General features: G+C 41.5%; 10 protein-coding genes and 2 long non-coding RNA genes across 19 annotated transcripts; 2 read left to right on the top strand and 10 right to left on the bottom strand.

The window, feature by feature from the left end:
• Positions 1 to 15357: 15357 nt before the first annotated feature.
• On the bottom strand, positions 15358 to 18193 carry hoxa1a (homeobox A1a). The gene is made up of 2 exons (XM_041884986.1): positions 17437 to 18193; positions 15358 to 16516 (listed from the first exon to the last, which is right to left on the bottom strand). Exons 1-2 carry the CDS (start codon positions 18050 to 18052, stop codon positions 16146 to 16148), a joined length of 987 nt encoding a protein of 328 aa, XP_041740920.1. The 5' UTR covers positions 18053 to 18193; the 3' UTR covers positions 15358 to 16145.
• Positions 18194 to 19473: 1280 nt separating this feature from the next.
• LOC121572035 (homeobox protein Hox-A2a) lies at positions 19474 to 24531 on the bottom strand. The gene is made up of 2 exons (XM_041883898.2): positions 23446 to 24531; positions 19474 to 22754 (listed from the first exon to the last, which is right to left on the bottom strand). The coding sequence occupies exons 1-2, from the start codon at positions 23807 to 23809 to the stop codon at positions 21994 to 21996; spliced, it is 1125 nt and encodes a 374-aa protein (XP_041739832.1). The 5' UTR covers positions 23810 to 24531; the 3' UTR covers positions 19474 to 21993.
• Positions 24532 to 24726: 195 nt separating this feature from the next.
• Positions 24727 to 63708, bottom strand: LOC121572034 (homeobox protein Hox-A3a-like). 7 transcript variants are annotated; one of them, XM_041883891.2, is made up of 5 exons: positions 62960 to 63708; positions 53249 to 53353; positions 36180 to 36240; positions 31744 to 32332; positions 24727 to 29156 (listed from the first exon to the last, which is right to left on the bottom strand). In XM_041883891.2, the coding sequence occupies exons 4-5, from the start codon at positions 32213 to 32215 to the stop codon at positions 28348 to 28350; spliced, it is 1281 nt and encodes a 426-aa protein (XP_041739825.1). In that variant the 5' UTR covers positions 32216 to 32332; positions 36180 to 36240; positions 53249 to 53353; positions 62960 to 63708; the 3' UTR covers positions 24727 to 28347. The 7 variants fall into 7 exon arrangements, with proteins under 7 accessions (XP_041739825.1, XP_041739829.1, XP_041739830.1 ...); XM_041883895.2 differs by lacking the exon at positions 53249 to 53353; XM_041883896.2 differs by lacking the exons at positions 53249 to 53353; positions 62960 to 63708 and adding an exon at positions 47680 to 47789.
• On the bottom strand, positions 44169 to 46915 carry LOC121572038 (homeobox protein Hox-A4-like). Its single transcript, XM_041883900.2, has 2 exons — positions 45835 to 46915; positions 44169 to 45308 (listed from the first exon to the last, which is right to left on the bottom strand). Exons 1-2 carry the CDS (start codon positions 46235 to 46237, stop codon positions 44983 to 44985), a joined length of 729 nt encoding a protein of 242 aa, XP_041739834.1. The 5' UTR covers positions 46238 to 46915; the 3' UTR covers positions 44169 to 44982.
• Positions 47936 to 51987, top strand: LOC121572040. Of its 2 annotated transcripts, XR_006001807.1 has the most exons (4): positions 47936 to 48272; positions 48614 to 48662; positions 49545 to 49618; positions 51688 to 51987. It is a non-coding gene; the product is annotated as an uncharacterized LOC121572040 (long non-coding RNA). The 2 variants fall into 2 exon arrangements; XR_006001806.1 differs by having other exon boundaries at positions 47936 to 48662.
• On the bottom strand, positions 54030 to 56464 carry LOC121572039 (homeobox protein Hox-A5-like). Its single transcript, XM_041883901.2, has 2 exons — positions 55734 to 56464; positions 54030 to 55113 (listed from the first exon to the last, which is right to left on the bottom strand). The coding sequence occupies exons 1-2, from the start codon at positions 56320 to 56322 to the stop codon at positions 54857 to 54859; spliced, it is 846 nt and encodes a 281-aa protein (XP_041739835.1). The 5' UTR covers positions 56323 to 56464; the 3' UTR covers positions 54030 to 54856.
• Positions 63709 to 64275: 567 nt separating the features above from the next.
• Positions 64276 to 68000, bottom strand: LOC121572037 (homeobox protein Hox-A7-like). Its single transcript, XM_041883899.2, has 2 exons — positions 67384 to 68000; positions 64276 to 66153 (listed from the first exon to the last, which is right to left on the bottom strand). The coding sequence occupies exons 1-2, from the start codon at positions 67748 to 67750 to the stop codon at positions 65762 to 65764; spliced, it is 759 nt and encodes a 252-aa protein (XP_041739833.1). The 5' UTR covers positions 67751 to 68000; the 3' UTR covers positions 64276 to 65761.
• A 3748-nt stretch (positions 68001 to 71748) lies between these two features.
• Positions 71749 to 74931, bottom strand: LOC121572041 (homeobox protein Hox-A9-like). Its single transcript, XM_041883904.2, has 2 exons — positions 73316 to 74931; positions 71749 to 72934 (listed from the first exon to the last, which is right to left on the bottom strand). The coding sequence occupies exons 1-2, from the start codon at positions 73872 to 73874 to the stop codon at positions 72690 to 72692; spliced, it is 804 nt and encodes a 267-aa protein (XP_041739838.1). The 5' UTR covers positions 73875 to 74931; the 3' UTR covers positions 71749 to 72689.
• A 3023-nt stretch (positions 74932 to 77954) lies between these two features.
• LOC121572042 (homeobox protein Hox-A10) lies at positions 77955 to 82131 on the bottom strand. Its single transcript, XM_041883905.1, has 2 exons — positions 79598 to 82131; positions 77955 to 78816 (listed from the first exon to the last, which is right to left on the bottom strand). Exons 1-2 carry the CDS (start codon positions 80493 to 80495, stop codon positions 78542 to 78544), a joined length of 1173 nt encoding a protein of 390 aa, XP_041739839.1. The 5' UTR covers positions 80496 to 82131; the 3' UTR covers positions 77955 to 78541.
• Positions 82132 to 85338: 3207 nt separating this feature from the next.
• On the bottom strand, positions 85339 to 88430 carry LOC121572043 (homeobox protein Hox-A11a-like). The gene is made up of 2 exons (XM_041883906.2): positions 87583 to 88430; positions 85339 to 86757 (listed from the first exon to the last, which is right to left on the bottom strand). Exons 1-2 carry the CDS (start codon positions 88226 to 88228, stop codon positions 86525 to 86527), a joined length of 879 nt encoding a protein of 292 aa, XP_041739840.1. The 5' UTR covers positions 88229 to 88430; the 3' UTR covers positions 85339 to 86524.
• Positions 88431 to 90215: 1785 nt separating this feature from the next.
• LOC121572044 lies at positions 90216 to 94299 on the top strand. The gene is made up of 2 exons (XR_006001808.1): positions 90216 to 91113; positions 93879 to 94299. It is a non-coding gene; the product is annotated as an uncharacterized LOC121572044 (long non-coding RNA).
• A 5564-nt stretch (positions 94300 to 99863) lies between these two features.
• LOC121572949 (homeobox protein Hox-A13a-like) lies at positions 99864 to 101780 on the bottom strand. Its single transcript, XM_041884987.2, has 2 exons — positions 101073 to 101780; positions 99864 to 100839 (listed from the first exon to the last, which is right to left on the bottom strand). The coding sequence occupies exons 1-2, from the start codon at positions 101737 to 101739 to the stop codon at positions 100592 to 100594; spliced, it is 915 nt and encodes a 304-aa protein (XP_041740921.2). The 5' UTR covers positions 101740 to 101780; the 3' UTR covers positions 99864 to 100591.
• Between the last annotated feature and the right edge of the window lie 790 nt (positions 101781 to 102570).

Genomic DNA, 102570 nt, shown 5'->3' on the forward strand with positions numbered 1-102570 from the left:
GATTTTGATCATTAGCGGGTATCTGCCTAATTCACCTCTGCATGCAATATTTGGTGTTTTACGTTGTACACAGTCTCAATTTAGTGTTTGTCCCATTTTGTGAATTCTTGGTTGGTGAGCGGACCCCAGAATTCATAACCATGAAGGGCAATGGGTTGTATAACTGATTAAAGTATTCTTAGCCAGATCCTAATTGGTATGTCGAATTTTATGTAACTTTTGATGGCGTAGAAGGCCCTTCTTGCCTTGTCTCTCAGATCGTTCACAGCTTTGTGGAAGTCACCTGTGGCGCTGATGTTTGAGCCGAGGTATGTATCGTTTTCTGTATGATCTAGGGCAACTGTGTCTAGATGGAATTTGTATTTGTGGTCCTGGCAACTGGACCTTTTTTGGAACACCATTATTTTTAGGTCGAGGTACGTTTGGTTTGTTTGTTTGTCAGTTAGGGTGTGCAGGGTGAATATGTGGTCTGTTGTACAGTAATTAGGTAAATAGCCAATTTGACATTTGTTCAGTACATTGTTTTCACTGAGGAAATGAACTAGTTTGCTGTTAATGATAATGCAGAGGATTTCCCCAAGGTTGCTGTTGATGCATATCCCACGGTAGTTATTGGGGTCAAATTTGTCTCCACTTTTGTGGATTGGGGTGATCAGTCCTTGGTTCCAAATATTGGGGAAGATGCCAGAGCTGAGGATGATGTTAAAAAGTTTAAGTATACCCAATTGGAATTTGTGGTCTGTATATTTTATCATTTCATTTTGGATACCATCAACACCACAGGGCTTTTTGGGTTGGAGGGTTTGTATTCTGTCCTGTAGTTCATTCAATGTAGTTGGAGAATCCAGTGGGTTCTGGTAGTCTTTAATAGTTGATTCTAAGATTTGTATTTGATCATGTATATGTTTTTACTGTTTGTTCTTTGTTCTTTGTTATAGAGCCAAAAAGATTGGAGAAGTGGTTTATCCATACATCTCAGTTTTGGATAGATAACTCTTCGTGTTGTTGTTTGTTTAGTGTGTTCCAATTTTCCCAGAAGTGGTTAGATTCTATGGATTCTTCAATTACATTGAGCTGATTTCTGACGTGCTGTTCCTTCTTTTTCCGTAGTGTATTTCTGTATTGTTTTAGTGATTCGCCATAGTGAAGGCGTAGGCTCAGGTTTTCTGGGTCACTATGTTTTTGGTTGGATAGGTTTCTGCTTTACATTTTTAGATTTGATAGGGAAGCTGAGAGGTCAAATATACTGTTTAGGTTTTCTACTGCCAAGTTTACACCTTCACTATTACAGTGAAACGTTTTGTCCAGGAAGTTGACTAGAAGGGATTGAATTTGTTGTTGCCTAATTGTTTGTTGTTAGGTTTTTACACTACTTTCCTTCCATCAATAGCATTTCTTAACATTATGTAGTTCCTTTGGCTTTGTTGCCTCATGATTGAGTATTGCTCTGTTCAAGTAGACTGTGATTTTGCTGTGATCTGATAGGGGTGTCAGTGGGCTGACTTTGAACGCTCTGAGAGACTCTGGGTTGAGGTCAGTGATAAAGTAATCTACACTACTACTGCCAAGGGATGAGCTGTAGGTGGACCTACCGTAAGAGTCCCCTCGAAGTCTACCATTGACTATGTACAGACCCAGCGTGCGACAGAGTTGCAGGAGTTGTGACCCGTTTTTGTTGGTTGTTTTGTCGTAGTTGTGTCTAGGGGGGCATATTTGGCAGGGAATGCTGTCTTCTCCAGGTATGTGTTTGTCCCCCTGTGTGCTTAGAGTGTCAAGTTCTTGTCCAGTTCTGGCATTTAGGTCGCCACAGACTAGTACATGTCCCTGGGCCTGGAAATAGTTGATCTCCCCCTCTAGGATGGAGAAGCTGTCATCGTTAAAGTATGGAGATTCTATTGGGGGGATATAGGTAGCACACGTGAGGACATTTTTCTCTGTTGAGATAACTTCCTTATTCATTTCTAGCCAGATGTAAAATTGTCCTGTTTTGACTAATTTAGTAGATTGGGTTAGGTCTGCTCTATACCAAATTGTAATCCCCCTTGAGTTTCTTCCCTGTAACCTAGAGGGCAACCAGTGGGTCCGTTTCCTCTATACCATGTTTCTTGTAGATGACAATGTCTGTATTTCCAATTTATTTTATGAAGTCTGGGTTCCTGCTCTTTATGCCAAAGGCAGATGACCTCAGACCTTGTATATTCCAGGATGAGATATTAAAAGCTTTGTGTTCCATAGTGTCTAGTGTTGTTTTTGTGTGGTTTAGGCCCGGACCATAACAGTAGGTGTGAGCAGAGCATGTTGAGCATCTGATACATACCTCTTAGGTCGAACAATGGTGCTTGGGCGATTGTAATAGTGGGGGTTGGGCCTGTTGATCTGCTCACGGCCTGGGCATATGTGCGGCTGTCATGTTGAGGTCCTTGCTGAAGGGGCGGGGTGCATGGGGGGGGCAGAAGGGGCATAATACTGATCTTGGGGGCCTATTTAGGGTGTGGAAAGGGTTTGTTTGAGGAGGGGTCGACTGGTGCTGTGGTCTGGGTGTAGGCCCTCTGGGTGTAGGCCCTCTTGGTGTAGGACCTCTTGGTGCAGGACCTCCAGGTGGGGTCTTGCAGTTCTGGGATGGTGTCTCGCTGGTCTGGTGGGTTGGTGGATCCTGCCTTGTCTGTCCTACTGTGGTGTTAAGACTGTGGTTGAGGTCTGAAGTGGGCTGTTCTGTTGGCTTCTCTGGGGGATGGCTAACTTTCTCATGAGTGGTTGATTGTCGCACCGCACCTCAGCTTTCTCACCTCGTCCTGCAGTGGGCTGTGTGTTCCTTTGTTCGCTGTGCCATGTGTTCCTCTCTCTCCTCCTTAAGTTCTCTCACCTCAGACCGGAGTGCAGCCAGCTCTCTCAGACAGCCGTCTATCTCCACTTTAAGCCCTCTGGGTACTGTAGGGGGGCTGGTGTTGTGCTGGTCTGTTTTATGTATGTATGGAGTGTGTGGACTAGCTCTCTGAGCTCCACCATGTCTCTCTCCAGCTCTGTGAATGTATCCCTCTCAATGATGGAGGAGCAGTGCAGTTGTGGGACCTGGGTGTGTTCAGAGCTGGTGGGGTGACTATCCTCGTCTGCAGGACAGTTTGAAGAGGTGTGATCAGACTCGCTCGGGGTGGGGGAGTCATCACCAAGAGAAAGCTTCTCCTGCCGTGCTCTAGCTTTGATTCTGTGGAAGTACTTTTGGAAATATATGAAGTTGCCCTGCAACACCACTGTTCCATTCTTGTACAGGTTGATATCTCTTTAGTGGTGTGGGGGCTGTGCTCATCTGCTCATGACCTCTCTTGCACTCTCTCTCTCTCTGCTTTCTCTCTTTCTCTCCCTCTCTCTATCTCTGTGCTCTATCTCCCTCTCTATCGCTCCCTCTCTCTCTCCCTCTCTCTTTCTTTCTCTCACTCTCTCACTCTCTCTCTCTAACTCCCCACTCTCTCTCCCCCCTATCTCTCTGCTCTCTCTTTCTCCCTCTGTCTCTATCTTTACTCTCACTCTCTACTTTCTCTCTCTCTGCTTTCTCTCTCTCTCCCTCTCGCTCTCCGTCTCTCTCTCTCTCTCTCTCTCTCTCACTCCCTCTCTCTTTACTCTCTCTCTCTACTTTCTCTCTCTCTCTGCTTTCTCTCTCTCTCCTCTCTCCGTCTCTCTCTCTCTCTCTCTCGCTCGCTCCCTCCTACTCTCCCACTCTCCTTAGCTCACTCTCTCTCTCTGCTCTCACTCTCTCTCTCCCTCTCTCTCGTTCTCTGTTATGACAACATTGTCTAATCCATGGTTCATATGTGATGCTGGAAATCCTGGGGAGGATCCTGGAACATTTTCAGAGCATTCCATCTGGAGCTTCCGATACAGTGATTCCCTACAGCGACCATTCCTGTCTGGTGAGACGGGGGGATGGCATGCCCATCAGTGTGTGTATGTGTGTATATGTGTGTGTGTGTATATGTGTGTGTGTGTGTGTGTGTGTGTGTGTGTGTGTGTGTGTGTGTGTGTGTGTGTGTGTGTGTGTGTGTGTGTGTGTGTGTGTGTGTGTGTGTGTGTGTGTGTGTGTGTGTGTGTGTGTGTGTGTGTGTGTGTGTGTGTGTGTGTGTGTGTGTGTGTGTGTGTGTGTGTGTGTGTGTGTGTGTGTGCGTGTGTGCGTGTGTGTGTGCGTGTGTGATGTGTGGAGGAGTAGCCTGTCTGTCAGGTGTTGGCACTCACATTAGTCACGTAAAAACAAAGCATTCTGGGAGGCGCTGATGGGCGACACAAAGGGAGCATCCAGACTCCACTCCATGCCAAGCGATACCCGATCCCCTCTCTCTCTGTGTGTGTTTGTGTGTGTGTCTGTGTGTGTGTGGCGAGGGGGGGTACTGGGGATTGGGGCGCCTTATTGGCTGCCAGGCTGGGGTCACGTGAGGTCGAGACTTACATGATGGATGAACTTCTCTGTCTCTACCCTGGGTTTCCTTCTCCTCCTTCTCCCTTGCGCTCTCTCTCTCTTCCTAAATAGTTTTCTCTACTGCGGCCTCCATCTAATGCTCTCTTTCTTTCTTCCAATTCCCTCTCTTTATCTCTCCCAGTGTCTTTCTCTCTTGCTCTCTTTCTTTCACTCTCTGTTGAAAATAAAATTCCTCGTAATATCTCTAAATGCATTTCATTTTTATGCATTTTCTCGCTCCACTCCTTCAGATTCAATTTCCCTCTCTGCCTTTCTCATTATTGTACAGCTCTCCCCTCTCTCTCCCCCTCTCTCCCCTCTCTCCCCCCTCTCTCCCCCCTCTCTCCCCTTTTCCCCCACAGTCTTCTTCTCTCTTACAGATGTTCTGGTCTTCCATCAGTCATGTCAGGTCTAAACCAGAGAAACCTCCTCATCAACTGCTCTTCCACTCTCTGTTCTCTCTATCTCTCCACTCTCTCTGTTCTCTCCATTCCTCCACCCTTCCTCTCTCTGTTCCCTCTATCTCTCCACTCTCTCTGTTCTCTCCATTCCTCCATCCCTCCTCTCTCTGTTCTCTCTATCTCTCCACTCTCTCTGTTCTCTCCATTCCTCCATCCCTCCCCTCTCTGTTCTCTATCTCTCCACTCTCTCTGTTCTCTCCATTCCTCCATCCTTCCTCTCTCTGTTCCCTCTATCTCTCCACTCTCTCTGTTCCCTCCATTCCTCCATCCTTCCTCTCTCTGTTCCCTCTATCTCTCCACTCTCTCTGTTCTCTCCATTCCTCCATCCCTCCCCTCTCTGTTCTCTATCTCTCCACTCTCTCTGTTCTCTCCATTCCTCCATCCCTCCCCTCTCTGTTCTCTATCTCTCCACTCTCTCTGTTCTCTCCATTCCTCCATCCCTCCCCTCTCTGTTCTCTATCTCTCCACTCTCTCTGTTCTCTCCATTCCTCCATCCCTCCCCTCTCTGTTCTCTATCTCTCCACTCTCTCTGTTCTCTCCATTCCTCCATCCCTCCCCTCTCTGTTCTCTATCTCTCCACTCTCTCTGTTCTCTCCATTCCTCCATCCCTCCCCTCTCTGTTCTCTATCTCTCCACTCTCTCTGTTCTCTCCATTCCTCCATCCCTCCTCTCTCTGTTCTCTCCATCCCTCCTCTGTCTGTTCTCTCCATCCCTCCTCTCTGTTCTCTCCATCCCTCATGCCTTCATCAGAAGGCCTGAAGACTGCTGAGGAGAGGATCTTTAAACTGAGAGACAAGGCATCGCCGGTAATAGCCTCATTATTGCCATATAACTACAGGTGAGACTTGCTTCTAATCCAATAAAAAGAAGAAAGTGATTGGCCACTCACTACTTGATGGCTCCATGAAACTGATGTTTATTGAGCTAAAGTTCACCCTTGGGAGCAATAAACAGTGCCATACACTCTCTTTTCATTGCTATATAATTTGCCATGTTTAGGCAGTAGTAATTCCTATATTTCTATTGTTCATTATAGACACTCTTCAATGACTTAACCTGACTTAGTTAACCTGTCCACATAGGGTTGCAAAAATCTGGTAACTTACCCAAAATGTCCTGGTTATCCAGAAATCCTGGTTGGAAGATTTTCGGAATCGGGGGGAATAAGCAGGAAATCTGGGAATACTCCAACCAGGATGTCTGGAAAAACAGAATTGTACCCTATACTCTGTGCGAAGCAGTAGATGTCACTAGGCTACAGATAGATAGAATAACTTTTTTTTAAACCTGTATTTCCAGCCTAACGCTACATCACACATTCTACAAGCAACATCAGAGACATGATGTCATCTCTCACACTCTTTCTCTCTCTCACGTCACCGCTCACTCTCTCTTTATTTCTTTCTCGATCATGCTGTCAATCCTTCCATCGGCCCGATCCCTTAATCGGCACCCGGAGACAAACATCTATCGATGGTGGAATTCATTTTGTCTGCCACTCAGAGGGGAGGGGTCAATGGCAGCCGACGTGCCAATAACTAGACTATCCTGATGAGTTCTGTCTGTCTGTCTATCAGTCTGTCTCTCTGTCTGTCTCTCTCTCTGTCTGTCTGTCTGTCTATCTGTCCATCTCTCTGTCCATCTGTACATCTGTCTATCTGTCTGTACATCTATCTATCTGTCTTTCTGTCCATCTCTCTGTCCATCTGTCCATCTGTCCATCTGTCTATCTGTCTGTACATCTGTCCATCTGTCTGTCTGTATGTCTGTCTGTTTGACTTTCAGGATCTGGATGTATGTCATTGAATCATGTGGGATGTGGGTGCATCTGTGTGTGTGTGTGTGTGTGTGTGTGTGTGTGTGTGTGTGTGTGTGTGTGTGTGTGTGTGTGTGTGTGTGTGTGTGTGTGTGTGTGTGTTTGTGTGTGTGTGTGTGTGTATGTATATATATACAGTGCTGTGAAAAAGTATTTGCCCCCTTTCTAATTTTCTCTACTTTTGCATATTTTTTATACAGAGTGTTATCAGATCTTCAACCAAAACCTAATATTAGATAAAGGGAACCTGAGTGAACAAATAACACAATAATTACATACTTATTTAATGTATTTAATAAAGAAAGTTATGCAACACCCAATGCCCCTGTGCGAAAAAGTAATTGCCCCTTTACGCTCAATAACTGGTTGTGCCACCTTTAGCTGCAATTATTCCAATCAAACGCTTCCTGTAGTTGTTGATCAGTCTCTCACATCGCTGTGGGGGAATTTTGGCCCACTCTTCCATGCAGAACTGCTTTAACTCAGTGACATTTGTGGGTTTTCAAGCATGAACTGCTCGCTTCATGTCCTGCCACAACATCTCAGTTGGGATTAGGTCTGGACTAGGTCATTCCAAAACTTCAAATGTGTTGCTTTTTTGCCATTTTCATGTGGACTTGATTGTGTGTTTTGGATCATTGTCTTGCTGCATGACCCAGCTGCACTTCAGCTTCAGCTCACAGACGGATGGCCTGACATTCTCCTGTAGAATGATCTGATACAGAGCAGAATTCATGGTTCCTTCTATTAAAGCAAGTCGTCCAGGACCTGAGGCAGCAAAGCATCCCCAAACCATCACACTACCACCAACATGCTTGACCGTTGGTATGAGGTTCTTACTGTGGAATGCAGTGTTTAGTTTTCACCAGGCATAATGGGACCCATGTCGTCCAATAAGTTATACTTTTGACTCATCTGTCCATAGAACATTTTTCCAAGAGTCTTGATGATCATCCAGGTGATTCCAGGTGCTTTTTGGCAAACTTGAGTCAACTTTTTGGATGAGATGGGTCCCATTATGTCTGGCGAAAAATCAAACACTGCATTCTACAGTAAGAACCTCATACCAAAATTCCTCCACGGCGATGTGAGAGGCTGATCAACAACTACAGGAAGCATTTGGTTGCAGTCATTGCAGCTAAAGGTGGCACAACCAGTTATTGAGTGTAAGGGGGCAATTACTTTTTCACACAGGGGAATTGGGTGTTGCATAACTTTGTTAATTAGATAAGTATCTTAGATTTTTTTGTTATTTGTAAACTCAGGTTCCCTTTATCTAATGTTCAGTTTTGGTTGAAGATCTGATAACATTCAGTATCAAAAATAGAAAAAAATAGAAAAAAACCCTGAAAAGGGCAAATACTTTTTCACGTATATTATATATTGTGTGTGTGTGTATTTGTAGCATTTGTAGCATTTGTATTTGTAGTGTGTACATGCATGTGTGTGTGTGATAACCACAATCTGTTGTATTGAGGGCCCTAAGGGCCTCTTGCTGTGGGTGCTTACGTATACTGTGGATCAAAACACATGCTGATCAGGTGTGGGCATAGCCCTACCTGTCTCAGGTGTTCTCTTAACCTGGACCCCTCAGGAGCTGCAGTGAGAGGGATCTCATGTCCCATCCATACCTTTACTTCCTGACACCTGGCACAGCTTTCTCTGAAAAGAGGAATTCAGAATCACAAGAACGAGAGGAAAATGCGTACTGCATTTCATGTCATTTGGCAAATAGTCATTATGAGGTCATCTTCAATGTAGAGCCAGTTATCCAATTCGTATTGTAAAAATGTACTGTAGATGTGATGACTGTATATGTAAATGTGATCCCTCTCTCTCATTCCCTTGTTTTCTGTCTCTCAATTCAATTTCAATTTCAACTTCAATTTAAGGGCTTTATTGTCATGGGAAACGTATGTTAACATTGCCAAAGCAAGTGAAGTAGATAGTAAACAAAAGTGAAATAAACAATCCATATTAACAGTAAACATTACACTCAGAAGTTCCAAAAGAATAAAGACATTTCAAATGTCATATTATGTCTATATACTGTGTTGTAACAATGTGCAAATAGGTCAAGTACAAATGGGAAAATAAATAAACATAAATATGGGTTGTATTTACAATGGTGTTTGTTCTTCACTGGTTGCCCTTTTCTTGTGGCAACAGGTCACACATCGTGTTGCTGTGATGGCACACTGTGGTATTTCATTCAGTAGATAATGGAGTTTATCAAAATTGGGTTTGTTTTCGAATTCTTTGTGGATCTGTGTAATCTGAGGGAAATATGTGTCTCTAATATGGTCATACATTTGGCAGGAGGTTAGGAAGTGCAGCTCAGTTTCCACCTCTATCTCGCCCTCTGCTTCAACTCCTCTCTCTCTTTCTCTGGTATGCCTATACTCCACCAATCCCTCTGAGCCAAAAATCTACATGTCTGGTTTCGAGAGGAGAGGTTTCGATTACACACTGCGAGGGTGACATCTGTTCACTGTGTGTGTGTGTGTGTGTGTGTGTGTGTGTGTGTGTGTGTGTGTGTGTGTGTGTGTGTGTGTGTGTGTGTGTGTGTGTGTGTGTGTGTGTGTGTGTGTGTGTGTGTGTGTGTGTGTGTGTGTGCGTGTGCGTGTGCGTGTGTGTGCGCGCATGTGTGTGTGTGTATGTGTGTGTGAATACCTGTGTACCTTCAGGTGTCCTGTCCCTTTGATACTCTAATGGCTGCCGATGACGTCAAATCATCCCTTTATCACACATTCCTTCTTATCATCATCTGATGACTCTTCTTCGGCTCTCTGCTCAAAGAAGGGCGCAGAGGTGAGGACTGAAGTCACAGAAACAGAAAGTGCTGTTTGATGATTTCTTCATAACATAGGTAGGCCTATAGGTTAATGTATGAAATAGATCCACAAACACATATAGGTTGAGACAGACAGATTGACAGACAGACAGACAGACAGACAGACAGACAGACAGACGCACACACTTGCACACACACATAGTGAGAGAGAGAGTGAGAGAGAGGAAGCGCGAGAGAGAGAGATGATTTCAATGGTGGATGTCTCAGATCTGTTTAGCATGTTCAAACATCACCTCGTGCTATTCCTGTCATTGAGCACTAATGCGAAACCCCAAACAGTTTATGGCGTAGCCCTTGGAGACGCTATCCATTTCACAACATTGATTCATGTTGAGGAAAAAAAAGAAAGAGAGAAACGTTTTGGGAAGAAAAACTGGCTCTGTGCTGTCTACTCCCCAAAGCAGTCTTCCCTTGATAGAGAAAAGTCTGAAGAATAGAAAACGAAATGGACAGATTAATGATAAATAACGTTTCAAACTTCTGAGAGGGGTTTAGTTTATAAATGGAACGCATTAAGTTTAACAAATTGTTGAACGAGTGTGCGCGCCAGCCCGAATGTCCGTCCTCCTTTTGACAGCCTCGCTCAATCACTCTTGCACAGACGACATCGATAAACACAACAGAAGTCCAGAAAGCAAGGCTTGCTAGGAAAGCGAAGAATCAAACAAAGTTAAAAACTGAAGTAAACCGTTGAAGGAATATATATTTATTGTTGTTGCTATTAATGCATTTGAGAGTTGCATCAATCAGACTAATCTCAAAATGTCCGTGTGAGTTGAGAAAACTGTATCACGCACAGTAGTATTTGTTTTCTCTTGAGATTATATAGTTGTTTTTATCAAGTGAATTCTGTCAGATAATATAACTATCAGTTTTCCACGTTATTGAAAATGTAGTGGTTTGTGCATTCTTTTTTAATTCCATAATGTTATGCATGAACTACTTAGAATAACATTGAAAAGGGGAGATTGTAACCCAGAAATTGTAGGGCCTATATCTGAATTGCATATTATAACATTAGTTTATGTATTGGTCTAATGGTAGCAAAAACAAATTACAATAAGACGTTTCTAGAGACATTAGCATACTATTACTATGATATTAATGATCCAGTTGAAAGAGAAAAAAAAGTATTATATTACACACTACCTCAAATAATTAGTTTTGTCTAAAGCATTCAATTAATCTATTTTATAAAAGATAATCCACTGTAAACTATAAAAACAAATAAAGAGAGTCGCACACTGAAGAAGGCACAGTGATGGCGAAACGTTGGTGGGTTTTTTTACCCAATAAATGACTGGGAGTTTATACATAGAGTGTGCGACTCTCTTCATTTGTTTTATATGTTACAGTTTATTCTCGGTTGGTCAGCACCTCTACACCAAGTGATGTTCTCTGGGTGTGCGCCAGCTCATGCTTTTTATTAGACAAAAGATCATCCAAAAAATAAATGAACGAAGCTGTTATGGCAAATGTGGTAATACCTTTTCGATTAAATTAAATCAGTTAAAATCACTCATTGGATTATGGTACTTTTACCGCTGGGGGAAAAAAACGGTTGGTTTGGTTGGTTTGGAAACAAGAATATGGAAAACATTAGGCCTACCCTAGAACATATCAAGACAAATAGAAACAGGCCAGACATATTTAGATTTCATTTGAAAAGTTAATGTGAGCACTCAAAAAGTGTTGTTACATTTGGATAATAAACTGTTACATTGTGTCCTCCAATCTTCAAGTTGTTTGGCACAAATTGTCCTTCCTGGTCCAAATCCAGGATACACGATGAAATATTTATTCAATTTCATAATCTACATCACCTCCTCTTGTCAAAAGCTTTAAACATCTATTCCCCCATCACAAGGCCGTAATGGTTTACGTCAGACATCTATCATCGAACACTGTTTATCCGCGAGCCTAATGGGTACCATCAACTAGGCCTACACAAGAACACGCCACGTGAGTAGAATCTATCCGCCGGAGTCAGTGAAAGGGTTCTTCTAACAGACCTTTATTCTGAGGTCATACTTGTAAAAACGTGAATTATACCTACAACAGATGTGTCCTGCTAAAACCGAGACGTAGTATTTTTGTAGCTAGACTGTGACTTTGTTGTTTGCCCAGTGTGGTCTGTAAACTGGTGTTTAGGTTCGGGGCTGCTGTGACAACAACCTAGGAGAGGGACAGTGACCGCCGAATGACCCCGAGTTTTCTTTACTTTGTGTTTCTAATTCAAACCTCGTCGCCCCTGGTACCCAGAGTTCTGACGGTAAGGCGGCTAGTGTGGGGGAACGTTCAGTGGTTCCAAAGGCCTCGTGTAGGCTACAGAATGAAAGAAGAGAATGGCGGATAGGCCTCATATAGACAGATGGAAATGAAACTCCAGACAAAAAGGACACATGTTGGTAGCCTATAGCCTACGGCTGGGTTATGTTGGTAAATATTATGTATTTTGAATTCAATTGCATACAGACCTAGCCTATATATCATAAACTGACATAGATATGGATAATAGCTTGCATCATAGAACTGCTGTAGAGCAGTTGCTAAAGATAACCTACGTTGACTATTAGTAGTGAAACACTAACCATCGTAATATCTGATAGTTTGTCCTAATATTGTAACCTTATTGCATGAAAATACATTGACAATTTAACCATGGACCAATTATGAAGCAATAAGATTACCGAATTAATGTTGCAAGAGCAACGTTTTATTTTGAAATAGTATTGGAAATTATATTTTCTGTTTTGGACATTTATTTTGGATAAAACTCGAAGATTATAGTATAAATGTAATTCATTTTGAGATTCAAATTGTCAAACTAAAAATAAACAAATAAAACCGTGTTTGTGGACTAATACACTCGACTTTGGCCTATATACTCTGGCACAATTAGGTGGACATGTTTTACAATCACATACATGTATTTTCCAATAGGCCTGTGTTAATACATGTCGTTAATTCCCCGTGCTTCGTGCATTATTGGCGTTTTAAACAAGTCTACAGAAGTAATCGCCTTAATGATTTCGAAAGCACGGCCTGCACCCTGATGCAAAGGATATAGAGACTCGAGCTCTCTATCCTCATGGCAGACAGAAAATATAATACCAACGGTCATTTTGTAGATATTGATTACATTTCATGATTCGAAACCAAAACAAGGACCTAGGTTTATTTGAAAAGGATATTGGACAGATTTGTGGAATGAAATTTATGCAAAAGTATCTTGTGATCAATTGGCTTTACTGAAAATTATCTTACATTCTTCTATTATTTCAAATAAAAAATTTGAAGCAAGGAATATAATTGTATTTTAAATCATGTGAAACAATTAGCTTATTTTGGATATGTTACAGGCTCAACATTGGTGTAACATGTTGTCGTAATTTAACATTAAAATAGGCTATTCACTATGTAACATTCAGTGAAAACAATTGTCCTATTAGTAGGCAAAATTTTGAGCAGAGAAAACGAAAATGAAGTTAATTGACTATTGGGATCTTTTGGTCACATATGGACGGACCATTGTATCTAAAAATGTAAGGAGAATTGTGTATACGAAAATAGCATATATGTATATCTAAATACCATATATATTTCAACTGTGTATACAGCCTAGGGCCTAAACCATGGTAGACAGGCCTATGTTTGAAAGTGGCTAGATGACCGACAAACATGACTGGCCTGGTCTATCAACTAACACACATACCAAACTCCTGATGAACACCGTTATGTATGACTATTTACACAGAAACACCCCTAGTATTCAGGAATGAGGGTGTCTTTTAGGATTTTACCCTTACAGAAAAGTAAAATGGAACAACAAAATGTCAATGTCAAATCAAACAATCCTTATTTTTTGTCCAAAATTAACCAGATGGTCGCCTAATTTCAAACCAATAAGGAAAATGTCTATCATTAGAAATAACTAAAAGTTTCCCAAACTCTCCACGGAATAAAAACAACAGCATCACTTACATATCTAGTCCAATCGGCCTCTGCTATCTCCTGGGAGCGCGAGCGAGCGGCCCATGCAGCCTGGCGAGGCCTCCCGCACAATAGCAGCTCTCTCAGGTGGATCCAAGGTAAAGGTGAACGTCGGTCATTAATCATGACTCAATTTCAACCTCGAGTTCTTCCGTTTTTGGCAGGATCGACTCCCACCCTGCACATGAAGAATTACAACATTAAAAGAAAGAGAATATATGCCAGCTAGCAGACATGTTTTACCTGAAAAGGGTAACGTGAAGTGTTCAAAAGAAGTAGCAATTCTTAAAATAAAAATCAGTCGTTTTAGACCAGTGTGCGAACTTGGTATTTTGTGGCAGCTTGAAACTGATCCAATTCCTACCAATCTTTGGCTTTGCCACTTTCCAACAGCAACTAACCAAATATTCATAAGATAAAAGAAAAGGGCAGGTTAATTAAACTGTGGGTGTATTCGGTGCGAGAGTGGTGAGGGTGGTGAATTTACTTCCTGTTTTGGTTTATTTTCATATGTTTATTTTCCTCTATAGAAGCTATTGAAATGAGGAACAATATAGGTGCTAGTACCATCCCACATGTATCCAAATAATACACACTAAACCCAGTCAACATTTGAAAAGATACAGGCCCGCTGTATTTGTATGACGCTGTATTTGTATGGTTGTTTGATTCAGCATCGCTTATGGGAGCACAAGTAGGCCTACACTGTTTGTATTATTTGCATTATTTTGTGTGTGTGTGTTTGTGTGTGTGTGTGTGTGTGTGTGTGTGTGCGTCAGCTTGCTGACTTTATACTCACCAGTCATTATGACAGACATGCATCTTCCCGTATGACACCTTACAAGTAATGAATTAACATATTTATATTTCTCTGTATTTATTGGACATAGGCCTACATCCATCTAATAAATCAATGGACATAGGCAAACATCTGTCCTGCATTTTTCCTGCTCAATGTGGACAGGGGATCCGAAAGCACATGACTCCCATCGCACACGGTTGGTACTTGACACATGGTCTGGCACATTGCGATATTTTTACCTGTAAGTTGTGTACTGCCGCAGCCAAGTCACTGAGCATATTCAACCGTGGATCTGGAGCGTACTTTCTGACGCATCCTTTCCCAGCCTTATGCCGTCAGGTGGAGATGCCACACCTCTCTGGTACCTTGAGGAGCCTGACAGACACTCCGAAATGACAGGGCCAGAGGGGCGCATCCTTGTCAATATCCTCCTCTCGATGTTTTAATCAATGGCCATTCTTTTGTCCCTTCAATAAGCTAGCAGCTCGATAAGGTAGTCATCGCGAATGCCACTGACGTCTGCGCTCTCATCCCCTCCGTGGATAAACATGCCTTTATTATGCCAATAATGCTTTAACCCATGGGACGGGAGTGCGCACGGCTGCATTCACTGAGAGCGTTTAAACTGGAACGCGTAAATCCCTATGCTGGAGAAATATTGGCGTTGGACTTTGGACATGAGAAACCTTAAGATATTGTATTGCGGTCGATCATTATAGTCGGGTCAGTCTCAGAGGCCTGTATACAGGTACACTTGCAATGCTATCATATAAGAATAATACTATTGTAGTAGCATCTATGGGCATATGGGTCATATCTTCCACTTTCCACAGGTCTCCTCTGACAGGAAAGGGCTCTCTTCCATTTTGATGAGAGATCCATATTTGAATGCTTGGTCATGCATGGCGAGACAAAAGGCCTATGAGCATCCTTTTAGCCACAAGAAACATACATCCAGAAAATGTCGTAGAGGCAAAAGCACTTTAATACACATATTTTGACCCGTAAACATCGCGCTGGAAAACACTTTACATGTGCTCTGCTCGAATAAATAGTAACAGACAAGCCTTATAAGACATATGTCATCATCGGTCTCCAAACTGATAAAACTCAGTGTCCAATCAAGTATAGGCTACATGAAAGCTTGGCGTATCATGCAAACCTCACACAATACATTCAGATTGACACTCGCGACACTAGGATAGTACAAACACAGGCCGGAAACACAGGTTTGAAAATGATTCAGGAGGTATTCTAAGAATGTGCCAGCAGTGATTCCACACATAAGGGTTCTCCTCGCTGATTGTGCGTAAAAAACAACTTCTAGTGCAAACTGTCTGTGTCAGTAGTGCTGCACTGTTTAATGAATCAATTTGGCACACATGAGGTATTTGTTTCGTTGTGCAGCTTGTGTAGGCTATAAATCCAGCTCGTGATGGAACAAAGGTACACTCTGCAGCGTTTGACTTGGGAAAGTATCCCATGTGCACTATGATTACTCTACACATTAATGTACAATTGGAATAGAAATCTGACAGATTTGAACTCACAACTCCATAAACTGGTCAGATATTTTACCCTGTTTAAACCACAAATTACAACACCATAGATTAACCACGTAGCCAGGACAATAGCCCAATGTCACCGTCTCAGTATCCCCCAAGTAGTGCATACATTTTTATATTTACCCTGTTCAAATTAATTGAACCTATCCGAGTTAGGACTTGTATATTATCTTTGGTATATGTATACCATTGCCACGCGGCAAGGGTTCTTTAGCTGGAGGAGTATGGGTCAACTCCAGAGGACACTGTTGAAGAGGCTGGAGATGGGGTGGAGGGGGCGGAGAGGGACTTCTCAGATCCGGCTGCTTTTTCCGGGCAGCTATCCCTCGGGTCTGACACGGCGGCATTGGTGGGAAGCAGGCATTCCTTCTCGCGCTTCTTCTGTTTCATCCGGCGGTTCTGGAACCAGATTTTGACCTGAGTCTCGTTCAGCTGAAGCGCTGCGGCGATCTCCACGCGCCGCGCGCGGGTCAAGTACTTGTTGAAGTGGAACTCCTTCTCAAGCTCGGTCAGTTGTTTGGTGGTGAAGTTGGTCCGGACGGTGTTGGGCTGCCCCCCATAGCCATACTCCCCTGATCTGCCTGTAGAGGAATGAAGGGAGAACATGAGGGCTACCTGGAGGTCAGGACTAAATAAAGGCTAAGGAAGTTGGAGAAGTGACACATTTCTTCCAACCTATGATCCTTGGAAATCGTGTGCCATGCACTCATGTTTGAATAGGTAGTGTCATTTTTACGCACAATGGTTTAAATCCACTTAAAATAACTAAAAGTAGTTCACATTTCTATGTTCAAATGCACAACACTGTAAACATTGCCCCAATTATTTTGTGACATTTTCATTTTTACGCATTTCCCTTTCATGCATGCACAATTCACTTACTTTGTATTCAACATTTTCCGGAAAGGCAAACAGTTCATCACTTTTTTCACAGTCAAATACACACGTCCTGGGTGGGTATTAGATGACCGCTTAGATTACCACTTTCTCCAAAACCCCAAAATGTTCCATACATGCAAGATATCACACCCAAGAGAAACCAGACACCAATAGCTTACCAGGCCTACAAATGGTAATTATATATGGCCCAACACTTTAACACTTGTGTTCAAAACACGTCATAAAGGAGAGTTTGGCCAACTTGAGAGGTGAATACCACAGAGCTGAATGCCATGTTGATGTATCTAAGAAGCGTTCCATAATGTCACTCACCATGCGCAATTTGGATATGATCTATGTGGCGTCAGAATGGCTGCCATGGCGTTGTGATGTTGTGCCAGCGGATCATTGTGAAATCATATCTATTTGAAATTGCAATGGCCAAACCCTCATCCTCCACTCTGCACTTGGGTTACTTCCTCCAAAATCTGTCTTGACTACACCTGTTCCAATAATAACAGATGGCCAAACGATCTATTACTCACACTTTACAATAGGGTTTATGAGAGGTGTAACATCCCTCTACATTCGTCTGTCCCCTTATGCATGGTACGGCACCCACCTGTCTTGGGCGGGTTCCTCTTCACTTTCATCCAATCGAAGGTCTGTGCGTTGGAGGCGCTCTCGGAGGACAGGGGCGAGCAGCACGTGTCAAGGTGGGCCGCGTGCAGGGGTGACAGCGGGTTTGAGCACCCAGAGAAAGGAGGCAGGTTCGCCTGCTCATGCCCGCCACCGTAGGTGGCGTGAGCGTACTGGAGCTGACCCAGGGGAGCGCCACCGTAACCTTGGCGATGCTGCGGTACCATGGACGAGGAAATGTTGCCGGAGTACATTAATGGGGCGCACTGGGGGAACCCCGTGGCCGACTCCACTTCCTGGTTCAGTGCGTAATGGTTGTAGGTGGTACAGAAGCCCTGGGGTCCATAGCCCGAGGCGCAGGCCGGATGGGCCCCATAGGTTAAACCCAGAGAGCCAGTAGAAGTCTGGTAGGACCCCGTCTGGTGAGGGATGCCATCCGGGGAATCCCTACTAGGCATGAAGCGCTCATCCGTCCCACAGTTGTTCACGGTGACTGCGCAGGACTGGAATGTAGTAATTCCGTGGTCGGAGTGGAAAGCCCTGACTGAGCAGGACCCGCCGTCGCCGCTCATCACAGAGTAATCTAAGAAGCTGCTCATTGTAGCATCGTCTCAGCGGGACTGAGACCGTCCACAAAAGGCCCGGTCTTCTGATGAATCTCTCCTTGTCTCACCGTGGGTGACCGTGCCGCCTTACCGGTTCCCCGCCTTATCAGATAAGGGAGGGGGGCAACACAGGGCGATATCAATGAAACAGTGGGAGGTCACGTGGCCCGGGTCAGCCAGTAAGCTGCTCGGCCCTGTCCCCTTAGCTGTGACAGATTGGTGTCTGAGTGGGTATTTAAATTCCAAGCGCTCGTCGATCAAGGTGACGTGCTTCAGCACTAATGTATTGGCCGAGCAAACAATGAGCCGGGAAGCAGACAAGGTGGACAGCACTCAGGTCGCATGTAGAGCGGGGAACAGCAAATAAGGCATCCACTCTATAGCCTGCCCAGCTTGGATGACTGTCAGGATAATGGTTATAGGCTATCCGAAGACCCTACAGGAAAATGACCTACTCTGTTTCTTCAGTATGCACGAGGTAAGGCGGCATTTCAAGATGAACACGGGGGATATGGAAATATAACTGAATGTATTGAGAGAGAGGGAGAGAGAGAGAGAGAGAGAGAGAGAGAGAGAGAGAGAGAGAGAGAGAGAGAGAAAGAAAGAAAGAAAGAAAGAAAGAAAGAAAGAAAGAAAGAAAGAAAGAAAGAAAGAAAGAAAGAAAGAAAGAAAGAAAGACAAAGAGAGTGTGTGTGTGCTTGCGTGTATGTGTGGTTATCAGTTAACATCATCAGCTGGTTGGCATGGAGACGTGAGTTTGGTGCACCCGGCACTCTCAACCGCACCTTACCATAACCGTGGCCCTATTCAAAAGGATTCAACGTGCATGATGTTATTTCACTAGATTGGGGTCTGTACATCACTTATGTATCGTTGATAGAGGGACAGAGGCATTGTAGGGTTTTGATTTATTTGAAGCAGGCTAGCTGAGCCATACGACTAGATTCGAAGACCACAGAGTTGACCAATCACAAATAATTAAAGTGACACAATATTATATAGTGTTGCTCCAATGGCCAGTCTGCAGTGTAGGTTACTCTCGTTTTACGCCCGCTACTTTTCATTATCAAGTGATCAGCTGATTTAATAATGGGAGGTCTGTGTTGTAAGGCTCCTACAGCCCGAGGAGAAACTGCTGCTTGATTATCCTGTTATGAGGCCGTTTGAGAAATTAATGGTGATGAAATATACTGTAGCGGAGAAAGGGTAAGAGGGAGACTGGTGCTCCCAGTCCTGGTGCTACTCTCTCTCAGTTCAATTCAAAGGGCTTTATTGACATGGGAAACATGTTTACATTGCCAAAACAAGTGGAATAGATAATAAACAAAAGTGAAATAAACAATGAGAAATGAATAGTAAACATTACACTCAAATGTTATATTACTGGCTATGTACAGTGTTGTAACAATATTTACAATGGTGTATGTTCTTCACTGGTTGCCCTTTTCTTGTGTCAACAGGTGACAAATCTTGCTGCTGTGATGGCACACAAAATCAGTTGCAAGCTAAACTGCATTATCATTATTATTATTATTGCACACAGAAAGGCACATATCACACTCACACATGAACAGAGAGAGAGAGAGAGGAGGAGGAGGGGAGAGGGACAAGAGGGGGAGAGTGGTTTGCGCCCCTACTGGATGATAAGAGGACTGTATGGCCTAGTGGTGGTCATTCTTACAACAGCCTCTTTTCCTTCTCAGCAGTATTTTCCCCACGGTAGTCGCTTAGCTCACATTGAGCTTCAAGAGCAATACCCATATGAACGCAGATAGGTCCTATCTTACATTTAGAATAAAAACGGATCGACACTGAAAGACGTCTAAGAAATGCAAGAAAGTACCATACTCCTTCCTGACTCTTCCATTTTCTCCCTTCCTCATCTCTTTCTCTCTCGCTACAACGGTGCATACAGCCTAGCGCGTGGGCGCAGCATTGAATCTCTTCGCCAGGCCATGGATGTTCCAGAATACCTTCCAGAATACGCTTTGTGCGAACATGGAATGCGGAGAGAAAAGGCGCATTGTTTCGGAATTATTTCGTTACCAGCCTTTGGAAAGGAAAGCCCAAGTTGGGCCAGAGTTGTATAGCCTTATATAGCAGCTTTCCTTTTCGCATATGTAAATAGCCTATAGGCGTCCACGGCCAGTTTTTAGGAAGTTAAATATTGGCTAAACGTCACTCCACCACTACAGTTAAATGTAATAAGGCTATGCACTTAACTTTGCAATGATACGTTTTACGATCGATCCATGCTATGTAGCAACCGGTGGTTAGTATGCCCACAAGCATAAGCATGTTGAGTGAAATAATGATAACTACTAGCCCATTCCGAAATTATTACAGGAATGTAATATTTCTACCCAAATCTCACACAACTTGCACAGTGAAATGGGTAATACACGCATTTATCCAAGACTGTGGAGAAATATATTTCTGCAAGAACAAAAAAACAAGAACAAAAAAACATTTATAGCCGAAAGCCATTTTGCCCTAATAGGCTATTCTTATGAACATCTCAATTTAATCAAATGCATTTCTTGGCATAGGCCTACACTTCTCCCCAATCATTAAACGCTTTAGAGCTGTTTTTAGAAAATATAAAACGTATAAAATGAATACTAATGTAGGGCCTGCAGCAGCCTGTTTTGAATTAGGCTACTTATAGCACGAGGGGAGAGATACTTCTGCTGCCCGCTGCCCTGCACGCTTGGAGAGCCCACGCGCTGTGTTTGAACAGCTATAAAAATGAATTATTACCAAAAGCCTACAAAGCTTCCGACTTTTTTTGGCTTCGAATTGCGAATCCCACCCGAAAACATAGAGGGTTTTTATTTGTGCATTATACGTCACAATTGATCTCTTTGATGCCATTCTTATTCATGACGGAGTTTGATTTACGAGCTCGGAAAACATGGCTAGAGCATTTGCCTCCACATGCACGCAGCACTGGGAGCTCGCACTATAGGGAGCCATGCTATTGCTAGCCTACCATGTTTACAATGCTACTAACTTTACAACCAGAGAAAGTAAAAGAGGACATTTTATTCAAAATGATATAGTAGTAGTAGGTAAGCCTATATAATTTGTTGTATAATCGCCTCTGAGTTGCATGGAATTGGACCAGAAGCTGATATTTTTATTAAACAAATAGTTTGAACTAATATTAACTTCATTCTCGAATTTCACGGCTTTTTAAATCAGTGTAAAATAATGAAAAAGGTGCTAATTTGTAATTAACATAAACAGAATACAATGTCAATAGCTCTAAATTGGTGCATTAAGATTATTCAACTTCATAGATGAAGATTCGTGTTTTTTTTTAAAATCCCACTAAATGTTATGCTTACAATAGAATATAAACCAGGCATTAATTATAATAACTATAGGATTCATACTCAGAGATAAGGCTATATTGGCCTGCTTTCATCACACTATTTTGACTTGCAAATTAACGAGAGTAAATTTGTATTCAGGAACTAATAAACATTTCATCGATTGGTTATTTCTCCTTTCTATTTTTTGGACAAAAATACATTTGATCCAAAATACACTTTACACTTCATAAAAAGGTTTGGATAATAATAATAACTCTACACAATTTTGCAATTTCCTTATGGCAAGTCAGATTTATTTCTAACAAAAATAGTAATGATATTGTAAGCTATACAAAAATAAAATGACCAGAATTCATACTATTGTGCACCTTCACATATATTGCATCTTCAGAAATCAATTTGTTATTGTAATTACAAGCCACAATTGTGTATTTGTCCAGAGTCTTACCTTGAATTAATCGACTAATCAATGAATCAATAAAAATGTGCCATCATATAGGCCTAAAACAACCACCTAAATTAAATGAATAGTTAATACCAGAGTTTGAATTCTTTAAATGTTCCGGTTTGAAAGTCTTGTTGTATTTTTGATTTATGTCAATAGCTCAGATGTTGCAAGTCGATTGTAGTTAGTGACTCCGAGAAAAAGTAGAAGCTGTCCGTAGATATGTCCAGATTGTCCACGGGGCTGTCCAGGGATTCTGACAAACTGGGCGAAGCGGCATCGGAGAGTTGAAGGCAAGAATCCGAGGAGAATACTTGGAAGTCGTGTATTGAGACATCCAGGGCCGCGGGACTACCGCCATTGTCCGGGCCAGTTGCAGAGCCGGGGCCTATTGTTGACACGCAGCCTGGAACAGTGGGTGACGGGTTGAGAAAATGTTTCAGATTTTTGTCATTGCTGCTCAGTGGCGACACTGTATAACTCTGGGCCTCACCATTGTGCGGGCCAACATTCTGTAGCTGCTGGGAAGAACTCAGCGAGTTATGCTGAAAGGAGCAGGCCTCTCTTTCCTCAAGGGCCCCGGTCACTGTATTGAGGCTCTGCTCAAACAGCGACCCATCATCCTCCTCGTCGTCGCTCTGGATCCCGACCCCGGTGCTCGGCCCTTTCCCCTCACCGTTGTGGTTCTCCTTGCACTGGGTCTGCCTCTTGTGCTTCATCCGACGGTTCTGGAACCACACTTTGACCTGCCGCTCGGTGAGGTCCAGCAGGGCGGCTATCTCCACCCTCCTCGGTCGGCACAGATACTTGTTGAAGTGGAACTCCTTCTCCAGCTCCAGGAGCTGTGTATTGGTGTATGCAGTCCTCAACCGCCGGGAGCCCCCTCCTCCACTCTCTAGGACCTCAGGGGAGCCTGAAACAGCAGCACATAAACCATAAGATTAAGAAGCATTACAGCATGAGCAACAATTACTTGATAATGCACATATTACGCCCGAATAGACACAAACCACCAGAGAGTAAGTAGCCTATTCAACAGAGTGGCTACTTCAGCAAAATGGCCGCTCATTCAGAACAGCACCCAATGCATCCCTTTACCCACAAATATTCTTGCAATACGGATATTGACATATAAACGCACACTTTTAGACTAAGTCCTATAGTGCATCATATATACCTAATTTCCCTCAAAACAGCAGTGAGAGAGAGAGAGAGAGAGAGAGAGAGAGAGAGAGAGCCGTAGTGTGGTCCAGGCTGGTGTAGGCTGGCTGCTATACTAATGAATGCGCCAGCTGCCCCGCACGGCAACACTAGTCCATCACTCTTCATTACTGTCACACATCAAAACTCTGGCACTGCTCGGCGAGGAAGGGCAGCGTGGAAATCAAATACATAATTTTACATTACTTACCTTTGCCCAAACTTTTAGGAGGACTAGAGGAAAAATATGGAGAACCCAACGCGTAATTGTGCACAGGAGATTAATTTCGAATATGCTCTGCAACTTGATAATGACTAGCCTATTCCCACTCCTTCAGGTGCTTAGAACATGCATTCTGCATAAAAATGTCGGCACTCTAAATTACCCCATAAAAACCACCCACCTTTCGGGGAGAAGCATACAGGTCCACTCGTTATGGCCGTCGCTGTGGAAGTCCGCAGGTGATTCTTCTTGGAGGCTTTCTTCTCCCGCATCCAGGGGTATTCCGGGGGTAGGGAGGCGGTGGGCAGCGGGATGCATCCATCAGGGCTGAGTCTGGGCCGGCTGTGCCTCGGGTGGCTTCCCGGGTTGAGGCTGGGAATGGTCTGCTCAAAAGGAGGAGGAATCAGTGTCGAGCGTGAAAGCGTCGATCTCTTGATTGATGAACTTTGAAATGAATCACCGACAGGGGGGAAAGATGTCAGGCACTCAGCAAGCGACGGCTGACTATTGATAAAACCACTCTCTCGCTCGAATTCGTAATTCATCTCCGCTCACTGAGAGCCGAGGAAAGTTTGCTGTGTGTATTTTTATATGTCGCGGCTCAATAAGAAATACATACTTTTTTCTAATTCACTGATTACGGCCGTATGGTGAACGAGCTGCTATTAAACTATTGAATTCATGGAGACAAGGTTGAAATTGGAACGAACTGCCTGTCACATGATTACTTCTGCCCAATGACAATTTGACGTTTAATCAAAAGAAGCCACAGTCTGCTTGGTTGATCTAAAAACTCTGGTAAAGAACGCCTCGTCTATGTTGGGAAGGCTGTTTTAATTTACACCTTTTTATCGTCCCCTAGCCCCCCAGTCAACTCCACTAAGCTATAAATGTGTTTTTAGAATGGCCACCTGCGCGCTGTGACAGGGAAGTAGCTACAGTGCACTTGCTCGTGCACTCTTCTTTTCTCGTGTTGAGTATGTCAATAGAGAACGCCCCGTGCCACACAAATCACGACAGTAGCTTCACGCCATGCCTGCGGTCATTAGCAAAGTTAGCCATTCATGTAGAGTTCAGTCAGGGAAAACACACCTCAAAAACGAATACTGAGAGCTCCTGACAGCAACAAACCCCAACAATCCAATGTGTTCCAAAGCGATAGAGCTAACCATATAGATTGTGTTCATAGACTTTCTGTTCAATACAAGCATATTGTCCTCTGTAGCTCAGTTGGTAGAGCATGGCGCTTGCAACGCCAGGGTTGTGGGTTCGTTTCCCACGGGGGGCCAGTATGAAAAATGTATGCACTCACTAACTGTAAGTCGCTCTGGATAAGAGAGTCTGCTAAATGACTAAAATGTAAAATCTATACAGGCAAGGCGCATACGTAGATACACACAACTGGGAACTTAGAGTCATACTTATTGTGGCTAATGCCCACTACGATGCCATGTTAGTGTCACCCACTTGTATGCAATACATTTATTACACATGAAGAAGTGAAATATTGTGCATAACACCCAAATACCCAATTAGCCTACACAAACACACACACACACTATACAAGTGGTGTATGTATTAGCAATCGAATGTTATACAATGATATCAACCTAATACAAAAAAAAAGCTAAACAAGGATTTCAAATGTCAAATCCAGCCAATTGTGCATCTACATACTAATCATGTTCTGCTTCACTTTAGTCTGCAATGCTTTGGGAACCGTTACTCGTTCTCCGTCTCTAGAAAAGTCAGCACTTACAGTACTCTGCATAAGTCACTCTGCATAGTACTACCGGGTTCACTAAAGTAAGGTTGACCGATATTTAAAAAATAATACGTTTAGGGTGAAAATCCAGTCTGCTCTTCATGCTGCTTCTCATGGGCTTTTCCCCCTGACACGGGAGGTCACAGCAGGCGTCTGAGCCTAGGTGTGGTGGCTGGACAAGGGCAAAAATTGAGAAAATGATCCTTTACATTTAAACATTTTTCCCCAAACATTTCTAATACCCCTTTGTGCTATTGCACAGTATAAACCAAACCTGCCATTGGAATAGGTCGTTTTAACGAATACATTGCAGGGAGATTCTGTAGAAGGAAATGTGTATCGACTGAGCAGCTCCCACAGTGTTTGGTTATGTGCCCGTCCAGTACAATCTGTGAAAGCCACATTTTGGATGTTTTTGGTCAAACAGCCAGGAAGTAGCTATGTTTTATTCTTCAGAAAAAAACTGGAATAGTGAGTTGGAGAGAGGAGGAAAATAAGTGGTAGGCCTCGCTCAGTTTATTGCTTATATACCAAACAAAGAAACCTGGAAGCCTGCGCGCGATCAATCTTACTTGCCGAAAGGTCTGACAGCTCCGTGCCCTCAGAACACATTTAAGGCTTCTAACTCTCCCCTGGATCAAATGCAGCCAGGAAGCGGCGAGAAACACTGGCCACTCAGATTAGAACACGTTTATGTTTGCAGACACAGCTTTTCTGTCGTTTAAGGTGTGTTTTAAGACATTAAAAATACAAGAATAATGTAGCAGATGGGCGATAATGCGCGTAAACGGTGAGTAGGCTCAACCAACATCTCCATTGCATTTTTCTTTCTGGAATTTATTTTTTCGTGTTTACAAAACGTCCATATTTTCGTTGGAGCAAACATTTGGGTTTGTTGGAGGTGAGGAGAGTATGTAAAGGACGGGGCTGCTGAGGAGGAGACGGATGGCTTTTGGGAATTACTTATAGGCTTTGTCTGCAAGGCAAGGAGTGGGTGGCGGCTTTCTGTGAACCCTACTCCGACCTACACACTTTTTTTACAGGGGGATTCTGGGGGAATGATTTAGGACCCCTTTCCCACGGATGGAAATACAATGAACAAAAATTCATTTTTTCAACCCAAACCCTTATTTATGGTGCGTTAAAATCTCCTACATATGAGTGAAATCAATGTTGTGTGTGTGTGTGTGTGTGTGTGTGTGTGTGTGTGTTTTGGATCCAGAGCTGCTCAGTCTATGCTGACAGACCATGGTTCAATTGTTCTAGGTTCCCCTGCTAACCATATGTCAGGATCATAGAGCCCTTGCCCTGTAATATCAGTCATTTTGTCATCATTCTAAAGGAAATAAATTCGAGTACAGCTTTTGTAAAACTTTTCAATTATCCTGAAATGCATTTGAGGGGAAACTATAAATTTACTACTACAGTAAAAATGGTGTCTTCGATTATTGGTAGTGAAATAGTGAGTGCACAATGCATGCCATTGAATGCTGCATCGTGTTCTGCATTATTGGTCTGTATTGACCTGCTTTATATAATTAATCAATATGCTCTCTGAATTATGTTTGAAAATCAAAACTTGAATGTAGTCCAATTAATTCAATAGAAAATACGTGTGCTTTCTTTTTCAGACATGTGTGAATTCAATTTGGGCGTGCCACAACAAAGAAAACTGAAGTACACATTCCCAAAAGCTAGTCTTAAGAGAGACATACACAAACTATAATGTTCATACTTGTTTTTACACAATTGCACAATATTAACAGCTGAGATTATGTTGAATACTTTTTGCTTCTTCTAAACATCTGTAATTGTTATTGTGTGCAGCGATAGCATATAAGTCAAATATTCATACGTCCTGTATTACACCCCCTTCATTAAGTCTCATTTACATAATTTACATGTGTAAATAGCTATAATTATGAGTTTAACAGGCCATTTTATGCATTCTATAGCGCCATAATACATTTGAAACATGCAGGCCTATAGGCCTATCAACAAACTTTTCCCCCCTAATGGTTTCTCATTTAACCTATTTTATCCTAACAGATACTGCAGAAGCTCCTCGTGACACTTTTATTATTATGGATGTGCCCACGCGGATTAGGAGCGGGAACAAGGCCACCCCAAGAGCTTCTGAGTTGCCTTCGCCCTAGAGGAGACAAAACAAGAGGCCTACAATGTTTTCGTGATTTATTGTCACTATAAATTAAATACGATGTTATAGATTATTAATGTTATTACAGATTATGAGATAATGGGGATTCATTTGTTTTTATGAAATAGCATACCCTCTAAAGTCCTACCAGCTTTTTCCGTCCTCACAAATATGTCTGTTTATGGGATATTAAGGTGTTTATTATTATTATTATTATTATTCCTTCCTTATTGTACTTTGTGCCATTGTGTTCTATGTTCAAATTCCCTCGAAATTAAGGTTGAAAGATACATTTATATTGAAATTCATTTATTTATTTATTCGAACTGGAGCAGCATGGAATGTATGAAATTGAAACAGAAACTTGGTAATATCTCAAATAAAATGTTTGTTTTTTTACTAATTATAATGTCTGTTCTTCCTTCCAACCTTATTGCATGATTGCGTGATTTACATTCGTAAAGAAATAAAATACCTCCTCGAAGAAAAATAACACCAACATATAATGTGCTGCTGAGAGTCTGTGTCTGCCGTCAGGTAAGGGGTAGAACTAGAGCCAAGGTCTGTTTCCAATAACCATCTCCCCACATACAAAGAGCACAGGGTGGTTAAATAATACTAATGAACTCCATATTACGTCAGAACAAACATAAATAAAATGTTGAAAGTCCAACAGAACACAAGCTGGGTCGTAGGCTGGAGCTTCCAGACCTTCCTTTGCGTGTGTGTCTCAAAAAACCCTGCACATGATTCCTATAAGGATCCTTCCACAAGTGCAACAAAATGCAAAACAATAACACAAAAACATATATTCAACTGCGGATAAATTAAAAAAATTCACATTCAAAAGAATACCATAATATTTGATCATATACCCTGTTTGATTTTTGTTTTTAGAAACAAGTTAAAGATTAAATAGGTCTATGCATATGTGCCCCCGCGCTTGTCATATCAGATAATAGGTCTGTGTGGAACAATAACGCCATAGCAAATAGACAGAACATTTTAAGCAAGAGTGATTACTTTCCTATCCTACTTCACACATTCAACTATATAAAAAACAGAACCTAAAACAAAGAAAAGGTGGAAGAAGCTACTGAAGAAGAGAAGAAACAAAGCGATGGTAGGTCTGGAGGGGACTGATCCGGGGTGCATCCCGGCTACAGATGCGTAAGTTTGGGCGCTTCCTGAATTCTTCCCTGAGAGTAGTGCGGATTAAGGTCTGTGTACGTCGGGTTTGGATCACACACTCCGTGATGGTGACTATTGCCCATAGTGATTGCTCCATTGTAGTCCATGTGTGTGGACGGCGGGTGCGAGAGATGGGTCAGGCCGAAAACGGAAGCCCCGTTGTTGGGCATCGAATCGATGTAGCCTCCGCTTACATATACAGGGCTGCCCTGCTGCAAGTGCGCCACATAGCCGCCATTGCCTTGGAGAGGATGCGCGTCATACTCGGGCGTGGGCGAGCCGCTAGTCCCGGGATACCTCTTCTGAGAGGGTGGGCAGTTGTTTAGGGAGCTGTTTAGGGAGCTGTTCAAGGGAGGGGGATATGACGTGGGCATACCGTATGCATTATGAGGGGGCTTATTGTAAGACGTTGGCGACTGGGACTCATAGGGGACACTGTTAACCAGAGAATGCATAGAGTTGAGGTATCCTCCACCCCCGCTACTGGGAGATGGACCGAGGGGGCTCCGAGGGGACTGTCCCCCGGGAGAGGGCATCATGCCGCACCCTTTCTGATCCTTTTTGTACTTCATCCTGCGGTTCTGGAACCAGATCTTAATCTGCCTCTCCGTGAGGTTGAGCAGGTTAGCCATCTCGACCCTGCGGGGTCTGCAGAGGTAACGGTTGAAGTGGAACTCCTTCTCCAGTTCCACAAGTTGTGCGCTGGTATAAGCCGTCCGGGCTCTCTTCGACGCGGCTGACCCACCCGGGGGGCTCTTGTCTCCAGGGCAACTCTCAACTGGCGGAAGGGGAAAAGGAAGGCAGTCAATCAGTAACCAACCTCAGCAGCAAGCACAAGAACAAGACCCACAGAGTGGCAAGATACATATAGCTGATAACACGTCTCTCCATATGGACCCGACCCAAATACACATATCATTAAGAGTTCTACAAATGCAGATAAAACAGAGATGTCCCAATAGACTGTGGATGTTACTAATTTACTTATATCAGACATATCCTTAACTATAACTGTATACATACTGAGAACAGCGCTTAACTGTTAGCTATGCTTTACATAAAAGCCTAATCAAAGTGGTTATCAGTGTGTGTGTGTGTGTGTGTGTGTGTGTGTGTGTGTGTGTGTGTGTGTGTGTGTGTGTGTGTGTGTGTGAAAACGAAAGATTAGGTAGGGTTGTAGGCCAACATCCATACACAGCCGTGCTGTGCATTATACTACCTCCTATATCCCACTGGTGCTGTATTCAAACATCTGTATTCCTCAAGGCGCATGAGCTAAAGCTCGCCATGCCTTCTCCTATGAGTCTCACCATGCTGAATGGCTGGGGCTCAGCCGCTGCACAGCAAGGTGTTGGTCTAGTTACCGTTTGTGGCATGCTGCCAATACCTAATAAATGGTTAGTCTAGCTACTGTACAGCCAGAGGCTGGGTGAGATGAATGTAGCATGACATCATGTTCCTACTGTGAACAGACATCAGTTGAAAGTTTAGTTTTGATTGAGTTGTCGACTACATTTGATTGAGTTGTCAACTAACTTGAATTAAACATGAAATCAACCAAAAATGTCACCCTGTCATTGGATTTAGGTTCAAAGTTGGGTGAAAAAAATACGAAATTCCCTTATGTTGATAACTTTTTGCAAATCCAACCAGTTTTCCACTTTGATTCAATGTCATTACATTGAAATTGTTGGTTGAAATGATGTGGAAACAACTTTGATTCAACCAGTTTTTGACCAGTGGGTTATGAATTAGCTTTTTGCTTTATAAATGGGGAGAGACATATTTTCACCATCTTGGTTTCAGAAATTAGGCTACTATGGTGCTGCTTCCTGGACTCCAGGAAGAGTAGCTGATGCTTTAGCAGTATGGGGATCCTAATAAAATACTTTCAAAAAGTAGGAAACATGCTATAGTCATTCTATAATCCAAATAATCATAATTATCCATATATATAAATGTAGTAATTCTACTGTTTCAAACATGAGCTACTGTTGAGGGTTCTGTGATTGGAATTATTGGCATACCCTGTGTGTAAAAAGCCAACTGTGTGCATAAATTACGTTAAAAAGCACTAATAGCACATTTTAAATACCAAGATTTAGACTAAGACCTCTTTTTAATCAGATCTGCTTTAGCTGACATCCTTATAGCGGTTGTTTTGACGTGTCAGAGGTGGAACTGTGTTAGAGCTGTCAAATCCACAAGCAGCTCCTGGTATTATACCTAAAGCAGACATTGCCATTGGCTGCACTGGAGTCACATTAACAGAAATCCCATGCAGCCTTGTTTACAAGTTCCACCACTGGAATGTGAGATGTAATATACACCTGATTAGGACAATAGAAATCCTAATTATTTTTGCTTCATGATTTTTCAATTTAGCATAATTATTTCTATATAGCCTACACTTTCTGGTTCTGAACTTCTAACAGGAGTGGGGCGGGTGTGGCTTAGTGACAATGATTGCAAGAGCAGCTGCTCACCGATTTGACTGCTCCAATGCAGTTCCACCTCTGACACCGCCAAAACATCCATCCGCTATGCGGGTGTCTTCTATAACCGGTTAAAGCTTGATCTGATTGAATCTAGGCCTAGGGTTTGAAATAGTCCCTTTGCCATTAATTTGGCAGATATCCTGACAGACTCGTGATAAATGTGATTCACTAGACCTTCTAGATGCCCCACTTATTTCACTTCTCACCAAACATATTCCCAAACGGTGGACATAAATAGGCCTACTATAGCCTATGGAGACGATATGATTTGGTAAGGCCATGGGAATGTAAGAGTCTTTGAACTTTGGGTTACATGTTGGTAAACAACTTCCTCCCCATCCCCTGGCTCTTCCTGTAATCAAAACAAGGGAACAAATTGGAACAACTGTTTTTGCGTGTTTGTTTGTTGTCCTGCACAAAACGTTATGTGATCCGGGCCAACATGTGATGTTTATTCTAGCATCAAGTCAATGCTAGAGCATCCGGACAACAAACGATGTATGGAGCAAGGCCTAAAACTATGAGGAATGAGTATTTCTAAAGAACAGGCCTACATCATAATATATAATAAAGGATGCGTTATATATCAACAAATTGAGATAGCATTGGAGTATAGCTAATAGGCCTACGGAATGCATAATGATGGAAGAACCATATGACATCACAGGAGTGTATTTGTAATAGGCCTAGATTATGATAGATAATAAGGAATACATCACAATGGTAGAACAATACTTCGTTCAATTGTGAGGCAAAAGTTTGAGAATGTAAATGTATGCAGCATAATCAAACCTTTTAGTGTAACCTTGGTTGGTTCTTCTGTTTATAATAATGAGGTTATTTTATCACGTGTTTCATCAGCAGTACCTGAGCTGGAGCTATTGGTTTTAGGCTTCTGGTTCTGACGGGACTCTTTCATCCATGGGAAGATGTGCTTCCGGGTGGTGGAGGTAGGCGAGCCATGTACCGAGCCATTTGAGTTGGCTTGACTGAAGCCGTTGCTTGTGTTCTGGTTGAGAGAACTGGGGGACTGTGACTGGGGATGGGGTGGCGGGACAGACACCGAGACCTGTGGTTGATTGCTGTCGGTGAGGACGGGTGGCTGCGCCGCCTGGTTGTCCGTACTCCTATCGCAGCTCTCTGCTATCTCCCCCGGCTTCTGCAGTGCGACCGAGCCGTCTGGGGACTGCAGGGAGCAGGCGGGTCGATGGTACTCACTTTCCACATGAGAGGCCCGGGGATATTGGACCTGATTGGCGTCATAACTGAAGCTATTTGCGCTTTGATACGGGAAGCCACTGTAAATTGCGGAGCTGTCGTAGTAGGTTGCCTTTTGCATCTCGCCGTTTCCCAATATTTATTTCAGAAACTGACAGGGTCTTGACACCCTTGTAGAATAACATTGGCACCCCTTTGTCACGTGACGCCTCTCCGCCAATGGCCTCCTCGGGTGAACCTAGGGTTACAAGAAGCACGGTGAGGAGAAGAAATGGTGGCGATCCATCTTACTTTTCAATACAGAGCTGACACCAGCGACTATGGAGGCAGGATAGGGACAACAGTTCTCTGGCTATTATCGTTTACCTTCTGGTTAACAATACAGGGCATAAAAGCATGCACAAACCTCATATCACCATCTGCACTTATGGCACACCAACTGTATCAAAATAAATAATTTTATAAAAGCATATACTCAATTGTGCCATATTAATATTGGTGCCAAAATTAAATGAGAAAAGACAGTTTCACAGGTTAGTTATAAAACAACAAACGATCGGCCTATGTTGTGCACTTGGTCTGAAGGCTGTTATAATCAGGTTATTATTAGGCTTTATTATATTACATTTATTATTATTATTATTGTTATTATTATTTGATGGATAAAATACACCTCAAATCTCCCATAGGCCTAATCTTTAGATGGAATAGGCGGGCCAGCCTTCAACGCGGTGTGCTATATTCTACCCCAGCCCAACCACCTGGCTAAAGTCTCTGTCTGGGCTAAAAGCATAAACAACCACATTCCCCATTTTTTGGGGGAACCAAGATGGATGACAGGGCTATGAGGAAACCTGAAAAACCGGGCGGGCATTCGCGCATCTCCATGACCACGACGTGAACTTTACCTCACAGGCCTGTAATAATGGCTCCTGTCGGCGCGGACGCCCGTCCCGGTGATGTATGGGGGTCAGTAGGCCGGGACGGGATGGCGCGCTGAAGAAAGCGTCCCGGTGAACAGCTAGGCTATGGCTCGATCAGGCAGACAGAGATCCGGGATGTAGCCTGCAACTATAGGGTTACTAGCCTACTACATGGCTACTCAAGGAAGTAGCCTAGCTATTGTGGCTCCATGAGTAGGAATGCTCAACCACTGCTAGCAGTCTACTCACTGAGGTAGGCAAACTGGGGTCATATCCAACGCGAAGTTATTGCAATACTATCCAATTGAATTGATAGGTATTTATTTTAGATATTCGATGTGGGCAAATGGGTACAATACATACGTTTGTGAAATAAAATAGTTGGGTTTTCGTTAGAGGGATTTTAGGCTTAATTTGTGAAGCATTGTAGTCTTAATAAAGTAGGAGCTATAGGCTAAAGCTATTGTCACAGCCGCTCTAACGGCACCCCAATGGAAATGATGTTTATAATCAAACGAGTAATTCGATGCAGCAGTATCAAGTAACAAACAAACTATTTCAGATCTGAAGCTAATTTCATAGCTAATGGCGACTGGGATATGTTAATAGGCTGTTTAATGTAGGCTATTGTGTAAACCTAAATGAAAATATGAACATATTGTGTAGCATAGTTATGGCAGTCCAAAGGGCAGTTAATTCAAATAAATTACTGAATTTATTCATGATAAAACGGTGGAAGTGGAGAAGGTTTGTGATGATTTATATTAATTATATTTCTATTCAAAATAAATATATTACTACTCTATTAGGCTACTACAATGTAGAACTAACTGTGGGCAATAGTAATAATAGTGATATTAATAAATAAATAATGTAAATCATAAACATGAGCATTATATTAATATACGATGACCTATAAGTTATTATAAAATAATAGAAAATTGATAGATCATTCGTCAACTGCTGCTCGTTACAGCACAATGCACCACGACAAGCAAAAACTGTCTGAAAACCAGACCCCTTGCTCTCAACACACCGTAGAATGAAAATGAATATCACATCCCATCACCACATCTGCTTTTAAAGCCATGATCTGGGAAACATATCAGAACGCTTTTTGATGAATTTCCAAAAGAAATAGTCCGGTACAAAAAAAGAGAAGACAGAGAGAAGACAGACTCGAGCCTTCGAATGCTCAGCCCCCCGCTCCGCGCTACAGAGAAATCTGGCTGCTTGTATTGTGTGTGAACTCTTCCTGAACCGAGATGTAAGTCATACAGTGATAAATCACCGCGCGACACAAACTCCGCCATTTACAACCGAGAGAGATTTCTGGCCTGCTTACCTTATCCTCTGACGACGAATGCAGAGCGCAACGCAATATTTCTCATTCAACGACTAAATCGATCAGAACAGTAGTCCAGAGAAAAAGTTTAGCTAGGGTAGAAGCAGCAGCACCAGCCTGCACCTAGCTCACACAGAACTCATCGGCCACAACAAAAAAGGGAAGAGGCGAGTGGCTCTGTGTGTAAAAGGAACGAACTCCCGTGGATGGGTAAACCGAGATTACGAAAGCAGGCGCGAGCACACGGGTCGCCCAGATAAGCGCTATCTGCCCTCACTGTTGAATTTATCACATGCTAGAGCAGTGCCCATGCCTCATACCAATATTAAACCTAGGCTATGCTGGAGTATGTATACAAGTGCGTGCACAAGTACCATGCAGACATCACCAGACCAGTGAACTCCCCCGAAACATAGCGTCACCACAGACAAGAACATTTATGCAAATGGTTTTTTCGCCTTGAACACAGAAAGCCACTTCAAATCGTGTGGCCCTCCTCCCCCACGCGATGAAGTAGTATGGTTGGGGGGAAATAGCATTACAAAAACCACGAACACCCAGCCCCTAAGTGTTTTATGGCATTTGTTGTTATTTATTCCACACAGAATCGAATAACATAAGTACACAGCTTTTCGCAGCACAGCAGATGACAACGGCACATTACCATTACTATGAGAGGGATAAAGGGAGTCCTTAATCATTAACCAATACGTTTGCATTTTATGTAGCCTATCAAGCCTTTCGTTTACGAATGGTGCTGGGAGTTTTGGTTATTTTCATTGCAATATTCGACTAATCTCAAAATTCCTAGGATGGAATAGGTCTGTTTCCTGAATGGTATGAAAATAATTAAACGATGCGTTTATGAACTGGGGAGGCCGCAGATCAAAGCCAAGGGAAAGACCCCCATCGGGCTCTGGGTGAGAAAAATTGAAAGAAGTTACACCTCCAAAAGGGAAAACAGAGGAGGGAGACTAGAGAAACAGGCGGAGAAAGAAACCGAGAGCATGGGAAATCCCTCTGCATGTGAATGGTGTCGTTTGCGGCCAAGGCAAAAATATATATGTCCTCTTGCATCTCTAGGCAGTAAACACGTCTTGAGCATTGCTTCTTTGGTCGTCTGAGGCCGCAGGATGGATGAATGGAAGGACAGATTCAGCCACACAAAAAATGTATATAGGCTAGAACATTCGGACGGCGTGGGAGGGTGAGTGGGACAAAAATTCACGTGTGAGGATATTTTTTTGCAAACATTGCCTTTCTTTTGACTTGGTATAATTATATTCTCCTTTGTGTTTTGCCGAGATGCTGATTCGTGATTTTCCTTAATTTGGGCCCTAACTACCGGGCTAGATGTCATGTAGATAGTGGGAACAGAAGGCAGATTGATATTAATACAAAAAGGACGAACGCAACCCACCAAACATTGTTGGGCTTTTTGGCAGTACAATGTTGCTAGGTTTACAGCAAGTTAAGTGTAGTCTATAGCCTACGCCTAGGCTGATGGTTTTCAGAGATTTTTTAAAGGAGCAAGGCACGGCTCCGAGAGGTGCGATTCCCCCCAACGTTTTTATAGTGACAGATTACACTACAAAAGACATGTGGAAGAGAACGAATTATTGCTCTCAGGCGTTTCATATCACCACTACAAGCAGTAGGAAGTGTAAGCTACAGGCTATGGCTGTGTGTGTGTGTGATAAAAGTCTGTGTGTGAGAGTGCTGGAGTAGGCGTCTATGTGCTGCTTATTATAATTGAATAAGGATATGGCCATCAAGCATTTCTAACAGAAATCGATAAGGACATAATACGGACTTACCGATGGCAGGGCAGGATCTCGTGAAGACCGTAGGATGGATGGGATTTATTTAGGCAGAATTCTGAAAGAAAATGTTTAATGAACGTTACTAGAGCCAACCTGTTTTCCCTAATAAACCTACAGGTCCAGTATTCCACCTAACATTTAAATGCGAAGTTCATATCAATAAGAACAATATGTATGCTATAGTAGCTTCCTACCATATTTTATAAGATAGTCATTAATTAAATTAAGTAACAATACATCAATTTATGGATATTTGGATAAGACGAATTAATTTTGAGCAATAAATTCCTCCAACATTAACTGACAAAATCAGTCACGCAAATTCACCAAATTTCGATAGTAGTTGAATTGTGATATGTCCTGCAAATGTAGGCGCTGTCCAAAAAGCCTACATATTGTATCATATTGTAATCCTATTTGTTCGTTTTGCAATAAAGTTAGTTAATGTTCTTTAAATAAGAAGTATCATCCACATTATCATAAATAACCACGTTTGGCTAGTAATACAAAATAACACATCTCAAAACCAACAATCAGATTTTTCGTTCAACGTTCAAGTTATTTTATACAAATTGCAAAACTATCCAGAAAACAAAAAAGTAGCTTGCACTTTTGTACAGCTTCTCTATTTTGGGTGTATTTTTCTCCACCATTGGAATTGGATCGAATAGTCATTAGCTCTCGTGCAACGGCTGCCCCATGTCCCCGCGCCCATAAATCACACTCGAGCGCCATGACCTTAGCGCGGCCGCGCGGTCCTGGATGGCACTCCGTCTTCCATTATATCCTCGTTTCCCTGGCGGAGCGGCACAACCCCACAGCTTTTCTTTACTTTTTATGTACCTCAATTTGATTTATCATTTCCCGAGAAAACCCATGTATAACACCACAAAATGATGTATTTTATAGGGAAAGGAATTACACCTTGGAGCAGGACGTCATGACTGCTTTCACCTTTTTCTTTCTTCTTACCAACAGACGTTTAAATGGCTGGGATTATTAGCAAACGGCTATGTAGGCCAACTGCAAATCTGATGTATCTGGCTATAGCTGCCTAACCTTCATTCGGTTCTCTAGCTGAACAAATTGCGAGTCTCTGTACCCTAGTAAAGGATTCTGAGGATTCTGATAAAAATGAAACTGGGGAAAAAAATTGTAATTATATATATATTTTGTTGTTGTTGTGATATTTAAAACACCAATGAAGTTAGGCTACACCATGGGATGGGGAATTGTTATATGGACTTTGAAGCTAAGCTCAAATGTTCCCACAGTATAGTGAAGGAAATATAATTGAAGTTATGTTTAATGTAATTCATTTAGTAGCCAAAAACGTGAATATCGATACTCTTTAAAGATGTTCCAGTCTTAGTTTTCCAGCCAGGCAAAACCATGGACTCTTTTTTTCTTACTGACCTCTGCTTCTCGCGGCAATAACTCGCGACAGTAATGAACAATCGGCGGAAATACCTCAGAATAAAATCCATCCTCCCCAAGCACGAGCTCTGACTCTGTCCGCGAGGAAAAACATATCCGTCCGTGACAGCAGTATAATACCATCCACAAAAACCAAGAACATCTCTCTCTCTCTCTCTCTCTCTCTCTCTCTCTCTCTCTCTCTCTCTCTCTCTCTCTCTCTCTCTCTCTCTCTCTCTCTCTCTCTCTCTCTCTCTCTCTCTCTCTCTCTCTCTCTCTCTCTGTGTGTGTGTGTGTCTCTCCCTGTCTCTCTCCCTCTTGCTTCCTCTCCTCGGCAAATGTCTACAAACCCGCTACTCCACTCACGGAAAGCGGGGTGACGCGCGTAATCAGCATCGTATGGCCAAACCCGGGGATCCGGTTTTTTCCCCCGAGCCAGAACACCGCGCCGTATTATTCGCCCTGCTCACGTGACAAAACGTCAACTTAAATCCCTTTTATTTGAGCCCGTGAATCATTAATGGAGGCAGTCATTGCCCCTGAGGAGAAACGGATCACTTTGTAGGGAGGATAAAGAGGGGTGGATGACACTGCAATGTATCTGGCAAAGGGACAGTTCTCTTGCAGTGCCACTCTACATTCACACAACTCGCCCGATTCCAAAGCTTGTGTGTTGTGTCGGTTTTGGAGGCTCATATCTTTAGTGCCCATTAACGTAAACAGAGAGCGCTAATCCCGATGCAATATACTGTGATGCTAGGCCAGCTAGCCTAGAGCCACTGGCAGAGCAAGGGAAGTGTTTGCCGTTGCGATGTGACAATTCCCCCTACAGAGAGGGCTTTACGGGTGGCGGACGGATCACTCAACACCCGAGTCACCCCTTACTATTTTATTGAGAGATAAGGCTGGGGCTATTGTGTGCTATTGTGTGCAGAGTGTGCAGAGGCCCTCATCATCACCCCACATCCCCGAGCTATAGCCTACAACCACTCACTCACCCATTCAGACAATAGCCTACATGCTGGCGGACAAATGGAAATCAAATGTCTTACAGTTACCTGTCCGAACGCTGAGTAAAGGTGTGCGCCCCGGTAGCCGGGAGGTGTGAGTCAGTCAGTCAGTGCTGATCTGAGCTGAGAGGTGATGGTGCATGAGGGCGCTCATTGAACTGAATCTTTACCCCCCTGGTCAGTGCAGGGACCCTCCATTCATCCTGCAGCTCTTATGCGTTCCCTACGGCCAGTTGAGTAATGCTGGAAATTATAGGTTTGCGCAGAGGGCATACTCGAATCCCAATATGGGGAGGGGGAAGGATCAGGTGGTAATATGGCAACTAGCCTACTCTTATGAGAATAGGGCCAACGACAATAGTCATCTTAGAAATAAATGCATATTCTATTGCAATGCGTAATAGGACCACAACTTCAGTTATGAACGTATTGTGGCCCACTACATGATATCGTTTAGACTTCCGGGGTATTGCCTAAACCTTGACCAGAAGCGCAGCCCTTCTCTCGGCAACGTTTGGCGCTTGATTTCCGTCAACACTGAGCAGCGGGCGTGGAAATGTTCCACCATAAATATTAATCACGCCAAGCGGACATGGACCGCATCCCACTCCCACACCACAGCACCCTTTGTCTTCTCAAACTACAACTTATAAACTTTTAAAACCCGAACAGGAGGAAACAATCTCTTATCAGTTTCCCTGTCAGACCACATTGTGGATGATTGGGAGTGAGGAGGCTATGAATTTATAATTTATGTTGGGTTAGAATTAAGGGTGAATCAGATTTGATTCACATGAATTATTTTTTCTCGTTTTTGTGAAGAGGTGAACTCATTTTTAGAGTTTGGCCTGTACTTTGGGATACATTTTAGTGATACAGAAATGTGATTAATATCTTTCTCTGTTCTTCTAGTTTGGTCAGATTTGCCGAGAGCCCGTGCATTCTAGTTCGGTCAGATTTGCGTAGAGCACTTGCATTGCAACGCTGGAGAGCGTCTGGGGCTCGAGCTGACTGTGGACGGAAAACAGACCCTTTCTCCCACGCCGCCTTTCGCCACCGCACCTGAACTTTTCCCTGACCCAAACCGAGGCGCGGAGAGTCGAGTGTGAAGTTATTTTGCGTCAAAAACAAGGAGAGGATGGAGACTACATAACCAATAAGAGCTATAGCTTCCTTTTCATCCGGGAAAGTTTGGGATCCTATTTTTGAATGGGCTCTTGTTGCTTTCAGCAGTTGATTAGCATATTTCTTGGTTTATACATATTTTTTAAAGTTAGCTGGTAACATAAATCAAACTCCCAACGTTTGCCGGCCGCCAAGAGGACTTGAGCCGTAGACAGTCCTCTCCACACCGCTCCGTCATTGGATGTTCGCCAGACTGCGGTACATATCTCTCCACAATGTTGACATTTGAAGCTCTTAACAGCGAGCCATGGGTTACCGATACACTCAGCCGAAGAGGTTTACATCAGCCAACAGGCTAATGCGAAATTCAACGCCCTAAACTGGCTTGAAGTGCATGCTACAACAGAGAAGCCTCGGTGCATCTCGCTATACACTCCATAACGGACTGACTTCTGTTGTGGTGGTTTGTTTCAGTATGTGCTGTAGAAATAAAACTGTAGTGGTATTAATGTTGAATTCTGGTAGTCATATCTTTTTATGCATTTCCATTGTAACTTTTGACAGTTTATGGTTATATATATATATTTAGTGTAGTGAAGAGGTAATTATATAATTTTTAAGGTAAGAACAAAATACAAAACGTCTTAATTTGAGCAATAATAATACTGTAAAATAATAATAATAATAATAATAATAATAATAATAATAATAATAATAATACACATTATGAATGGCACATTTAATTGAATTAGTTCTGGGAAGCTAATTAACTCAAACTAATACATAACCGCTCAAAGCCATTTTGAACTTACTTATATGCCTATCATTCTTATAACTTCCTATATTGCATGCTACATTAATCTTCCATAACAGCCTATAGCCTAAAGTCAGTGTTTCGTGGGGAGGATGGTGATCTGTTAATGTTTAACTAGGTCCTTGATTGTTCTTTGTGCCTTCTCTGTTTGAGGCGCCCTTTCAGCAATGTGGACAACTGGCCTACTGATATTTGCCTTCTAAAACTTTGCATGTGGCTTAGCTACATGACCAGACATAGGTTAAAATGCACATAAATTATTAATTAAAAAAAGTACATTTTTTACAAAATACTTAGAAAACAGTTATCTTTACCTAATGAAAACTGAATACAGTCAATGACTACTGTTTTACCAAAATCTAACAATAATTTCAATTCAATACAACCCAGCATTATTTATCCCATTAGGAACAAATATGTTTTTTTGTATCAAGAAAATACACTTACAAGTCTATGTGACAGAGCATGCTGGTGTGAATAAAGACTTAGATCTCTTCCTCACTCTGGGTCATTGGGTCACTGTAAGGTAAGGTATCTTGTGATCACGTATGTCCATTGCCAATATACACTTGGGTCGAGTTAATTGCATTGTTTCTTTACAATTACCTTATTTATGCTCAATTAGCGAAGTGGCATTTCTGGGCTCTACACTCTTGATTGTAAGCCACAGGTAATGAGCGCACAAGTAGTCTCACTGCATCTCTTTGTCAATCTCAGCAGTTTTCTAACAACGGGGTATCGCTACATCTTTCATCAATTTATTTGCCAGTATTATATGAGTTCGCTCAACGTTTATGCCACGTTGCAATTCCATATCCGCCTCCTCGGGTGTTTTTGAGTATTTTTAGGGTAAATTTGCTCATAAATATAATATTATGGAAAAGCACAGATACTATACAGAAGTTTGTACTTTTCCACATGCTGAAGCGCCTAGTGTATAACCACTAGTCCAACTCTACCGCCTGGGCGCGCGCCTTGAACACGAGCTGAATGCCATATCCTACCATAATAACTGCCTCTGATAGTCTATTTTCATTGAACACCTACATCTTCATATGCTTAACCATTTAGAAATTGATAGTTTTAAAGTTTGCCAATGACTACATGATGGTTACGGTTACGCATTTTGGCCACAAGGAACCAGTCGCCCAGCAGATTAGTCTAACCCACAGAGCTGCGGGTTAACATGAGGTTGGTGTTGGTATTGGTGAGCAAGAAAGCCTTATAACAAAGCAGCAGCTGAATATATACAATTATAAATAAATCACAACCAAATATCAATGACCTGGACAGTTATATTGCTCTCAACCTTGGAAAAAAGCTATGGAAAACACAAGTTATTCAGGAAAGAAAATGTCCAAGTCTACTCACAATGAGACATGACGGGCTCTATCCACCAGGGAAAAGACGGTCAGGAGCGAGAATTTTGCAGAGGGAAATATTTGATTCGTGCTCCGCGGTGGATCACTTCAAATGAGAATACTGCCGATTTTCATATCTATTTCTGACCCGAGGGTATTCATTATTGAATAAGCCACGTGAGCAAGCATATTAACATTTTAGTACATTGGGAGTGACCTCTATTCGGGTATTAAATTAGCTCAAATTTCTAATTGAACCATCTCGAAATCATAAGAGACTGTGTAAAACATGTGCCAATCATCCAAAATGCCAATTTCTCAACTCCACCTCTGCGCCATGTGCTGGCACAGAAAAGGCCTAGACTAAAGTAGGCAAGATAATTTTTTGTAAATTGATATGTTTCCTTAACACATTACATTTAATTGCACTTGTATCCACTTAAAGCTCAGAGGGAGTTTACAAAGATGTAGCCTTATTACGCATTCCATTCCGGCTGTGGCCAATGTCATTTGATAAGAAAACACTCATTGCACATGCTATAACATTCCACTCAAGCCTACATTATATAATGCCACATAGTCATGGCTTCTGTGTATCAAGGATGGATCGTGGATACTTGTAAAGTCGAATCACTAGATTAAACATACTTCTGATAGAGAACAATATCATGGCCTTGAATAACTGGTTATTGATTTCGTTCACATATCCACTCGCAAATCAATGTTAGAGGTCCCATAATTATAACAGACTACCTTTAATTTACTAGAATAATGTAGATCCTTTGGAAGGGTCAACTAGGTCCTTGTTATTATGGCTACAGTAAATGGAATAGTTTTTTCTTTCTAATAGCTCTAAGTGTGGTCTATCTCAATCCTTCCTTTTGCACACATGATCTGACAGAGGTGTTTGTGTGACAAACAGCAGCGGAGACGACTTTGAGTGAATTAACAGCACGGTTGCACACCTACACGCCATTTTGTTTCCGCATTGTCTCGTGGGCAAAGAAAAAACAAAAGAAAAAGCCACGGAGGTCTGGATATTGTGTGTGTCGTAAGGTCAGGGGTCACACGGAGTGCTCCGAGTCGATGATTGGCCAGAGATGGGGCCGTGTCCTCTAGTTAAACCCTCGGATTGTTTGACTGTAGCAGGTAGTGACCAACACTCGCACGCTGGTGCATTAAGGTTTGAGGGGAAGATGCATTCTATCCTTATAAAATTAAAACAGTAGCAGCCAGATGTGTGGGTGGACAAATACTTTGCTAGAATAGGCCTCTATGGGGCTACATAAAGGTTGGGGGAAATGTATTACCATGGTAGTATCCTATTCGCAACACTCTCATACTGTTGTCAGGCTGTCATATACTGCCAATTTACAGATGATCAACAAATATGCACACAGTATTCCGTTTATTAAGTGTTAACTGTGTATGTAATAATGTAACAAATATTAATGGCTCTTAAATTAAACTTCTTAGCCTTTAAAAGCAGTTTTATAGCACTCTGGAAAGTCCACTGAGAAAGATGCATCTGGGTGAAAAATAAAATGTTATTGGCGTTTTATGCCCACTTTACGCACAACGATGTTTCTGGATGATTTTGCATCTTTGGCTGCGAACCTATATTTACTGAATACCTTGAATACACCTAGTGGCCTTTTGTATGTATTTACTGACGTTTTTGGGGTTGCCTATAAGAATATCACTTGTTTGAGTTGTTTGGTCCAGAAAAAAAATCGAAAGTGGACAAACAAAGCAACATTCAACGCCCAGCTCTCTGTCCAGTTGCTCTTTTGGACCAAGCCTGATAACAACATACCGAACAAGTTGAAACTCATTCTGTTAAAATAAGGTAAGAAACAAACTTTTTAAGATGATATTTTTGAATGTATAAAGAATTGTTTTCTTTGTGCATAGATATCCATAATTAGGTGAATTGTATTGCTTATGTGCATAACATCTATTACACACGCACATTCGAAGCACTGGATAGCTAATTCAAACGTTTAATCCCTGTTTGGGAATAGTGTTACGCCATTAAAAACTTAATGGAAAGTATTGTTATGTCATACATTTGAGAAAAACAAGCATGATGCGCATTGGGGTTGCAAGCCTTGTTAAATCATATATCCAGGCCCTTTGTGCCGCCTTTGACATATAGGCTATGGCATTGTTACCATAGCATTCATTACTTTAATCTATCTCAATGCATATTACTAAGAAATATCCTACAATATCATATCCAAACCAACATCAGCCATATAATTTAAGTACATATTTATTTCACGGGAAAAGTTTCTTGCACGGGCCTAAATTACAATACATTATTACAACGTCCATTAATCAGACAACATATACAAATATTCACAGTTTAGATCACACCACAAAATATGGACAAACTAGTCTACACTGCTACAAGAACAAACAAACGAGGTTGCCTTTTTTTTGCCGACAAAATGGATTCAATATTGTGCCTTTGCTATGAATTGTCTATATTCATTAGGGGTGAAAGTCACCTGGACATTACACGACTTAACACATTCAACAGTAAACCAACTCACTCACACATCACGAGCTAAACCCTAACTCTGACCCTGTCTCATTCTAAACCTGCTGAGATGTCTCAGACGGGCAACCCGAGCTTTCCTAAAACATTATCTTCTTTTCAAGTATATATTTCCATGAGAATTAAACAAAAATAAAAATGAGGCCTCACTTTATCTCTCTTCTCATTCTCTTGTATTATTATTCTATGCAATGATGCATATCATTAAAATCCTGTGATACATTCGAGTGTAATTTCTCCTTCTGTCTTAATAAACAAATACATTTCAGTTGCCATCTTGAGCAGCAAGTGGCGGATTTCGAGCTAAAAAATTAGGAGAGAGCGAACAAACGGAGAGAGGAGGTTGAGGTTGAGAGGGTAAAGGGTATTGAAAGGAGGTGACAGGCCCAACAGCCAAGGGAAGGGGGCAATACCATGGGGGCCGTACTCGAGAATCGGTCCACAAAATTCCGTTTCTGTGTTCTGTTTGTCATTCTCAGTCTGTTGGTTTGGCGCGAGGGTTCCATCACTATAGGGTCGCGGAGCACGGCGTGGGAACGAGCTGCTGGTGCGTGGCAGTTTTGATTTGCTGCTGCTGCTGGGCTCCGGAGGATGAACTTGCAGAGCGGATCTTGGTGTTCGGAAGCTTGTGATCTTTCTTCCACTTCATCCTTCTGTTCTGGAACCATATCTTCACCTGACGTTCGGAAAGGCACATCGTGTGCGCGATCTCCACGCGCCTGCGTCGGGTCAGGTAGCGGTTGAAGTGGAATTCTTTCTCCAGCTCGAGAGCCTGCTGGCGGGTATAGGCAGTGCGGGACCTCTTGGGCACTCCTCCACTGTAACTAGCATTGACTAGAGAAAAGCAAGCACACACACATACAAGCAAGCAGGTGTTACTGCCACATTAAGCACTACAGTCCAAAAACTGACCATCTCCACTAGGCACATTACAAATGTTCTTCTCCATAAAGGTTTGTTGGTAGTTTAATGGGGGAATAAAGCCTACGATGTATTGTGGGGGTTTCGCCTCAATTTCTGTTGCGTAGAATTACCTTAATTTGGAGACCCCATGTGTACAAGCGCTCGCATCCAGGGACAAATCAAGCCTTAGAAAATGATTAACAAAATCAGCGGGGCTGGATATTACATTTTGGCTGGGGTCCAGCCATGGAGGTAGTTTGGTTTAAAAAGCAACAAAGACCTCATGGCCCCGGCAGGCAATAAAATTTACGAGGGGTTCTTAATTACCGACCCCGCTGCTCGATGGTCGTAAATTGCCATTGTAAGGGGTGCTACTAGTGCTGCCTCAATGGGCGTGCATACGTTCCAGTGGTGGCTTGCTCAGTGGTTCCGGTATTTAAACGTGGCGATAACTCACCAACATGGACCTTCTTCATCCAGGGATAGACCACCGGTGGTTCCTTTCCCTTCTGTGCACCGGGATAAGACTCAGTGGCGAGGCTGCAGTCTTTGCTGACGTCCTCCACCGCACCGCCGTCTGGGACTGGGCCATGGTTCTGGGCAATGGGCTGAGGTTGTGCGTGATGCCTGTCGTTAAAATCGTCGAGTCCATTGCTGGGGACATTACCGTAGTCGTAGCTCGGTTCTGTGTAGTTTGACCTCGGATACGACGCCTCCTCATGATGGGGAAAGCCCGAATCTTTTGGCCGTTCGTAGTACTCAGTAGAGGCGGGGATGTATCCGTTCTGTTGATATTCGTCGCATGGAGGAAAGGAAGGTTCGATATAGTTCGAGTTTATCAAATACGAACTCATGATCATTAATTTGTGAAGTGCAACAATACTAATTTTTATCGTGCTGTCGTTTTTCTGATCTCCACCAAACCCTCCTACTCTCTGTCAAATGTACAAAGTTGTCTGATCACGTGTAAACCACCACCAATCACCACGTCTCCTGTGGGCATCATGTAAACAGGAACCAATGGAAAGCCTGGCATTGGCACAACGAAAATTGCTCGGACTAGTCTACGTTGTGTTTTCCTTATTAAATCAAAATAGATCAAGAAAGAAACAATCAAGTCACTTGTTTATCACATAACCTAAACTAAACTAGAATTAATAGTTATTAAACCACGGCCTTGAGGATATGATGATGATGATGATGATGATGATGGGAATCTCTTGCTGTTGCACAGGAAAAGAATGGGCTCTTTGGAAATAAGCAAACTGTAACTGCTCTCTTTTCTGTCAAAGATGACATTGGAGCTAATTTCCAGTCCACTCCTTTCCAAAATGCTTTCCTTTCTAGTCAATTCTGAGTTGGTAATTCCGTGAGTAAAATGCAAATCTGTAAATCTGTATCTCACTTGATTTGAAAGACAATAAAACAAAGCAAGGTTGAAAACATGTCATGTGCGCCGATACACACCTCGGAGGTTTATATTCAGTCATTTCAACCTATGAAAACTAAGCATTTTAATTTAAGAAACGTTTGAGAAGGATAACATCAAATAATTTACATTTGGCTCGTCATATGATGATACAAGATGGCAGCTGAATAGCAGGCCCAAAAAAGGCAAGTGATTTTGACATGGCCAAAGGTTCTTATTTTCATTTCATTTTAGTCATTTAGAAGATGTTCTTATCTAGAGCGACTTCAGCTATACAAGAACAGTGTTAGTTGATGAGAACGTAACATTTGTGTTGAAGTTTGTAGCAACTCAAAACAAAAGTAAGGGATCAACATGCACTCACTTTCTACTACTAAAGCACTTTTTAGTAACCAAAAAGACAGGCCTATACGAGTCATTTTGAGAAGCAAATGGCTGTGATTGACTGTAACTAACCTGTGGTATAATATAGTACATTTACTGTACATTAAGCTGTTCACTTTCCTCCAAGATCCAACATAAAACACCCATAATTTGTGCAGTGTTTTAAACTATTGAGCTGGACACCAGATAATGCTTACAACAGCAACAAAACTAAGGGCATAATAATAATGATAATAATAATAATAATAATAATAATAATAATAATAATAATAATAATAATAATAATAATACATTTAGTGTAGGCCTATTATTAATACGTTAAACAACTACAACAACAGAAAAACTGCTACAACTAAAATACCTATATTTAAGACATCACCTGAAAATATCATGACCATGTAGGCTAAAATTAACCAACAACACTTCTCGATTAATTTCACTATGACAAAAGTGCAATAATATACAGTTTATAATAGAAGCATCCCTGACCGTATCTCTTCTGTGCCATCAGTGTCTCGACAATTGCCATCTCCACGACCTGTTTGCCCTCCAGCTCACATTTCCAAATCCGAGGTGAAAATCTTGAGGACGCCACCTCAACCGCATGAGCAACACTACGGAAGGTGTCTGCGACCGTCTACGTGAAGAAGGCCCGGTGTGCCTTGGCAAGGGGATGCCAAACTTCGGAAATATTGAAGGCTTTATTTTTTATTTTTTTCTCTCCCCCTTTCTATTCGCCCCCCTAAACAGCGATAACTTCTCTCTGACCCCAAAGTGACACCGTTTCTATTTTGTTTCTGATTAATCTTGCCCATTGACAGTCTTTGTTAAACAACAAGGCGTGCCCGTCTCCAAAGAGGCGACATTTTCATATTTGTTAGACGCAGTGACCTGAAGTTCAACCCGTACTTGGACTTCGGTTTTCCAGGGTCTACTTGACTGTGGGTAGATAACGGAGCACTTAGCACCGGTCAGCACCCAACAGCGCCCAAAAAAAAGAATTAAAAAAAAACAGTACGAAGCCCACGATAAAGCGTAGGTCCATCTGAAAAAGCCTTGCGTCGACTGTGGCACTCCTGTAGGTAATGCTAGCCAACTAAACTGAAGTTTCAGTGTCTCCTGGTCAAGGTTTTCTTTAGAATAGTATAAATATGTATATGTGTTGAATTTGTCTCATACTGTTAGGCTTCTGTTATTGTTTCTCACCTAGGCTCTTGTTTTTCCTATTCAACAATGTCCAGCTCTGAGCTTTGTATGTGTAAGCCATCGCTATGGGATTTTCATTTTAGTCAGATATAGGTCTATATGGCTTTTTACGCATCTAAATAGCCAAAGTTGTTAGGTGTATTACAATTGAGTGTATTTTGCACCTGTAAGTCATCGTGAATGACAAGGGGAATCGTTTTTCTGATCTTGCATCCAGAACGTAGCCAAGACCACCTGAGAGTCTGTCTATCAGCATAAAGTCCACGGTAAGAATACTTGACTTGATATCTAAATGTGCACTCTAGTGTGTTATATAAGTGTTCTATAAATATGGGCAGGGTTGGCTATTATCCACTCGCTAGCCATAGTACCCTTGAATGAGCGACAGTTTAAATGGTCCGTAATGCTTTACAGCCATTTACAATTTACTTGTTGCTATACTACAGCTTGTGTGTGTGTGTGTGTGTGTGTGTGTGTGTGTGTGTGTGTGTGTGTGTGTGTGTGTGTGTGTGTGTGTGTGTTATACACAGTTTTGGAAACGTTCAATTTGGAATGCGTTTTAAACAAGTATTTTTGCATGAGAAAAAGTAATGAACTGTAAAAATCCTGATTTACGACGTTCAATTCCATTCATTCCCTTCAGTTGAGAAAATAGTTATTTCGAGATATAGTTTTATTTATGAGTTTTGGAACAGGCGAAATATATATGTGAGTGGCAAACGTTATGATCTGATAAACAATTTAAACGACTGAAATATGCTATTAAACAACCACATTCAGTGTTTTACCTGATGTTCACAAATGGATGTTTACAATGTAAAAAATTTAGGCGATTAAGAAATGTGGGCCAACCTTAGGTTACAACGTGGTTTTCGCTATTGAAATGTTTCTGTAACAATTATTCTAAATCAAAATCGTCCAAGACATCCGTGTTAATTAGCAAAAGAGCAAAACGTCTAGTTATGAATAAGAAATAATGAGGCCTACTATTTATTAATTTAGAAAGGTACTGTGTGAGAAAGAAGTGGATTGCCACTCCTTCGGTCTTCCCATATATAACGAACATATATCATACTGACACTGTACTGTAAATTGAGATAATAAGAAGAGTGCTCTGACGATAGTGACTGATCACACATGGTTGCTAGATCCCTTGTCTGTTAGGAGGACCAGGCTGCAGAGGAAACGGTTCCCTCAGCATCACGAGGTGGTAAAGGTAAGGGTAAGTATTTTGATCATAAAACATTTTGAAATAAAGAAGATATTGGGAGTGGTGTGTAAGAAGGAAGCTATTGATCGATATTTTGGCCTAAACATGAATGCCACCCACAGAGCTCCTCGCACATTTAACACAAGTTTAGAGGAAGATGGATGGGTGAAATAGTATGATTATGTTGAACATTTTGTTTAAATTGTCTTCTTAAAAATAAGACATAAATCAAAGTAAATGTAACTGCATCAAGTGAATGTTTTATGTAGATTGTAGATACACACAAGTGTCGAACAACATGGTCATAATAGGTATGTGTTATCATAGCATACTATTTTGCCCAACCCGTTTCTTCTAAACATATACGATGGAACATATACTTTATTTTCTTCAAAAAACAGTTGTTAGAACTGTGCCATAACCCAATGAGTTATCTCCTATAAGATAAAGATAACTTGTGGGAGCTACGAGCATTGAGTGGCTAATGGCTATTTATTTATGATAAAGACAATTGCCATATTAGTCCTTTGACTCTTGACTCTTTCGAAATAAATGAAGACACTGAATTGCCAATAGTTAGGCTATTGTATAATAGGCCACTTGTTTGTTTATCAAAACGAAATATGAATGACAAGTTGGGGAATACATTGTTGCTAACACGGCTAAGGTGGATCTCATAATTTCGAGTGCACAGTTTCATGTGAGGTTTTTAGAGAAATAGCCTATGTTACATTTAGCTGTGTGTTTAAACCGAATTGTATCTATTACAATAGAGGTGCATTATTTGTGATCACATTCTCACATTCTCACAGCTTTACGGGAAAGGATAACGCCTAGATTCGATCCTGTTATGCAGGTCCATCCGCCATTAGAAGCTATATAACCTATATCCTAATCGGTTTTCAAAACCCAATAAAGTTACAATGTTATTTTGTTCTTACTAATAACAATTGACTGTTTTCAATATAAAATAAACATATTCCTTCTTTGTAACCAAAATCACCTTATGGGTCTCTTTTTGTAAGGCTAAAAACAGGACTTTTTTCTCAGCAGAGGGAGAGAAAGACTAAATGTTTTAAAGGGGACCGGGGGCTCCATTTGGGGGGCTGTGGGCATAGCCTACCCATCATCTTGTGACCGGGGTAAGAGTATCAATCCTCAAAATGCTAATTTTCCCCTCATATCCAATGCAATTTATTCAAAGGAAATTCACCAATCAACCGCCCTAATAAAATGCCGGCCACTCAATCTTGGGTCTGGGGACGGGCGGGGGTCCACTCCCCTCGGTCCCAAACTCGGGGTCGCCCCGCTTTCAGGGTTCACCTGGAGTGCACCGTCAAACATACGTAATTCAAAGCTATTCTATCTTTTGTGTGGAGAGTCAAGATCGCTATTATAATGCTGGCATCGGGCCCCTGCTGAACAGATGACGGGAGACGTGTTCAGCGGGTAAACTTTTGACCCCAATTTTTCCTCCTCTTCCCCCGCTATATCGAGATCATCAGTCCCACCCCTGTGAGGCTGTGCTGCCCAGGCGAGGTTTCTGGCTGCTTGTGAAGAAACATTGATTTGCAATATATCAATTTCTGTTATGATTACTGTAATTATTCTAATGAATCTTCTGTAGCTCAATTGGTAGAGCATGGCGCTTGTAACGCCAGGGTAGTGGGTTCGATCCCCGGGACCACCCATACGTAAAAATGTATGCACACATTACTGTAAGTCGCTTTGGATAAAAGCGCCTGCTAAATGGCATATTATTATTATTTATATCATAATTAGTGATATAATAGAATAACTGTAGTTGTATCTCTGTATTGTCTCACTGTGGGTGTTGGTTACAGTGCACCGCTTTTTATACAACTAAAAACACTTTTGTACAACACTAATACAAGCAAACCGCTCAATACATAGGCCTAGTGGTTTTGCTCAAATGCCCCACAGGCTCTCCAAATAAACTAATGCAATATGCAAATTATATTACTTCACTGCACTGTATATTAAGGCAAGCAAACCGGTCAAGTATATGTGTGCGTCCTATCATACTATTGTATTTGTGTGTGTGTTTCTCCCTGTCTCAGGAGCTGGCTGCGGGTGACACTGAACTTGGCCTAAAGCGAGCTCTGCTGGTGGCTCCTCGAGGATGCAGATGTACTTGCTGCTATGACTGACCTCGCGGTGAACCGCGCACGAGGGAAGGTTCTTTTTTTCTGCCTGGCATTGTCTGCCTAGGACCCCGATTTTGATTTTTTTATTGTGTAACAATGGTGCAATTTTCTCCCCAGACGTCACAATGATATTGGCATAGAATAACGGTTTCACTTTCGTTTTCTACACCATACAACTGTAATGGAAATAAAGTTGAATTTCGTTGCATTGGCTATTTGTTTACATGATGGAGTCTTTCCATTTTTCTGATGTGAAATATATTAAAATTGAATTCACACCACTGATGGGGAAAAGTTATGAGTAGCCTGTAAGCACCAATTTCGGCCAAATTGCAATCTGTGCAGATACTTAGAATTTTGAACACACCAAAGCACTGTCATACACAACAAATAGGCAAAGCCCATACTAGCCACTTATCAGTAAACACACCCTATTGCAAAATAAAATAAAACCAAGACTGTTGCCACAAGTAGGCCTAAACAAAATCTACATTATAACCAAAACGAAAAAGTAATTAGGCTATAGCCTACGTAATAAGAAATTATGATGCAGAGACATTTTTCCAGCAAACGAAAACATACGCAATCTAAAGAAAATTATTGTGATAGGGCAAATGCGTCAAAATACAACGTCAGACCAACCCTTGTGACGCGTTTTCACATAGACTACTTTTATAAATCTTTGCTTTCTTGGAGATACTGGTATCTGAGTGTCCATGTCGGCCCGGACGAAGCAAGAGTGACACTCTCCAAGAGGTCAACTGAACTTTACAACCCCAAAGCACAAAATGACATGGCTGACAGAAAACGGAATTCCTTTCCAAATGTGGCCCTGCTGCGTTTTGTCCTCTGTTTTGTTTGGCTGTCTTAAACCATTTGAACAAGTGTGGAACACATGAGGAAACCTGACCAAAGCCACAACTACAGCTCCAAACAAAGTGTTGAAATTGTGCATAACTTTACACTCACACAGATTTTTAAAAAGCTACATTTACCCCAAAAGTGGTGTATGATAGTTGAGTACTGTACACAAACATATTCCAGTTTAGCAATGACATTGGAAACACCATAAAACAGCTCAAAGAGATGTTTGGCTTGTCCAGCACATGAATGGCTATGAAGCGTCCAAAGATGCCCCGTGTGTAATACAGGAAGTGAAAAAACACGAATGAACAGAAGCATAATTATCCCACATGCAAAAATGGATTATGAGTTACACCACAGATGGAGGGAAACAAGTTACACTAGGAAGGAAGCAATTAAATATCCATGAGCCTGACTCAACCCTGGCCAACATCTGCCGAGAGAAACCAGGATTCAGCTCAGCACCACTGACAAATTAGCTTAATGGGCTAATATGGACAGATAGCGCGTCCGAATACAATCATAATGCCGTTTCGAACAGGGTGGCTGTTCAGAGCCGAGGGAATGGAAGGCTACAGGCTACTCAAGGGCAACAGAGGCAGAAACTTACTTCGAGACCGGGCCTGTCTCCTCATGTGCGTCCGGCGTGCAGGGTCCATCGCGAGGCGTTCTGCTGAGCGAGGAGCGGCTGTAGCGGTAAAGGAACACTTACAGCCTGCAAGGAGAGAGTCAGAGGAAGCCTCGCGTCAGTGCGATTATATGTTATGTGCAATATACTGTCAACTCCCCAAAACCATAAAACTTACTTTAATGGCCACCACGTGACAGTTTATGGCCAGTGAGCCTATCTGGCCGCGCTCCGGATGATTTTTACGATCTAATTCTTAGACAAAACCCCCATTCATTTGGCACCCAAATGTCAGGGAGCCGGAACAGGCCTAATAAAGTTTACGTCTCGAAAAGTGAACTGATTCTCTGAGAGTAGTAAGCTCGAGCACATGGGACGCAGAGCCCCTCGAGCTGGTCACTGGCAAGGACCCGCTTTAGACCCACGCGCAAAGGTGAGTAAAGTGTGCGGATATCGATTTTTCTACCTGTTGATTTTCTCGACCTTGAAACTAGCTAGAAAAGTGTAACTTTTAATGTTTTGATTGCAATCAATGGAGTGAAAGGGTTTAGCTGAGAAAAATAAACTAATATTTCAGGCCTGCATTCTACTTAGGCCTATAGTCTTGACCTAGAAAAAAACGAGTTACAGCAGACCTAAAAAGTTTACGTTCAACAACAAAAACCTTACAAAAACATACAAACTTGCTTTTTACCGTGAGGCACATTAAGAAATAATATAAAGAATCGAAATAACAGATAATGTACAGTCTCTGTCATTCCAGTAGAAAGTTTATTATAATCAGCATCATCACTATAATATTATTTTCAATTTCCAGTCATTCTTTAAAAACATTTACAAAAAGCTTATAGCACGAAGCTATCCACTTAGAGGCAATGGGATCAACTATGGAACCCTCCACATCCAAAATAGAGGGGAACGTACACGAAGACAGAAAAACACATTCTAAAAGAAGCTGCGCCAGGTGAACAACTTTACAGCAGCTTGTGCAAAAGAAGGATACAAAGGCACAGCTACTCACAATGGGTCAGAACTGCGGTTCCGTCACGTGTTCACAATGTACAACAATCACATTAGGCTTATCATTCTGTCTACAATAAGGAACAAGTTATCTAAATTTGGTACAATACATTGAACAAATAAATACATACTTACATATAACATAAAGGCTATACACAAAAGCAACACCATTTTTTATAAACTCATTAATTATTCGAGTTTCTATACTGTTTTACAAGTGCAATAGGCTACACAACTTTTATTGGATAGTTAATGGACTTTTTTGCGGTAACTTCGAGCTTATTCTATTTTGAACGAGAAATAAGTTAACAAACATGTATTTCCCATTGGTTTGTCCTCTAAGACAAACAATGTACAGAATACAAGTTACTTTTTTACTCACACAAGCATTATCACGGTCAAAATCAAAATAAATATAGAGGAAAGTCTTTTTGAAAAGGCCGGAGCATGTACACCTGGACGTTCACTGTCATCAAGACAGCCCTCAGAAAGTCTCTCACGATTTAAAAATGAAGGGAAGTTCTCCCAAGCTTTTTATTATTTTATTAGAGCTCATCGGGGAACCAAATATCAGGGACGGTGGTACCCTACACCCCCTGCCGCTGCCATGCTCATGCTTTTCAGTTTGTTGTCCTTTTTCCACTTCATCCTTCTGTTCTGGAACCATATTTTGATCTGGCGTTCTGATAGGCAGAGTGCGTGCGCTATCTCGATCCTCCGTCTGCGGGTCAGATACCGGTTGAAGTGGAACTCTTTCTCGAGCTCCAGGGTCTGGTAGCGCGTGTATGCTGTTCTCGCCCTCTTCCCCTCTGGTCCGGTCAGACTGTCTGGTGATAACACAGGATGCAACCATGAGCCATATAATCAAAATAGCAACCTACACAAGAATGTTCACTAACGCTTTATGCAATGACTATTATATGCTAGAACATTTACTTTATTCTTGATCACACTTCGATGCAGCCCAATCCACATAAACACACCTTCACACACTGTTCACCTTTCACACACCGTTCACACACCTTTCACACACACCATAAAACGCAGTGGAAGTGCCAATTAATTCCCAAAAGTTTGTCTTATAAAAAGACCATAAACATTTAGAATAATACAACATTATGGCAAAAGAAAGTCCTATATTTAAATGTTCCACCTCCTGCATTTTGGTAACATGAAAATGTCCTGTGTTTTCATGCCACGTTTAATTACTTTTCCAATGGAACAAATATGCAGGTGAACAGGTGGCGTAAATCTCGCCATTACACCACTTAACCATTACTACTATCGAATACAGATTATTTCTCTCTTATAGAATGATTTGGTGAAATACTTTTTAACTTCGAAAATGGCAACAAGCACAGCTTAAATGCGCTATCTTCACGACAACTAAAAAACACAAACATAAACGACTACCTAATCAACATATAAAGCTATAAAGTTATTTTACCATGATTTATGTGCAGTTTCCTCATCCAGGGATATATCTGAGGCTGGGCACCTTCGGTGAAATTTTGGGAAGTTGTCTGCTCTCTTCCAGCGGGCTTCTCTTCCTCGAGGAGGGGGGAGGCTTTGGACACACATTCCTGGTTCAACAGCGTGCCTCCGTTCGAACTCGAGCTCGGGGTCGCGCAGGGGCTAGTTATGGAGTTCTTTATGGCTCGGTGTTGAGGTTGAGACTCGCTGACCGGAGACAAGCTTGTGACAGAGGAGGAGCACGGGAGTGGGTCAGGTGCAGGCGAGAGGGACGCCGTCCGGGTGGCGCTCGCGGGCTGGGTGTACCTGGCAGAAGACGTTGTTGCCGCCGCCGACTGGTTCGGGGAGTAGCCCTGTGCCCGCTCGTTGGCCACAAAGTGCCCATTACCGCGACCGACAGTGAGGTCCATCCCGTTGTAGCCATAACCGTGCCTGCTGGAATGCATGGTCGTTGGGTCCCTGTATTGCTCGTTTGCTGAGCTGTGGTCTCCATAATTATGTAACTGGAAGTCCGCGCCATTGGGATAGCGACCGCAGAATGAGTTTACAAAATAGGAGCTCATTTATTGACTATTCCAATACTGTTGTTTATCAGGTATTTGTTGTTTTTATTTTTGGAGAAATAAGTAACGTGTGTGCTTGATTTGTGGCTCTTGATGATTTTGCGCGTTCTATAGCACCCTTGCACAATTCATGATGAATTATGGAAATGAGTAGAACGTGTACTTGATTCTCTCTTACGTAGGCACCCAAATATGGGTTACGGCTGAGAATCACGTGCTTTTGTTGACCAGTCGTAAATCCTGCTTGATGACCTCCAGAGGTAAACTCGTGCACAAGTAGGAAATCTGGGTGGGACGTTAGGGGCGCGCGCCTGGGAGTGCGCCTGGGCAGGGCGCTCGCGGGGCCCGGGTTGCATCTCTTGGATTGTCGTTGCGCGCCATCCTCTGGCCACAATCTGGCACTGCCTGCGACGGTGTTTGAGGCGTGGCCTCTGAACGGGGTCGTTGAGAGGTTAACGACCATTGCGGCAAAAGATTCGCAAACAATACAACAAGAAACGCACTGAATAGTGAATATGCAACCTCTCCACTGATACAGAGTACAAAGAGAAATCGGTATTCAACGGTATCCTTATCCTTGGGAATAAAACACATACAAGTAGGCCTACAACACAACATAAGTAGCCTATAATAAAGAAATATAAAAAACAATTATCTAGCACCTTACATTTAGTTGAATGTTTCGTTAAACCATGTTACAATATGCTTGAATTATAGTAATCAACTCTTGAATAATCAATATTTGCATTAATATCCATCTTAAGGAAGCTTAGTTCAGCCTACTGGTGTGAACAGCATGGTCAACCTGCAGTTCAACCGTCATTCTTAAAATGAGGCATTTCAAATGAATTACTGTTTCGTTTTTTAAAAGATGACAGGAAGTAAGCTACCGTACAATATTATTATTAGACAACTATTTACCCCTCAATTGAAATTCCATAAATACTGAATGTGAATAACGCACGTTTTGATCAACAAATGATGCCTGAATTAAGTAAATTGGTTCAATGTAGGTGCGTAAAATGTTGCTGCGGTGCGTAATGAACAGCCTAAGTTCTAGCAGATATTGCAGCGAAACAATAATATTCATTTTTATTGTCATGAGTTTTTTTTGCCAATATGGATAACTAAAGTCAATTAAAGAACAGGAAAACGAGGAGCAGAATACAGGTTCGTTCGAAAGGAATTTAAACACCCGAAGTTGCTCGCATTCGATGAAGAAAGAAACTCAATGAAAGAGAAGGGAATTTAGAATATATGTATTTTAAAGAATGTCTGGCGATAGGGGGAATGAACAGGATCTTTTGGTTTAGGAATTGTAGTGTATTTTACATGGACATATGCATGCCTAAGATACAATGGAATTATTTCCCTTGGCCTCACTTGGCATCTCTCCCATACCCATTTCCTTCCATAAATAATGTCATCGGAATGAGGATGTGAAAGTAGTAGGCTATAGGACTCTATTTCTGCCCAGATAAGTATTGTAAAGTTTTCAAAATAGAAAGATAAGGCACCGCTTAATGACAATCTAAAATGAGGTTCGAATTATGATATGAAGAAAGCCCTATCGGTATAACAGCAGAAGTAATAATACCGTAGGCTCAAAACAAGCAATGACAATAACAAACATATGTCTACAGTATTTTAGCACTATTTGATTTTAAATCATGTTAATCGGTGTTGAGTTGCTGTTTTGTTGGTGTAACTTAGAGGTCAACTTTATCTAAAATAGAAGCAGTGATGACTATAATAATAGCCTATTTCCATTGGGCAAACACTGGTTGAATCAACGTTGTTTCCACCCCAAAAATCAATGTGATGACGTTGAATCAACGTGCAAAAAGTCTTCAACATAAGGGCATTTCCTATTTTTCACCCACCTTTTAACCTAAATCCAATGACATGGTGAAATGTTTTGTTGATTTCATGTTGAATTCACGTTATTTAACAACTCAGCCAAATGTAAATCAAAACTAGACATTGAGCTGAAGTCTGTGCCCAGTGGGTTGTTATGACATTAACGTGACTACTATAGCTGGTGCAGGTGCAGGCAGAGCGAAAGCATTTTTAAAACATGTAGCCTTACAAAAGATACTGTTCGTTCCGTCTACTAAGCAGAAAATAGTGCACTCCATATGGATTACTGGACACTCAGGCACGCTTGCGACGGCCAGTTGCAAACAGATTTACACGAGTAGGCTCTGGTTATCCATAGTCCATTGGACCTCTTGGTCCTATAGTCCCCAAAAGACGATAGCCCATATGGCACACGCTGGCACTAACAGCGTGATGGATACGTCTGCGTGTCTGTCCGAAGGATGCAGACTCACAGCGGTAATATGGCCCCTTCAGGCACCGCAGGAGCCGAGGAACAATCTGCACTCAGGACCAGATGTGTACAGCGGTGTATGAAGAAGCCTTGTATCCGAGCCCGGGTCTTGACTTTCTGGGATAGTTTGAGAGAGCGCATACAAACTTGCTCCGGATGTTGGAAGGAGCGAGAATAGGTTATGTGCTTTATAATGGCCAGGAGTGTTTGTGATGGAGGTTTTAAAGAGGTTGTAATGGAGAGAGAGTCTAAGAGCTAACATCTGATTTATCAATGCCAATAGAAACAAAGTTCCCAAGAAATTATCCCACCCAGGGGACAAGGGGCAAACCAGGAAGTGGGAGAGTAAGAATTACGTTCTACTCAAATGTCTGCATCTGGTAGAAGCGTCAGTATTCTGCAATTTGAACAATTTGAAATTCAGATCCCAACCTTGATCAATGAGTGAGTAACATTTCACGATGCTTCAGTTGTATTTGCTCATAAATGTAATTAGCTACGTAGGCTGTATTACGCGCGTAATAGCCTAAACGATTCAAGCTGCATGCATTTCAGAAACCCTAGGTTTTGTATACTGCAGGGGAGCCGCAGAAAGGCCATTTTCCTCGACTGGTTGCATTACCACTGTAAATATCTAGGAGGGTATTCAATTGGAGACGCTAAGGTACAATGGAACACTACAAACACACATTCAATAGGTAGGTAAACCATAACGGATTCACTTGTAATAGACTCAAACTCATCGAAGGAAACTAAGCAAACTGACACGGACACAGCAACTACACACGCATTATTAAAATGCAATACAACAATATGCTATTGTGCTGTACTCATTCCTTGGTATTGATGCCTATTGTGACGTTTTGGTCTCTCAGGGTCTTATTTGTGTCAGTATTTTGAGGTAATAAGCTTGCCATATCAATTGTGACGTTTTGGTTTCTCAAATTCTATTCTGTGACATAATTTGGAGGTAATAATCTATTGTCATATGAATGGTGTCTATCTGTGATGTATTTAGCCGGGCAAAATAGACAGGGTTAACTCGAATTTTCTAAATGTCCAATACAAAAACTTCAAGCATATACAGTAATTCACAACAATCAATTCCAGCTATCAGGCCCTATATGATAGTGCCAATGCCATTACTGAACAGCATGATATCATATTACTCTTATTTGTGTTGCTATAAAGTTTATAATTATTATAGGTATGCACAATATCGAGATGAAGGGGTCATTGATGAGAGTATTCTTTCTGTGATGTGGTGCTGATGTTACCTCATGGGGATAGCAAACAGATGGGGGTAGCAAACAGATGGGGGTAGCAAACAGATGGGGGTAGCAAACAGATGGGGGTAGCAAACAGATGGAGATAGCAAACAGATGGAGATAGCAAACAGATGGAGATAGCAAACAGATGGGGATAGCAAACAGATGGGGGTAGCAAACAGATGGGGGTAGCAAACAGATGGAGATAGCAAACAGATGGAGATAGCAAACAGATGGGGGTAGCAAACAGATGGGGGTAGCAAACAGATGGAGATAGCAAACAGATGGGGGTAGCAAACAGATGGAGATAGCAAACAGATGGAGATAGCAAACAGATGGGGATAGCAAACAGATGGGGGTAGCAAACAGATGGGGGTAGCAAACAGATGGAGATAGCAAACAGATGGAGATAGCAAACAGATGGGGGTAGCAAACAGATGGGGGTAGCAAACAGATGGAGATAGCAAACAGATGGGGGTAGCAAACAGATGGGGATAACAAACAGATGGGGGTAGCAAACAGATGGGGATAGCAAACAGATGGGGGTAGCAAACAGATGGGGATAGCAAACAGATGGGGGTAGCAAACAGATGGGGGTAGCAAACAGATGGAGATAGCAAACAGATGGGGGTAGCAAACAGATGGAGATAGCAAACAGATGGAGATAGCAAACAGATGGGGATAGCAAACAGATGGGGGTAGCAAACAGATGGGGGTAGCAAACAGATGGGGATAACAAACAGATGGGGGTAGCAAACAGATGGGGATAGCAAACAGATGGGGGTAGCAAACAGATGGGGGTAGCAAACAGATGGGGATAGCAAACAGATGGGGATAGCAAACAGATGGGGATAACAAACAGATGGGGATAACAAACAGATGTGGATAGCAAACAGATGGAGATAGCAAACAGATGGGGGTAGCAAACAGATGGGGATAGCAAACAGATGGGGATAACAAACAGATGGGGGTAGCAAACAGATGGGGATAGCAAACAGATGGGGATAGCAAACAGATGGGGATAACAAACAGATGGGGATAACAAACAGATGGGGGTAGCAAACAGATGGGGATAGCAAACAGATGGGGATAGCAAACAGATGGGGATAACAAACAGATGGGGATAACAAACAGATGGGGATAGCAAACAGATGGAGATAGCAAACAGATGGGGGTAGCAAACAGATGGGGGTAGCAAACAGATGGGGGTAGCAAACAGATGGGGATAGCAAACAGATGGGGATAACAAACAGATGGGGATAACAAACAGATGGGGATAACAAACAGATGGGGGTAGCAAACAGATGGGGATAACAAACAGATGGGGGTAGCAAACAGATGGGGATAACAAACAGATGGGGATAGCAAACAGATGGGGGTAGCAAACAGATGGGGGTAGCAAACAGGAGAGGAAGACAAGAACACTATATAAGCAAATATAAGATAGTATACATTTGAAATGTTTTAGTCATTTAGCAGACACTCTTATCCAGAGCGAATTAGAGTAGTGACTGCACACATTTTCTTACTTTTTCCACCTGGACTCAGGAGTAGACGTAACATAGTAAACAAAAAGCTGGGACACTCAAATTAGTATGATATGTTACATCTGGTATGGTATTAATTAATTTGTGGATGTCTATCATCCATTTCGTATGATATGTTATGAATAAAAAATCGTATATGATATGTTACGAATTGCAATTCGTACAATATGTTCCGAATTTGCAACACGTGTGATATGTTATAAATTCCAATTTGTTGTGGCTAACCTTAGCTAGGTGGCTAGGTGCTTATCGCTAAAGTTAAGTAGGTGGCTAATGTTAGCTAGGCTAGGGGTTAGGGTTAGGGGTTAAGGTTAAAGGAAGGGTTAGCTAACATGCTAATTAGTTGCAAAGTAGCAAGTAGTTGCAAAGTTGTCTGTGATTAGACATTTGCGTTGTAAGCCTAGCTATCCACCCTCCTTTCGTTTCTTGCCTTAAGTAAACTTCTGTCTTATGTAACCATACCAAACTAAACATATCATACTAATTCGAGTGTCCCAGATTTTCGTTTACTATGTTACTTCTAGTCTATAAAACGAGGCTGACTTTTTCGTACTGGTCCCTTGCGTTGCACACGGGTCCTATACAGCATACAGTATATAGATTAACACAACTGCTACACAAGATACACGTTGATCGTGATTCGTGCTAGAAAACGCAATGTACACCACTGTGTTGTGGTTGAACTGTGCTGTAAATGGCTAAATGGGCACAACGTTGTGACCAAAACAGGACCACACTTCTCCCACAAGAGGGCGACAGAGAATAGTATATTGGTTACAGTCCCAATACTCAGCTGCTGACAGACCATCCCATTTAAATAGCAACAAATAAAAAAACACAAATAGCATGCACACTAATACATTTTTGAAATTCTCATAATGAAAACGCATAGGCCTACACTAATATTGAATTACATAGGTCAAGTCCAGAGACCACAATCAACTATAATATGCCATTTAGCAGACGCTTTTATCCAAAGCGACTTACAGTCATGCGTGCATTAAAAAAAATGTTTTGTGTATGGGTGGTCCCGGGGATCGAACCCACTACCTTGGCGTTACAAGCGCCGTGCTCTACCAGCTGAGCTACAGAGGACCACGCTGAGCTACAGAGGACCACAACTAACCATAACAATGATCATAATCATGCAAATTATGATCATATCATTATTATCAAATCAAATTATCGGACAAAACCCATTTTAACCAAGCCTACAACACTCCAACCACTCTTCTGAAAGTCATCACTGTTCAGAACTAAACAAGCATAGCAAGCAAAATTATGGTACTGTTCAAAACTAAACAAGCATAGCAAGCAAAATTATGGTACTGTTCAAAACTAAACAAGCATTGCAAGCAAAATTATGGTACTGTTCAAAACTAAACAAGCATAGCAAGCACAATGATGCTATTTGTTTTTATGCTCACTCTATTTAATGAATGATTACCAAATCATATCAAATCATAATCATGATAAGCAAGTATTCTTACCGTATCTGAGGTGTTCGGGTCTAATGTTGCGTGGGGATATTACTAGAAGAGGACGGCGCGAGGCGACCGGGAAAGATCCCCTATTGTGCCAGTTGGGTCCCTGGACGAATCCACGAGCTCCCGGGGTCAGGCAAAGACGCGCTCGCACTCAATCCGTCCATTGTGCCAAACCGTCACAAGAACGACGGTAATTAATCCAAACCAGAGAGGGACACTGCTCCTTGACACTGCATAATACAAAACAAAACTCAAAAGCAAAACAGCATTACCCACGACGAAAATACATAAACAATGACATTGAGGAGCAAAAGCTTTTACAGTACAGAAAGGCTTATGTGACAGACACAGGCTGTTAAATGAGTGCGGTTCTATTCTGGAAAAGGAAATTATATATAAAAAAGTTCATGTTCACGGCTCCATGCCATGTGACCAGCGGCGACCAGTTGGAAGGGAGGAGCCTCTTAAAATGGTATTGCTATGTTGTACAGTTTCATAAACAACAACAGATTTATGACCCAGTGAGAGAGGGAGAGCAAAGGGAGAGAGGGGGAAAGAGGGGGAGAGATGGAGAGAGAGGGGAGGAGGCAGGTCAGAGCTAGGCGCCATTTTACCGAAAAGAGGGGGAATGCACAGTTAAACATTCAACATTCATTTCCCCTACACAGTAGGCTACACATACACAGCCTGTGTAGTCTCATGTCCTCATAGTGAGCATACTTTAGCCCATAGTTTCCCAATCTCGGTCCTGAGGACCCCAAGGAGCGCACATTTTGGTTTTTGCCCTAGGGCTACACAGCTGATTCAAATAATAATGTCATTATTAAGCTTTGATTATTTGAATCAACTGTGTAGTGCTAGAGCAAAAACCAAAACATGCACCCCTTGGGGGTTCCCAGGACCTTGTTTGGGAAACTCTGCTTTAGCCTCTTTATTAAAGGAGTAATTCACTATTTTACAACTTGATGTTAGATGGTTCCTCACACTGAAAGTGTCTATAGGCAAAGAGAAACTGTAATACATGGTTCAGTTTTCTTTGAACAGCCACTACAAAATTCAGCTAACCTTAGCCACCACAAGCTAAAAATCAATGGACGTGATATGAGCATGTGAGCATGTTTAAAAAGAAAAAGTCAAAATCACCTGAAAACAATTCAAATCAATTCCATATTTAGTTTGATGTTACTTAAAGGTGATTTGGCTATTTAGAAGAAAAAAAACATGCTCACATGCCCCCATCACTTCCATCGATTGCTAGCTTGTGGTGTTTGTAGTGGTCTGTTTAAAAAAAACTGAACCATGGATTACAGTTCCTACTTTCAGGGTGGGGAACCATCTCAAATGAATTTGTAAAATAGTGAACAATCCTTTAAACAAATGTGTCATGGGTTTCATCATCTCTTTTCACTTTTCCTGCTGAATAAGCCAGATGGGCATTGTGTTATGTTATAGCATATGTGTAGGCTTACAGTGTTGTCAATATTTCTTGTCATATAAAAACAAATGTCTTGAATGTAAAAAAAAAAAGAAAGTAACACAAATATTTTCACCCATGCATAATTTAGGGTAATACCATCTATTTTGGCATGTTGGCTATATGTGCTTTCTTAACATTTTGGCTAAAGTTTTCATAAATGTATGGTTGGCTTACAAGAAATTCGTTACGAAGCTATTTTCAAAACTGAATGGTTTTGTTTTTATTGGATTAAAATATAGTATCTTGCATAATGTCAAAATAAGAATACCTCCGAGTCAAAGCGGTGAATGTGAAGTGAGCGTATAGGTTATTTCTGAACATTGGAGCAATTCTCTTCTATACATTTGATCAGATAAAACAAACACACAATTTCCCGAATTTACAAATAGCCTACAAACGCATGCAAGCGGACACACTCACGTCCACAAAAAAATTATATTGATCTATAGAGGACGCAAAAATACACTAACAACACGACGTCACAGTGTATACAAAGACTTACATTTCACATATATACAAGAAGTTATACGGTATTGAAATTCCGTGAGACAGTAGTAACCTATAGGTCTATAGTCTCTGACGTAAAATCTGAGGTAGGGTATACAAATGTGACTATTCATTTTTGTGTTAAACATTGCTGTTTTGGAATCATGCAAATATGTATTACAATCTCTACATGGCCCCAAAAGACAAGCTCTCACAAATATAAGACATGGGAATATGCCAAACCGTAACAGCTACAGCGGCGCAATATAACGAGAATAAGGGACAGTAAAACATTAAAGCCATATTCGCTAGTTGATTCAACTAAGGCACTTTTACGCAACATTTGCATTTATTTCCATTTTAAATAGAGACAAATAGAATGCGAAAAAGGTTCCTCTGTCTAAGTCAATTGAAACTGGACGTAGGCTAAATTCGGAAGTTGCTTGGATATAACTGTCCCATTAGGTAGTTCTCTGTTCAGGAATGTTATTTCAGTAGTAAAATATCTAATAGTTCCCAACCAATAATATTTATTATTGAATAACATTTACAGTAGGCCTTTTCTACATTCAAAGATCAAATTGAGTTTTCATAATAATACTGTAGTGTAAATAGGTAGTATCCGTTCCCTTTCATGTGTATATAGACATATGCCTTTTATAGCTTGAGACCGTGTTTTCACTAGCTTGTATACAGTACATTAAATAAGTGCTTTTCAATTTCAGCCTTGCAAGTCGTTTCACCAATCATTACTAACCTCTAAATTGATGAACAAACATGATGAACAGAGTGTATCGATTCTGTGAGCGTATACCTCTTTAACATTAGACAAATACAAACATTTATGGAGTGTTTCTTTCATTAATAGCCTCTATGTCACCATCTCCTTCTCTTGCAGGGGTTTCTGACGCTACACTGGCAGACTGGGAGTCTCCTCGCTCTGCCTCCTGGGCCTTGGACTGTCCGTTGGTTACCGGATCACCATCACCATCCTTGTTTACGTCCTCACGGGTGCCACCGAGGGTTGAGCTCGAAGACTCGTCCTTATGATCTTTCTTCCACTTCATCCTCCGGTTCTGGAACCAGATTTTGATCTGGCGCTCAGTCAGGCAGAGCGCGTGTGCTATCTCCACGCGCCTCCGGCGGTTCAGGTACCGGTTGAAGTGGAATTCTTTCTCCAGCTCCAGTGTCTGGTACCGGGAGTAGGTCTGACGTCCACGCTTTCTGTTTGGATCTGAAAGAGAGAATGGTTTTAAACCATATACAGATGAAGGATCTGATCACTCTTTGGTTGCAGTGCAGGAAATGCAAACGTATTTGAGGTTTAAAAAGGCTTCTAAAGTTGGTAATTTCCACTATAAAATGCCAGGCTTGATTTGCCCTAACGAAAAATGTATCAAGCCCTACAAAAAATGTCCATTAATTATAAACCACATAATAATTCATATTTCCTGTTGCTGCAGGATTATTTTCCTGCTTTAGCAAACTGGCTCAAATTAAGATCCTACATTTGTATATAGCATTTTCCCACTAAAAAAAAATACTGCAAATTGCTCTAAAACCATGTTCTACACAAGCATGCCATATGTAATAACTCTGATAATAACTTGATATTGATAATGACACACATATGTGATCTTGCATTCTTGTATTTTTTTCTATAGAACTTAATCAAATTAAAAAAACGTGCCACAGTCTGTCATTCTGTGTCATTTTTGCTAAGATGTATTTCTTTAAATGTTTTAGGACTGTCAGTGCTGTTTTGGCTCAGACTTCCTTCCGTTAAAAATATTCCAGCTTGGATTCTAGCCTGTAGCCTGTAGCTAATGCTAATGCACTGCATGCCTCTCCAATTAGAAGCATGTGTTTGTCTGCCACTACTAGGTCATACCCACAGCCCATAAGCAATTACTACTGCTATTTCATTGGTCTTTATTAAACACTGTCCTGCCTACCAATTCCGTACTAACCAGCCACTATTATCAATACCACTGCTCCAACTAGAATACTGATATTATTTACACCCACCGCTATAGGTTAGTTATATCCCTGTGTACAAATAGGTTTCTGAAACTGATGCTGTTAATCACAACTGCCATTCTGAGGCCAATCAAAAGGGCGAACTGCAGAGCGCACGAGCAATGATTTACACTCCAACCTATAGCCTGGTATTTTACTGCCACAAAGAGTAGAAGAAGCAATAAGAAAGCAGAGGCAAAAAAAACCCAGCGGCAAGTTCCCTGCGCAATGAACACTACAGAAGCGTAAGGATGATTAATTTGTGTCCACAGAACTAATTACTTGCCCAATAAAAAAATATATTATTTCCATGCAATACCAATGTCTTCAAGGAATAAATTGCGCCATTAATTAAGACCAAGGTAAGTATCCCAACGTTTTGTAAATTCATTGACATTATAGCAGAGCTCTGCAGGAGTCAGGAAATACCCATGTTAGATCATACCTGATGTTCTCATCCAGGGGTACATCCGGTATTGTTTGTCCTCTGGCGAGGTGAGTGGACCCGGCCCCGGCTGGATGCAGCTGTCCCCGAACAGGCGGCTCTGGTCAAAGGAGCTGCAGTGCAGACTGTGCACCTCCGGCCCCTGGCCATAAGCAGGGGTAAACATCGGGGGGCTATGGTAAATAGCATTGTTGACGTTGTAAAGTCCGGACAGGGACGGTGGGAAGGCAGGGGCTGCGGCACTGTGAGGAGATGCGGGTCCTTCTCCACCGGGTCGAAGAGCGCACGAACCCCGGTCTGCGTTTGGGAAGAAAGAACCGGTCGCCGTATATTTGCTAAAAAGACCATCCACATAATAAGAGCTCATATTTTTTCCTTGTGATTTGTTGACCCAGAATCTTCACTGTCGTTTTTACGAGGTAGTGTGATAAATGACAGCAATACACCCTAGATTTACACCAAACCCCATTTTCCCCAGGACCAAAGAACTCACTCACGTGATCCAGCCCCGTGACCGCTGTAGCCAATCACCAGCGGGGCCAGAGATATCATTATGGCGCACAGACTGCAGAGTAGGATTAACACACACACGAACACAGACACACACACAGACACACACACACTCTTTCTCATCCCTTTGGACACACACCCTCTCATAAACACTGGGAAACCTATACATATGAAATGACACAAAATACAATGTAATCGGCTCAAAATAAATACCCTGTACTGTTGCAGTTATACCCTACTTTTCACAATACAGCATAATACCATCGTTTTCAACCCCTCATAACATCTGTAATTTATACACAACAAATAATATAAAACTGCATTGGGTATTTATTTAAATTATTTCCTTCAATTCCTTCAAATAGCTCAAATTATCCGTGCTAAAACGAAACTGTATGTGATAGCCTACAACAAACATAAAAACATGATGATTATTGTATAAGGGCGGAGCACTAACTACACTTGTACATAGACCATTTTTTTATAAATTCAAAATAGAGTCAGAATATAGGTAGGCTACATTTGATTGCTTGCCATTATCAACTTTACAACAGTTTATTTGATATTATTGTGATTAAAATAATACCATTTACAATTGTAATCATTATCAATTGTATCCTATTTGAGTTACTGTTGTTGTTTAAAGGAATAATATTATAAACTGGGTGGTTCGAGCCCTGAATGTTGATTTGCTGACAGCCATGGTATATCGGACCATATACCACGGGTATGACAAAACATGTATTTTTACTGCTCTATTTATGTTGGTAACCAGTTTATAATAGCGATAAGGCACCTCGGGGATTGTGGTATATGGCCAACATACCAAGGCTAAGGGCTGTATCCAGGCACTCCGCATTGTGTCTTGCATAAGAACAGCCCTTAGCCGTGGTATATTGGCCATATACCACAACCCTCGGGCCATATTGCTTGAATATAAAAGTACTTGTTGTAAGGAGTACAAGAAGCAAGTATTAGTGAAATATTTGAGAAAATTATTTTGAGTGGTAACCCTATGCTAGATTAAGCAAATGATTAAATAAAAACATAAAAGTTAGGTAAGCAAATTAAGTAAGTACATTTGAATTTTCAAAATGAACCACATTATTTGTAGGACTACATTTAGACTTCTACTGCATGTGTATTATCTAGCTTCCTTGGCGGTAGGCCTATTTGGAAATACTTTTTAAAAACTCCGAATTTATTTTGTTTTATCTGTAATAGGCTATGGCCTAATTTGGTCAAGTTTATGTATATTCTTTCCTATTCCACAATGTTGTCTGGAAAGAAACACAGGAGGGATAAAAAAATTAAAAATAATTCTGTATGCGGAGTTAATGAGCATATAACCATTTAGGCTAGATCTAATACCACCAAATATACTCTATCTGATTTTTCAATATGCTATATCATATTATTCCAAAATTGAAAGCAAATTGAACCCAAATCTCACCAAATAGCTACCTGTGTAAGACTATATTGCAAATGTTGAATATGAATAATAATTCTGAAAAAAAGGAAAATAGTTTTCCACTGACTTTACAAAAGGTAATTGCATCTTGTACTATGAATCATATGTTGATCATGTATGATAATTCAGTTTATTAAACACTACTTGTGTTAAGAATTCCTATAGGCCTAACCTAAAGATTAAAATAAACGCATTCTAACTATAAAAAATAGGCCTACTAAAAGCCTGTTTTCTTTAAAGACAATCTAACACTAAACGTTAATTGCCCAATAAAATGTACCCCTCCTAATTGTCTTGATTGTCAATTCATTTGACAGGTAGAACAACTAAGTTTTAGGTTTCTTTGTGTAGAAAATGTACAGATACCCATACAAAATGTTGTGTATAACTAGACTAAGGCCTACTATTTCGTTTATTTTTATTAGTCTATATATGATTAAATACTGCCCTGGATGTGCCTACGACCACAAGAGCTAATAATATTATGATAACATTTATAAGAACAATCAACAATTAGAATGACAATGTTATAGCACGAAGATTATGCAGGAAAAGGTTGCATCAACATATTAGGCCTAAACATGTCTAAACGTTGTATTCCTGGTGAGCGCACTCTATTCGTAAACATTCCTTAACGTGGAATTAGACTTGCATTGCAAAACCGTAGGCAGGGTGTAAAATCACTTTGTTCCACTCTTAAAATGTTTTGTTCCTGCGAGAGTATTCATGAAGGGAAAGCGTTAAAAAAAAGAGCAATTCTGAGCCTTGTTATGGAACATCAGCGCCATCCTCTGGTCACTACACTTAGCTGCAGGGTGGAAAAGGTGCAATGCGCACAGAACTGCAATCACAGCCACCCCCCTTAGGGGCCAAATAGAAACAAATCACATAAAGGAATGTGATGAATGTAGACTCTGTGGCATTCATTGCGTGCGGTACTATTCCTACACAGAATGCAGATTTCGAGGTCCAATGATGAGCATCGAGAATAGTGTATCTAAAATGTCCATGTTGGCCTCATATACACTGAGACTAGGTCTTGCCTCACATAATGTTGTTGCTTTATTGCCCTTCCTGTTCCTCTAGCGAATGAACAGAACACTAGCTACCACCAGAGAAATGGAGCGAGAACGTTTCCCAGGCCAGGTAGAAACAAAGGGGCGCTCGAGATGACCATGAGTCGCGCGAGCAACAGTCGGGGAGACGCCAATAAAGCTGATGATTTCCGCTAGGCCTTTTGTCCATGCTGCAGTCCCACAGAAAGAGAAAAAACAAATGGGTGCCGAGTTCTGGAAACGACCTAATTGTGTCTGGACGGCCATAAAGCCATTAAAAGTGGAATGCCAGACAGTATAGCAGACCAGGCGTTTTATTGCTCTCTCTCTCTGGCCCAGCCTTTGATGTTTGGTGTCCATCTGGGTCCTCGAGGCCGAGCTCGTCACAACACCACTATATGGCTCCATGCAACTACTACAGGCCTGTTTGTATTCAAATATATTTGCATGCATTATGTGAATGATGTTGTCTGATGAAAGAAGGGTGGTTCTGTGATTATGTAGTTTTGCCAAGGTCCAGTTGTAGCCTATTCCACATGTATCTATCATTTCAACTGTTATTATTATTTGGCACACCGCAGACTTAGGATAACTTCTCTATGCCTATAGGCCAAAGGCTTGCGGAAGCAGGCTCACCTCAATAACTAATTTCTTGACACAAATGTTAAATAGAAGTTCAAATGAAATAGCTTGTGATATGAATACCACCACCACAGCAAAATTCCATATAGTACAGTCCCTCCTTGAACACTCAATACCTTTGACCTCCCTCCCCTTCTCATGTTTCAGGTTTTAAAACTAAACTGAGCGGTGGTGTCATATCATAGCTGAAGAACACATATCCTACAGACCTCAGCTGTCGAAGCTTTCGACATCTTTCTTGTGTTGTGTCCTCTCGCCTTGCAGCGCTTTGCACCCCATAAACGGTTATAGTGGTAATTGTATTTTATGGCTGTATACAACTAACAACGTCCTCTGCCAAGGCGCGCGGAACAGAGCAGAGCAGAGCAGCAAGCACCGACCAACGCCCCCCCTTCACATTATTAGATAAGCCGCGACATTTCAAAGTCAAAGACTTGAATTTCCTTAACGGATTCGATTGCTATTATTACCTGGTTTACATTACTCCATTAATAGTTTTTTATTGGAGTATTATTCCAATATTTTGTTGGAGAGAAAATATAAGTGCAAACTAATGTAAAGGTACATTTGGTAGGATGCAATACATTTTACTGTCAATATATTTAATAATTTAATAATTTATTGAATTAAACCTTAGATTACAGTGAAATGTAAATGCACAAGAAATGATAAGAACTCATTCGCAGATATCATTTGTTTTATTCAATAAATAAAGTACAAATTACATTTGAGAACCAAACATCTGAACGTCTCCAGACCATGAGGTATTCAGAACGTTGCCTCCAGTGTTTTTTAAATGTCCCCCTCTCTCTCTCTCTCTCTCTCTCTCTCTCTCTCTCTCTCTCTCTCTCTCTCTCTCTCTCTCTCTCTCTCTCTCTCTCTCTCTCTCTCTCTCTCTCTCTCTCTAACCAATATGTCCTCTAAAATGTTACTCCCTGAAATTCAGACATAGTGCCCTATCTATACAAGCATTATGTTTCTTCATAAATGAAATAGGTTCTTGCAATTATAGGTAGTTGATAGACGTCTAGGTAGTCAACACAATATAATTGTTATGTAGCTTCTAGTAATATTATCAATAGGTCCATATGCATTTTAAAGAGGTTTATGATACCCCTGCACCCACTTCAAAATGCTACCATCACGTTAGCAGTCAGACATTAGCCTATCGCTCCAACGTTAGATCATAACTCAACGTTACCAGTAATTGAAATAATGACAAGAAGAAAAAAAACGAAATCACATTTTAAACTAAATTCAGTTGAACTGGAAATACACATATCTACAAACCAGAGAACACACACATAGCTACAAACATCCATACACAAACGAGCACAGAGAACAGGCCTACTAATACACGTCTTACACAATGACACTTGCAGCCGAGGCCTTAACTAATTAACATCCTAATAACAATAACAAAACAATTATGCGCACTGTTAAATTGTGCAATATAAAGGTAGTTGCATCAAACCGACGAGTAGAGCCGGACATGCTTTTTACAAGACACATAACAGCTTCTGTTTGGAATAAAACAATAAGAGAAAGACTTTAAAAAATACAGTTTTTTCACAGATATGCCTTATTTGTGATATTTTTTACGTTATCATTCAATCAATCATAGGTACCTATAAATCATCCTTTGGTCCACCATCTTTATTAAATTTCTTCATCTTCATTCTGCGGTTCTGAAACCAGATTTTGACCTGTCTGTCCGTAAGGTTGAGCTGCCTCGCGACCTCGAACCTACGGTCCCGCGTGAGGTACGTGTTAAAGAGGAACTCTTTCTCCAGCTCAAGGATCTGGTGCTTGGTGTATGGACAGCGCTTTTTTCTCGTGGCGCTTGCGTGGAGCCAGTTAGATACCGGGTTATCTGGAGAGAGGGGGTGCGAGACGAGACTGGTGTGAGCCCGGTGCTGCTGGCCCAGATGTAATAAAAACACATGACCCACAAGGGACGAGGCTGATGACAAAAACTCTGGATATCAATTCTGGATATACAAATGTGTTCCAAAGTAGCAATGCACTCCTATACCTGACTGTTGCTGCTGTTTAAAATATGAAACCCATAGTATCAGAACATGGAAACGAGTGAGAGAAAGCTAGCCTATTATCAAGTCCCTATAAATGGCACGCCTCGAATGACATATTTTCAAACACGCGCCCCCTCCACTACTCACACATTTCTACCTGCATCCCCGCAGCTTTACAGAACATAGCATGACCAAATGTAAACGGATGAAGCAGCACTTACTTGGATCGAGGGCCGGTTTCTCTTCTATCTCCCCGTTCAGGTTCGCGGTCTGGCCAGATAGTGTGTCCTTGTCCACCGGGGACGCCGTCGCCACCGTCCCGTTGGCGAAGTCGGACAGGAGCAGTGCGGTGTGGGATCCAGGCAGCGCACTGTCCACTCGCGCGCCCAGGCTCTCCGGTTTGACCCCGTAGTGATGACTTGTCGGTAATCCGGTCAAAGGCAAGGACCCTGAAATGGGCTCAAGCAGCCAGGACTGCATGTAGCGACCCTCCACGTCACCTGGAGCCGGGCCTTGGTGATTCCCATACGGGTGGTGGTACACAGATGACACGGCGCCTGGAAACTGGGTCGATACATGGCCCCAGGACGGGCTGAAGACCGGGGCTTTGGTTGGGAAGGTGCAGGGCCCATGCTCGGTGTGATCGGTGAGCGAGGTGAGCTGCCTCGCATGCTGGAGCCCCCCCGGACCGGAGGGGTATCTGGGCGCGGAGAGCTCCTCGCTCTCGGGAAAGATGAGGGAGTCGACGTAGTAGCTAGTCAACGTTCCAGATGTCGACATGGCAAAAGAGACTTTCACATGTACGCACACATACACAGATACATACAAAAACAAGCGCGCCACACGCGCCACACACACATACACACGCACTAAACCCCACTTTTACAAAATAACAATCTGAAGAAATCAAGTATAGCAACTTGGCACCACAAAGATCTACAGTCGACTAATAGTTGGGAAGCAGGGCTGCCATTCGATTGGGTGACGCGTGCACGTGATCATAAAGGCTGAACAATAAAGGATAAATCAATCCCTTTGGCTATTAAATGCTCGAGGGTCTCTGTCTTAAAACGTAACAATGTCTAGTTTTAAAAGCAAATTATTATTATTTTATACAATTACTGCTGATATAAATGTAGGGCTATGGAAAGGGAGAGTAGGCTAAACTAAAAACCATTGGAAGTATCTGTCCCTTTAGTATAGGTCAGTAAATCCAATAAATAATTATCCCAAAACACACATTTAACGAGTATATTTACACATATGTTATAGGGTAATAAGCATTGCCAATGATACTCACAACAAAACATACAGCGGCTGAACTTAACCAGGATAACGCCGACATATTGGGGCTTATTAACGAAACCAAATGTCATAAACTGCATTCTTTCTATGGCGCCAAGGAATGTAAATTATTCAGATATACTTCCTTAAAACTAATGCTCTGGGTAGCTTTCCATCGTAGTATGTAACCTCTTTCATCTTCTGTGAAAATGTTCAAACCTTTCATATTTTCATTGTCAATAAATATTTATTCGAACCAGACAAAGTTATGGCCGAACCTACAACATTCCAAAATTAAAAAGCTTTTACGCACACACCCCATTAAAGATAAGCTTATAAAGGTGTGCTGTATCATGCTATTTTGTGTAGCCTTAGTTTGGTATTATACAATAATAACCTAATATAATATAAGTTTAAAGCCTAATAGAACCAAAAGTCTGCTGAGAATAATATCTGACTAGTTTCATTTGTTATTTCATCAACGTCCTATGACATTGTTATTAAATCGCCTATTTGGAGAAAAATTATAACATTACTCAGTAAAAGTCATATTATTTTCAGCAGCAGAATATGGAAAAATTGAAATTCGTAAAGCTATTTTTATATTTAACATATTTTTTATATTGAATAGAAATGTGTGTTGGCATAGTAGTAGGTCTACCCGGTCATGTTAACGTATTTACTGCTGCCTTTAAAAATAAAGACATTTGGAAATAATAATATTACTGTTCTAGTCTAATATTATATTCGTATATCCATGGATATGAAAAAAGCTTGTGCATCCAGGATAGCCTAAATTCTGGTTATTAAACAGAACCGAGGAATTAAACAACAATGTTCTATTACAGAAAATATATTAATTCAATCAATAACCTACGTGGAAATAGCCTAATTGTGGCATATTTAAACAGTTAAGATTAAACAAAATAAGCGACAATTGTGGATATTCGTCGTGGAAAATAGTATGAACGTAGTAGTGCACGTCGACCTATAGCCTACCTGGCTTCTTTTTCAAATACTTTACCACTGTTACTAAGAATTAGCCTACAAATATTATTTATATCCAACTATTACTAGGAGTGCTATAAGCCTACTATAAGGCCACTATCATAATTAGGACCCTGTGTTTTGGTTGACCTGGATTTTAACCTTTATTTAAAGTTTTTATATATATATATATATATAAAGTACCATCCTCAGACAATTGCTTTCATTTTTGTTCTAATTCTCATTTCTGGAAAAGGCTTCAAATAAAGGTTAAAATCCAGGTCATGTGACATGATCAACCAAAACACCACTAGCAATTACCACTAGCACTACTACAAATAGGATACCAGCACAACAGTGCCAATTAAGGAAGACACTATGGCTAAAGAAAACAACAATACACTATTAAGTAAAAAAAATTAAAATAAATAAAAACGCTAACAAAGATAGCATAATGTACAAAAGCCGTTGAGTTCCCCTCATAAAAGTGTGAGATACCTCGTGAGAAAAACATGCAACTAATAGATAATTTAATAGATAGTTTAGGGGTTGTATATTTCATTATTCAGACACATAGATCACGTTCTAATCAAATTTGAAAGCAGAAATAAAACTCGTTTTCAGAAACCAAACAACAACGCTCAATGGACATGTAAATACAATACAAACTAACACATATAATTCAACAAGAGCCGAGGAGAAGCTTACTGAACATGCACCCTAAGTCTGGATACAATATGATAAAATCTGAACTAGTATCAAGAGAGGAAATGACGGCATAACACGTTGTAACACTTCACAGATATGTTCTCGAACCTTGCCCTCCCATAGGTTTAGAGAACCGTGAGAGTATAGCCCACAGAATGTGTTCTATTTATTACCATCAAATAAAACTGAAAGCTAGGCCAACACTCTACAGGCCACAGGCGATTGACTACTGCTAAAGAATCCACTCCAGCCTATTTTCCCATACTGAATTTAAAAAAACTGTATAACACACACCAATAACTGAAAAGATAGGCGTTCATCTACCTGGAACGTATTGGGCCTACCACCGTGCATAATCAGATAAGGCTTGGTGAAAATGTGTTAGAGACATTAGCACAAAATAAAGAGGCTAGGTAAAGGCTATGCGCACTTAAACACAGCACAGACAGGCACCTTCAAAAGAAAAAAAGGACACACAAGTGAATGCAATGGCACTTTAAGGCTGTAAACTAAATCAGGGTGTTTTTACCACGGACCCAGTTTACCGCAGGGGTTATTCACTTATTTTGCCCGCAGATAACAGCTTGTCTGGCGGATCTAAATATCGCCATAAAGCCCTTCCCCTCTTTTGTGTCCGGGCTGTATTGCGCAGCGGAAGCATCCGGTTCAATTGCCCACCGGCGCGCCGCTGAGGTCGCTGTTGCCCACTCAACTTCCCCTTCCACTCCAATGCAGTGGTCGTAACCGAGGCCTTGTCTGGCATCGCTGCGTCACGACTGACAGAAAACATGCTTATCTATACGCTAAATCCAAGTCCAACTCGCCTATGGCTGAGCTTTTACCAAGATAAATATAGGATTCAGGGGCTTAATTTAACGACGAAAAATAACAAGTAGAGTTTGTATAAATATTACTGACGATATGTTAAGAGAAATACACGACAGCAAGTCTTTCTCAACAGCTAAAGGCAATGAGAAATGCCCTATTTTGTATCCATATATTTATGGAAACACAAATTACACTCCATCCTATTGCATAAAATTCAATCAGATTTCATGTGTCCCAGACTAAGTTGACTGATGTTTCGATGTATTAAACTGGGCCAATTCAGACAGTTTCGTGTTGTAGAGGTAGAACATGGATCCCAACAACATGAAACTACCTAAATCACTCCACAGTCCGCTCCAGGCCTCAAGACGCACAGCAGCCAATGCATAACGCCACGTCTTCTTCGGTTTTCATATCGATTTCAAACACCAATGCTGTCCATAACGGGCCTGTATTGAAAGTACAATGTTCATTCATGTTCAGTATCAAATCTTTGCACTGGAAACTGTCTTTTTTTTTTTACATGTTGAGTCCCGAAAACACAAATCCCGAACAACAAATTGACTTACCCATTCATCGAAGTTATTCCACTATTCCAATCACAAAATAAAAGAGGATGACTTTTCCAAAAATGCCTAAATACAGTATAACTTTCTACCACTGTCTATAACCTCCTCTCCGGCTAAACGTCTCTCTCTCGACTGAAGTCAGTCTTTGTGGAGAGCGAGAATCGTCATATACGAGCAAGTCATAAAACTCTACAAAAGCCGGCTAGGCTTGCAGCGTTATAGGCCTATGCCAATACGACCTAGACATATTATGACTGGTGTCATATCTAAATCGTTTCCGAGAGCTACTCCATGGATCCTAAAAACATTTCTGAAGGGATAGGCAACAGCCAAGCAATGTGCAACCCAAAGAGCACCTACAACCTCAAATGGGGTTCAATAACCTGTCCAAAATGCCTATACTATTTTACAGAAAGGAAATAGCGAGAAATACAGATGTATAAACACGGACTTCAAAAACCATACTAATCCAGTATATGTGAACTGATAATTTATTACACAATACACAAAAACACAACCTCATATGTACATAATGAAATACACAATAAAAACATTTTCACAATGTAGACTGCTCATGTACATTTCCCTTAGTTCGAGTCTACACAACAATATTATCCTCAACTCATCATAATATATCGGAACAATACATTTAAAGGGCGACTTATCTTATTCCCTTACTGTTGATAGATATGCCTTGATCCACATTGCAAAATGCAGGAAAAGAGGAGTCTGAATCATGTTGTTTCATGCAATCTAAATTTTAAAGAAACTCCACAAATATATGGAATATATGGAATATATTTGTAAAACCCAATCGTGATTTATATGTGTAGCTCCAATTTAGATAAAATGTCATCCATTATTTTAGTCAAGACACCTATTCCAACAAGTGACAGCAATAACAGAACCGAATTAACGAACAATTAACAAAAACAAAAAACAACAAAAAACAACCCATAACATTCACGTTTTACCAGTAGCTTATACAGGACGATGCAAAGGCTTGCCTGTAGGCCTATTAACGATGTACCCTTTTCAACTTGCATTATAACTAAAGCTCATTCAGTGTTATCACGAAAAACCGAAATTTGACGTGAGCTCCCGAATCCTGTTTTCCCGGGTCATTTTCTTCAGTTTCATTCTGCGATTCTGGAACCATATTTTGACCTGCCTGTCGGTCAGGTGCACGCTCCTACTGATCTCTAGGCGACGCTCGCGAGTCAGGTACATGTTGAAGAGGAACTCCTTCTCGAGCTCCAGTGTCTGGTGTTTGGTGTATGGGCAACGTTTCTTCCGGCCGCTTTTTGCTGTTAACCAGTTGGCCGTGCTCTCGCTTTTTGAGTCTCCTAAAGGAAATGGTAGATACATGATTTTAGGCTGACAGCTATGTATGTAAGATAGGCCGCGCGCGTGCGCGCGTGCGTGCGTGCGTGTGTGTGTGTGTGTGTTTGTGTGTGTGTAGTATGTGTGTGTTGTGCAGGTCATTGGGTTGATATAGGCCTTTCCATAAGGAAGGTTCAACGGTCTTGTGTACTTTGCTTGAACTTAAAACATGTGCAGGTAATAACTCAAAAATATTATATGAAATGTATAACATTATTATTACAATATTACAATAAGAACAAATATCAACGGCCAAAAATAAAAACACGCTTTTAGTAGCCTATTTGTTTATGGATAGACATAGCCTACGAATGTTAGGCATATATTGAGCGGCAGTCAAGTACTTTTTTGTCTAAAGAAACAAGGGCCTAAAATGTAAAATCTATGATAAACCTATAGCCTAAGCCTAAACAAATAATTACATGTACTTTTTATAATAACATTACTTTTTTACTGAATTGCTTCTATTCTTTTTTACAAACTTTTCATACCCGCTTGACTTTAAGGCAGTGAAATATTCTCAACTAAAGCATGGTGTCTCCTCTGCCACATATAGACCATATATAAACCCTGTGTAAAAACCAACACCTAAATGACCTCAAAATGCTAAAGCAGAAACCAGTCTCTCGGCAGGTGTTATAATCTTTTAATTTGTCGCCATACCTGTTTCACTATACAGCATGCAATAAACCAACCGTAGCAGAGTGAGTGACCACACCTTTACATGATCTCAGCTCAGCTCACCTTTAGTCGTTTTCACTGACTTTTCCTTCTCGAGCTCCACTTCAGCTTCCTCGGGAGAGGAAGGTTCCCCGTCGGAGGACGCTCGCGTCTCCTCGTCCCCCAGTACGGCGTTCGTCTGCTGGGGCTTGGGCGCGTTACCGGAGGGCAGAGCCTCCTCGGTGTCTCTCCTCTCGTGCTCCGCCGTGGCTGAGCAGGCTAAAGCTGAGGACAGCTGGGGTGTCGGAGTGTGGAAGCGAGTCGGTGCAGTGGGGTGTAGGCCAAAGTGAGAATGAGAGGGGTTAGATTGGGCACCGTGGTAAACTTTATGAGAGTGTGCGTGAGTCTGAGACAAGCGGAAGTAGCCGGGCACGGGTACAGTACCCCCACCACCGCCACCGTCAGTGACTGTGCACGAGCCTGAACCGGAGCCCGTTGTGGTTAGCCTCGAGTATGTCAGGTCTTCGGCTGTTGAGGCTTTGGGGCACTTCTGCGGTTCGTAGAGACAGTACGCGCTCTCCTCCTTAATGCTCTGCGGGAACGAGCAGGGCGCGACCTGAGGACCCACAGTTTGTTGCTGGTCCATTCCGTCCATTCTGCACGACCTCTGCGCGTCCATCCACATCTCCATGCCTGACATATACGCGCCTGACGCGGCAGACATCATGTTATGGGGACCTGCGTTGCTCCGCTTGCCTATGCCAGGGAAGTATCCACAGCTCTGTAGTCCGTAGGGCACCTCTGAGGCGGCGTTATGGGGCAGACACACGCCGCTGCCCGGGTAGTAGTGTCCCCCTACACCCTCGGTCCGACCGCTGATGAGAGAATCCACTAAAAACGCGTTTCCTGCGGGGCTGTCTGAGCATGACATTATTGTAGTGTATTTTGGCGAGGGGAGAAGATAGCCCTTTCTGGCTGACATTTCTTGTGCAAAACATGCTGGATATGATTAGAGGTACCCCCCTCTCCACCGTGCAGACTCTGGAGCCAATAGGAACGCTCGGATACGCAGGGCCCCTCCCCATCCACAACCACGTAGCAGCCGGAGCCATCATAGGTCTGAGGCATAGAAAGGAGACAGCACAGCAATCAGTGCGTTTCTCTCACCTCGCTTTAATGCACCACCGTAGCGCCGACGGGGCGAGGCCCTATGTGCAGAATGCAAACATTCGAAAATAAAAAGTAGTCTATGCGCGCCCATGCATGCGCAAAGGGGAGTTCTGCAGCATATGTTTCCTATCAACTATCAACTCGGTTTGCAGCATTACGAGAAGTGCGTCTTAACTCCTATTATTTTGAACTGTGCGTAAAATAAAATAAGCATAAGGTCATATCAAATGATTCGTTTGTCTTAAGCCCTATGGCTCCCTATGGCTCTCTATAATTGAATCTTTATATGCGTACATTTCACAAAAGAAGACAAAATGGAAACCATTTTCGCTTCAAATAAGACATGCTCAGACGCAACAACAGGAGCAATAAAGGCAAGCCTATATAACCTACCAAGTAATGGCGTATTCACCTCATCGTTATAACATAATTAATATTAAACAAATTACAAAAAGTAGTTTAAACCCTGTTTTACACTGTAGGTTAGTGACCTTTAAAGATGACATTGCAAAAGTTTAGAGACTTCAAGTGCTACATCCTTCAACTGCAGATATGGCTATGCGTTCTTCCTGTACTAAAATGAGAGGTTTACAAGGTTTAACAGCCCTCAGATGCTGTGTAATCGATACTAGACTAGATACAACTAGGCTACATTTACACCTTATAGCTAATTTAAAATGAACGTTCTATATGTATCTAATGGAAAAGTAATACCAGCACATTAGTTCATATTAAACCAAATCAAATAAACAACCACTTTGCAAGTAATTCGCGCCTATAGCCTACACCTTTTCAGGCGCACACATGTCACAATCCTCACCAATTGTAAATGACAACTGTAAGTCAACATTAAGGTTCTCATCAGGTTCAAACAGCTATAGCAAACAGGGCGTAAACAAGACGGCTACACTTTCCTTTACAGTGCTTTAATATAACATAGATCACTGCGTGGGTCTAATTAATTGACAAGTCAATGGATTGCAGAGAAATAAAACACCGAGGAAGGTAGCAGGCCTAATTACCAGGAACATTATACGCTTTCTGCACGGCAATTTTCTCGGTGTTCAAAACACCCGTTTCTTCTAGATCTATTTTATATATAAGATATACACATGGGGATATGAAAATAGACTGTCTATATCCGACTCAAATAGCAGCACTAGATGATTTTTGGGTGTCTGGTTAATTCTAAATCATTGTCAATTTAGCATCGAAGGATGATGGAGTAACGCCTACTGATGTGAGTGGTTACTAATAGGCCTATGTGTAGCCTAATAGCGTGTTACAAAGGCATTGTAAAAGCAAACTATGGATGCAGATAATTAAAATGCGTTTATCAAATATAAAGGTGTGCCATGTCCTATATGAACCTACGCATTTATTATTCACACAATTCACCATACGCGTAAAATATCTTTGTGGGCATCTAATTTACATGCTGTTTCAACAATAACAATACTTTTTTCTCCATTTTGCCTTGAGATGGACACCACAGGGTGAAAACAGAGCCTGATGGCCACAAGCCACCTGGCCCTGGTAATGGTCAAAACTGGCCGAGATTAACTTCAACCTGGGGAGAGAGCGAGAGAGGCGAAGCACATGGCAATGGACGCAACCAAATGGAGGGAGACCAGTTGTGGCCCTATAATACCCCAGAGACAATGGGAATAACCTGAGCAAGTAAGTAAACATGGTCATTTAACCCCCCAAAACACCAACGTGGCATTAAATGTAGACCTATAACCAATTTCTGCATCGTTGCTATAGGCCTATAGTTGTGGTTTAGGTCTAGTGGGATAATAGTTCGGTGGTAAAATAAATAATATTTAAAATTACACTGTCAGGAAAAATTACATCTTATTCAATATGTCTCCCAATTAAACATAGAAGTGAAACTGGTAATAGTTTATTCAATTCTAAAGTATAAGGAACGAAAATGTTTATATGGTGCATAACTGGGGTTGACTATATATTCTGTATATATGGGGGGGGAAAGTCCGTGCACCGACCATTTATTTGCCTGTTCTATTTATTTGCCTGTTGCGTTCCATTACGAGTGAACTTAACTACCAGACAAACCAGCAAAAACACCATCAGCAAAAAAAATATATATATATATATGATATTATGAAATATCAGCCATTCGAAATTCAATACTTAATGTTGACGTTAATTAATTCTGTGCACATGCAGCTCTGAAACAGTTCTAGTCAGCACACACACACCACGCTCCTGTATTGACGTGTAGCCTAGGCCTATCAGTTATATCTCCGTGTTACAGTTATTAGCCAAATTGTGGCTATTAAATCTTCATTTCACAGCTGTCCAGCTTTCATTTCCACCAAAACAGTTTACTCTGAACAACGCTTTGATCAACCTCATATAATGGTGGCCGGGGAGGCCGTTTCGGACGGATCATGTTCGTCGCGAGTGCAGTTATGAACAATAATGCAGAGTTTTATTACATCCAGCGGAAACATTTATTTTCACGAGAGACAAAGGATTAGTAGAGGGGTGTCCACGCGCATTCAAGAGCCGTGGAGAACCCCATTCGCGCCTTGGACTGATACCGAATATCTCCCCCTCTCTTTAGCTTTCTATAAGAGGAACACGTTTCTGGCGTATCACAATCAAACCTACTTTTTCAATCACATCATTTACACTTTTGGCACGGTCCAGAGAGTAATGCCTTCTGGAAGGACACCAAATGCAGATTGGTTCCAAAATAGCCCAGCTATGGGTGAGAGTGGTGATTTCATAAGTGATTGTTGTGATTTAAGAGGGCCTACATTAGCTCCAGATCATCATCAGAAAGAAAAAAAACATTAATTATATAAACCCAATTAAACACCCACTAACTGAATATTTAATGATAAACTACTTTAGAAAAGACATTCACTCCCCTCTTTCCATGATTGTGAACAAATACTTTCAGCCTGTAATAACCTCGATATCTTAAAGTAGGCCTGTTCTACTGGATATTTTGGGCAGATATTTCACGGTATATTTTTGGGCCATGCTCATACATGTCAAATACACAAGCCTAACAAAATTAGCAGAGCACAAAAGAAGTCTGTCAGCATCGCACATGTGTTGCTAGGCTACTACATTTAATATCTTAGCTAGGCCCTCTACAATTCTACTGGCAATCATGTTCTACTACTGACCACCATATTGAATGTGCAACCTAAAGATTAAAACAGCTAAAAGTGGTGCTTAAATTTTTTTTTCTCCAAATAATCTACTTCTGAAAACAGGAAAAGCCAGCTCTCTCACAGAGTATGAGGCTATGTAGGCTAAGTTCTTTGTTCGAGAAAATGTACCTGCATTGCAAGTTTCCCTCGAGAATGTTGAAGGTTTATTTTGCTGGGTTCGAGTTCTTGCAGACAAAAAGATCCACGACAATGACATTGATTTCAACAGCGCCGCCCTGTGGCAGGAAGAAGCGTCTCCGATTGAGCACAAACCCCATGGCCACTACTCTGATCCAAGGAGGACAACCTGCGAGGAGGGAAAAGCCCTCTCAAATGAAGTCGAAGCCGCCAGTGAGCAGAGGCCTTTCCTATCCGTCCTCTCCCCTGTCTTCGCTCTCACCTCCTTGGTAACAGAGTTGATAACCTTGGGTCTCAGACGGTTTATTGCACTGCACTCCAATTGTACAAATGCTCCAGACTCTCAGACAGATTTTATGGCCGCGTTGCTGCAGCAACCGGGAGGATGTCCAGTAATTAGGGACGGAATTCCAGCGCGCAGTAAAGGATGCGCCAGGCGAGGCAAGGCCGGACTATGCCGGAGAGAGGCAACCATAAACTTCAGCCTCTCTCTCCCCGCGTTTATGGCCCTTTTGACTGTCACATATGAACGCCATTGCGCTGCTGCTGGTACTCATAAACAGAGTGATAATAAGAGCAAATATGGCGATGCTCGCTTAGGAGGATGTTGTGGAAGAACGGGTGGTTTTAATTCAATCCGTGAGAGACACAAGTAGGTAAATGAAAATGAGATGCACATGGTGACTGTATTCGGCTTGTTTACCACAGTGTTGTGGATAATTGAGACAAAAATATTCAAAGTTCAAAGCCAATAAATGAACTCCATTGAATGATAAGCCTGTATGATGGTAGCCTATACGTCAGTGCCGAGTTCAAAACAAATAGTTCCATGTTGTCACCCTATACAATTGCAATGAATATACACCCTATACAATTGCAATTGCAAAAAAAAAAATGTAAATGCAATGAGCAAAGGTCATTAGAAAATACAAACTGACACAAATAAGAAATAGTAGCCTAATATTTAGGTGCATATCAACATTTACGATGAGTAAGTAATATTGGTAGCTTGATGAAATATTGGTATTAACTAATCAATCGCTAACATAAATATCGCTTACATGAACAAGGTTTCACATTCGAGTAAATTACTCTTTAACATAATTCCAAATGTTGGATGTATAATCTACCTCTTCCATGAATTAACAAAACAGTTTGAACTATTTAAATTGCATTTTCTTGTCTTATTTCTTTGTGCGTAAAATGTTTTGAGTTGTGCGTAAAAGGCCTGTGCGAAGGTAAAGCATGCGGAAATAACAGCTTTCAAAATGGTTTCGAGTCTGAGTACAATAACCAGTCACATTTGTACATTCCTTCAAAAATCTTTCAATTTTTAATTTCGAAATATAGGATAATACAGAATATTTGGGGCATACCAAGCAATTGATCCAAGATTATGTCCCTGACAGTACATTTCAAAACGCATTTCACGTTCATGTTACTGCAACAGAAAACAAAAAGACCTGTGAATAACATAAAGAAATATTTCGTCCTATTTGAAAAAAACCTGGATGCATATTGGCTGAATCTGGTTATCGAAAGATTGCGGTCTTGTTGCATTCAAGGCCTGTATTAACAACAGGCGTGTCGCAATGCAACAATTCGGCTATAGGCTACAATGAGGCTGAACAAGCTTATATCTGGTTCTGTCTGTATAGGGTTAATATTCTTCTTATTGGGTTTGTCCGTGCATTAACATCAAATTCAAAGCCAAATTAAGTGTGGTAATGAAGTATACAAAATATAAACAAACGTTACTACATGTGTTGTGTTGAAACTATTACAGTGGTAGCAATGGCCTAGTCACGGTTTGGGGTCAACACAATTTAACACCGAGTCCTTATTCTTTTTCTGATATAGCTTTGCAGTTGGTATTCTTTTAAAAGTGATAGGAAATCAGTGGCTGCAAAATAAATAAACCTTACACACAGAGACAATTTACAATCGCGCCCTTCCAAGTCTCATTATTAGGGCACACCAATTCATTAATTAAAGTCATAGCCTCAATTATTAAATGCACAACATCACATATTGTCTGCCAACAAGAAACCTATACCACGTCACCACTCGTACGATTTTACTAACAGAAAACGTAATTTACAAGAGGACTTTTGATTACAAAATGCTCCCGGTTCAGTCATTGTTAGACTGGTAAGGCTGTTCGCGCTTCGAGGCGAAAATGAAGGCTATAGGCCTACAGTGTCACAATAATATTAGGATACACAAGAAACATAGTCTTGGTGAGGACAAAATCCGAAGAAATATATTTTTTAAACAAAGTCTGATGGCCAAAATGCCATCAATGTGTCAATTTAAATCATGCTCGTTCTCAAACTGATGGAAATCAGTAGCGATTCTGCTGCCTGTCCTCGAACTTGAAATTAACAGTTGAGCATCGTGTTGCAGCTGTAGACGTTGTTGTTGTGTTGTTGCTACTGCTGCCACAAACGTCAGGGGAAAGAGACCACAGCGAGTCAATAAGTCTGTAAACGCATATGACAAGTCACACCTAAAGCAGCGGGTTCGTGGTGTAATACTGTAATCTGTCTCTGTTTAATTTCTTTTCCTTCATTCTTCGGTTCTGAAACCAGATTTTCACTTGGCGGTCGGTGAGGTTCAGCATACGAGAAAGCTGGAGTCTTTTCTCTTTGTTGATATACACACTGAAAAAGAACTCCCTCTCCAGTTCTCGGATCTGATATTTTGTATAAGGACATCTTTTCTTACGAGTCCTCTGTCCATCTAGAAGAGAGAAGAGAAGAGAATGTCGGTCACAAAAAAATACAAAAAGCTCAAATTATCCATGACTATGTTCTAGGATTTATAGGCATTGTTATAGGCTTTTAGGTAGTCTATAATTGCGCATTGACCAAATCAATACGACGAAAAATATTGTTATTGCCTCTTTTCATTTCTATATCTTAATTATGCAGTAATTCAATTACAATTACAATATGAAGCCAGTGTTCGTATCCACAACACTGCATATGCTATGCATGATCACTGACAGTTTTCAGCATGCATGTAAGGCTATAGACGAAATGCAATTAATCATAAAATAATATCAACAGTAATAACTCATCAATAGATGAAATTTGATCAGCTTCTTGATTTCTCACATCAGGAACATGACAAATAGCATACTAGTGCAACACACAAACTGCCTGATTGCTTTAACGCACCAGCTCCAATGTCCTAACCCTTAAACCAGAGGCACCCCCCTCATTACAAGCAAGTAAGTGCTATTTTAACGCCAAGAAACCGTGAAACTAGGCTACATTTATGTGCGACCAGGAGTATTAGGTCTACGTTATAATTCACAGTAATAACTACGTGCTTTTTAAAAACTTTAGGGAGTGTTAAGAAAAATCACTCGTTTTGATTTCTTTCACGGCCAATTTCAATTCCAAGCACGTGATCCTGAAGTTTATAACAAAGTTTTGTTGGGGAAATCTACAGGCCCTCTATAAACCTTTTACGCTTATAAAACACCATATAAAAAATTTAACAGCAGCGCGCTAGATTGCAAACTTTCTCTCATAACCAGGCTGCTGACTTAATACGTACTGCTGCTGCTCGATTTCTCCTCATTGTTGCCGGAAGAGGACTCCGGACTGCTGGTCTCCTCGTGTGGCTCCTTCCCCTCAGTGTCCCGGCACGATGGCTCGTGCTCTGCCGCGGAGCTTGTTTGTTTGGTGGCCGTTGTGTTCCCTGAGTAGACGTTAGACGACGGAGCTTCCGAGGCGTTACCGTATGCTGTCTCGAAAAACTGGTCGAAGGCTTGGGGCAGCACCCCATTCCTGCCAACGTTTCCGTAGAAATTGGACGCTGCAGAGCCCGCGCCGGAGTGGTGGTGGTACGCGGCAGCTGCGGCAGAGTTGTTTTTGGCAAACATTTCCCCCATGGTGGGCTGCGAGGACAGACAGTCCCGGTGAACCATGTCCTCCGTGGTGGGGTAGCACTGGGGCAGGTTCCCCCGGTGTGTCCATTTACCAGACGCGTCAATGGCAGCATAGTCCCTGAACGTTACCTCTCTCACGGGCTGGACTTGCGGCAGGTTAGAGGAGTACGAGTATGTCATGGGGCGAGTAGACGGAGTCTGGGACAAAAACGAGGGTAGACCGGAGAAGTCTGCCCCCGCCGAGACGTAGTATGTGCAACTGGGCAAATACATGTTCGAACCGACAGGGACCAGCTCGTCAAAATCCATCATTCCTTCACTCTACCACTATCTGGGTAATGCCTCTATAGCCGCCCTTAACATGGCTCTGGAGCGCCCTGGCTCGTGCCTCTTTGAAGCAGGTTCGCTAGGCAGAAATTTTGAGACGTAAGCTGACGTGGAGCGCCAACTCCATCCATTCTGGGGAGGCGTGGGTCACGTGACCAGCAGCAGCAATTGACATATTTCCCGTGCGTGCGTGTGTGTGTGTGAGAGAGAGAGAGAGAGCGAGAGAGAGAGAGAGCGAGAGAGAGAGAGAGAAAGAGAGGGTGTGTGTGCTATGAGAGAGGGTGTATGTGCGAGTGTGTGTGCACGCGCGTGCGTGCGCGAGCATCACCGAACATGACGACTTATTCAATGAATGAGTGTGTGAGTGTGAGTGACTGAGAGACATACTGTTAGTTGTCCTGAAGCTTGACATTGGTGGTTTATCGCTATGTCGGTCTAAAATGAATTCCCTTACATGCAGCAAGTCAGAGGAAAAACTATAATTGCATTGGTTGTTAAAATGTAGGGAAGTGACATATTGCTATCGAATAATTAACCTGATTCAATATCAATTTCACAGATGCTATTCGCGTTTAGACTTTTAATCTGGGGGGGGTTACTCGTTGAATCCATGCTTCTTGTAAGCTTTATTATATTCCTGAGGGTTTGATGATGTCTTTGGAAACATTACGCATTTGAGGCGTGCCAACAATATCTGTATCCTCTAGAAGTGTAAGTACATTTCATTCAATAGTAAAATCCTAGACTAGTGAACATATTATTTCCATGTTATGTTTGATGTTTGTCACTGAGGTGTGTGGTCATAATTTACAACATTATATTATGACCGTTTGGCTTCACGGCAACATTTGTCAATCAGGGTCATGTTCAAGTAACCCTTGATGTTTGGCCCTGCCTCCAGTCAGGTGTCGGCGACGCCGCGACCAAACAGACATTTTAGGCCATGCAACACTTAGACAACACCAACAGACATAGCTCATATCGACGTTTGGTTGTTAGAATACTCCAAACCCGTACATCATCTAACTTTTGCCACCTAAAAAAAGATAGACGTTTTGTAAGCGGTTTTAAAAGTTGCCAATATTGAACAATGTTGTTTACGACAGTGGTAACCGAGGAGGCACGTGATCAATACTTCATATTCGAGCGCAGTAGGTATATAGATAGAGAGAAATGGGCATGTTGATTGTGGGTGTCTGTCTGGATGTTATAAACACCCAGCGCTAGACCAACAATAGGCTAATTGGAAATGGACGTTTGTTAAATCATAATAGGCCTATGTTAAACAAATGATAATGTGTTACTAGTTAGGTTACATAATTAGGCCTCTACTACACAATGAGTTTGTTTTCAGCTTGAACTCCATCATTTATTAATCATATACGAATATAGGTCTCACCGCCTATAAGTAACACTATTCATCCAGATTGCACAATGCGTAAAGTACCGTTTTACGCACAGATAGGCCTATTTCTAGATGGAATGTGGAAATAGAAATCTATTTCTATGACCTACAAGACATTGTGAACTACAATGCAATTCAGTTTTACAGTCCAATTCAGTTTTAAAGACTCAGCACCCCTTCAGCGGCCCAGACAATAGTCCAGACAATAGTCCAGACAATAGTCCAGACAATATTTGAAACTACAACTATCAGCATTGTGGAATACATTGATGTTGAATCAAGAGCCGATTTGTTTTGAAAGATTTCTCCAGACATCGTCCTCCTTTAAACCCCAATTTTTTTTATGGGATCCGTAGGCCTATGGGCAATAATTATTTTTGAAACCATTATTCATTCTAAAGATTATGTTGGGTAAATATGTATTTCCTTATTAGCACATGTGATGTATAGACAATCTAACCAAAGGTGGAACACTAGTCAAAAGGTTAATACTTCAACATTAAAAAAGGCTTTTTCGCTATATCTCATAATTAGGCTAAATACTATAGCCTGCGTTTTCCTCACGAGTGCTGTACCCATTTCACATCTATTAAATATAATAACAAACACATAGGCCTATGAATTATTAACAACCCAATAAATTGTATTGGGTTATGCAATTTACTTGCTGTATTGAAATACAAAATAACATATATTTAGATGTATCCTTTTCGAGTTTGTTTTTGGAAGATACATTTTGAATAGGCTACATGTGCTGATTCATTTTCTTTTCAATTCTGTAGTATAGTAGGCTATTATCCTCTGGACTATAAATAAGACAACTAAGATATCTCTCGCGGTGGGTTTTGTGTGTTGTGATCCGGTGGAACCTAACTCTAATGTTCCTTGAATGAGCGACCTGAGGTCGGATTAGGACCGCGGGGACTCCCCCATGGCCCCGCCGCGCTTTACCCAAATCCACCCGGACTACCCTCCACACACGGAGCTTCAGGACCCGCCAACGTGACACGTACTGTAATATGACCTCGAAAACATAACATGTACTAAGAAACGGTAAGTAGGCTATGAGCAAAAATAAATAAATAGAAGCATTAGAATATATCGGGTCATCCGTTCATGCATCGTCATGTTGATAGGCCTCCTATTGAAATGATTGCGGGGACACAAACAAACCCTGTGCCTTCTCGACCACACGCTCCGCCTCTTCGTCAATCCAGACAAATTCTACGACTTGAGCTAGAGCTTTTAAGCCGTAATTGAGCACAGGGTGCCCAGGAAAACCAAAGGCACAGACCTGAGTTTTTATAGCTCCTATAGTATTCTACAGCGGGGTTTTTTCCTCAGCCAGACCCCATCAAACCGACCAGGCGTGATAGGAAGTCGCCACCTACACGGACAAAGTCAGGAGCCGAAGCCGTCCAGCGACATAAAAAAAACTAGACATTCTAAAACTTAACAAAGACAGGTAAGATTCATACTTACTCTTATAAAAAATGCATGAGCTGCAAAAACGTTTTTTCTAGGCCTACATAAACTATTTGTCTATACTGACCCAAAAGTTTTAAATCATTGGCTAAAGTTAGAAACAAGTAAAGTTTCAACATGTAAACAGTTTTTATGTTCGAGGAAGACGCTTCATAACACACTTGATTCATGTCGACCCTACGACATCTCTCTTAAGTTCTTGTGGGTTTTCTTCTGTGGCCAAAAAACGAGACGACATCTCTGAGTAAAAGCCCCCCACGCCATAGCCTTGTCTGTGCGGTCGACTTCAAGTTCGGGGAGGGAGAGGGTCACTGCCTGTGGGGTAGGCCCTTATAGTAGACTTCAGGCGCCATTTAAGGGCACAGTATGCCCCGGATGAAGTTTCCCTGATTACAAATTCATTTTCAGCTTCTGGCAGCAACTCTGTGGGTTAAGGAAAAGAGAAGGTGGCTTTAGGTTACAAGACAGATTGATTTCTGCATGTGTGAAGTGATGTCTAAAAATGAACTTAACCTTCGTGGACTGCTTTCTAGACTTTGGAATAGCAGATTTGTTAGTGTAGTTTTAATTTGAGCCCTAGACACCAGTAACCTTACACTGATATTACATCAGAGAACTGTAATGATCAAGAACCCATGGATTATAGTCCTCTCCATTTGGTACATTAAACAATGAACTTTACGCATAGTAAAATAGTCCCCTGTAGCTCAGTTGGGAGAGCATGGCGCTTGCAACGCCAGGGTTGTGGGTTCGTTTCCCACGGGGGGCCAGTATGAAAATATATGCACTCACTAACTGTAAGTCGCTCTGTATAAGAGCGTCTGCTAAATGACTAAAATGTTGACTTCACTACATCTGTTCTCAACAATGGGATGCAAATAGGAATTGATATAGTCCCACTGATGGTAATAAAGGCGATAGGACTGCCACATTAAGGATAAATAAAGATGAAAGTCCCACACTAACTCGTCAGACATATCCAAGTCAATAAGTAGTTATGGTATATTGGTTGGTGACAAATAGGCACACATGGCACAAGGATTTCTTACATGACGAAACAATTCAATCTTTGCTGTCCGGGGATGTCCTTCAATTTTCCATTGTTTCTTTCTTTGTTCTTCAATTACTTATAGATTTACTACTAAAGCCCAAGGATTATTGATACACCAAAATTAATTAACTGTAGTTGTTGACTCAAGTACGATTTTACCATTCAGAAAGTGGTGTGTACCATTTATTATTGGTGTGTACCATGTTTTGTGTACCGTTTATTTGTTCAGCCTAAAGCCAATGAATGGGAAACAAAATGGCGTAGGCCTAGGCTACTTAAATTAACCTTGCACTTTGGCGTAAAGTCTATTGTTTTCTAAAGAAAAACGTGGGGATGTATTATACATCTTCAACTGAAGGATTATTTACATGTTCAACGTAAACATCGAATACGCTACCAATGGGGCTATATAGGCCTATAGCATAGCAACCCATTTCGACGTTACAATAACATTAATTCTAACCCCAAGCCAGAAGAAAGAATTAGGCCTGCTGTAATAATATGCCATTTAGCAGACGCTTTTATCCAAAGTGACTTACAGTCATGTGTGCATACATTTTTACGTATGGGTGGTCCCGGGGATCGAACCCACTACCCTGGCGTTACAAGCGCCATGCTCTACCAATTGAGCTACAGAGGACCACAAAACGTCCAATATACAAAATAAAAAAATGTCGAATAATGTTCAATAAACATTATTCTAATCTAACTAAAGCGTGTGTATTGCACGAAAAGTCGTGATGCTAAATTGCAGAGGCTTATACTCAATTACGCACAGCCTCAACACAAAACGAATCGCCTTTACAATTAATGAGAATGCTCTGCATTTCCACACAAAACACGTGGTACGATTTTACCATTCAGAAAGTGGTGTGTACTCTTTATTATTGGTGTATGCCATGTTTTGTGTACCGTGTATTTGTTCAGCCTAAAGCCAATGAATGTGAAACAAAATGGCGTAGGCTACTTAAATTAACCTTGCACTGTTCAACTTAAACATCGAATACGCTACCAATGGGGCTAAATAAGCCGGTAGCATAGCAACCCATTTCCACGTTACAATAACATTAATTATAACCCCAAGCAAGAAGAAAGGATTAGGCCTGCTGTAAAACGTCCAAAATACAAAATAAAAAAAATTCGAATAATGTTCAATAAACATTTTTCTAATCTAACTAAAGCGTGTGTATTGCACGAAAAGTCATTATGCTAAATTGCAGAGGCTTATACTCAATTACGCACAGACGCAACACAAAACGAATCGCCGTTACAATTAACGAGAATGCTCTGCATTTCAAAAAACACGTGCATAATTTCCATATGTTGATTCGTCAAAAATAGTCTAGATCTAAACATATATTTTGCGATTAATAGGTGTTTGAACTTTAATGAGTTGTAGGCCGTTTACAAGTCTGTGACTCATGCGAAGAGGTCCCGTGTAGCTCAGTTGGTAGAGCATGGAGTTTGCAACGCCAGGGTTGTGGGTTCGATTCCCACGGGGGGGCAGTATGAAAATGTACGTACTCACTAACTGTAAGTCGCTCTGGATAAGAGCGTCTGCTAAATGACTAAAATGTAAGAGGGCGATTACTACTACACATATAGTCATATGAAACATGACCAAAAAGCCCTGATATATACATGAAGATACCAGGAGGCATTAACTTTTTAAAGAACTGTTGATTTATCCACAGGTGACAGAAATGTGAGGAGAGGGCGATGGCGACGACAGAGGGACCGAGGAGGGACTACAAAAGAAAAAACAGCGCCTAGTGGGAACACTATTCAACTCCATGGTCAATGGAGGGACGTGGCATTAGCCTTACTATCTCTTGAATCAATTCAAGGGAAACGACTGATATCTGTCTCGCGTTGAACTCCCAAGGACAGAGTGACACAAAGCGAGTAAAATGACCTCAGCGACAGAGAGTGGACAACCGCAACAACATAACTAACCTTGTGTTGCATGGAATATGGATTATTCCCTATATAGCTCAAAATTGGCGAGAAAATAATTTCACAAGGCAAAAGACACATTTCAAACATTTCACCAGGACCTTTGACTTGTGTAAATAATGTTGAAATGGCTATAGCTTAATAAATTGTGAAACAAAACTGCGTTATTTTGTTTCTCTCCATGTTATAGCCTTCTATAGGAGTCACATACGTTTTGGGCATGTAATACAGGGTAAAGTAGACCCACCAATAGCAGCACTCTATGCTTATCCAAATAATTTGCCTATACGATCGGAGGACGGAAACACAGCAACGAAAACAGGCCTACTTTCTGTTGACGCATCTCGTGCTTTTGAACTTGATTTTCTCATGGACGTCGCTCGCTTGAGATACTAACATAAGTGAACCATATAGAGGTGTGATAACAATGTATAGGCCACAAGTGCACTGGGTTACTTGGATCAATTCGACATTTAGCTCAATTAAAAGCTACATTATTTATACATTGTAATAGTGGTCAAGTAAAATAAATACGTCCCCTACAGGATTCATCATAGAAATTTACTCAAAACTATAACATATATTTTTGTTTGCTTATGATTCGGGTGAGGGACGATTTTGATTTGTCTACGATGGTAGGTTGTTTTTCTCCGGTTCTAGGTATGGGACCTATATCTGAATAACAAAATTAAATGAAAATTGCATGTGTATGATTTAGGCCTGTTTGTTGGCCTGTGTTCTGCGTGAAATTAACGGAAAATAGAACTCATATACAGCTCAATGTGGACAATTAGGGTACTAAACATGAACCTAACGTATAGTAGGCTATAGCCTCAAATAAAATCGTGTATCTCAAATGCAAAAGTGATACTTTGCTTTACTGTAATGTTTTGAAGTTCAGAGTACAAATTAATTATATAGGGAACGGTATGAAACACCACGTGGGCCTATAATGGTAGGTTTACGGGAGTTTTATATGATGAGACAATAGTCTATATTAGAACAAATAGAATGTGTGCTTGAATCGATAAAAACGAAATAATATTGTAGAATATTTCAAGCTTTATCCATTTCATTTCAGATGGAAATCTCATTACTCTTTCCTTTATAAGGACCTGTGTTACGCCGTTCAAAATAACAAGGCACACCATCGACAACAAAGCAAAATACCCAAGAAAACGAATGTGTCTAGGCTACAGGCCTACCCCCCTTTCAATCAACGCAAATTGGAGCACAATAAAAAAAAAAAATAATAACAAAGCGTGTAACTAAAACATAATTAGGCCTACCCAAAAAAACAATAAAGATAACATACTACACTGCAGCCGGACTCCTTTGCGCGCACACAAGGTTAATTTTGGAGTGGGCTGCAAAATCATTGGTGTCAATACACCTTCCTCGTAGAAATTGAGAATAGACCTACTGAATTGTATGGGCCGAGGCAAAAATACCACCGGCTTACTCGAATTAGTAAACGGATAGGCCAGGGCACGAGAGTGCAGCCTACGGAGGTGTGATGCACATATTCTCGGTCAAGTGCCTCTGCTTGACCGCTGTTAAAACGGCCGTATCCCACGGTGTCTACCGGGCTAAGGTCTTTTGGTAGGCTATACTGCGTGAGCTTAAACCTGTATGCGCTATCCTGGCTAGTAGGGTAGGCCTCTGGAAAACGCCATCGGTATATCTCGGCCAGCCAGTTGAAGGTTACAGCCCTCACCATAGTCTCTCTCCATTACCCGGGTAGACAGTGAAGGTCAAAGTAAAGAGCACAGCATTATCCCCGGCCTTTACTCATCTACTCCCCGCCTGACAGAGTGGGGAGAGCGGAGCGCAGTGTGAGAGTATAGGCGCTCCTCCGCCAGACAACAATACGGTTAATACAATAAGCCTACATCATGTCCATGTTCTAAAAAAATCTTTGTTAAGTTTGAAAGCTTTTTTTGTATGTGTTTTTGTTCTATAAGGTTCGACCGCCAAAAGCCATTAAAACGGATGCAAAAATTAATTATCCATGGAGAGAGGCAAAAAACAAGAGGATATGACCTTTTGTGGACGTTTCATTAAAATCAGCTATTTCAGTGCAGATATGAAATGGAAATGGAATAGTGAAGTGCTATAGCCCTTAAAACGTCTGGATGATTTGATAGCGCAGCAAAAAAGATTTACAGACGATCATGTACTTCTTACTTCACTTTGGCCATTTGCAATTAAGCGCGAATCAGCAAGACAGTGAATAATGTGGAGCTCTCTCAACCTGTATGTATTTCATTCATTTTACGCAACAGGGAATTCCAAATTGAACTGCTCCCTGGGTTACTTAGGAGCTGTCATGCCTGGCTTTGCCTTTGGGTGGCAGCAAGACTCCAGCAATGCTGCAGTGAGCGCTGGGAGTGTGCCAGATTCGGAATCGAGTCCAGCCTGCTCTACTCTTTCCGCCAGCCACAGCTTGAATATCTCTCTCCCTGGGTTGCGTGCGCGTTCGCGTGTGTTTGCGTCTGAACCGTGTACCCAAGGACGCAGACAGTGCACGCAGACAGTGCTCTCAGTTAATGCATACTTGACCCTGACTTCAATTTATCTGACAGAGGATTTAGTGTAATGCCTACTTATAAATAATCATTTTGAGAAACTATTTTTACATTATAATTCTTTATGAATTACTGACAACCCTTTATTTGAAGTTCAGCTCATTACACTGCTTGACTAGTTATTTTATGATTAGGCCTACATAGTTTGTTACCAATTAAAAAACTGTTTTAAACTGCAAATCATAATTTATTATACATCATAAACCATGCATGTATACTATAGTAATACAAAAGTAAATACATAAACAATTTATTTCGAGAACTTGTTTATAATCAAGAGGCCTTATAGCCTTATTTAGGTTAGATATGTTATAATGTTATATTTTGATATGATAGCATATTTATACTGCCTTCATGACAGCCTATAGACTATGAAAATAAAATCTACAACGATATTTAATCGTTGGCATCGTAGAAGCAACTTTTCGAACCAGCAAAAACATAAGGATGCGACCGTTTCTATTTAAAATGTATTCATGTGTGATTCCGGATGTTGCTAGACAAATACCATGCACCACAGGTGTGCGAGATCACTGATTAAGAATAGCAAAAGACAATGGCACAGCCTGCAAGCATAATATGTCGAGTTATTTCCCTGTGCCACGGAGAAGGCCGGGCGCTGGCTTTTCTTCAGTCATATATATTTTTCTGTTAAAGCCTCCTGCAGCAACTGATCAATATCTTTACGATATATGGATAACTTAAAGTAGTAGAGGGTGAAAACATCGAATATTCTGGTATGTTTACCAGTATAGACTATATGAGTTTGCTTAGCTGCTTCCTACGCTGAACACATTGTATTTGCAATGCAACATAGCCTACACTCAGCATATATATTCAGAAAACAAACATAACCTCAATGAAATTGAAATAAGTAGACAAACTTGGCGAAGGCCCATGCATTCTGATTCGTGGGGGAAGCTCGTAAAATCATTTTTCATTCCATTTTTTTCTATCAAGTGTGTGTTTATATTTTCTGGCAGAATTCAGTTACCGCAGGATACATTTGAGTAATTATTTTACAATTATAATAAGTTTCTATTTGATCGTGAAATGCTTTTAAGTAAATGTTCATAGCCTGTTATTCACGAAGATAACGACAAGGCGCTTTTGGCATCCTACAACAATAAAAACACAAGTCATTGCTACGGGTTCTGTAAGTGCAAAACCTTTCCCCTCTATAATCACCATGTGTTTGTTTGCTTTGCTAGTTTCATGTCCGCGTTCTTTCTCATATTTGGAGTGGTCTGTGCCACAGTAAAACTTTAAGATACAGGCCCAAGCCTGGTACACTGAGACTTAAAGGATAGGATGCCACTAATACGGTAATAGAACCAAAGTTCTAGGCCTATCAACGAGAAACACATACATTATTATCTTGAGTCACCAGAGTAGTATATGGTGCAAATCAGAATATTATTTAAGAAAGTGCTCTATTATAAATGATCAATTTTCAACCACTTCTGAATGGGAATAATATAATAGTTGTAGGCTGGTGGCGTGATAATACAGCATCAGCGAATCAAAAGGCTGAGGCCTTTTCTCTCGATGTTAAATTCACGGGTTAGGCCTTCATATTAGCATAATGTAATATCACGGTATCAGTATCAGGTAGCTGAAGTACCAACATCTTTATTGTTAAGTCTATTTTCTAAGAAAATGTAAAAACGTTTAAGCTAAAATGGTATTGCATAGGCTTCTAGCTCACTATAAAGCTACTTCACTGATTGGTATAGTATTGCGGTTAATAGAATATGCAACCCATGCACGTTTTCAATCAAATCTATCTTAGAATTAAACATGTAGACCTGCATCACAATGTGGACCTGCAGCAATAATATATCGCATTTGAAATCGCTTCTCATTTTGTGATCTGGTGTGATATTGATATTATCAGCAGACATGAACGCGAGACGCTCAGCTGTTACAACAAAATATGATCAGTCATGTAGGGGATTAAGAAATGCAAAAATGCAAAAAAATAATCATACAGACTTTGTCGTTGGGATGACGAAATTATTGAATAAACTTTGAAAATATTCAAAACAAAGGAAGAACTCAAGGAAATCGAAAACAACGATAGCCTAAACGGTGCCTGGGTGTTTTCTGCAGCACATGGGGGGGCCTACTAATGTTCAAAATCCAAAATTCACACCTCTGTGACGCTGAAGCGGTTATATGGAAACACTTTTGAAATTATGGTATTTTAGCTGTGGCTGACGTTTTTTATGACGTGATAATAAGTAGGAATTCCTATCGAAGAAATGCTTCCTGAATTATATATGATTACATCACAATAATAGTATTATGACGCGAAAATAGACAAAAATGCGCATGAAAGCATTTAAAATAATCGGAATAATCGAAATTAACGGAACATTCACAACTGAGATCGACATATGTAACAGTAAACACTATAGGCAAAACAAATAAATACAATTTGGAGCAATTATCGCTTCGAATAGGCTGTTTGTGCAGGTATTGTTGCTAAATATTTCCACATTGAGCTCATATAAATGTAACTATTTTAGTGTTATTGTTATTATTATTATTATTATTATTATTTATTTATTTATTTATTATTATTATTATAGCCTAGTTGATGTGGCAAAGTAGAGTACAGATGTCAGTCTGGTTAGTCAACTGTAGCGCTTGAGACAATCTCATCAGTAGATGGCGATGTTGGCTCTATAATCCTGCACAAACACTCCAAATAACACTTCCATTATTTGATCTCTCACAAGAATTAGACATTTTCGATGCACTCAATAGATGGATTCAGACCCTTCGTAATACCATCACAACTAGGCGACACATGGAATTACCGTAAAAAAAATTGACAGAGCCCGGAGTAACCCAGTATATGTCTAAACGAGGACCTTCCGGTTGAAGCATAAATCACGGCGGTCAGACATGTTCCTTACACACGGTAAACAGACCTACACACTGACACTCGAGCCTCACACTGCCTCTGAATCTAAGAATACCTTTAACCAAATTATGACGGATTCTTATACATGAGAATAGCCATGACAAAATCACACAATTGACATCAAAATGTCACACCAAAAACGGAACAATTTCTCTGTAATATACTGGACGGATGTTCAAAGCAGAAGTCGTGGACATATATGATTGATTCAACAATGTCCATATTTTATTGGGACGGATTTTCGTGTCAATACTTCTACACCGACATATTTTACAGACACACACAGATGCCTTGAAATATTATAGTTTTGTCTGCAAAGTTTACTTATATAACCACATGAATACACACACAATATAAAACCTATGGTTCATATGGGCACATATGCATTACAAGAGGGATTGCACCATGGATTCGTTATGAGTGAGAGCATGAAGAAGCTAAACTTTAAATTAAGATGCCCATGAAGAGTGGTGTGTTGAAGGGAAATGGAACGGATTCATATTTAACCGTGGAAGCTATAATCCTAAATGCAGTCACTTCCTGTGGATTTCCAAATGTTTTTTTTTTCTCCACACGGTGAAGTGATAAAATTAGAAACTAAAACACACACCTCTCTGAAGTGTGTCTGTTTTCCTGTACTGCATGCCAGTCGCAAAAATTACACGCCCCTTCCTGCTTTGGGATCCATTCACCGCGAACAATATTTTACATCATGGAGAAAAGATGGAAGGTCCAGAGCTTTTATACATGTTCGTTCCAAAAAGGTCCCGGAACGCATTTGGCAAAGTAGGCCTACATTTGTGAATCTTGATCTGTGGGATACAATGTGTCAATTGTTCCAACCAAAAAGCGTGAAGAGCATTTTGAGTGTGTGTGTGTTTGTGTATGTGTTTGTGTTTGTGTGTGTGTATTCAATTCCCATCGTTCAGAACTAGCTGATGCTCTTCACTTTGACGACGACCTTCTTCTCCTTTACGCGTCTGTTCTGAAACCAGATAGTGACCTGTCGCTCGGACAGATTCGTCTGGGCGGATATCCTCCTTCGTTTGTCCTTCGTTATGAATTTATTGGCCGCGTACTCGCGCTCAAGTTCCTTCAGTTGCACCTTGGTGTATGGCACGCGCTTCTTTCTTCCACGTCTGAAGGAGCTCACGTCCCCTCCTATGTGAGACATGGCTTCTGGTGGAGCAAAACGGAAAACAAAATAGATATGGTATAAGGAGTTTACAATAGTAGCCTAGCCATTTGCTCTCATACGAGAGAGAGTTTTACAGAAAAGGCATCGTTTCTAAAATGTTGTTACAGTAGGCATTACATAAAGGCCAAAATATTTCGGACATATAATCATAAAAACACACTGAAAAGTCTGGTTTATTGCGTAAAAACCTCAGGGCTCTCTCCTTGTGTTGTACCTGGTATGGAGGATTTCCACATGTGTCCGGGCTGAGGCTGCTCCTTGGTGCAGTAGACCTGTCCGTTCCACCCGTTTGTAGTCAGAGCCCACGGCTGATAGCTCTCCATGGGCAGCAGGGGCTCGTGCCTGGGTTCGGCTGGCCCGCTCATAGTTGGTACCACGGGCAGGTCCATGTAACTGGGAACGGGCTGGTATGGCCCCGACGCATAGCTCGGATAGAAGGAGAACTCCTTGGCCCGGGAGGTGAAGTCATCGCCCGAGGCGGACGTGTCCATGTACTTTTCCCCGTACGCAGAGGGGAGCTGCGTGCCGCACGACTTTATGCTACTGTGGTGCGACATTCTGCACGGGTAGTAGCCGCTACCGAAGTATCCATAGGGCAGGGACGCGCTGGAGGAGCTTTGCGCAGCCGAGCAAGGGCTGCACTGCTTGGCTGGCTCGCCCATACCGGAGGTGGGGACCTCACTTGAGGAGTACGCCGTGCTCGGAGCAAGGGACGCTGGGTGCGCCATCAGGTTTCTGCATTGGTTCGCCGCAAAGTTGCCTCCCGCAAAACCACCACCGCCAGCGTCCATGTTCTTGCTCACTTCATCGGAAACGTTGTCATAGAGGAACATCACCGACGGGTCGACCCAGCGAGGACGGAGGAGCAGTGATGTTGTCATAGCACGACATCCAACATTGAGGCTTCTGGCTCTTTTTTAAAAAGCACAGAGACTGAAAAAAGGAGATACTGATTCCGAGAGAGTAAAAGACTCTGACTTGCCCTGGTGCAACCAAGGTCGGCCTTCATTGGCCAAGAAGGGGCCACGTGATATGCAAAGAGCACGATAAACATCTCCCAGTGCAGATAATTAAATGTAGAAAAATGCAGTGTTGTCAGATGACCGTACCTATCAAGGGATTTGGCTTGTCTTTTTGCCGCTCAAAAACGAGAGGGTTTCGTGAGTAAATCTAAAACAAAAAACACATATCCTCTCCTATCCCTCCTATATAAGGTTACACTTCAAACATAACTGTGTGACGGACACATTTGTTTGAAAAGGTTCCTATTTTATCATTGGAAAGCCAAATAAAAAGGACCTGGTTGTCCAGACTGTTTCAAAAGACTGCGGTGATTCACCTACTTAAATCCATCCATACACGTTGCTTTTACCCACATAAAGGAAGTGTGTGTAATCATGTCTATGACACAATGTCATCGCAGATTATTTTGTACATTGTGGGCCTGTATTAATTCCACAAATCATAATCCATTCAAACCCCAATACAGCTCACATAATTCGACTAGTAGTACATAGCGTAAGGAATGGTTCGCCAAGGACACGTTTCCCAATATCCCATAAAAGACGACGGAGATGAACTACTAATGTTAACAGTGTTTGAACAGACCGAACCACTGAGGGGAAAACGGATGACTCGTCCAAGAGACACGCATATGATAGAGAATAATCAGATGAGAATTAAAATAAACAAGGCTTTAGAACAACAACAAA

Source organism: Coregonus clupeaformis, chromosome 8 (assembly GCF_020615455.1).
Source record: "Coregonus clupeaformis isolate EN_2021a chromosome 8, ASM2061545v1, whole genome shotgun sequence".
Lineage (NCBI taxonomy): Eukaryota > Metazoa > Chordata > Actinopteri > Salmoniformes > Salmonidae > Coregonus > Coregonus clupeaformis.

Bases quoted from the DNA above. Each gene is read 5' to 3' on its own strand.
- LOC121572043 (XM_041883906.2), bottom strand. From the start codon at position 88,228: ATGATGGATTTTGACGAGCTGGTCCCTGTCGGTTCGAACATGTATTTG. The intron at 86,758-87,582 runs GTACGTATTAAG...TCTCTCTTCTAG, and splicing joins GGAGAAATCGAGCAGCAGCA to ATGGACAGAGGACTCGTAAG.
- LOC121572041 (XM_041883904.2), bottom strand. From the start codon at position 73,874: ATGTCGACATCTGGAACGTTGACTAGCTACTACGTCGACTCCCTCATC. The intron at 72,935-73,315 runs GTAAGTGCTGCT...CCCTCTCTCCAG, and splicing joins GAAACCGGCCCTCGATCCAA to ATAACCCGGTATCTAACTGG.
- LOC121572037 (XM_041883899.2), bottom strand. From the start codon at position 67,750: ATGAGCTCTTATTATGTGGATGGTCTTTTTAGCAAATATACGGCGACC. The intron at 66,154-67,383 runs GTATGATCTAAC...TCTCTCTTTCAG, and splicing joins CCCCTGGATGAGAACATCAG to ATCCAAACAGAAAGCGTGGA.
- LOC121572034 (XM_041883895.2), bottom strand. From the start codon at position 32,215: ATGCAAAAGGCAACCTACTACGACAGCTCCGCAATTTACAGTGGCTTC. The intron at 29,157-31,743 runs GTACTGCTGATG...CCCTTCCGCCAG, and splicing joins AACCAATAGCTCCAGCTCAG to TTGAGAGTTGCCCTGGAGAC.
- LOC121572035 (XM_041883898.2), bottom strand. From the start codon at position 23,809: ATGAATTACGAATTCGAGCGAGAGAGTGGTTTTATCAATAGTCAGCCG. The intron at 22,755-23,445 runs GTGGGTGGTTTT...CTGCTGTTTCAG, and splicing joins TGTATGCTTCTCCCCGAAAG to GCTCCCCTGAGGTCCTAGAG.
- LOC121572949 (XM_041884987.2), bottom strand. From the start codon at position 101,739: ATGACAACATCACTGCTCCTCCGTCCTCGCTGGGTCGACCCGTCGGTG. The intron at 100,840-101,072 runs GTACAACACAAG...TTGCTCCACCAG, and splicing joins GTGGAAATCCTCCATACCAG to AAGCCATGTCTCACATAGGA.
- LOC121572038 (XM_041883900.2), bottom strand. From the start codon at position 46,237: ATGATCATGAGTTCGTATTTGATAAACTCGAACTATATCGAACCTTCC. The intron at 45,309-45,834 runs GTGAGTTATCGC...GCTTTTCTCTAG, and splicing joins GATGAAGAAGGTCCATGTTG to TCAATGCTAGTTACAGTGGA.
- hoxa1a (XM_041884986.1), bottom strand. From the start codon at position 18,052: ATGAGCAGCTTCTTAGATTACTCTGTGATGAGCGGCGACGGCGGGTCC. The intron at 16,517-17,436 runs GTGGGTGCCGTA...ATTCCTCTACAG, and splicing joins GAGGAACCCGCCCAAGACAG to GCAGATCAGGGGAGTATGGC.
- LOC121572042 (XM_041883905.1), bottom strand. From the start codon at position 80,495: ATGTCAGCCAGAAAGGGCTATCTTCTCCCCTCGCCAAAATACACTACA. The intron at 78,817-79,597 runs GTGAGCTGAGCT...CATTTCCTTTAG, and splicing joins GTCAGTGAAAACGACTAAAG to GAGACTCAAAAAGCGAGAGC.
- LOC121572039 (XM_041883901.2), bottom strand. From the start codon at position 56,322: ATGAGCTCCTATTTTGTAAACTCATTCTGCGGTCGCTATCCCAATGGC. The intron at 55,114-55,733 runs GTAAAATAACTT...TGTTATCACCAG, and splicing joins GAAACTGCACATAAATCATG to ACAGTCTGACCGGACCAGAG.